At 35.8% G+C, this 105,058-nt stretch overlaps 5 protein-coding genes and 2 long non-coding RNA genes across 9 annotated transcripts; 4 read left to right on the forward strand and 3 right to left on the reverse strand.

Moving 5' to 3' along the window:
- Positions 1-11,609: 11,609 nt before the first annotated feature.
- Positions 11,610-16,201, forward strand: LOC149408980 (uncharacterized). Its single transcript, XR_016305318.1, has 6 exons — positions 11,610-11,832; positions 11,953-12,044; positions 12,811-12,918; positions 13,139-13,213; positions 13,507-13,659; positions 14,744-16,201. It is a non-coding gene; the product is annotated as an uncharacterized LOC149408980 (long non-coding RNA).
- A 4,647-nt stretch (positions 16,202-20,848) lies between these two features.
- LOC149408981 (E3 SUMO-protein ligase ZBED1-like) lies at positions 20,849-73,472 on the reverse strand. 3 transcript variants are annotated; one of them, XM_089650266.1, is made up of 8 exons: positions 73,248-73,472; positions 72,994-73,125; positions 72,756-72,872; positions 25,352-25,530; positions 24,584-24,741; positions 24,153-24,346; positions 23,562-23,662; positions 20,849-22,578 (listed from the first exon to the last, which is right to left on the reverse strand). In XM_089650266.1, exons 6-8 carry the CDS (start codon positions 24,165-24,167, stop codon positions 22,503-22,505), a joined length of 192 nt encoding a protein of 63 aa, XP_089506392.1. In that variant the 5' UTR covers positions 24,168-24,346; positions 24,584-24,741; positions 25,352-25,530; positions 72,756-72,872; positions 72,994-73,125; positions 73,248-73,472; the 3' UTR covers positions 20,849-22,502. The 3 variants fall into 3 exon arrangements, with proteins under 3 accessions (XP_089506392.1, XP_089506391.1, XP_089506390.1); XM_089650265.1 differs by lacking the exons at positions 20,849-22,578; positions 23,562-23,662; positions 24,153-24,346; positions 24,584-24,741; positions 25,352-25,530 and adding exons at positions 61,000-67,786; positions 70,422-71,638; XM_089650264.1 differs by lacking the exons at positions 20,849-22,578; positions 23,562-23,662; positions 24,153-24,346; positions 24,584-24,741; positions 25,352-25,530 and adding an exon at positions 61,000-71,638 and having other exon boundaries at positions 72,994-73,472.
- On the forward strand, positions 51,657-53,795 carry LOC149408982 (uncharacterized). The gene is made up of 2 exons (XM_089650276.1): positions 51,657-51,978; positions 52,311-53,795. The coding sequence occupies exons 1-2, from the start codon at positions 51,846-51,848 to the stop codon at positions 53,534-53,536; spliced, it is 1,359 nt and encodes a 452-aa protein (XP_089506402.1). The 5' UTR covers positions 51,657-51,845; the 3' UTR covers positions 53,537-53,795.
- Positions 73,473-74,481: 1,009 nt separating the features above from the next.
- Positions 74,482-76,150, forward strand: LOC149408983 (uncharacterized). Its single transcript, XM_089650272.1, has 4 exons — positions 74,482-74,612; positions 74,790-74,986; positions 75,175-75,779; positions 76,130-76,150. The coding sequence occupies exons 1-4, from the start codon at positions 74,482-74,484 to the stop codon at positions 76,148-76,150; spliced, it is 954 nt and encodes a 317-aa protein (XP_089506398.1).
- Positions 76,151-77,244: 1,094 nt separating this feature from the next.
- Positions 77,245-78,582, reverse strand: LOC149408984 (uncharacterized). The gene is made up of 2 exons (XM_089650273.1): positions 78,333-78,582; positions 77,245-77,840 (listed from the first exon to the last, which is right to left on the reverse strand). The coding sequence occupies exons 1-2, from the start codon at positions 78,580-78,582 to the stop codon at positions 77,245-77,247; spliced, it is 846 nt and encodes a 281-aa protein (XP_089506399.1).
- A 3,562-nt stretch (positions 78,583-82,144) lies between these two features.
- LOC149408985 (uncharacterized) lies at positions 82,145-84,282 on the forward strand. Its single transcript, XR_016305332.1, has 3 exons — positions 82,145-83,056; positions 83,140-83,448; positions 83,525-84,282. It is a non-coding gene; the product is annotated as an uncharacterized LOC149408985 (long non-coding RNA).
- Positions 84,283-91,975: 7,693 nt separating this feature from the next.
- LOC149408986 (uncharacterized) lies at positions 91,976-94,251 on the reverse strand. Its single transcript, XM_089650275.1, has 2 exons — positions 92,950-94,251; positions 91,976-92,499 (listed from the first exon to the last, which is right to left on the reverse strand). The coding sequence occupies exons 1-2, from the start codon at positions 93,341-93,343 to the stop codon at positions 91,988-91,990; spliced, it is 906 nt and encodes a 301-aa protein (XP_089506401.1). The 5' UTR covers positions 93,344-94,251; the 3' UTR covers positions 91,976-91,987.
- Positions 94,252-105,058: the final 10,807 nt, after the last annotated feature.

Here is a 105,058-nt window from a genome sequence, read left to right on the forward strand (position 1 = left end):
ACATGTCTTTCAAACCTTATAACGTGAATTCCAGGGAGGAGATTCATTGCTTCCGCTGTGGATGTCCAGGCGTTAAGACTCCTGACTGCACTTGCGTTAGGTCAAAAAACGCGAGAGCCGGACGTTAGCTGTGCCGCTGGCGGAAGACGTCTCCACCAGTATCACTGCTCTCGATCCGGCGTGGCAAGAATGGCTTTCGGTAGTCAGGAATTTCTACAGAAATTTAGGAGCATCAGGTTACGGAGGGAAGGCTGACAGGGACGGCCGTCCTTTCGTATCCTTTTCTACGCTCGGAACTGTTTTTTCTGGCCTGTTGGACTCAGGCTCACATGTTTCCATTCTCGGTAATAATTTTCATTTAAAACTTTTAAAACTTGGTGCCAAGTTGGCTAAGCTCAATAATTCATTTTCTTTAACTTCTGCGACGGGTCATTCCGTTTGCTGTAACTTGAAAATCTCGCTTCCTATAACATGTAATAATGTTGTTAAAGAGTTTATTTTTGTTGTCATGCCAGATATAAAGACGGATGTTATTCTCGGTATTGATTTTTGGAAATCTTTTAACATTTGTCCGGATATTTCTAAGTTTATGAATACGAAGGTAGTAAAATCTGCTCCTCGGGTTACTTCTGAAGTCAGAGGTATTGTGGACAAACATCACTTATCCAAATATCAACAAAATTTACTTGATAATGTAGTTAAAGATTATATTTCAATTTCATTCTAAATTCGCTGAAGTTGAAGTTGAACTTGGGACGAGAATCGGTAACTGTTGTACGCCAGATGTTTTCAATGTTATTCTTGGAAACAGTGAAAGCCCTAACAAGTGCCCAAGGTGATTTATTATTCCGTCCGCCGCCTTTTATTTCGGAACAATGCACCACTAACATAATCACCAGAAACAAGTGTACAAGGAGATGGACTTTCCGAGCGTCACAAGGTTTGTTATCTATGTGAGGATACTGTGTCAGCGCTTAATTAGCAGCAGACACATACCTGGACGGATGACGAACCTCGTGCTGGCACTGTTGGTGGCGCGGTGCACTCTTTCGCTGCAGTAGCTGGTCCAGTTTCCTCACCACCTGGGATTCTTGCTGCAGAGTCTCCATCCTCTACCTTCGTCGAATGTCACAGCGGTGCTGCCAAGGTCTGGAATCCATGAGAGGACATTGTGTCAGCGCTCTATTAGCAGCAGACACATACCTGGAAGGATGACGAACCTCGTGCTGGCACTGTTGGTGGACGCGGTGGACTCTCTCGCTGCAGCAGCCGGTCCAGTTTCCTCACCACCTAGGATTCTTGCAGCAGACTCTCCATCTCCGTGTCACCTGTTTCTGTACTTCATTTTATTTAACTTAATTTCAATTTGTAATATTTATATATTTTTTTTTTGTAATATCTGCATTAACTGTACAGCGCCCCTGAGGTGATATTTCGCAAAAGCGGCGCTATAAAAATCATCCAATAAATAAAAATAAATAAATTCTGGGGACAAACTTGGTCGTACGCATTTAGAGGAACATGTCATAGACACTGGTAATAGTATACCTGTAAAACAGCGTTACTATCCGATTTCACCTCACCTGCTCCCGGTTGTACACAAGGAACTTGATAGAATGTTGGAGATGGGCGTCGTTGAACCGAGCAGTAGTGCTTGGAACAGTCCCGTCTTACTTGTACCAAAGAAAAATGGCACGTACCGCCTTTGCTTGGATTCCAGACGAATTAATTCGATCTCTAAGAGGGACGCATTTCCGTTACCATACATTTCAAATATTTTAGACAGCTTGGGGGGAGCTCGTTTTCTATCCACTATTGATCTAAAAGATGCTTTTTATCAAATTCCACTAGAACGTAGTTCAAGGGAAAAAACGGCTTTTACTATTCCTAAAAGGGGTCTCTTTCAATTTACTTCTATGCCTTTCGGTCTTCATGGAGCCAGCTCGAGAATGATGCGGCTCATGTCTAAAATCTTTGGCCCAGAATTTGATGGTAAAGTTTTCTTTTATTTAGACGATATTATCGTAATTTCCAGTACTTTTGAAGAGCATTTAGCATTACTCAAACTTGTAAAACGTAAACTGTTCGAGGCGGGTCTCACGATTAACATTGAAAAGTCGGTATTCTGTAGAGAATCGCTTAAATATCTCGGTTATGTCATAGATAGTAATGGTCTGAGAACTGACCCAGACAAAGTTAAGGCTGTGGTTGATTTTCCGGTACCTACCTCACAAAAGAGTCTGAGACGTTTCATCGGTATTATATCATGGTACAAGCGTTTTATTTTAAATTTTTCTATTATTGCTGCTCCGTTACACAACTTAACCAAAAAAGAGTTCATTGGTAAAAAATTTTCTTGGAATAATCAAGCGCAGGCGGCGTTCTCTAAATTAAAGGAAACTCTTGTCGCGGCTCCGGTCTTAGCATGCCCAGATTTTAATAAACCATTTACTATTTCTTGTGATGCATCAAACGAAGGTTTAGGCGCAGTACTCTCTCAATTAGATGATCAAAACAGGGAACACCCTATTTCCTTCATTAGTAGATCGTTATCGGCTCAGGAAAGGAACCACTCTACTACTGAGAAAGAACTTAATGCGTTAATTTTTGCTTTGGAGAAATTCAGGGGTTACATTGAAGGGTCACCCATCCCTGTAAAAGTAATTACGGATCATTATAGTCTGAAGTGGCTAGTAAACTTAAAATCACCTTCTGGAAGATTAGCTCGGTGGGCTGTCAGATTGCAGCAATTTAACTTTATTATTGAACACAGGAAAGGGAAGGAAAATGTTGTGCCAGATGCTTTATCTCGCGATCCTTTAGTTATTTCATCTATTGTTCAATCTCCCATTATTAGTACTGATCGGTGGTACAATAAAATGTGTCGTGACGTTTTAGCTAAACCTGAGCTATTTTCTAAGTGGAAACTTGTAGAGGGAGTTTTATATAAGCATGTGCAGAGTATGGAAGCCCTGCATAAGCCTAATGATTGGAAGGAAGTTGTTCCTAAGGATCAAAGACAAGAGTTGATTGCGTTACATCACGTACCTCCTACATCTGCCCATTTTGGGATTATGAAAACTCTGAATAGGATTTGTTTGAAATTTTACTGGCCTAGAATGTCTTCAGACGTAAGGAAATTTGTATCTAAATGTCACACTTGTTTAGGACAGAAAAGTTCAAATCAGGCTGCACCCGGTCTTATGGGAGATCCTAAGTTGGTCCAGCGTCCTTGGCAGGTTATCTCGACAGATTTATTGGGACCTCTTCCCAGCTCCTACAAGAAAGGTTATAAATATCTATTAGTTGTCGCTGATTTCTTCACTAAATTTACAAAAATTTTTCCGCTGAGAAGTGCGAATGGGAAAAATGTCTCTGCTATTATAGAGGATGAAATTTTCCTAAAATTTGGCGTTCCGGATTGCATCATCGCAGACAATGGTCCCCAATACATTTCAAAAGAATTGAAACATTTAGTTGACAGATATCATGTACGTCACATGTTTTTTAACTGTAGATATCATCCACAGAATAATCCTGTAGAGAGAATTAACAGAGTTTTAGTTACAGCCTTAAGTTCGTACGTGGGAACGGATCATCGAACTTGGGCAAATCATTTACCTGAAATAGAGCTTGCTATTAACACTGCTGTACACGAGGTAACGGGTTACACCCCTTTCTTTTTAAATTTTGGCAGGGAAGCCATTATTTCAGGCAAAGATTACAAATCACCTGATTTTTCTTCGGAAGATTTAACATTCTCGAAACGTGACACATGGGCTCAAGACGTTTCTGAGCTAAATGACATTTTCTGCCAAGTTAGGACGTGTTTACGTCAATCTTACGAACGGAATAAGGTTCACTATGACCTTCGTAGAAGGAATGTGGAATTCAAAGTTGGTGACATTGTTTGGAGACGCTCTTTCGTGTTGTCCGATGCTTCTAAGCATTTCTCCGCTAAACTTGCTCCAAAATTTTTAAGAAGCAAAATTATTGATAAGGTCTCGGCCGTCGTTTACAAACTGGCAGATATGAAGGGAAAGCCTATTGGAACATTCCATATTAAAGATTTAATTAGGGCAGAAAATTAATTGTTTTTATTATTATTTACAAAGGGAAAAAGTGAACGGGTTTCTGGTACCTACACTGATCACGTGGGTATAGGAAACTTATTTCCTTTTTGATACCTGGTTGATTGGGAGTAATGGTTTTCTTTCCCTGAAGAATTCCATTCCTCTTTTTCAACCTGCTTTGTATGTTACTATGTCATCATTTCTAATGATTATTATCTATTGTTATTGTGTTTTGTCTGAAAATTGTCATACACATCTATTTCTCTTAAGAGGATCCGCTCTCATCGTTATGATTATTGTTTACCGCTGTTTTTCTCAGTATCATTGATTAAGATGTGCTTATTTTGCGCTCGACCTTACTTATTAAGTTGTCATGTCTTGTTGAGTGACCTTATCATAAGCTCATGAGCTTCGTGCTTTTGTTTTCATACATTAGCATACCAGCTCTTCTGTTGTGTTGGAGTATGTTGAAGGAAATATACTTCTATCTTGATGCTGTCACCTCAGCACTTATTTTGAAGAGTTATTGTGGCATTATAATGGCTTAGGCTCTTTAGCACATGATAGCCCTCATCAGGCTTACAATTAAGATATTTTTGTTGATTTTTTTATGAAAATTTCAATATCAATAGTCGGTAAGCCATTATCACTTTCACAGGTTTATGGTGGTTGGTTCTGTAATGGGTTTTATATTTTACATATTTAATTGTAGTGCATGTTTTAACATTTTCTTCGTAATTTGATTCCTTCCCTGCTTTTCCAGAGCTCGGAAAAGTATGGAACGAATCATGTGTTTCGTCAATTTTCTACGGTATTCTTCAGTCATTCACTGGTTCGCTCTGTGACGGAAGAATATGTGCTTGAAAATAAAATAATTATGATTAGATTAATTTTTATATAATTGCTCTATAAACTCTAGATTTTTATTCAATATTTTTTAACAAGAAAATTTATTGATTTTCTATCTAAAATTTATTTCTACACTACTGCCATCTATTGTCAAGTAGTGCAAAACTTTTAATTACCATTGCTTTTGGTTTGATTATTAGCTTCATTCACTTGTATGGTTATACACTATTTAGCTGTTATCTTCGATATTACGGTAAATTCTTCTTCTTTAAGAAAATTTTCCTTTGAATATTAATTGCTTTTGTCATCATGACGTTTTACTATTATATTTTTTTGGGCCTTGGAATTTATTTTTCATTGTTGGTTACCTCGCCTATGTACAACTGTCACTTTTAATACAAAACAGTTTGTTAGAGTTTTTATTCAGGTTTTCAACTTGAGCATCACCTTTTTCAATTAGTAAATATATTATAATTCTTGCTTGTAAGGTGTGCACCTTCTTTCCTTGAAAAGGGCTTGCTATTTTAATAAATTTTAGCTTCTTTAATCAATGACCAGTTCGGGTAGGCTAGACATCCAACATTCTCACGAAGACTTCTTCTGCTTCCGCTCATCCTACTACATAATGAGCTCATCAGGATCATCTGGATTGCTCTGCTTCTTCTTCATCTCCGTGCTGTGCTACTGAACAAGTCAATCATCATCTTCCCTCAACGTACTACATGATGCGCTCATCAGGATCATCTGGATTGCTTTGCTTCTTCTTCATTTCCGTGCTGGTGCGACTGAAGTATCACTTATCATCTTAGTATGCTGTCCGTCTTTGCTGTCCTTCTCTGGCAACTTCTGAAACTGATATGGACGGGCCCTGTTTGGACAACTTGGAGCCTGAGGTGCTCCACCACATAGACGTCGGAAACTCATGTCGTCATTTTTGAAGCCCCTTGCTGCCCTCCGTTACGCAACTACTGATTTCTACTGCAGGAGTGGTTTCAAGGCCTGTTGGCCACGAGGTGTCAGGCGAACCTCAGACTTATAGGCATAAGTCTTTTGGCTGAGGGGGCATTGTAGCAGTTCTTTACTACCCGCTACATTTCAAGATGATTCGGAGTGTGTAAACACTGGACTCCGACAAGAGGAGAGGAGACGGCAACTCGAGCGCGCCCGAGCGGCCAGTACCATTACGGCTCCCGCCGGCTATAGACGCAATCCCGGAAGACGTAGCGAACGCGACAAACGACATTGGACGAACTTCCGAGACATCGATCTTTTGGGGAACAATGACGCAACATATTATAATTCGTCTTGCTGGTCATTGCTTTCTCATCTAAATTTAACGTCATGTAAAATGATGTTTGGCGCCCTCTACTCTTTATAACAGGTCAGAATACTTTTGAAACACACACGCACGTTTCATGTTACTTATTCTTAATTCACTTTTCTAGTCACACCATTTAACATTGCTACCTATTATTAAAAAGTCCGATGCGGAAGGCCTTCGGTCCGACGCACACGCCCTAGGATTAAATTCAATCATGAATATTTTGAGATCTCTTGTTTGCTCTGGTTTTGTACGCTGTAGAAATAAATAATATGTTGTAATTCATAACTCTTTTTATTACTACTTCTTTTATCATCATGTTACCCATTGAGGGATTAAATCCCATCATAATGGCAACGTGCCCCTTAACCTTGAAATCTGGTTATACTATATCTGTACATTTATATTGAATGTTTTGTTACCCAATAAAAAAATATTTTAAGCATTTATGTTATAACGTGTTTCTTTCCACCACCATTTTCAATATGCATTTCATTATAGGTAAAGACTTCCATTATAGGGGTCGATGTATAAAATGTTTAAGACTTATAAAAGAAAATATACGCTACGTTAACGATATGTAGACAAATCACATCCTGATTGTTTCATTTTTAATTAAATGTATTCATGTCATAACTATGAATATGTTGAATGTGAGGTGTAATCGGATAAACTGTTTTTAATTGAACTGTTAGCAAATAAATTAAGCTGCAAAAAAAACATTCATCAGCTCAAATGTAAACAGAGACGGCAGTGGCTCAAATGTCATACTAAAACCACAGATAAATTATAGATAGATAGATAGATGGATGCTTTGGAACAACCAGTTTTTATTACAAATATTTAAGGCTAATCAAACTTAAAAACGTATTCCAATAAATTGGGTCCACATACAATGATAAAGATTTTTCATTTAATAATCAAAAATAACATAGGTACAGCTCGACATTTAAGTGTAGAAAACAAATGATGGCGCTGCAATCGTTTTCTAGGTTTTAAATGGCAACACCAAGATGGCTCATAGGACAATGAATGTATGTTAAAAAAAAAACACTTCAGCCAAAATGCATATTTCATAACGTATTTGTATTTTCAAAAATTTTGCACAAAAAACTGTAATTTAAATGGAAGTAAAATAAAACAAAACAAGTCTTAAGTGGGCGTTTATTTCGCTATAAAAACGTAGGTACAAAAGGTATTTAAAAATCTGAGTCTATTAATTCAACACCTGACATGTAATTATTATCTTCGTCCTCATGCGATTCTTCTTCTTCCGTATCTTCATCTTCATCTAAACGTATTATCAGTTCATCGATATCATCATACAGAGTACTGCCTCGTGCATAATATTCTGCCTCAATTTTCATCACGTGTTTGCAACAATTTTTCCAATCATCAGCACTTATGCTATTAAAAGCATTTTCTGTCAGCTCTTTTATATTGACCGTGTTTCCAATATTCTGAGATGCAACTTTTCGTTTGACCTGTGCCCAAATTAGCTCAATCGGGTTAAGGTCGCAGTGGTAAGGGGGAAGCCTTACAACCGTGTGACCATGCTCTCCTAATACTTCATCAATATCATATACAGGCTCTGGCTTATGCATTTTAACCAGAGCCAACAATGATGGTTTCCTTAATGAATTGTCAAAAACAATGTTGTTATGTAATAACCATGCTTTTATGTCATTAACTCTCGTTGAGGTTGTTGGTGCCTTGTTTCTCACAACACTGTGATAAGGCGCATTATCCATGACAATAATGGAGGGCTCTGCTATATTGGGTATGAGCTTCTCAACAACCCACTTTTTAAAATTATGTGCATTCATTTCAGAATGGTAATCCTCTTTTTTGTTTGTTCCACTAAAAATTAATAGGGCATTAGGGACAAAACCCATTTCACTTCCAGCGTGAACAATGATCCAGCGCTTACCTTTTAAAATATCGTGTTGAACTCCTGTCACATCCATAGATTGCCAGCATTTCTTTAGCTTGTAGGATGAATGGATATAACTTTCATCCAAGTAAATAATATTTTTTTGCAGTTCTTCAGGTAAATTTCGGTTATCCATGATAATTTTTAAGTAATGCTCTCTTTTCGCCGCAATATTTGTTTTTTCAATAAGAGCACTTCTGTTTGTTTTGCACTTTTTATAAACAAAGCCGATGGAATGCAAAATTCTTCTTAAATATTCCCGGCTACCATCAAATCCAATGTCTTCTTTGAGTACAGTTAGTAATGTTCTTAAAGTTGGGACTTCTTTTCGCACTATGTAAAAAAAATGAATTTTTTGTCGAATGGCACAAATATCAAAATCATCCAACTCTTTTTTAGGGCGTCCTATTTTCCGTTTTCCCGGTGTTTCAAATTTTCCGTCTGCCTTTTCCCCTTCCTTGACGATTCGTCTTACCGTTGATTCAGATTTTCCTGTGTGTGAAAAACATCATTAAAATTAGTATTATAGAAAAAAATTATAGTTAAAAAAACACATACTAGATAATATTCATTTAGAAAGAAAGAAAGAAAGATAAAATTAAGAAAAAAGTTACTTTTCTATGAGTTTAAAGAAGTTGCAAATTTTTTTTTTAATTGAGTTATTCCCTTTTTCCTGTGGCCTCATATGAACTGTCAAAAGGAAATGTCAAATTCGGATTGTTAAGCATAACCTCAAATCAGATTGTAACGGTTATAATCGCTCGAAAATTGGCATAAATCTTCTAATACTAATGAAATTTATTAAAAAAACTATACTACGTACCAGTCATTTCTGCAGTTCGTTTGTAAACATCTTCTAAATTAGATAGGAGCATCTTCGCGCGATATTCGGCTAGGCAGCGTTGAAAAACGCTGTATATAACTTCTCTTGCACCACTACGTATCGGTTTGTTCATTTTAATTAAATTCAAACAATATACAGGCAAACAATGAAAAAATAATTATTAAATGAGCGGATCATACACGGATTTAAGACAGTAAATCGGAGCAACATGACCATAACATGACAGACATACGAAACGTCATAGACAAAGCAACTAATTCGGTGTTGCCATAGTAATGAAAAATTTAGTTCCAATTTAATACATTTCTAGACATGCTGGATTCACTGTAATGCTTCATTCACATTCTGATTTTTTTTTAAAAGGAATAATTTTTTTGCGTTATAAATATTAAGTAGGTTGAAGTAACGATTTTTTTTTATTAAAGGTTTTTGCATTTCGCGATTAATAATAATCATTTAATTTAGGGTGGCGGTCATGAGAACCGTCGCCCCGGGAGCCATTCATACATAGCATGATCCCTTTATTTTTTTAACCAGTAGGTAACATATTTCGTTTTGCATATATATATATTTTTTAATTAAATTAATGATAATTCTTATAAAGCCATTTCTGCGAAAAATTAGCTCGGTGACGCTGTAATCTACCAGGAGCATAGACGTTTGGGAAAGTAATTTACTATTAAAAACGGTTTATTCAATTGTTTTTGTTTTTTTAAATAAACTTATTTCAGTTAAAAGTTTTTAAATATGGGTACTGTCGCCCCGTAGTGAAAAAATGATCAGTATATTTCTTTCTTTAATTTTGTAGTCCCACACTCTTCGTCTTATCTACACCCAAACATCAAATGGCTTAGTACATTTACCCATTAGTTGCCTGCAACGGGCGAAAAGCTAATTTTAGGCACATACATTCAAACATACATATATTTGAATAAATTTGTGGGCACACACTCAATGCTTCATGCCTATGCAAACATACATATTACATTTATAAACATTTTTGCTCACACTCAGCTTCACTCTTAATACGCAATATTTCACTTTCAAATAAATGGATTTAGCTTTATTAATTCAAAACATGATTTATTATTCGGGGGAGACGGAAAAATACGCACTTTTAATTTTAATTTCGTTCATAGTCAATTACGCGATACAAAATATTTCATAGACACTGCTGCCAACCAAAAAAAATTAAGTATTGCCATATAAAATAAATAATATCATCGTGTATAATTAATCCATATTAATACGTAAGTCAATGTAACAATTATAACAAATAATCAACATATAATTAAATAAAATAACCCGAATAACAACCAAATAGAATAAAATGTGATGTAGTTTAGGTGAGGTTAGCTTAGAACATGAAAAATAGGTATTTGAATCAAATCACAAACCAGTCTATACAAACCTAGCGTAGCCCACAAACTACTTGAAAACTGGGATATAACTCTTAAGGGGACGCGAGCAGGCGTTATTAAAGGGGCAATTTTTTGTTACAGAAAATAGGTATTAGAATTAAATCACAAACCAGTCTATACAAACCTAGCGTAGCCCACATACTATTTGAAAACTGGGATGTAACTCTTAAGGGGACGCGAGCAGGCGTTATTTAAGGGGCAATATATGTCACTTAAAAATTTGCAGTCCCACACCCTCGCCTCATCTACATTCAAATACTACACCGCGCGATTAATTTTTACCCATCAGTTGCCTGCAACGGGCAAAAAGCTAGTATATATATACAGTAATACGCAGTTTCTTTGTTTTATTTGGTCGCTTAAAATTAGGCGAAAATCGACCACTCGCACCTAAAGTCGCATAGGACACTAGGTTCGTTTTCGTGTGCTTGAAAAAAGTTGCCTTTCATTTGTTTCAGGCTTCAAGCGAAAGTAGACCGAGACGTCTCTCTGTTTGCATAGAATTCGAGTTCAATTTTGCGTGTAAAAACGTGAAACAGCAGTCAGTTTTTTTATTTGGAAACTCTACGGCTGGAAAATTAGAGGAACTCTGTCGACAGAAACTGGAAACGTTCGAGGCGCGCCATGCTCAAGTACCGAGGTTCACTCTCCCGCCGCCAGGACTGCCCCACTATGGCAAAAAAACGATTTGCGTCAGAGCTTCCAAATCTGGGAATCGTACCACGTGGTCTGCCGAATTTTGCAGAAATCCGAGTGTTGCCACGCGCGCGGTTTCGAAACGGCCAAATTTTGGTGCATTTTCGCAACGTTTCGTTTTCATCGATCGGGATTATCTGCAAAACATTTTCTCCTCCACCGTTTATGTTTTTATTCAACATCGAACGCACCCCGAACGCGAAATCATTAAAAAAAAATTTCTTGCGCCTTTTCGCTCGAAAATTTTGCGTTTTTCGCATTACTGGAACGTAAATTAAAAACACGATTGATTTTTATCGAGCGTCGGGTCTGAATTGATCAGGTATCGTTGATTTTGTTTTTTAAATTTTACGAAAGATGTTTTGAAATTTCCCGATTTTTAGGGTAATAGGTTTAATTTATGTCTTAAATGTTTTTCTTTGCATAGTGGTATCATTATATTAAGACGCCATATCACGTGGTATTTTGGCAAATGGCGGCTGCTTTCTAAAAACCCACTATCGGTTTGTGTTTTAAATATTATCAAGTCCGCTGAAATGGACACGATATTAGTCGATGTTAGTCGATGTTATTCTGTATAATGAAGTTCTGTGTGTCATCGACGAGTGTGATCATGGGATTCTTTAAGAAATATGGATTCATAACGTGACGAAAAAAACATGGTGGTTGGATTAATTGTTTTCCTTTTTCGTCAGGTAAATATTCTTATTTAATGTTATTTTTTTGCTGTACCGAGTTGAAAATGAATATAACGTTACAATATATATTAATAAATGATTATTCAAATAGCTAACTCTTATCAAATGTCATTACAGGATTTAGAAACATCTCCACTGTATGCGGATTTTCGGTTAAAAATACACCTAGGCGATTTCATCGATGGTTATTGATGGCGTTTCTTGGACAGGTATGTACACGTATGATAGTTGGGAATTTTTCAGAATGTTTTACAAGTTTTCAGTTGAACTTGCTCGCTGGATGACGTTAAATAAATCGCAACGTCAAACGTTTAATCATCGCACGAGAGCATTCTTTGCAAACGCAGCCGGCTTCGAGTTTCAGATTACATTAATTTTTTTTTTTTTTTTTTTTTTTTTTTTTTTATTTATGCTTTAATATATTTGTTAAACAATGGTATAGTATATTGTCCTCCACGCTAGGAGTTCACCTGTGTTGTGGAGGACTTTTTCAATTGTAAAGTTATATAATTCTAAAACAATACAGTGGAGTTGGTTACACAGAGAAACATTAAAAATTAAAATATAAAATCGATTTTTCCATAGTTATAACAGTAGTTTTTCCATAGTTATTCCAAAAAAGTGAAATATAAAAAATTAAGTATTAACAGGATTGTAGCCAGTTCCATATGTGTTTTTTGTATTCTGTAAGATTAGATGTTTTATATTGTGTTGGAAGTGAATTGAATAGTTTTATAGCCTGGAATCTGTAGTGTTTTTGTCCAAAGGATGTGTTGGTTTTTGGTATTAGTAGTTGGTAAATTATCTTTTCTTTAGCCTGTAATTGACGATGTAATTGACGATGGATATCTTCACAAAATTAATCATTAAACGAGCGTTTCTCGGCAGATCTTTTTGTAGAACCAAGTTAAAAGTGAATATAAAATTATAATACTATATACAATATGCCTAAGTTTTATCAAATATCATTTGCAGGTTATTGAAACTTCTCTACGATGACGCTTTGAAGCCTCGACGTTCTGAACAAAGGAGAATGATGACGGTTGGCGATTACACATCGCAGAATTATGTCGGTTTCTCGAGGTAATATAACAATTTGTTCATAATATTACTGTTACATAAATAAAAGCCCAACTTTTATCTACTGAAACGTCTTAACTGTCTGCTTTTTGTAATTGACGATGGATATCTTCACAAAATTAATCATTAAACGAGCGTTTCTCTGCAGATCTTTTTGTTGTACCAAGCTAAAAGTGAATATCATTATAATACTATACATTAATATAATTTTTGACATTTACAGGACGTCAAACCGTCAAATTTACCAGCCTCGACAATCTGAACAAAGGACAGCGTAGAATTTTGACGCTTTCTCGAGGTAAATATTATTATTTATAGATTTATAAATTTCTAGCACAATTATTGAAATGTTTCTTCTTTCTAGATAATTATTGAAGCGATATTTGAAAAGTAACGCAACTTCTCTTGACACGAGCGGCTGTGTTATAAATTATTACATATTAGTATTGACATAAGACATCTGCATATTATGTGTAGTTAGTTCTGGCTGCTATTTGACATAACATTTGAAACTTTGACAATCGCCATTATCGCCGAGTCTGTAAATTTTGCTCATTTCTTCTAATCAATCGTCTCTTTTCTATTCTGCAGGTCGTTCTTCCACGAACGTGACCTGAGAAGTGTTTGATTCCGTTCTTCAAGCTCTTTGGATACGATTAAAATTACACCTGGGCGCTAATTCATCGTTGATTTTGAAGGCTCATTCTTTGCAATCGCAACCGGTTTTAAGCGATTCTTGAACAGGTATATACAATTGCACAAGTATGATATTTGGGAATTTTCAGATAATGTTTTACAAGACAGTCACGTGAAATGATAAAAGAGAAAGCGTTCATTTTTTGCCTACAATCATGCCGGATATATTCGCAGACACAACGGTTCCTTTAATCTTTACGTGCGCCAGTTTTCAGTATGACATAACTATAACATCTTGCTTTATTCACACCACATTTTTACCCATTAGTTTCGGGGAAAAAGCAACGTTTTGACACGCAGTCCGCTTCATTTACACGCAAGCATATGTATTTAATTATCAGAGTTGTGCCGTTTAGAAAGCCTCATGCTATTTATAGGAAAGGAACGAAACAACCGCAAATGGCTCGAAACGCCGTTTGCAGTTGTTGCGTTCCTTTTCTGGTTCGGTTCGGAGCTTATAATCACAGGGGCCCAACTACAAAAACTGGTGTTTTGAGTTAAGCTGGGTTTTGGTAATGCCATTATAATATTTATTAGTGACACGAAGCGGACCTTAAAGTTACAAAGTTTGTTTGCATAATTCTATTAGATAGTAAGTTACATCAGGCGTTTCAATTATTGACTATCATTGTAACATTTGAAAGTCAACACAATGCAATAAGATTAAAATACAAGACGCGTTGGACGCCATTGTAATATTTAAAATTCATAGCTATAAAATTCATGTTGAGCGTCAAATTATCATACAAAAGTTAAAACGCTACACTTGAGACAAGAAAACATGAGGCGACTCTTTAATTATAATATTCAAATAACATATCTCAAGATCGTGCACTGTGTTCGTAGATGGCTAATAAACCCCTATGTTTAAATATATATGTTTAAACATAGGGTACAAGTAATATCTATTACAAAATGTATGTAATTAGTTCTGGCCCGCTATTTGATATTACATTTGAAACTTTGACAATCGCCATTAACGCCGATTCTGTAAATTTTGCTCAATTCTTCTGATCATTTGTCTCTTATTGCAGGTTTTTTTGTTGTACCAAGTTAAAAATGAATATATAACATTAAAATACTATATATTAATGAATTAATTAACCATATGCATAATTTTTGTCGTTTGCAGGATGTCTGTCTGCGTTTTCAAGTCCTCGAGAATGAATGAACTTCAGCCGGCGTTACTTTGAACTGGAACTAATTTCACAATCCTCTCTATGTCTTTCCAAAGGCGTGATGAAAATGATGACACTTCAACGCTTTGATATTTTAAAGTTACTAATCATCCATGAATGGTATAATTATGGAACTAATTACATAACTAGCTTGCCAGTTAATATATCTACTTAAATCGGAAACGATCAAGGTTTTTAATTGGACGGCCAATTTGTTCATTTAAAATTTGTTCACAGACCACAGGGGGGTGGGTCAGGTACCTACAGCTATTTGATTTAAATGAAAGCATTCACTTTATTTACATTCGAACATCAAATCGTAAATATGAAATTTGGCACAAACATCTTGCTTCATTCACATTCAAACATTTCATAACACAACATAACAAAAGTGTTGAAACACATTCTTTGCTTCTCCATTTTTATCAGAGTTGTGCCGTTTAGAAAGCCTCATGCTATGTACACGAGCTGAACTTCGATTTATAGGAAAGGAAAGAAACAACCGCAAATGGCTCAAAACGCCGTTTCTTTCCTGGCTCGGTTCGCAAATCGGGAGCTTACGTATTTAAACAACCTACAAATAATACAGAATAGACGTTTTAATCATGGAATGGAACATTACCAACTCCTCAAAGTTGCGTACCATCATGAAATAGTTTTACCGTCAAGTACGATTTGCCAAGATGTTATTAGCGCACTTTACGGAGATTCTCATTCTGTAGCGATTCAAATTTATTCAGTGACAGAGCGATACTGTGTCCCAAAAATGTAGATGCACGTAAAATTAACGAAAAAGTCTTGCTTATGAAATAACAATTAATAAATCGCAGGGTCAAACTTTTAATCAGATTGGTGTTTATTTACCAGAACCCGTCTTTACGCATGGGCAATTGTATGTAGCTTGCTCCAGAGTCATAACAATAAATTCATTAAAAATTCAAATAGTCGACGGAAGTCCTCAAGGTGTAAATCAGGCTGGAGTTACAACCCAAAACATTGTTTACAGGTAAATTTTAGATTAGGTATTGTCGTTTCATATCTATTTAAACCAGTAAATTTAATCTATTTAAGACTAATCTTCCCATTTTAAATTTATTCGCAGGGTTAAATACATACAGTGTCACTTGAACTTATCATTTGATGATAACGTAAACCTAAATTTGTCACTATTTGAGGGAACTGTTGATTTTTATCATTAGGAAAATTTAGTTTCAGATTAAATAGATTCCCAAAAGCATTTTAACTATTTTTATATTCTGTTTAAACTTTAAAAAGTAAAACAAGTTCAAACTCAAAAGTTGTTTATAAGTTGTTTATTTGACATGAAATATGAATATATGAAACGCAATTAATATGCTATATATGGGTTTCTTTCTGGTTCTTCCCATATTACTTTTATCGAATCAGATTTTAAAAAAATAAATACACTTTAATGAAATTAAAACGTTGTTTGATTTTTACTTATTTCCAAAATCTGTTATTTTATTTTATTTATTTCATTCAAAAAAAGTTTTTAAATAAAAAGCATACTATGCACATCTCACTAGGGCATTTCTGTATCAAGATGAGCAGTTTTATAATATGTTAAAATTTCCATTATGTTGACATTACAGTTATTATAAATAATTTCATGGAGTGGACTTTCAACAAACTGCGTCAAACTGTACAGATGATTTTGAAGTGCCATAAGTCAAAGTTGCAGAATTTTTTCTATCTTTTTACACTAAATGCACAGAAGGCCTGAATGAAAATAATTTCCCTCGGGGCTTATGGCATCTTTGGGGATGCAGTAAGTAGTATCTGAAGGTATCTCATTGACATTAAAATTATGTTCTACTCGCAGAATTTGATGAAAGCATCAAAATATTTTCAAAAATATTAGATTTTGTATTGCTCAGTTGTCACGTCAGATCACCAAGATGATTATAAAATATACTTGAACATATATATTTAAACATAGGGGTTTATTAACCCACAAGTAATATCTCTTACAAAATTTAACAGACCAACATTTAAATTATCGAACTTCATTGGACTTAAATTATCAAAAAAAATATCATTTATGTTCCGTTTATCTTTATTGTGGGTTCATAATAGATATAAAATTTCCAATTTTCCGGTGTTATGTCATATTAAAATTCGAATTTCTTAGCAAATTAATCAGCATTAACTTTTAACCTGCAAAATAATGCATATATTTTAACATCGAATGTCAGTTCAAATGACATATGTAAACCACAGATCGATGAAAAAATAGATCGATGATCGCTGAACAACCAGTGTTTTGAAAAAAATATTTAAGGCTAATCAAACTTAAAAACGTTTTCCAATAAATTGGGTCCACATACAATGATAAAGATTTTTCATTTAATAATCAAAAATAACATAGGTAATGCTTCATCCACATTCTGATTTTTTTTTAAACGAATAATTTTTTTGCGTTATAAATATTAAGTAGGTTGAAGTAACGATTTTTTTTATTAAAGGTTTTTGCATTTCGCGATTAATAATAATTATTTAATTTAGGGTGGCGGTCATGAGAACCGTCGCCCCGGGAGCCATTCATACATAGCATGATCCCTTTATTTTTTTAACCAGTAGGTAACATATTTCGTTTTGCATATATATATTTTTTTTAATTAAATTAATGATAATTCTTATAAAGCCATTTCTGCGAAAAATTAGCTCGGTGACGCTGTAATCTACCAGGAGCATAGACGTTTGGGAAAGTAATTTACTATTAAAAACGGTTTATTCAATTGTTTTTGTTTTTTTAAATAAACTTTTTTCAGTTAAAAGTTTTTAAATATGGGTACTGTCGCCCCGTAGTGAAAAAATGATCAGTATATTTCTTTCTTTAATTTTGTAGTCCCACACTCTTCGTCTCATCTACACCCAAACATCAAATGGCTTAGTACATTTACCCATTAGTTGCCTGCAACGGGCGAAAAGCTCATTTTAGGCACATACATTCAAACATACATATATTTGAATAAATTTGTGGGCACACACTCAATGCTTCATGCACATGCAAACATACATATTACGATATTACATTTATAAACATTTTTGCTCACACTCAGCTTCACTCTTAATACGCAATATTTCACTTTCAAATAAATGGATTTAGCTTTATTAATTCAAAACATGATTTATTATTCGGGGGAGACGGAAAAATACGCACTTTTAATTTTAATTTCGTTCATAGTCAATTACGCGATACAAAATATTTCATAGACACTGCTGCCAACCAAAAAAAATTAAGTATTGCCATATAAAATAAATAATATCATCGTGTATAATTAATCCATATTAATACGTAAGTCAATGTAACAATTATAACAAATAATCAACATATAATTAAATTAAATAACCCGAATAACAACCAAATAGAATAAAATGTGATGTAGTTTAGGTGAGGTTAGCTTAGAACATGAAAAATAGGTATTTGAATCAAATCACAAACCAGTCTATACAAACCTAGCGTAGCCCACAAACTACTTGAAAACTGGGATATAACTCTTAAGGGGACGCGAGCAGGCGTTATTAAAGGGGCAATTTTTTGTTACAGAAAATAGGTATTAGAATTAAATCACAAACCAGTCTATACAAACCTAGCGTAGCCCACATACTATTTGAAAACTGGGATGTAACTCTTAAGGGGACGCGAGCAGGCGTTATTTAAGGGGAAATTTACATTACTTAAAAATCTGCAGTCCCACACCCTCGCCTCATCTACATTCAAATACTACACCGCGCGATTAATTTTTACCAATCAGTTGCCTGCAACGGGCAAAAAGCTAGTACATATAGTAATACGCAGTTTCTTTGTTTTATTTGGTCGCTTAAAATTAGGCGAAACTCGACCACTCGCACCTAAAGTCGCATAGGACACTAGGTTCGTTTTCGTGTGCTTGAAAAAAGTTGCCTTTCATTTGTTTCAGGCTTCAAGCGAAAGTAGACCGAGACGCCTCTCTGCGGGAAAAGAATTCAAGTTCAATTCAGCGTGCCAAAACGTGAACAGGATTCAACCAGCTTTTTTAGAAACTCGGCCGGATTCGTACGGCGGGAAAATTAGCGGAACTCTGTCGGCGGGAACTGGAAGCGTTCGAGGCGCGCCATACTAAAGTACCGAGGTTCACACTCCCGCCGCCAGGACTGCCCCACTATGGCAAAAAAACGATTTGCGTCAGAGCTTCCAAATCTGGGAATTTTTGTTTCTCGGCCGAATTTTTCAGAAATCACGAGTGTTGCCACGCGCGCGGTTTCGAAACGGCCAAATTTTGGTGCATTTTCGCAACGTTTCGTTTTCATCGATCGGGATGATCTGCAAAACATTTTCTCCTTCACCGTTTATGTTTTTATTCAACATCGAACGCACCCCGAACGCGAAATCATAAAAAAAAATTTCTTGCGCCTTTTTGCTCGAAAATTTTGCGTTTTTCGCATTACTGGAACGTAAATTAAAAACACGATTGATTTTTATCGAGCGTCAGGTCTGAATTGATCAGGTATCGTTGATTTTGTTTTTTAAAATTTTACGAAAGATGTTTTGAAATTTCCCGATTTTTAGGGTAATAGGTTTAATTTATGTCTAAATGTTTTTTTTTGCATAGTGGTATCATTATATAACGACGCCAAGTCAAATGCCTGAAACCATGTGACGATGTGACGGATGTGAATGTGACGCCATCTTGACAGTTCATATTGTTGTTTTGAGTTGTTTGATATGTGAAATGTCTGAAGGTAAAGTTATCAAGCCGTGTTGTGTGAAGGGATGTACTGACAGACAATCGACTCGACATAAATATCCAAAACACGGAAGCTTTGAGGAGCGCAGGTTCGGCGAATGGGCCTGTAGAATCGAATTCGTATCTTAACCTATATTCGTTTGTGGCTGCCATTTCTCCATCAGAAACAAAAAGCCGAATGGATCACTTCGAAGTTCCGCACTGCCGACTTTAAATCTTCCCGGCATTGGTAGTTATCCGGATTTACGACAGTATCGGACCCGTTGTGACGAAAATACAGGTGCAAATCATGTTCCGCCAGGACCCTACATTACAGGACCGTGTGATGTCACCAAAGACCATATTATTACGTCTTGCGAGATATGAATCCTTCTTCCAAAAGGACTAAGGAAGATTATGAAGGTAAACATCTGTTCTATGTTACTTGGAAATATTCGAAAATGTCTTCATCCATTATGCAGATCTTTTTTCATTCCTTTCCTCGATCTAAAAGATAATTTTTTTTCAGATTCAAGTGTTCCTGTAGGACCCAGCGGTAGTAATTCAGTCGCCACACGAAAAAACGATGCTCCCTTGTGTAAGAATATTTATAGTTTCTTGTTTGATAATCATTATTGTTTCTGTCATATTAGTGAAATAAAATAAAAATACTTCACATGTAACAAAGTTTTTCATTTTTCTGATAAACAGAGAAATGTTAACATTCAACACTGTCGTAGAAAAGCACAATAATTGTTTGAAAATGTTTTTCCTTTTAAAGTAAAGGAATTCAAATTTCTAGTAATTTGAAGCTATTTTTACGACGGCCTTGGGACGACAGATTTTCAACTTACAAAGCGCCGTCCTGAGAAAATGTGCCGTAAGGAAAGATACCTTATAGCTCATTTTTGCAGGACCGCACTTTGTGAGTTGGAACCTTGTCGTCCTGAGAGAATTTGTTAACATCTGTTGTTGTATCATTTCAATATGACTATTTCCGAATCTCGCATTGAGTTTAAGCTGAAGAACTGTCCCGAAGATGCCATTTCTTCAGTGAAATTTGCCCCCAAATCAAACCAATTTCTTTTGGTGTCTTCATGGGACTGCACTGTTCGACTGTACGACATCTCCACGAATGTTGAAAGACATAAATACACCCACGATCTACCCGTACTGGATGTTTGTTTTCGGGTATGTTTAAATTTTTTATTTCTTGGTTACAATTTCGGTTAGGGACGCATTTGATCTGCTCTTTGAAGCCTACACGTTCTCTTTGCAATACAAATAATTTTTTTATGATCTTATGCCGACGCTGATCTTAAGCCGACGCTGTCCGAAACGTCGGCTAAAGAAGGAGTTAGCGCAACACGGCATAACACCCCAAAAACAAACAACAAAAATGCTTTTGGCCGTGAGAATCTAAAAACTTACCTTACATAAATACATTTTAATTTAGCTCACTGATCTAGCTGAGCAAACCTATTTACCTATGTCAAGCTACCGATTGAAATGCCCTAGTGAGATGTGCAGAGTATGCTTTTTATGTAAAACACTGTTTTTTGAATGAAATAAATAAAATAAAATAACAGATTTTGGAAATAAGTAAAAATCAAACAACGTTTTAATTTCATTAAAGTGTATTTATTTTTTTTAAATCTGATTCGATATAAGTATTTTGAGTTTGAACTTGTTTTACTTTTTAAAGTTTAAACAGAATATAAAAATAGTTAAAATGCTTTTGGGAATCTATTTAATCTGAAACTAAATTTTCCTAATGATAAAAATCAACAGTTCCCTCAAATAGTGACAAATTTAGGTTTGCGTTATCATCAAATGATAAGTTCAAGTCACATTGTATGTATTTAACCCTGCGAATAAATTTAAAATGGGAAGATTAGTCTTAAATAGATTAAATTTACTGGTTTAAATAGATATGAAACGACAATACCTAATCTAAAATTTACCTGTAAACAATGTTTTGGGTTGAAACTCCAGCCTGATTTACACCTTGAGGACTTCCGTCGACTATTTGAATTTTTAATGAATTTATTGTTATGACTCTGGAGCAAGCTACATACAATTGCCCATGCGTAAAGACGGGTTCTGGTAAATAAACACCAATCTGATTAAAAGTTTGACCCTGCGATTTAAATTGTCATTTCATAAGCAAGACTTTTTCGTTAATTTTACGTGCATCTACATTTTTGGGACACAGTATCGCTCTGTCACTGAATAAATTTGAATCGCTACAGAATGAGAATGTCCGTAAAGTGCGCTAATAACATCTTGGCAAATCGTACTTGACGGTAAAACTATTTCATGATGGTACGCAACTTTGAGGAGTTGGTAATGTTCCATTCCATGATTAAAACGTCTATTCTGTATTATTTGTAGGTTGTTTAAATATGTAAGCTCCCGATTTGCGAACCGAGCCAGGAAGGAAACGGCGTTTCGAGCCATTTGCGGTTGTTTCTTTCCTTTCCTATAAATCGAAGTTCAGCTCGTGTACATAGCATGAGGCTTTCTAAACGGCACAACTCTGATAAAAATGGAGAAGCAAAGAATGTGTTTCAACACTTTTGCTTTTTGCCCGAAAGTAATGGGTAAAAATGTGGTGCGTGGTGTAATGTTTGAATGTGAATGAAGCAAGATGTTTGTGCCAAATTTCATATTTACGATTTGATGTTCGAATGTAAATAAAGTGAATGCTTTCATTTAAATCAAATAGCTGTAGGTACCTGACCGACCCCCCTATGGTGGTCTGTGAACAAATTTTAAATGAACAAATTGGCCGTCCAATTAAAAACCTTGATCGTTTCCGATTTAAGTAGATATATTAACTGGCAAGCTAGTTATGTAATTAGTTCCATAATTATACCATTCATGGATGATTAGTAACTTTAAAATATCAAAGCGTTGAAGTGTCATCATTTTCATCACGCCTTTGGAAAGACATAGAGAGGATTGTGAAATTAGTTCCAGTTCAAAGTAACGCCGGCTGAAGTTCATTCATTCTCGAGGACTTGAAAACGCAGAGAGTAGAGAAAGGTTTTGACATCCTGCAAACGAAAAAAATTATGCATATTGTTAATTCATTTATTAATATATAGTATTTTAATGTTTTTAACTTGGTACAACAAAAAAATCTGCAATAAGAGACAAATGATCAGAAGAATTGTGCAAAATTTACAGAATCGGCGTTAATGGCGATTGTCAAAGTTTCAAATGTAATATCAAATAGCGGGCCAGAACTAATTACATACATTTTGTAATAGATATTACTTGTACCCTATGTTTAAACATATATATTTAAACATAGGGGTTTATTAGCCATCTACGAACACAGTGCACGATCTTGAGATATGTTATTTGAATATTATAATTAAAGAGTCGCCTCATGTTTTCTTGTCTCAAGTGTTTAGCGTTTTAACTTTTGTATGATAATTTGACGCTCAACATGAATTTTATAGCTATGAATTTTAAATATTACAATGGCGTCCAACGCGTCTTGTATTTTAATCTTATTGCATTGTGTTGACTTTCAAATGTTACAATGATAGTCAATAATTGAAACGCCTGATGTAACTTACTATCTAATAGAATTATGCAAACAAACTTTGTAACTTTAAGGTCCGCTTCGTGTCACTAATAAATATTATAATGGCATTACCAAAACCCAGCTTAACTCAAAACACCAGTTTTTGTAGTTGGGCCCCTGTGATTATAAGCTCCGAACCGAACCAGAAAAGGAACGCAACAACTGCAAACGGCGTTTCGAGCCATTTGCGGTTGTTTCGTTCCTTTCCTATAAATAGCATGAGGCTTTCTAAACGGCACAACTCTGATAATTAAATACATATGCTTGCGTGTAGATGTAGCGGACTGCGTGTCAACACTTTTTCCTTTTGCCCAAAACTAACGGGTTAAAATGTGGTGTGTTATGAAATGTTTGAATGTGAATGAAGCAAGATGTTTGTGCCAAATTTCATATTTACTATTTGATGTTGTTCGAATGCAATATTATGAACATGATACTATTCACCTGAAAGTGCCAGAATTCTGCACTGTCCTTTGTTCAGAATGTCGAGTCAAAGCGCTGAACGTCAATTGGAAAACGCAGACAGCAGAATACGTTTCTAAATCCTGCAAATTACATTAGATAACAGTTAGCCATTATATTAATATATATGTAACGTTATATTCATTTTCAACTCGGTACAGCAAAAAGATAAAGAAACGTCATAATAGAAAAAGTTATGTCATACTGAAACTGAAAACTGGCGCACGTAAAGATCAAAGGAACCGTTGTGTCTGCGAATATATCCGGCATGATTGTAGGCAAAAAATGAACGCTTTCTCTTTTATCATTTCACGTGACTTTCTTGTAAAACATTATCTGATAATTCCCAACCATCATACTTGTGCCATTGTATACCTGTTCAAGAAACGCTTAAAGCCGGCTGACAACTTTAATTTCAAACTTATATTTTTAGATATTTCTGAAGTTCCACGACGCCCGGTGGAGATTTCCTCCATTGTCAATTGCAATAAGCAGACAGTAGAGATGTTTCAATAGATGAAAGATAGGCTTTTATTTACGTTATAATAATAGTATGAACATGATAATATTCACCTTGAGAAAGTGCATTGAGGATTCTGCGCTGTCCTTTGTTCAGAACGTCGAGTCAAAGCGTTGCACGGTCATCACGACTTGACGATATTTCTGAAGCAACGCCAGTAACGTATGTAAGTAACGTAACGCCGGCTGTCATTACTCGGCTTTCTCGAATACTGAAAAACGCAGACTGCAAAGACGTTTTCAAAACCCTGCAAATGACATTTTAATAACAGTTAGGCATTTTGTATCATTTTATTAATATATATTGCAAAATTTACAGACTCGGCGATAATGGCAATTGTCAAAGTTTTAAAATGTATGTCAAATAGCAGCCAGAACAAACTACACGTAATATGCAGTCGTCTTATGTCATAATACTAATAATCATTTATAACACTGCCGCTAAAACATTCTGAAAAGTTCCCAATTATCATACGTGTACATACCTGTCCAAGAAACGCTCCCAAAAACCATCGATGAAATCGCCTAGGTGTATTTTTAACCGAATTTGGAAAAGCGTAGACGCCATTTTTTTAGATTTTAAAATCCACTTGAACACAACGTCCCGTGAAAGTATCCATTAAAGTATCCATACAGTAGAATCCTGCAAATAACGAATGTAATAACATTAAAATATAATTTAGAATATCATTAAGAAAGGGACGCTAGTTTTCTTTTTAATGAATCTACTATATTTCATTTCGTTTCCCCAAATAGTGATGGGTTTTGACAAATTTAATGATTAGTTCAAGTCACACTGTATGTATTTTACCACGTGAAGAAATCAATAGATTAAAAAGAATGTGTTTCAACACTTTTGCTTTTTGCCCGAAAGTAATGCGAGAGGCATCTGCCTAATTTTATAATTAAATACATATGCTTGCGTGTAAATGAAGCGGACTGCGTGTCAAAACGTTGCTTTTACCCCGAAACTAACGGGTAAAAATGTGGTGTGTTATGAAATGTTTGAATGTGAATGAAGCAAGATGTTTGTGCCAAATTTCATATTTACGATTTGATGTTCGAATGTAAATAAAGTGAATGCTTTCATTTAAATCAAATAGCTGTAGGTACCTGACCGACCCCCCTATGGTGGTCTGTGAACAAATTTTAAATGAACAAATTGGCCGTCCAATTAAAAACCTTGATCGTTTCCGATTCAAGTAGATATATTAACTGGCAAGCTAGTTATGTAATTAGTTCCATAATTATACCATTCATGGATGATTAGTAACTTTAAAATATCAAAGCGTTGAAGTGTCATCATTTTCATCACGCCTTTGGAAAGACATAGAGAGGATTGTGAAATTAGTTCCAGTTCAAAGTAACGCCGGCTGAAGTTCATTCATTCTCGAGGACTTAAAAACGCAGACGGTAGAGAAGTTTTGACATCCTGCAAACGACAAAAATTATGCATATGGTTAATTCATTCATTAATATATAGTATTTTAATGTTATATTCATTTTGAACTTGGTACAACAAAAAAATCTGCAATAAGAGACAAATGATCAGAAGAATTGTGCAAAATTTACAGAATCGGCGTTAATGGCGATTGTCAAAGTTTCAAATGTAATATCAAATAGCGGGCCAGAACTAATTACATACATTTTGTAATAGATATTACTTGTACCCTATGTTTAAACATATATATTTAAACATAGGGGTTTATTAGCCATCTACGAACACAGTGCACGATCTTGAGATATGTTATTTGAATATTATAATTAAAGAGTCGCCTCATGTTTTCTTGTCTCGAGTGTTAATAGCGTTTTAACTTTTGTATGATAATACAATTTGACGCTCAACATGAATTTTATAGCTATGAATTTTAAATATTACAATGGCGTCCAACGCGTCTTGTATTTTAATCTTATTGCATTGTGTTGACTTTCAAATGTTACAATGATGCAACTTACTATCTAATAGAATTATGCAAACAAACTTTGTAACTTTAAGGTCCGCTTCGTGTCACTAATAAATATTATAATGGCATTACCAAAACCCAGCTTAACTCAAAACACCAGTTTTTGTAGTTGGGCCCCTGTGATTATAAGCTCCGAACCGAACCAGAAAAGGAACGCAACAACTGCAAACGGCGTTTCGAGCCATTTGCGGTTGTTTCGTTCCTTTCCTATAAATAGCATGAGGCTTTCTAAACGGCACAACTCTGATAATTAAATACATATGCTTGCGTGTAAATGAAGCGGACTGCGTGTCAAAACGTTGCTTTTTCCCCGAAACTAATGGGTAAAAATGTGGTGTGTTATGAAATATTTGAATGTGAATAAAGCAAGATGTTATAGTTATGTCATACTGAAAACTGGCGCACGTAAAGATTAAAGGAACCGTTGTGTCTGCGAATATATCCGGCATGATTCTAGGCAAAAAATGAACGCTTTCTCTTTTATTATTGGTGGATATGCAATAAGCAGACAGTAGAGATGTTTCAATAGATGAAAGTTAGGCTTTTATTTACGTTATAATAATGACATTAATTAATTAATTATAACATGATAATATTCACCTTGAGAAGATGCCAGAATTCTGCGCTGTCCTTTGTTCAGAAGTCAAAGCGTTGCACTGTCATCACGGCTTATATTTCGACAGCTTAGACGTTTTAGAACCCTACAAATGACATTTTATACAGTTGAGCATTTTGTATAATTTATCAATATATATTGCAAACTTTACAGACTCGGCGATAATGGCAATTGTCAAACTATCACACGTCTGCCATTTTACATACCTGTCCAAGAAACGCCATCAATAACCATCGATGAAACCGCCTAGGTGTATTTTTAACCGAAGATCAACACGCAACGCCCCGTGAAGGTGTCCATTGAATAGCATACAGTGGAGATGTTTCTAAATCCTGTAATGACATTTGATAAGAGTTAGCTATTTGAATAATCATTTATCAATATATATTGTAACGTTATATTCATTTTCAACTCGGTACAGCAAAAAAATAACATTAAATAAGGATATTTACCTGACGAAAAAGGAAAAAAATTAATCCAACCACCATTTTGTTTCGTAACGTTATGAATACATATTTCTTAAAGAATCCCATGATGCAACTTGATCCGAGTCGCCAAAGACACGCGGAACTTCGTAAAGAATAACATTCACTGATATCGTATACATTTCAGCGGACTTGATAATATTTAAAACACAAACCGATACTGGGTTTTTAGATAGCGGTCCGCCATTTGCCAATATACCGCATTTCCGGGTAGGTGGAACGTAGCCTCTCTTTCTGTTTCACGGGTCTTATGCTAGAGAGAGTGAGAGATCAAACCACGACGGCTTTTCATTGGTCGGGCTGTAGCGACGTCATCAAAAACCAAAAAAAGTATCGGAGTTATACCCCCCTGGATACTAGCAGATACTAGAAGTGGATAGTGGATACTAGTGACCTAGTGACTAGATACAGTAGATACCGGGTGCGCCTGTTCTCACATTGCCGGAGGATTGGGGGCGGAGCTACGAAATCCGAACTTCACTTCATATCTGCCCGGCAAATTTAAACCTGTGACAATGAGAACTTGGCTTTCTTGGTTGGTTGTTATTTCTCCATAAGACTGCATAACAATTACATCGAAGAAGGCACTTTGTCATAAAAATACAAGTAGTGCATTCAAGTTTAAATGATAAATAATAAATAAATAATAATAATACTTGGATGACTTGTATAGCGCCGTTTTTGTGCAAAAACACCTCAAGGGCGCATCTTAAGAGTTACTAGTGAAGTAGGCCTATCGTAAAGGAATATCAGGATAAGTCACGGATTAAACACAAATTTCTTCTACTTTGTGATTTTATTCGGAAAACCTAGAATAAATAAGATTAAATAACAATTGTGAGGTCAGGCTTCTGGCAGAAAGCTTAAATAATACAAACATAACCTTCAAATATCAATACAAACTACCAGAGCTAGGTAAGTTGGAGGTTAGTAATAAAAAGTACAATAACCTATCCTTGTAATGGTTTCGTAACCAGGAAGTAGAAGGTTAGGTTAGGTTAAAAAAAATGGAATACAAATAAGTTAATGTTGGCCAAAAGGGCAGGGCTAGACGCTGCACGCTCTGTGATTGTAGTAGGGTAGGGCTACATACCTTTTCTACCATAACTGGTTCTGGTTGAGAATGAAAACCCTGAAGCCTTCAACTCAGTATTGAATGCAGCGTTTCGTTTCTTTCAACTCAAAATCTCCCTCATACTTGAGAGATTTTCGAACGTCAAACCACAGTCAAACTTCAAGACTTCAAACAAATTATTCAAAATCAAGTTGATTGTTGCCAGCCTTCGTGTACACTCGGCAAACTTCGTAGTTCCGAGCCGCTTTGAGCATTCGTGTTCACTCGGCAAACTTCGTAGCTCCGCCCCCAATCCTCCGGCAATGTGAGAACAGGCGCACCCCGTAGATACCGGGAGTCGCTATATGCACAGCGACTAATCGACAAGGGGCGTGGCCAACATATCCGAGCATACCCGAAGTGAAGTGTTTCGGCGCTTTATTTGAAATTGGTTCTCCGCTCAGATTTTTTTTGTGACGTCACGGCCGAGCATTTCCGAATATTGCCGAGCAGCCGATAGCTAATTTTCATCTTTAGTTTCATACAATTCTTGCACCGTGATTTCATTTGGTTAGATTACATTACTATATGGCCAATATCATAAAGTCGATTCCAAAGCCTCAATAAAGACTGTTTGGTATGGCAACCACATTCTAATTCCTGCAAATATAATTCATTTTGGACAATAAAAGACTTGTGGTAGGCCCTATGTTCAACTTTTGTACAGATTCGTACTAGGCCTATAATATATATACTCAAAGTATCTAATCTTTTTACATTACAAAACAGTACACCTATGGGAAAGTAAAACTAGCATTATTTGGAGTCTATGTGAAAATTTGGATGCCATATAGTATGTTGAAGGATAAGTGAGCAATGAAGGAAGTTGGGCAATTCATTGATTCATATACTTAGAAAAATTTAGCATTATAGACCAAAATCAATATGGCTTTCAAAAGAAAAAAGCACAGAGAATTTATTACAGGATTTTTCAAATTATATTAACTCTTAAACCCTACCACTCTGGGAATGTAATTATTCCTACCACGGGGTACTGAAGTACCCCACGTAAAAAAAAAAAAAATAGAAGTTTTTGATATTTCTTTAAATATTATTTTTATTATGGCAAAGTAATATGAAAAGACAATAAAATTTATCAATAAAAACTAATAGACATATTTGCCTTTACATGAAGGACTGATTTTGTAAAGATGGTCAGCACAAATATGGCGGCGACAAGTGTTACAGACAGATCAAGATTTTATGTCCTATGTGCGCGGACAAAAGCAGCAGCGACCAGGTTTGGGATTATCAGGGACCGGCCTATGGTCTTCAATATAAATATTCAAGACTGCACGTATAGTTTCTCAGAAATCCCGGGGTAAACTTGGCCTTTGTAATTTTGCTCTCATATGAGGCTTTATGAGTGCCATTGTCAAACTCTTAGAAATTCACGCCGCTTGGTGATTTTCTCCTTATCAATTTTAGTTGACAGCTTGAATAAGACCCAAGAGTTGACATCAACAGCATTTAGCAACCCGTAGAAGAGATACATGGGCCACCTTTTGGTCTTCCTGGACGTCGAGTACTTCTTACAAAGTTGGTTGAACACATCCACTCCGCATTTGGTTTTACTATAGAAATGTATTATTTCTGGAAGGTACACTTCATTATCCTTGTCAGGGATGTCATGCATGGTGGACAGCATGATTACAATTTTATTTTTAGCTGACTTCAGAGGACAATACGATAAAAGTGTGAGAGGTCCGTCGTAGGCAAACCTTGATGTGCATTTCTCTCGATTTTTAGTGTCCAAGAAAACCGGAGGAATTTATCGTTTATTTTTCATTACAGTTCCAACTAATGTTATCCCTTTTTCCAGTAATTTCTTGGCTGTGGGTATAGACGTGAACCAATTGTTAATTGTCATATCTCATTACACTGCATACACTGTCATTACATTCATAACACATTATTAATCCATGAATGTCTCGTTATTGGGCGAAGGCCCTCCCTATCAACACTGTTACCTAACCATTATCACAAAATAAAGTAAATCATAAATAATGTGTAAACTTACCAGAGAGATGTCGAAAAACAACTTCAGTAATTAAAGTATAACTCGAAGGAAGAATTAACACTATTCCTACCACGGGGTACTGGGGTACCCCGGAACACCTGTGGACGGGACTGCACTTGCCGGGCGGTCACGGCTTTCTGACGTACTTACGCGCCAATTATCGAGAGTAGATTAGCTAGAGCGATTTTTGTAACAGTGCAATATTGTTAAAATTGTTGATATTTTAAACACCAGGGGGGTACTCCAGTACCCCAGGTAGGGTTTAAGAGTTAATAATGAATTAAACCATAAAAGACATGTTTTAGTACTATTTATAGATAACTCCAAAGCGTTTGATACAATTGACCCACAGAAATTATTAAAAATCTTAGAAGCAATTGGAATTAGAGGTAACCTACTTAATTTTTTTTTAAATTATTTATTTAATAGACATATCTGTGTAAATATATTAGAAAAAATGAGCTGGAGGAAAAAAATCTATGCTGTAGTCCCGCAGGGGTCGATTTTGGGTCCAACCCTTTATATTATATTTGTATCAATAATGAAAAAAATATTTAAATATGTAAGACACTTTGTATATGCTGACGACACTGCTCTTGTCATATCCGATGAACAATTATCCATTGCGATTAAATATATGCAACATGAGTTTACGTCCCTGATAAAATGGTCACATGACGCAGGTCTAATCATTAATACCAAGAAAACTAAATTGATGTACATACGGTCTCCACATGCTTCATTTCAGATCATGCCTAAAATAATTTCACATAACTTTATATGTATTCATCAAAACATTTTACAGCCCTGTATGTGTGAAAGTATTGAACTGGTAAATGAATACGTTTATTTGGGGGTGACTGTTGATTGTCATTTCAAATGGGATACACAAATAAACAAAACTTGCAAGCGGCTGAGAGCGATAGTGGGTAGGATATACAAACTGAAATGTTTCGTTCCGGTGAATATTTAAAAAATTATTTACCTATCACTCGCAGAATCAACTTTACGGTATGGTTTAACTACTTGGGGTCACTCTTGTAAAACTAATTTAAACCACCTGCAATCAGTACAAAATTCTATGGTTAAGTTATTAGCTCAAAAACATATTTTTTCACAGAGACGAAACATATCATTGTTGTATCGGAATTTAACAATATTACCGGTGCAGGCCTTATTATGGTACAAAATATTGATTCAACATATATCTGAGTCTGATTATAAAAAGAAAGTGGATAATGAATATAATACAAGGTTTACAAAGAATGAAGGAATGCTTGTTCCAAAATATAATAATAAATACGGAGGGCGAACCCTAGAATTTAACGTGCCAAAAATGCTTAACATGTTACCCATTAATATAAAAAATTGCGATTCTACAAATAGATTGAGATATATGCTGAAACAATGGTTACTAAATAGAGATAGTTTATATTAATTTAGGTGTGTTAATTGTATAGTTATAGTAATAATATTATGTGTGTATGTATGTAATTGATCATTAACATCCTGTTGACAAACTGCTTTATTGCAGTTTAACGGGATTGTAGCTTGAAAACCAATAAAAAAAAATTAAAAAAATTTGATATTATTTTATTAATGGAAAATAATACATTACACCACACAAAGGAAATATAAACATTGAGGGAACAAACCCCTTTAAAAACATGACAGATAAATCCTGAATTGAGCCGATCAGGTTCTGCCCCATCCTGAAATTTATGTTTAATAAATTGCTCCAACAATAGAGACACATCTCGTACTGAGGAAACTCCAGTTTCAACAAGCCTGTTGATCTCCTGTATCAGGTCAGGATGAATTTCTTGGGTCATCTTGGCCGCGTCTCTGCTGTGGTTGTGGCTCGCTTCTCCGATTGCCAAGACGTAATAACGTAGCACACATTTAGGTGGGCTGGTGGATTGAAGGGCTGCCTTCACTTGTTTCAGAATCTGAAAACAAGCCACAATGTTTTACTATAAATAAAAATAACAGAACCCTACAAAAACAGTAATTGAATGTATCGCCCGAATAACGTTGCAAACAACAAAAACAAGATTTTTCAGAAACAAGAAAAAACGTTTTTTAAATGATTTTTTATTAGAAAACATCCAATTTTTAAAATAAGTTTTATATTACTTAGACATAAACAAGGGTACATGTGAAAAAATATTTTAAAAAACCATTAAAATAAAGGAAATAATCGACATAAAACAAAAAAAAATGTGGAATAACGTTGCTTAAGCTGCCACTTGCAACGTTTTTCCACTGTAGTGCATACATTTACTGAGCCGGTAGGTTTTCATAAAAGCTTCTGTTGATTTCTGGTAAGTATTTGACAAAGCTGACAGCTTTGTCTTTTCGATACATTTTCGGGTACTATTCTTCGTTTTGGCTCCAGCATTTCAATACAGCTTTGCAAAAAAAGGCTCTGCTCATTTTATGTTTTAGTGTAAAAAAGGTCAAAAAGTTCCTTTTTTTTATGCAACGTCATAGTTTTACAATCTGGGTATCGACATTTACACATAAAGTCCTGTAAAAAAACAGTTAAATCAATATTATCAACAACAGTAAGACGTCAAAAAAAAACATGTCAATAAGAAATAAATAAAAACATATTGAATAACTTGACAATGGACAAGGAATTGTTTATCTCTCAGATAGAAATATGTCAGTGTTGAAAATATATAATATAATGAAGTGGATACTTTGTTTAAAAATATTAATATTTGATAATGTAAATAATAAACAAAGTACTTAAGAAATTTGTACTAAAAAACCAAACAAAACTTATTTACACAAGAAATATAAGTGTAACGTTATTCCACTAACCTGTGTTGGGGGCGATTTGCCGCTAACCGCTTTGCCTTTACGACTTGTATAAGGTTTACCCGAATTTCTTAATGCCTTCTGTTTATTATCCTTCCAGTTTTCAGAAGAAATTTTACGTTTTTTCCCTTTATTCATATTATTTAAAATACGCGGAGACACCGAAACTACCTGCTGTACAGACGGCATGTCGGCTCGCGCAACGTTATTCCACTGAGCATAAATATACCACTCTCTAGATCGATATCTTCGGGCTTTTTGTATACAACAGAATTATACAGTACTTAACCACAGATATACAAGCAGTACCTACCGTGCGGAAAAGAGCAGTAGACAAGATAGAAAAAACTCAAGGTCATCTAAAAGTAAGATGCAACCATAGACAATATAATTGCTCTCGGCCTACTCCATTCATTCACTAGCCCAAAAAAAATATTTTAAAAATAAAAATGTCCTTGAAGCAGAAAAATGTCGAAATGTTTTCCAAGGGCCTGACTAAGAAAATAAACTTTTACAGTGCATTTCCTTGAGATGAAACTTGTAAATCTGAGAAGAAGAAACCCAAAATGACAAGAAATTTGCAAAAACACTGAAGAAAATTTCCAAAACATGATTGTCCGACAGTATGACGAAGAATTCCGACATTTTTCAGCCTCATGAACTCATGGTTACATATGTTAAAAAATCTTTAATTTCACCAAAACAATAAGATAATACAGGATAACACTAATCAATAACATGAATAAGTTTATCGATATAATAAATAACATTTATACGTTGTGGAGGAAGACATAATGTCAAGTATGAAGCATTGTTCAAAAAACCGAACGAATAACCTAAAACTGTTAATTCACTTTAAACTTGAACTTACGTAGGTAGGTTGAATATAATATGTTTGTAACTCGCTAACACTATACTGGCTTATATTGTATTTTTATCACGAACAACATTAACACGCAATATTTTCGACGGAAATGATAGTATTTCGGCAGAAAATGACAACCCGCGTGTATAAATAAACCACTGTCATTTTGTTTGAATGATTTGAAACTGTCAAAATTCCGTCATCTCTTTCTGTTACACGAGTCATTATGGTAGAGAGCGAGAGATCAAACCAATCCTTCTGTTCTCACCAATGAGATCTGAGCTTTTAGCCATATTATTCGTTTTCTATAAGAATTTTGAGGTGGGCGTGGCGGTTTCAAATGAGTTTCGAGGCCAAAGCTTAGTTAAATGCCCCTGCCACTGAGACTGGCTCCCCCCCAGTGCACTTTGGATGCTACTAAAAGAGGTAGATAGATTTTTTTTCATGATGTGAAAGAGTAGGATAGATAGGTGTACACATAAAGAACATTATTCCACCAAAAAATCACTTTACGATTTTTTGTTGTTTGCAACGTTATTCGGGCGATGCATTCAATTATTGGTTTGGTAGGCAGTAAAAAATATAAAATAATATTTTCAACAAAAAAATATCTGATTTCCTGAAGGGCACAGGGAAGTATGCTTCACACCTTCTATTTTGCAGTGTTGAGGCCCTGGGAATCATATTTCCGGCCATGGTACTGTGCTGACATCTACCATGGCAGCACAGTCAAATTCAATAGATAAGAATGTTGAAAATGTGTTTAAGTAAGCGATGGGAAGTTGCGTATTCCCACCACATTTCCTTCTAAACAAATGTGTGTTGTCCAAAACGGTATTTGTATAACCTTGCATCTAACCAGTGTTGTGAAGTATCTAGATACATTTTTGTGTATCTGTATCTAGCTATATTTCTATAACTGTATCTGTATCTAGATACATTTTTACTAGTATCTGACACCTCAGATACTTTCAGATACTTTATTTTCAAAGTGAACTTCTTTACCGATTTTCTCTAGTTAATTTTAAACCTTTGTCCATCTAGTGTATAATATTTTATAGCAGTTTATATACATGCATTTTAGGGGTCCTAACCCGAGTAACCGAGTACCCGGGTACCCCCGTATATAAAAAAAAAGAATTTAAAAAATAAAATAATGAATAATTAATTATTTTTTTTTAAATTTTCCATCAGAACCCAAAGTAATCAAGTTGCACATAGCGAAAGAGTGCCCCAACGCGTTCACAAAACACAGGCATGCTTCATAATTTACTTCATTGTCAATGTATCCACTGATAACACCCGTCTCTGAATTCTTTTTGAAATTACTTAACGAAACTTCTAAAAGACGGTATAAACCGGCACACAAAGACGCCATTTCTGATGATATCTGACGTTTCGTTTCACTGTCGGAACACACTCGGGTATGCTCGGATATGTTGGCCACGCCCCTGTCGACTAGTCGCTGTGCATATAGCGACTCCCTGCTCAGTGGAATAACGTTGCGCGAGCCGACATGCCGTCTGTACAGCAGGTAGTTTCGGTGTCTCCGCGTATTTTAAATAATATGAATAAAGGGAAAAAACGTAAAATTTCTTCTGAAAACTGGAAGGATAATAAACAGAAGGCATTAAGAAATTCGGGTAAACCTTATACAAGTCGTAAAGGCAAAGCGGTTAGCGGCAAATCGCCCCCAACACAGGTTAGTGGAATAACGTTACACTTATATTTCTTGTGTAAATAAGTTTTGTTTGGTTTTTTAGTACAAATTTCTTAAGTACTTTGTTTATTATTTACATTATCAAATATTAATATTTTTAAACAAAGTATCCACTTCATTATATTATATATTTTCAACACTGACATATTTCTATCTGAGAGATAAACAATTCCTTGTCCATTGTCAAGTTATTCAATATGTTTTTATTTATTTCTTATTGACATGTTTTTTTTTGACGTCTTACTGTTGTTGATAATATTGATTTAACTGTTTTTTTACAGGACTTTATGTGTAAATGTCGATACCCAGATTGTAAAACTATGACGTTGCATAAAAAAAAGGAACTTTTTGACCTTTTTTACACTAAAACATAAAATGAGCAGAGCCTTTTTTTGCAAAGCTGTATTGAAATGCTGGAGCCAAAACGAAGAATAGTACCCGAAAATGTATCGAAAAGACAAAGCTGTCAGCTTTGTCAAATACTTACCAGAAATCAACAGAAGCTTTTATGAAAACCTACCGGCTCAGTAAATGTATGCACTACAGTGGAAAAACGTTGCAAGTGGCAGCTTAAGCAACGTTATTCCACATTTTTTTTTGTTTTATGTCGATTATTTCCTTTATTTTAATGGTTTTTTAAAATATTTTTTCACATGTACCCTTGTTTATGTCTAAGTAATATAAAACTTATTTTAAAAATTGGATGTTTTCTAATAAAAAATCATTTAAAAAACGTTTTTTCTTGTTTCTGAAAAATCTTGTTTTTGTTGTTTGCAACGTTATTCGGGCGATACATTCAATTACTGTTTTTGTAGGGTTCTGTTATTTTTATTTATAGTAAAACATTGTGGCTTGTTTTCAGATTCTGAAACAAGTGAAGGCAGCCCTTCAATCCACCAGCCCACCTAAATGTGTGCTACGTTATTACGTCTTGGCAATCGGAGAAGCGAGCCACAACCACAGCAGAGACGCGGCCAAGATGACCCAAGAAATTCATCCTGACCTGATACAGGAGATCAACAGGCTTGTTGAAACTGGAGTTTCCTCAGTACGAGATGTGTCTCTATTGTTGGAGCAATTTATTAAACATAAATTTCAGGATGGGGCAGAACCTGATCGGCTCAATTCAGGATTTATCTGTCATGTTTTTAAAGGGGTTTGTTCCCTCAATGTTTATATTTCCTTTGTGTGGTGTAATGTATTATTTTCCATTAATAAAATAATATCAAATTTTTTTAATTTTTTTTTATTGGTTTTCAAGCTACAATCCCGTTAAACTGCAATAAAGCAGTTTGTCAACAGGATGTTAATGATCAATTACATACATACACACATAATATTATTACTATAACTATACAATTAACACACCTAAATTAATATAAACTATCTCTATTTAGTAACCATTGTTTCAGCATATATCTCAATCTATTTGTAGAATCGCAATTTTTTATATTAATGGGTAACATGTTAAGCATTTTTGGCACGTTAAATTCTAGGGTTCGCCCTCCGTATTTATTATTATATTTTGGAACAAGCATTCCTTCATTCTTTGTAAACCTTGTATTATATTCATTATCCACTTTCTTTTTATAATCAGACTCAGATATATGTTGAATCAATATTTTGTACCATAATAAGGCCTGCACCGGTAATATTGTTAAATTCCGATACAACAATGATATGTTTCGTCTCTGTGAAAAAATATGTTTTTGAGCTAATAACTTAACCATAGAATTTTGTACTGATTGCAGGTGGTTTAAATTAGTTTTACAAGAGTGACCCCAAGTAGTTAAACCATACCGTAAAGTTGATTCTGCGAGTGATAGGTAAATAATTTTTTAAATATTCACCGGAACGAAACATTTCAGTTTGTATATCCTACCCACTATCGCTCTCAGCCGCTTGCAAGTTTTGTTTATTTGTGTATCCCATTTGAAATGACAATCAACAGTCACCCCCAAATAAACGTATTCATTTACCAGTTCAATACTTTCACACATACAGGGCTGTAAAATGTTTTGATGAATACATATAAAGTTATGTGAAATTATTTTAGGCATGATCTGAAATGAAGCATGTGGAGACCGTATGTACATCAATTTAGTTTTCTTGGTATTAATGATTAGACCTGCGTCATGTGACCATTTTATCAGGGACGTAAACTCATGTTGCATATATTTAATCGCAATGGATAATTGTTCATCGGATATGACAAGAGCAGTGTCGTCAGCATATACAAAGTGTCTTACATATTTAAATATTTTTTTCATTATTGATACAAATATAATATAAAGGGTTGGACCCAAAATCGACCCCTGCGGGACTACAGCATAGATTTTTTTCCTCCAGCTCATTTTTTCTAATATATTTACACAGATATGTCTATTAAATAAATAATTTAAAAAAAAATTAAGTAGGTTACCTCTAATTCCAATTGCTTCTAAGATTTTTAATAATTTCTGTGGGTCAATTGTATCAAACGCTTTGGAGTTATCTATAAATAGTACTAAAACATGTCTTTTATGGTTTAATTCATTATTAACTCTTAAACCCTACCTGGGGTACTGGAGTACCCCCCTGGTGTTTAAAATATCAACAATTTTAACAATATTGCACTGTTACAAAAATCGCTCTAGCTAATCTACTCTCGATAATTGGCGCGTAAGTACGTCAGAAAGCCGTGACCGCCCGGCAAGTGCAGTCCCGTCCACAGGTGTTCCGGGGTACCCCAGTACCCCGTGGTAGGAATAGTGTTAATTCTTCCTTCGAGTTATACTTTAATTACTGAAGTTGTTTTTCGACATCTCTCTGGTAAGTTTACACATTATTTATGATTTACTTTATTTTGTGATAATGGTTAGGTAACAGTGTTGATAGGGAGGGCCTTCGCCCAATAACGAGACATTCATGGATTAATAATGTGTTATGAATGTAATGACAGTGTATGCAGTGTAATGAGATATGACAATTAACAATTGGTTCACGTCTATACCCACAGCCAAGAAATTACTGGAAAAAGGGATAACATTAGTTGGAACTGTAATGAAAAATAAACGATAAATTCCTCCGGTTTTCTTGGACACTAAAAATCGAGAGAAATGCACATCAAGGTTTGCCTACGACGGACCTCTCACACTTTTATCGTATTGTCCTCTGAAGTCAGCTAAAAATAAAATTGTAATCATGCTGTCCACCATGCATGACATCCCTGACAAGGATAATGAAGTGTACCTTCCAGAAATAATACATTTCTATAGTAAAACCAAATGCGGAGTGGATGTGTTCAACCAACTTTGTAAGAAGTACTCGACGTCCAGGAAGACCAAAAGGTGGCCCATGTATCTCTTCTACGGGTTGCTAAATGCTGTTGATGTCAACTCTTGGGTCTTATTCAAGCTGTCAACTAAAATTGATAAGGAGAAAATCACCAAGCGGCGTGAATTTCTAAGAGTTTGACAATGGCACTCATAAAGCCTCATATGAGAGCAAAATTACAAAGGCCAAGTTTACCCCGGGATTTCTGAGAAACTATACGTGCAGTCTTGAATATTTATATTGAAGACCATAGGCCGGTCCCTGATAATCCCAAACCTGGTCGCTGCTGCTTTTGTCCGCGCACATAGGACATAAAATCTTGATCTGTCTGTAACACTTGTCGCCGCCATATTTGTGCTGACCATCTTTACAAAATCAGTCCTTCATGTAAAGGCAAATATGTCTATTAGTTTTTATTGATAAATTTTATTGTCTTTTCATATTACTTTGCCATAATAAAAATAATATTTAAAGAAATATCAAAAACTTCTATTTTTTTTTTTTTTACGTGGGGTACTTCAGTACCCCGTGGTAGGAATAATTACATTCCCAGAGTGGTAGGGTTTAAGAGTTAATATAATTTGAAAAATCCTGTAATAAATTCTCTGTGCTTTTTTCTTTTGAAAGCCATATTGATTTTGGTCTATAATGCTAAATTTTTCTAAGTATATGAATCAATGAATTGCCCAACTTCCTTCATTGCTCACTTATCCTTCAACATACTATATGGCATCCAAATTTTCACATAGACTCCAAATAATGCTAGTTTTACTTTCCCATAGGTGTACTGTTTTGTAATGTAAAAAGATTAGATACTTTGAGTATATATATTATAGGCCTAGTACGAATCTGTACAAAAGTTGAACATAGGGCCTACCACAAGTCTTTTATTGTCCAAAATGAATTATATTTGCAGGAATTAGAATGTGGTTGCCATACCAAACAGTCTTTATTGAGGCTTTGGAATCGACTTTATGATATTGGCCATATAGTAATGTAATCTAACCAAATGAAATCACGGTGCAAGAATTGTATGAAACTAAAGATGAAAATTAGCTATCGGCTGCTCGGCAATATTCGGAAATGCTCGGCCGTGACGTCACAAAAAAAATCTGAGCGGAGAACCAATTTCAAATAAAGCGCCGAAACACTTCACTTCGGGTATGCTCGGATATGTTGGCCACGCCCCTTGTCGATTAGTCGCTGTGCATATAGCGACTCCCGGTATCTACGGGGTGCGCCTGTTCTCACATTGCCGGAGGATTGGGGGCGGAGCTACGAAGTTTGCCGAGTGAACACGAATGCTCAAAGCGGCTCGGAACTACGAAGTTTGCCGAGTGTACACGAAGGCTGGCAACAATCAACTTGATTTTGAATAATTTGTTTGAAGTCTTGAAGTTTGACTGTGGTTTGACGTTCGAAAATCTCTCAAGTATGAGGGAGATTTTGAGTTGAAAGAAACGAAACGCTGCATTCAATACTGAGTTGAAGGCTTCAGGGTTTTCATTCTCAACCAGAACCAGTTATGGTAGAAAAGGTATGTAGCCCTACCCTACTACAATCACAGAGCGTGCAGCGTCTAGCCCTGCCCTTTTGGCCAACATTAACTTATTTGTATTCCATTTTTTTTAACCTAACCTAACCTTCTACTTCCTGGTTACGAAACCATTACAAGGATAGGTTATTGTACTTTTTATTACTAACCTCCAACTTACCTAGCTCTGGTAGTTTGTATTGATATTTGAAGGTTATGTTTGTATTATTTAAGCTTTCTGCCAGAAGCCTGACCTCACAATTGTTATTTAATCTTATTTATTCTAGGTTTTCCGAATAAAATCACAAAGTAGAAGAAATTTGTGTTTAATCCGTGACTTATCCTGATATTCCTTTACGATAGGCCTACTTCACTAGTAACTCTTAAGATGCGCCCTTGAGGTGTTTTTGCACAAAAACGGCGCTATACAAGTCATCCAAGTATTATTATTATTTATTTATTATTTATCATTTAAACTTGAATGCACTACTTGTATTTTTATGACAAAGTGCCTTCTTCGATGTAATTGTTATGCAGTCTTATGGAGAAATAACAACCAACCAAGAAAGCCAAGTTCTCATTGTCACAGGTTTAAATTTGCCGGGCAGATATGAAGTGAAGTTCGGATTTCGTAGCTCCGCCCCCAATCCTCCGGCAATGTGAGAACAGGCGCACCCGGTATCTACTGTATCTAGTCACTAGGTCACTAGTATCCACTATCCACTTCTAGTATCTGCTAGTATCCAGGGGGGTATAACTCCGATACTTTTTTTGGTTTTTGATGACGTCGCTACAGCCCGACCAATGAAAAGCCGTCGTGGTTTGATCTCTCACTCTCTCTAGCATAAGACCCGTGAAACAGAAAGAGAGGCTACGTTCCACCTACCCGGAAATGCGGTATATTGGCAAATGGCGGACCGCTATCTAAAAACCCAGTATCGGTTTGTGTTTTAAATATTATCAAGTCCGCTGAAATGTATACGATATCAGTGAATGTTATTCTTTACGAAGTTCCGCGTGTCTTTGGCGACTCGGATCAAGTTGCATCATGGGATTCTTTAAGAAATATGTATTCATAACGTTACGAAACAAAATGGTGGTTGGATTAATTTTTTTCCTTTTTCGTCAGGTAAATATCCTTATTTAATGTTATTTTTTTGCTGTACCGAGTTGAAAATGAATATAACGTTACAATATATATTGATAAATGATTATTCAAATAGCTAACTCTTATCAAATGTCATTACAGGATTTAGAAACATCTCCACTGTATGCTATTCAATGGACACCTTCACGGGGCGTTGCGTGTTGATCTTCGGTTAAAAATACACCTAGGCGGTTTCATCGATGGTTATTGATGGCGTTTCTTGGACAGGTATGTAAAATGGCAGACGTGTGATAGTTTGACAATTGCCATTATCGCCGAGTCTGTAAAGTTTGCAATATATATTGATAAATTATACAAAATGCTCAACTGTATAAAATGTCATTTGTAGGGTTCTAAAACGTCTAAGCTGTCGAAATATAAGCCGTGATGACAGTGCAACGCTTTGACTTCTGAACAAAGGACAGCGCAGAATTCTGGCATCTTCTCAAGGTGAATATTATCATGTTATAATTAATTAATTAATGTCATTATTATAACGTAAATAAAAGCCTAACTTTCATCTATTGAAACATCTCTACTGTCTGCTTATTGCATATCCACCAATAATAAAAGAGAAAGCGTTCATTTTTTGCCTAGAATCATGCCGGATATATTCGCAGACACAACGGTTCCTTTAATCTTTACGTGCGCCAGTTTTCAGTATGACATAACTATAACATCTTGCTTTATTCACATTCAAATATTTCATAACACACCACATTTTTACCCATTAGTTTCGGGGAAAAAGCAACGTTTTGACACGCAGTCCGCTTCATTTACACGCAAGCATATGTATTTAATTATCAGAGTTGTGCCGTTTAGAAAGCCTCATGCTATTTATAGGAAAGGAACGAAACAACCGCAAATGGCTCGAAACGCCGTTTGCAGTTGTTGCGTTCCTTTTCTGGTTCGGTTCGGAGCTTATAATCACAGGGGCCCAACTACAAAAACTGGTGTTTTGAGTTAAGCTGGGTTTTGGTAATGCCATTATAATATTTATTAGTGACACGAAGCGGACCTTAAAGTTACAAAGTTTGTTTGCATAATTCTATTAGATAGTAAGTTGCATCATTGTAACATTTGAAAGTCAACACAATGCAATAAGATTAAAATACAAGACGCGTTGGACGCCATTGTAATATTTAAAATTCATAGCTATAAAATTCATGTTGAGCGTCAAATTGTATTATCATACAAAAGTTAAAACGCTATTAACACTCGAGACAAGAAAACATGAGGCGACTCTTTAATTATAATATTCAAATAACATATCTCAAGATCGTGCACTGTGTTCGTAGATGGCTAATAAACCCCTATGTTTAAATATATATGTTTAAACATAGGGTACAAGTAATATCTATTACAAAATGTATGTAATTAGTTCTGGCCCGCTATTTGATATTACATTTGAAACTTTGACAATCGCCATTAACGCCGATTCTGTAAATTTTGCACAATTCTTCTGATCATTTGTCTCTTATTGCAGATTTTTTTGTTGTACCAAGTTCAAAATGAATATAACATTAAAATACTATATATTAATGAATGAATTAACCATATGCATAATTTTTGTCGTTTGCAGGATGTCAAAACTTCTCTACCGTCTGCGTTTTTAAGTCCTCGAGAATGAATGAACTTCAGCCGGCGTTACTTTGAACTGGAACTAATTTCACAATCCTCTCTATGTCTTTCCAAAGGCGTGATGAAAATGATGACACTTCAACGCTTTGATATTTTAAAGTTACTAATCATCCATGAATGGTATAATTATGGAACTAATTACATAACTAGCTTGCCAGTTAATATATCTACTTGAATCGGAAACGATCAAGGTTTTTAATTGGACGGCCAATTTGTTCATTTAAAATTTGTTCACAGACCACCATAGGGGGGTCGGTCAGGTACCTACAGCTATTTGATTTAAATGAAAGCATTCACTTTATTTACATTCGAACATCAAATCGTAAATATGAAATTTGGCACAAACATCTTGCTTCATTCACATTCAAACATTTCATAACACACCACATTTTTACCCGTTAGTTTCGGGGTAAAAGCAACGTTTTGACACGCAGTCCGCTTCATTTACACGCAAGCATATGTATTTAATTATAAAATTAGGCAGATGCCTCTCGCATTACTTTCGGGCAAAAAGCAAAAGTGTTGAAACACATTCTTTTTAATCTATTGATTTCTTCACGTGGTAAAATACATACAGTGTGACTTGAACTAATCATTAAATTTGTCAAAACCCATCACTATTTGGGGAAACGAAATGAAATATAGTAGATTCATTAAAAAGAAAACTAGCGTCCCTTTCTTAATGATATTCTAAATTATATTTTAATGTTATTACATTCGTTATTTGCAGGATTCTACTGTATGGATACTTTAATGGATACTTTCACGGGACGTTGTGTTCAAGTGGATTTTAAAATCTAAAAAAATGGCGTCTACGCTTTTCCAAATTCGGTTAAAAATACACCTAGGCGATTTCATCGATGGTTTTTGGGAGCGTTTCTTGGACAGGTATGTACACGTATGATAATTGGGAACTTTTCAGAATGTTTTAGCGGCAGTGTTATAAATGATTATTAGTATTATGACATAAGACGACTGCATATTACGTGTAGTTTGTTCTGGCTGCTATTTGACATACATTTTAAAACTTTGACAATTGCCATTATCGCCGAGTCTGTAAATTTTGCAATATATATTAATAAAATGATACAAAATGCCTAACTGTTATTAAAATGTCATTTGCAGGGTTTTGAAAACGTCTTTGCAGTCTGCGTTTTTCAGTATTCGAGAAAGCCGAGTAATGACAGCCGGCGTTACGTTACTTACATACGTTACTGGCGTTGCTTCAGAAATATCGTCAAGTCGTGATGACCGTGCAACGCTTTGACTCGACGTTCTGAACAAAGGACAGCGCAGAATCCTCAATGCACTTTCTCAAGGTGAATATTATCATGTTCATACTATTATTATAACGTAAATAAAAGCCTATCTTTCATCTATTGAAACATCTCTACTGTCTGCTTATTGCAATTGACAATGGAGGAAATCTCCACCGGGCGTCGTGGAACTTCAGAAATATCTAAAAATATAAGTTTGAAATTAAAGTTGTCAGCCGGCTTTAAGCGTTTCTTGAACAGGTATACAATGGCACAAGTATGATGGTTGGGAATTATCAGATAATGTTTTACAAGAAAGTCACGTGAAATGATAAAAGAGAAAGCGTTCATTTTTTGCCTACAATCATGCCGGATATATTCGCAGACACAACGGTTCCTTTGATCTTTACGTGCGCCAGTTTTCAGTTTCAGTATGACATAACTTTTTCTATTATGACGTTTCTTTATCTTTTTGCTGTACCGAGTTGAAAATGAATATAACGTTACATATATATTAATATAATGGCTAACTGTTATCTAATGTAATTTGCAGGATTTAGAAACGTATTCTGCTGTCTGCGTTTTCCAATTGACGTTCAGCGCTTTGACTCGACATTCTGAACAAAGGACAGTGCAGAATTCTGGCACTTTCAGGTGAATAGTATCATGTTCATAATATTGCATTCGAACAACATCAAATAGTAAATATGAAATTTGGCACAAACATCTTGCTTCATTCACATTCAAACATTTCATAACACACCACATTTTAACCCGTTAGTTTTGGGCAAAAGGAAAAAGTGTTGACACGCAGTCCGCTACATCTACACGCAAGCATATGTATTTAATTATCAGAGTTGTGCCGTTTAGAAAGCCTCATGCTATTTATAGGAAAGGAACGAAACAACCGCAAATGGCTCGAAACGCCGTTTGCAGTTGTTGCGTTCCTTTTCTGGTTCGGTTCGGAGCTTATAATCACAGGGGCCCAACTACAAAAACTGGTGTTTTGAGTTAAGCTGGGTTTTGGTAATGCCATTATAATATTTATTAGTGACACGAAGCGGACCTTAAAGTTACAAAGTTTGTTTGCATAATTCTATTAGATAGTAAGTTACATCAGGCGTTTCAATTATTGACTATCATTGTAACATTTGAAAGTCAACACAATGCAATAAGATTAAAATACAAGACGCGTTGGACGCCATTGTAATATTTAAAATTCATAGCTATAAAATTCATGTTGAGCGTCAAATTATCATACAAAAGTTAAAACGCTAAACACTTGAGACAAGAAAACATGAGGCGACTCTTTAATTATAATATTCAAATAACATATCTCAAGATCGTGCACTGTGTTCGTAGATGGCTAATAAACCCCTATGTTTAAATATATATGTTTAAACATAGGGTACAAGTAATATCTATTACAAAATGTATGTAATTAGTTCTGGCCCGCTATTTGATATTACATTTGAAACTTTGACAATCGCCATTAACGCCGATTCTGTAAATTTTGCACAATTCTTCTGATCATTTGTCTCTTATTGCAGATTTTTTTGTTGTACCAAGTTAAAAACATTAAAATACTATATATTAATAAATGAATTAACAATATGCATAATTTTTTTCGTTTGCAGGATGTCAAAACCTTTCTCTACTCTCTGCGTTTTCAAGTCCTCGAGAATGAATGAACTTCAGCCGGCGTTACTTTGAACTGGAACTAATTTCACAATCCTCTCTATGTCTTTCCAAAGGCGTGATGAAAATGATGACACTTCAACGCTTTGATATTTTAAAGTTACTAATCATCCATGAATGGTATAATTATGGAACTAATTACATAACTAGCTTGCCAGTTAATATATCTACTTAAATCGGAAACGATCAAGGTTTTTAATTGGACGGCCAATTTGTTCATTTAAAATTTGTTCACAGACCACCATAGGGGGGTCGGTCAGGTACCTACAGCTATTTGATTTAAATGAAAGCATTCACTTTATTTACATTCGAACATCAAATCGTAAATATGAAATTTGGCACAAACATCTTGCTTCATTCACATTCAAACATTACACCACGCACCACATTTTTACCCATTACTTTCGGGCAAAAAGCAAAAGTGTTGAAACACATTCTTTGCTTCTCCATTTTTATCAGAGTTGTGCCGTTTAGAAAGCCTCATGCTATGTACACGAGCTGAACTTCGATTTATAGGAAAGGAAAGAAACAACCGCAAATGGCTCGAAACGCCGTTTCCTTCCTGGCTCGGTTCGCAAATCGGGAGCTTACATATTTAAACAACCTACAAATAATACAGAATAGACGTTTTAATCATGGAATGGAACATTACCAACTCCTCAAAGTTGCGTACCATCATGAAATAGTTTTACCGTCAAGTACGATTTGCCAAGATGTTATTAGCGCACTTTACGGACATTCTCATTCTGTAGCGATTCAAATTTATTCAGTGACAGAGCGATACTGTGTCCCAAAAATGTAGATGCACGTAAAATTAACGAAAAAGTCTTGCTTATGAAATGACAATTTAAATCGCAGGGTCAAACTTTTAATCAGATTGGTGTTTATTTACCAGAACCCGTCTTTACGCATGGGCAATTGTATGTAGCTTGCTCCAGAGTCATAACAATAAATTCATTAAAAATTCAAATAGTCGACGGAAGTCCTCAAGGTGTAAATCAGGCTGGAGTTTCAACCCAAAACATTGTTTACAGGTAAATTTTAGATTAGGTATTGTCGTTTCATATCTATTTAAACCAGTAAATTTAATCTATTTAAGACTAATCTTCCCATTTTAAATTTATTCGCAGGGTTAAATACATACAATGTGACTTGAACTTATCATTTGATGATAACGCAAACCTAAATTTGTCACTATTTGAGGGAACTGTTGATTTTTATCATTAGGAAAATTTAGTTTCAGATTAAATAGATTCCCAAAAGCATTTTAACTATTTTTATATTCTGTTTAAACTTTAAAAAGTAAAACAAGTTCAAACTCAAAATACTTATATCGAATCAGATTTAAAAAAAATAAATACACTTTAATGAAATTAAAACGTTGTTTGATTTTTACTTATTTCCAAAATCTGTTATTTTATTTTATTTATTTCATTCAAAAAACAGTGTTTTACATAAAAAGCATACTCTGCACATCTCACTAGGGCATTTCAATCGGTAGCTTGACATAGGTAAATAGGTTTGCTCAGCTAGATCAGTGAGCTAAATTAAAATGTATTTATGTAAGGTAAGTTTTTAGATTCTCACGGCCAAAAGCATTTTTGTTGTTTGTTTTTGGGGTGTTATGCCGTGTTGCGCTAACTCCTTCTTTAGCCGACGTTTCGGACAGCGTCGGCTTAAGATCAGCGTCGGCATAAGATCATAAAAAAATTATTTGTATTGCAAAGAGAACGTGTAGGCTTCAAAGAGCAGATCAAATGCGTCCCTAACCGAAATTGTAACCAAGAAATAAAAAATTTAAACATACCCGAAAACAAACATCCAGTACGGGTAGATCGTGGGTGTATTTATGTCTTTCAACATTCGTGGAGATGTCGTACAGTCGAACAGTGCAGTCCCATGAAGACACCAAAAGAAATTGGTTTGATTTGGGGGCAAATTTCACTGAAGAAATGGCATCTTCGGGACAGTTCTTCAGCTTAAACTCAATGCGAGATTCGGAAATAGTCATATTGAAATGATACAACAACAGATGTTAACAAATTCTCTCAGGACGACAAGGTTCCAACTCACAAAGTGCGGTCCTGCAAAAATGAGCTATAAGGTATCTTTCCTTACGGCACATTTTCTCAGGACGGCGCTTTGTAAGTTGAAAATCTGTCGTCCCAAGGCCGTCGTAAAAATAGCTTCAAATTACTAGAAATTTGAATTCCTTTACTTTAAAAGGAAAAACATTTTCAAACAATTATTGTGCTTTTCTACGACAGTGTTGAATGTTAACATTTCTCTGTTTATCAGAAAAATGAAAAACTTTGTTACATGTGAAGTATTTTTATTTTATTTCACTAATATGACAGAAACAATAATGATTATCAAACAAGAAACTATAAATATTCTTACACAAGGGAGCATCGTTTTTTCGTGTGGCGACTGAATTACTACCGCTGGGTCCTACAGGAACACTTGAATCTGAAAAAAAATTATCTTTTAGATCGAGGAAAGGAATGAAAAAAGATCTGCATAATGGATGAAGACATTTTCGAATATTTCCAAGTAACATAGAACAGATGTTTACCTTCATAATCTTCCTTAGTCCTTTTGGAAGAAGGATTCATATCTCGCAAGACGTAATAATATGGTCTTTGGTGACATCACACGGTCCTGTAATGTAGGGTCCTGGCGGAACATGATTTGCACCTGTATTTTCGTCACAACGGGTCCGATACTGTCGTAAATCCGGATAACTACCAATGCCGGGAAGATTTAAAGTCGGCAGTGCGGAACTTCGAAGTGATCCATTCGGCTTTTTGTTTCTGATGGAGAAATGGCAGCCACAAACGAATATAGGTTAAGATACGAATTCGATTCTACAGGCCCATTCGCCGAACCTGCGCTCCTCAAAGCTTCCGTGTTTTGGATATTTATGTCGAGTCGATTGTCTGTCAGTACATCCCTTCACACAACACGGCTTGATAACTTTACCTTCAGACATTTCACATATCAAACAACTCAAAACAACAATATGAACTGTCAAGATGGCGTCACATTCACATCCGTCACATCGTCACATGGTTTCAGGCATTTGACTTGGCGTCGTTATATAATGATACCACTATGCAAAAAAAAACATTTAGACATAAATTAAACCTATTACCCTAAAAATCGGGAAATTTCAAAACATCTTTCGTAAAATTTTAAAAAACAAAATCAACGATACCTGATCAATTCAGACCTGACGCTCGATAAAAATCAATCGTGTTTTTAATTTACGTTCCAGTAATGCGAAAAACGCAAAATTTTCGAGCAAAAAGGCGCAAGAAATTTTTTTTTATGATTTCGCGTTCGGGGTGCGTTCGATGTTGAATAAAAACATAAACGGTGAAGGAGAAAATGTTTTGCAGATCATCCCGATCGATGAAAACGAAACGTTGCGAAAATGCACCAAAATTTGGCCGTTTCGAAACCGCGCGCGTGGCAACACTCGTGATTTCTGAAAAATTCGGCCGAGAAACAAAAATTCCCAGATTTGGAAGCTCTGACGCAAATCGTTTTTTTGCCATAGTGGGGCAGTCCTGGCGGCGGGAGTGTGAACCTCGGTACTTTAGTATGGCGCGCCTCGAACGCTTCCAGTTCCCGCCGACAGAGTTCCGCTAATTTTCCCGCCGTACGAATCCGGCCGAGTTTCTAAAAAAGCTGGTTGAATCCTGTTCACGTTTTGGCACGCTGAATTGAACTTGAATTCTTTTCCCGCAGAGAGGCGTCTCGGTCTACTTTCGCTTGAAGCCTGAAACAAATGAAAGGCAACTTTTTTCAAGCACACGAAAACGAACCTAGTGTCCTATGCGACTTTAGGTGCGAGTGGTCGAGTTTCGCCTAATTTTAAGCGACCAAATAAAACAAAGAAACTGCGTATTACTATATGTACTAGCTTTTTGCCCGTTGCAGGCAACTGATTGGTAAAAATTAATCGCGCGGTGTAGTATTTGAATGTAGATGAGGCGAGGGTGTGGGACTGCAGATTTTTAAGTAATGTAAATTTCCCCTTAAATAACGCCTGCTCGCGTCCCCTTAAGAGTTACATCCCAGTTTTCAAATAGTATGTGGGCTACGCTAGGTTTGTATAGACTGGTTTGTGATTTAATTCTAATACCTATTTTCTGTAACAAAAAATTGCCCCTTTAATAACGCCTGCTCGCGTCCCCTTAAGAGTTATATCCCAGTTTTCAAGTAGTTTGTGGGCTACGCTAGGTTTGTATAGACTGGTTTGTGATTTGATTCAAATACCTATTTTTCATGTTCTAAGCTAACCTCACCTAAACTACATCACATTTTATTCTATTTGGTTGTTATTCGGGTTATTTAATTTAATTATATGTTGATTATTTGTTATAATTGTTACATTGACTTACGTATTAATATGGATTAATTATACACGATGATATTATTTATTTTATATGGCAATACTTAATTTTTTTTGGTTGGCAGCAGTGTCTATGAAATATTTTGTATCGCGTAATTGACTATGAACGAAATTAAAATTAAAAGTGCGTATTTTTCCGTCTCCCCCGAATAATAAATCATGTTTTGAATTAATAAAGCTAAATCCATTTATTTGAAAGTGAAATATTGCGTATTAAGAGTGAAGCTGAGTGTGAGCAAAAATGTTTATAAATGTAATATGTATGTTTGCATGTGCATGAAGCATTGAGTGTGTGCCCACAAATTTATTCAAATATATGTATGTTTGAATGTATGTGCCTAAAATGAGCTTTTCGCCCGTTGCAGGCAACTAATGGGTAAATGTACTAAGCCATTTGATGTTTGGGTGTAGATGAGACGAAGAGTGTGGGACTACAAAATTAAAGAAAGAAATATACTGATCATTTTTTCACTACGGGGCGACAGTACCCATATTTAAAAACTTTTAACTGAAAAAAGTTTATTTAAAAAAACAAAAACAATTGAATAAACCGTTTTTAATAGTAAATTACTTTCCCAAACGTCTATGCTCCTGGTAGATTACAGCGTCACCGAGCTAATTTTTCGCAGAAATGGCTTTATAAGAATTATCATTAATTTAATTAAAAAAAATATATATATGCAAAACGAAATATGTTACCTACTGGTTAAAAAAATAAAGGGATCATGCTATGTATGAATGGCTCCCGGGGCGACGGTTCTCATGACCGCCACCCTAAATTAAATGATTATTATTAATCGCGAAATGCAAAAACCTTTAATAAAAAAAAATCGTTACTTCAACCTACTTAATATTTATAACGCAAAAAAATTATTCCTTTTAAAAAAAATCAGAATGTGAATGAAGCATTACAGTGAATCCAGCATGTCTAGAAATGTATTAAATTGGAACTAAATTTTTCATTACTATGGCAACACCGAATTAGTTGCTTTGTCTATGACGTTTCGTATGTCTGTCATGTTATGGTCATGTTGCTCCGATTTACTGTCTTAAATCCGTGTATGATCCGCTCATTTAATAATTATTTTTTCATTGTTTGCCTGTATATTGTTTGAATTTAATTATAATGAACAAACCGATACGTAGTGGTGCAAGAGAAGTTATATACAGCGTTTTTCAACGCTGCCTAGCCGAATATCGCGCGAAGATGCTCCTATCTAATTTAGAAGATGTTTACAAACGAACTGCAGAAATGACTGGTACGTAGTATAGTTTTTTTTAATAAATTTCATTAGTATTAGAAGATTTATGCCAATTTTCGAGCGATTATAACCGTTACAATCTGATTTGAGGTTATGCTTAACAATCCGAATTTGACATTTCCTTTTGACAGTTCATATGAGGCCACAGGAAAAAGGGAATAACTCAATTAAAAAAAAAATTTGCAACTTCTTTAAACTCATAGAAAAGTAACTTTTTTCTTAATTTTATCTTTCTTTCTTTCTTTCTAAATGAATATTATCTAGTATGTGTTTTTTTAACTATAATTTTTTTCTATAATACTAATTTTAATGATGTTTTTCACACACAGGAAAATCTGAATCAACGGTAAGACGAATCGTCAAGGAAGGGGAAAAGGCAGACGGAAAATTTGAAACACCGGGAAAACGGAAAATAGGACGCCCTAAAAAAGAGTTGGATGATTTTGATATTTGTGCCATTCGACAAAAAATTCATTTTTTTTACATAGTGCGAAAAGAAGTCCCAACTTTAAGAACATTACTAACTGTACTCAAAGAAGACATTGGATTTGATGGTAGCCGGGAATATTTAAGAAGAATTTTGCATTCCATCGGCTTTGTTTATAAAAAGTGCAAAACAAACAGAAGTGCTCTTATTGAAAAAACAAATATTGCGGCGAAAAGAGAGCATTACTTAAAAATTATCATGGATAACCGAAATTTACCTGAAGAACTGCAAAAAAATATTATTTACTTGGATGAAAGTTATATCCATTCATCCTACAAGCTAAAGAAATGCTGGCAATCTATGGATGTGACAGGAGTTCAACACGATATTTTAAAAGGTAAGCGCTGGATCATTGTTCACGCTGGAAGTGAAATGGGTTTTGTCCCTAATGCCCTATTAATTTTTAGTGGAACAAACAAAAAAGAGGATTACCATTCTGAAATGAATGCACATAATTTTAAAAAGTGGGTTGTTGAGAAGCTCATACCCAATATAGCAGAGCCCTCCATTATTGTCATGGATAATGCGCCTTATCACAGTGTTGTGAGAAACAAGGCACCAACAACCTCAACGAGAGTTAATGACATAAAAGCATGGTTATTACATAACAACATTGTTTTTGACAATTCATTAAGGAAACCATCATTGTTGGCTCTGGTTAAAATGCATAAGCCAGAGCCTGTATATGATATTGATGAAGTATTAGGAGAGCATGGTCACACGGTTGTAAGGCTTCCCCCTTACCACTGCGACCTTAACCCGATTGAGCTAATTTGGGCACAGGTCAAACGAAAAGTTGCATCTCAGAATATTGGAAACACGGTCAATATAAAAGAGCTGACAGAAAATGCTTTTAATAGCATAAGTGCTGATGATTGGAAAAATTGTTGCAAACACGTGATGAAAATTGAGGCAGAATATTATGCACGAGGCAGTACTCTGTATGATGATATCGATGAACTGATAATACGTTTAGATGAAGATGAAGATACGGAAGAAGAAGAATCGCATGAGGACGAAGATAATAATTACATGTCAGGTGTTGAATTAATAGACTCAGATTTTTAAATACCTTTTGTACCTACGTTTTTATAGCGAAATAAACGCCCACTTAAGACTTGTTTTGTTTTATTTTACTTCCATTTAAATTACAGTTTTTTGTGCAAAATTTTTGAAAATACAAATACGTTATGAAATATGCATTTTGGCTGAAGTGTTTTTTTTTTAACATACATTCATTGTCCTATGAGCCATCTTGGTGTTGCCATTTAAAACCTAGAAAACGATTGCAGCGCCATCATTTGTTTTCTACACTTAAATGTCGAGCTGTACCTATGTTATTTTTGATTATTAAATGAAAAATCTTTATCATTGTATGTGGACCCAATTTATTGGAATACGTTTTTAAGTTTGATTAGCCTTAAATATTTGTAATAAAAACTGGTTGTTCCAAAGCATCCATCTATCTATCTATCTATAATTTATCTGTGGTTTTAGTATGACATTTGAGCCACTGCCGTCTCTGTTTACATTTGAGCTGATGAATGTTTTTTTTGCAGCTTAATTTATTTGCTAACAGTTCAATTAAAAACAGTTTATCCGATTACACCTCACATTCAACATATTCATAGTTATGACATGAATACATTTAATTAAAAATGAAACAATCAGGATGTGATTTGTCTACATATCGTTAACGTAGCGTATATTTTCTTTTATAAGTCTTAAACATTTTATACATCGACCCCTATAATGGAAGTCTTTACCTATAATGAAATGCATATTGAAAATGGTGGTGGAAAGAAACACGTTATAACATAAATGCTTAAAATATTTTTTTATTGGGTAACAAAACATTCAATATAAATGTACAGATATAGTATAACCAGATTTCAAGGTTAAGGGGCACGTTGCCATTATGATGGGATTTAATCCCTCAATGGGTAACATGATGATAAAAGAAGTAGTAATAAAAAGAGTTATGAATTACAACATATTATTTATTTCTACAGCGTACAAAACCAGAGCAAACAAGAGATCTCAAAATATTCATGATTGAATTTAATCCTAGGGCGTGTGCGTCGGACCGAAGGCCTTCCGCATCGGACTTTTTAATAATAGGTAGCAATGTTAAATGGTGTGACTAGAAAAGTGAATTAAGAATAAGTAACATGAAACGTGCGTGTGTGTGACAAAAGTATTCTGACCTGTTATAAAGAGTAGAGGGCGCCAAACATCATTTTACATGACGTTAAATTTAGATGAGAAAGCAATGACCAGCAAGACGAATTATAATATGTTGCATCATTGTTCCCCAAAAGATCGATGTCTCGGAAGTTCGTCCAATGTCGTTTGTCGCGTTCGCTACGTCTTCCGGGATTGCGTCTATAGCCGGCGGGAGCCGTAATGGTACTGGCCGCTCGGGCGCGCTCGAGTTGCCGTCTCCTCTCCTCTTGTCGGAGTCCAGTGTTTACACACTCCGAATCATCTTGAAATGTAGCGGGTAGTAAAGAACTGCTACAATGCCCCCTCAGCCAAAAGACTTATGCCTATAAGTCTGAGGTTCGCCTGACACCTCGTGGCCAACAGGCCTTGAAACCACTCCTGCAGTAGAAATCAGTAGTTGCGTAACGGAGGGCAGCAAGGGGCTTCAAAAATGACGACATGAGTTTCCGACGTCTATGTGGTGGAGCACCTCAGGCTCCAAGTTGTCCAAACAGGGCCCGTCCATATCAGTTTCAGAAGTTGCCAGAGAAGGACAGCAAAGACGGACAGCATACTAAGATGATAAGTGATACTTCAGTCGCACCAGCACGGAAATGAAGAAGAAGCAAAGCAATCCAGATGATCCTGATGAGCGCATCATGTAGTACGTTGAGGGAAGATGATGATTGACTTGTTCAGTAGCACAGCACGGAGATGAAGAAGAAGCAGAGCAATCCAGATGATCCTGATGAGCTCATTATGTAGTAGGATGAGCGGAAGCAGAAGAAGTCTTCGTGAGAATGTTGGATGTCTAGCCTACCCGAACTGGTCATTGATTAAAGAAGCTAAAATTTATTAAAATAGCAAGCCCTTTTCAAGGAAAGAAGGTGCACACCTTACAAGCAAGAATTATAATATATTTACTAATTGAAAAAGGTGATGCTCAAGTTGAAAACCTGAATAAAAACTCTAACAAACTGTTTTGTATTAAAAGTGACAGTTGTACATAGGCGAGGTAACCAACAATGAAAAATAAATTCCAAGGCCCAAAAAAATATAATAGTAAAACGTCATGATGACAAAAGCAATTAATATTCAAAGGAAAATTTTCTTAAAGAAGAAGAATTTACCGTAATATCGAAGATAACAGCTAAATAGTGTATAACCATACAAGTGAATGAAGCTAATAATCAAACCAAAAGCAATGGTAATTAAAAGTTTTGCACTACTTGACAATAGATGGCAGTAGTGTAGAAATAAATTTTAGATAGAAAATCAATAAATTTTCTTGTTAAAAAATATTGAATAAAAATCTAGAGTTTATAGAGCAATTATATAAAAATTAATCTAATCATAATTATTTTATTTTCAAGCACATATTCTTCCGTCACAGAGCGAACCAGTGAATGACTGAAGAATACCGTAGAAAATTGACGAAACACATGATTCGTTCCATACTTTTCCGAGCTCTGGAAAAGCAGGGAAGGAATCAAATTACGAAGAAAATGTTAAAACATGCACTACAATTAAATATGTAAAATATAAAACCCATTACAGAACCAACCACCATAAACCTGTGAAAGTGATAATGGCTTACCGACTATTGATATTGAAATTTTCATAAAAAAATCAACAAAAATATCTTAATTGTAAGCCTGATGAGGGCTATCATGTGCTAAAGAGCCTAAGCCATTATAATGCCACAATAACTCTTCAAAATAAGTGCTGAGGTGACAGCATCAAGATAGAAGTATATTTCCTTCAACATACTCCAACACAACAGAAGAGCTGGTATGCTAATGTATGAAAACAAAAGCACGAAGCTCATGAGCTTATGATAAGGTCACTCAACAAGACATGACAACTTAATAAGTAAGGTCGAGCGCAAAATAAGCACATCTTAATCAATGATACTGAGAAAAACAGCGGTAAACAATAATCATAACGATGAGAGCGGATCCTCTTAAGAGAAATAGATGTGTATGACAATTTTCAGACAAAACACAATAACAATAGATAATAATCATTAGAAATGATGACATAGTAACATACAAAGCAGGTTGAAAAAGAGGAATGGAATTCTTCAGGGAAAGAAAACCATTACTCCCAATCAACCAGGTATCAAAAAGGAAATAAGTTTCCTATACCCACGTGATCAGTGTAGGTACCAGAAACCCGTTCACTTTTTCCCTTTGTAAATAATAATAAAAACAATTAATTTTCTGCCCTAATTAAATCTTTAATATGGAATGTTCCAATAGGCTTTCCCTTCATATCTGCCAGTTTGTAAACGACGGCCGAGACCTTATCAATAATTTTGCTTCTTAAAAATTTTGGAGCAAGTTTAGCGGAGAAATGCTTAGAAGCATCGGACAACACGAAAGAGCGTCTCCAAACAATGTCACCAACTTTGAATTCCACATTCCTTCTACGAAGGTCATAGTGAACCTTATTCCGTTCGTAAGATTGACGTAAACACGTCCTAACTTGGCAGAAAATGTCATTTAGCTCAGAAACGTCTTGAGCCCATGTGTCACGTTTCGAGAATGTTAAATCTTCCGAAGAAAAATCAGGTGATTTGTAATCTTTGCCTGAAATAATGGCTTCCCTGCCAAAATTTAAAAAGAAAGGGGTGTAACCCGTTACCTCGTGTACAGCAGTGTTAATAGCAAGCTCTATTTCAGGTAAATGATTTGCCCAAGTTCGATGATCCGTTCCCACGTACGAACTTAAGGCTGTAACTAAAACTCTGTTAATTCTCTCTACAGGATTATTCTGTGGATGATATCTACAGTTAAAAAACATGTGACGTACATGATATCTGTCAACTAAATGTTTCAATTCTTTTGAAATGTATTGGGGACCATTGTCTGCGATGATGCAATCCGGAACGCCAAATTTTAGGAAAATTTCATCCTCTATAATAGCAGAGACATTTTTCCCATTCGCACTTCTCAGCGGAAAATTTTTTGTAAATTTAGTGAAGAAATCAGCGACAACTAATAGATATTTATAACCTTTCTTGTAGGAGCTGGGAAGAGGTCCCAATAAATCTGTCGAGATAACCTGCCAAGGACGCTGGACCAACTTAGGATCTCCCATAAGACCGGGTGCAGCCTGATTTGAACTTTTCTGTCCTAAACAAGTGTGACATTTAGATACAAATTTCCTTACGTCTGAAGACATTCTAGGCCAGTAAAATTTCAAACAAATCCTATTCAGAGTTTTCATAATCCCAAAATGGGCAGATGTAGGAGGTACGTGATGTAACGCAATCAACTCTTGTCTTTGATCCTTAGGAACAACTTCCTTCCAATCATTAGGCTTATGCAGGGCTTCCATACTCTGCACATGCTTATATAAAACTCCCTCTACAAGTTTCCACTTAGAAAATAGCTCAGGTTTAGCTAAAACGTCACGACACATTTTATTGTACCACCGATCAGTACTAATAATGGGAGATTGAACAATAGATGAAATAACTAAAGGATCGCGAGATAAAGCATCTGGCACAACATTTTCCTTCCCTTTCCTGTGTTCAATAATAAAGTTAAATTGCTGCAATCTGACAGCCCACCGAGCTAATCTTCCAGAAGGTGATTTTAAGTTTACTAGCCACTTCAGACTATAATGATCCGTAATTACTTTTACAGGGATGGGTGACCCTTCAATGTAACCCCTGAATTTCTCCAAAGCAAAAATTAACGCATTAAGTTCTTTCTCAGTAGTAGAGTGGTTCCTTTCCTGAGCCGATAACGATCTACTAATGAAGGAAATAGGGTGTTCCCTGTTTTGATCATCTAATTGAGAGAGTACTGCGCCTAAACCTTCGTTTGATGCATCACAAGAAATAGTAAACGGTTTATTAAAATCTGGGCATGCTAAAACCGGAGCCGCGACAAGAGTTTCCTTTAATTTAGAGAACGCCGCCTGCGCTTGATTATTCCAAGAAAATTTTTTACCAATGAACTCTTTTTTGGTTAAGTTGTGTAACGGAGCAGCAATAATAGAAAAATTTAAAATAAAACGCTTGTACCATGATATAATACCGATGAAACGTCTCAGACTCTTTTGTGAGGTAGGTACCGGAAAATCAACCACAGCCTTAACTTTGTCTGGGTCAGTTCTCAGACCATTACTATCTATGACATAACCGAGATATTTAAGCGATTCTCTACAGAATACCGACTTTTCAATGTTAATCGTGAGACCCGCCTCGAACAGTTTACGTTTTACAAGTTTAAGTAATGCTAAATGCTCTTCAAAAGTACTGGAAATTACAATAATATCGTCCAAATAAAAGAAAACTTTACCATCAAATTCTGGGCCAAAGATTTTAGACATGAGCCGCATCATTCTCGAGCTGGCTCCATGAAGACCGAAAGGCATAGAAGTAAATTGAAAGAGACCCCTTTTAGGAATAGTAAAAGCCGTTTTTTCCCTTGAACTACGTTCTAGTGGAATTTGATAAAAAGCATCTTTTAGATCAATAGTGGATAGAAAACGAGCTCCCCCCAAGCTGTCTAAAATATTTGAAATGTATGGTAACGGAAATGCGTCCCTCTTAGAGATCGAATTAATTCGTCTGGAATCCAAGCAAAGGCGGTACGTGCCATTTTTCTTTGGTACAAGTAAGACGGGACTGTTCCAAGCACTACTGCTCGGTTCAACGACGCCCATCTCCAACATTCTATCAAGTTCCTTGTGTACAACCGGGAGCAGGTGAGGTGAAATCGGATAGTAACGCTGTTTTACAGGTATACTATTACCAGTGTCTATGACATGTTCCTCTAAATGCGTACGACCAAGTTTGTCCCCAGAAATTGAAATATAATCTTTAACTACATTATCAAGTAAATTTTGTTGATATTTGGATAAGTGATGTTTGTCCACAATACCTCTGACTTCAGAAGTAACCCGAGGAGCAGATTTTACTACCTTCGTATTCATAAGCTTAGAAATATCCGGACAAATGTTAAAAGATTTCCAAAAATCAATACCGAGAATAACATCCGTCTTTATATCTGGCATGACAACAAAAATAAACTCTTTAACAACATTATTACATGTTATAGGAAGCGAGATTTTCAAGTTACAGCAAACGGAATGACCCGTCGCAGAAGTTAAAGAAAATGAATTATTGAGCTTAGCCAACTTGGCACCAAGTTTTAAAAGTTTTAAATGAAAATTATTACCGAGAATGGAAACATGTGAGCCTGAGTCCAACAGGCCAGAAAAAACAGTTCCGAGCGTAGAAAAGGATACGAATAATAATAATAATAATAATACCTGGATGACTTTTATAGCGGCCGTCCCTGTCAGCCTTCCCTCCGTAACCTGATGCTCCTAAATTTCTGTAGAAATTCCTGACTACCGAAAGCCATTCTTGCCACGCCGGATCGAGAGCAGTGATACTGGTGGAGACGTCTTCCGCCAGCGGCACAGCTAACGTCCGGCTCTCGCGTTTTTTGACCTAACGCAAGTGCAGTCAGGAGTCTTAACGCCTGGACATCCACAGCGGAAGCAATGAATCTCCTCCCTGGAATTCACGTTATAAGGTTTGAAAGACATGTTTTTATGAGAAGAATTCACATGCCTGAAAGAATTAGGTTTAGAAGGAGCATTTGTATTTGGTGGCGCCTTTACGCTGGCAGTTGAAGGGGTTTGAGGGGACTTTGAACCTTTCCTCTGGTCAGAACGACTGTCTGCCAATTCAATTAGTTTGCCCAATCTTTTTAGGGTAGTTATGTCCGGAATGGAGTTTAATGCAAGTTTCTGAATATATCTGGGAAGCATATTGCACTGGAGAATTTCCAAAATTTCTACATCAGGCAATTTCTTGTTTAATCTTTTATTTAGTATGAGAACATTAGTGATGTGCCAAGTGAATCATTAGGTGCTTGCAAAGTTGACCTCAACTGTGCAAGGAGTCTACGGTCATAATCGAGAATTTCATATTCCTCCTTGAGGCCTACCACAAGGTCATCCCAGGATTCGAAAAGGGAGCGATTGACCCTCAGCCAATCAAGGGCAATCCCATCAAAAAGTTCAAACGCGCCTAAAAAAAGATTGTGCTTACTTACAGAGCGAGACAGGGCGAGTTCTTCAACACGTTCAAGAAACTTCCTAATGCAAGTAGTGCCATCGTACTTGATATTCCATAAATGCAGTGGAACCAACGGAGATGTGGGAACAATAATGTCTGAGTCCTTGACGGAAGACATAGCGGATTCTTTTACTTGACTCCTTGTATCAGGCATTGTGACTAGATGTACCTAAAGATTAATTGGAAAAAAGAAAACAGCAAGGCAACATTAATCACGTCCGAAGACGGCAATAATAAAAAGATCAAATTCCCAAAAGAGGAAAAATGGGTGTAAAATTATTTGTACCTACACATCTAATGGACAAAAGTTCAGAAATGGACATACACCAATACTACAATTTCAGATGTGGGAATCTGGAACAACTTACAACAATAAAAAAAATACGAGATACCCACCAATCTCGCAGAGTACCAACGGACAATAAATAATTTTAAAAGGTTAAAAGTAAAAATAAAATTTTTAAAATTGTCTACAATTTCTAAAAGAAACTCGGCTAGGGGACGACGCAATCCAGGAAGACACACTCCAAACGACATTAAAAACACGAAGAACAGGCCAAATACTAATGTCACACATGAAAAAAAAAATCAATCCAAAATGCTAACCTAATTAAAATGTTAAAAATATCCGAGAAAAAAAACACGTTGGTGCGCCATTATAACCAGATTTCGAGGTTAAGGGGCACGTTGCCATTATGATGGGATTTAATCCCTCAATGGGTAACATGATGATAAAAGAAGTAGTAATAAAAAGAGTTATGAATTACAACATATTATTTATTTCTACAGCGTACAAAACCAGAGCAAACAAGAGATCTCAAAATATTCATGATTGAATTTAATCCTAGGGCGTGTGCGTCGGACCGAAGGCCTTCCGCATCGGACTTTTTAATAATAGGTAGCAATGTTAAATGGTGTGACTAGAAAAGTGAATTAAGAATAAGTAACATGAAACGTGCGTGTGTGTGACAAAAGTATTCTGACCTGTTATAAAGAGTAGAGGGCGCCAAACATCATTTTACATGACGTTAAATTTAGATGAGAAAGCAATGACCAGCAAGACGAATTATAATATGTTGCGTCATTGTTCCCCAAAAGATCGATGTCTCGGAAGTTCGTCCAATGTCGTTTGTCGCGTTCGCTACGTCTTCCGGGATTGCGTCTATAGCCGGCGGGAGCCGTAATGGTACTGGCCGCTCGGGCGCGCTCGAGTTGCCGTCTCCTCTCCTCTTGTCGGAGTCCAGTGTTTACACACTCCGAATCATCTTGAAATGTAGCGGGTAGTAAAGAACTGCTACAATAGTTTGTTTGTTGTTTACAAAGAATATGCAAAACATGTTAGATTTGACAAATTTAACGTCTGATTTACACAACACTTGAATTGTGACGTCTTTGGGTTAATGCACACTTCTCACAATACATATAATATGGAATAGTGGTTTTAAAGCTGTAAAAACTTTGAACTGAACAACGCGCTAAGACACTTGTGTTTTGTTGCCTCGCGTTTTAACTTTTGTATGAGTCAGAAGTACACTGGAATATGCCTCGACAATTTGGAATCCACAGTATAAACCGTAGAAAAGAAATATACACATTTCACTCTCTTTACTTAAAAGTAAGACATTAAAAATATAATTGTTTACTACCTACAACTACTTGAACTTACATAAATACTTTTTTGTTGTTTGTTTTTGGGGTGTTATGTCGTGTTGCGCTAACTCCTTCTTTAGCCGACGCTGTCCGAAACGTCGGCTAAAGAAGGAGTTAGCGCAACACGGCATAACACCCCAAAAACAAACAACAAAAATGCTTTTGGCCGTGAGAATCTAAAAACTTACCTTACATAAATACATTTTAATTTAGCTCACTGATCTAGCTGAGCAAACCTATTTACCTATGTCAAGCTACCGATTGAAATGCCCTAGTGAGATGTGCAGAGTATGCTTTTTATGTAAAACACTGTTTTTTGAATGAAATAAATAAAATAAAATAACAGATTTTGGAAATAAGTAAAAATCAAACAACGTTTTAATTTCATTAAAGTGTATTTATTTTTTTTAAATCTGATTCGATATAAGTATTTTGAGTTTGAACTTGTTTTACTTTTTAAAGTTTAAACAGAATATAAAAATAGTTAAAATGCTTTTGGGAATCTATTTAATCTGAAACTAAATTTTCCTAATGATAAAAATCAACAGTTCCCTCAAATAGTGACAAATTTAGGTTTGCGTTATCATCAAATGATAAGTTCAAGTCACACTGTATGTATTTAACCCTGCGAATAAATTTAAAATGGGAAGATTAGTCTTAAATCAGTGGCGGTTTTCTCTAAAGTGCGTTTGTGCGGCGAACCCCCATTAAAAAGATGAGAAAATAAAACAAACTTGTTTTATAATAATATAAGCACATTATAGATAGCACGCTATTAAAATTTCGCCTTCAAAACCCGCGCCACCGAAAAATACGATACATATTCCAAATTTTGTGCGAGTTGAAATCCGCGCCAAACTCTTCATACAAAAGAATTTTAGCCGGTACAGATCCCTATGACGGTGACATATACAAAATTTGGTCTTTCTTTGCAAAAGTAGGACAAATTGTGTGCGCCGAACACGCGTTATGTTATCACGTGACCTCCGAACATTGACGAATGTAACCGAAGAAACCCGAGAACTTCGCGGTCGACGTTTGACCTTTAGGGAAGCAAGTGTTATTTTTTATGTTATATTATGGTATTTAACTTTGTAGTCATTTTTGTACATATTTTTGTTTTCTTGTTTCTGCATTTCTCCAACCGTTTGCTTATGGCATTTGCAAATCTACTACCTATTGAAGTAGACTTAGTAAATTTATTTCGTGCCACCTTTATTTGTTTTTTTTTATGTTTTAAATATCTATTATATGTATATTCTACGAAATTATTCTTCTCGAAAAAACAATAATAATTAGCAACATACATTGAGTGCTGTAAAAACATTAAACAATTTAATTCCTATAAAACTTTTCTCATTATCTAATATTTGTGTCTAGTGAAGTGATTTAAAAACAATAATATGTAGGTACTAGAGGTGGGTGAGTTCTGCATTTTTCCGGAGGCATCCGAGGACTGCTTCCTTTTAAAAGAACTCGAGTTCTTGGAGTGGGTCCCGGGTCCGAGTTCTTGGGTGCGGACTGGGTACTGGGCGACTACCGGGACGCACGGGTCCGGCCAAGGACTCGGCACTCGGACTCGGATAGAACCCGCGAAAGAACTCGGACCCGTAGCAGGACAAGGACCCGCACAAGAACTCGGACCCACACGAGAACACGGAGTCAATCCCGTCACCCATCGCACCCGAGTCGCGAGTTGTGCAGTTTACATTTTGGCGAAGTTCAACGAAATCCATTCGTGTCTTGTCGTGTTCCAGCTGATTGGGCTACGGCTAATGCGAGGCCGTAACGGATGTAGTATTAGGTTCCAAGTTCCAGATGATAATTTTAGCACACGCGTAAGCAGTAATAAATCAAATGTAGTAACATAAATTTCGGTTGTCGTTGAGAATTTGTCTTTTTCATAATCTCTGTCCATCGATATAGATAAAGGTACTTGGTCGAAGCCTCTATCAAATGAAACTCAGTAAAGGCGAGATGTTTTAAAAACAAAGTCAGGAAGTAGTTAGGTACAGCATTGAACTATTAAAATTTTAACAATTAACAACATGTTTTAATATCTATTTATTCCAGTCCATTTTTTTTTACTTTTACAATACATACACACTTTGTTCAATATATTATTGTAGGATTTGTATATATTATATACTTGATTTGTATATTTTTCCTTTTGGTTTCACAAATATATACATATATATGTCTCAGGATCATTAAAAATAAACATTTGCCAGAAATTTGCCTTTCGAATGAACACTATTACGACATAGCTAAAAAATTTTAACAAAAGATAGCCATTTTAAATAAACAATTATTGAATAAAATAATCTTGGTACCTAATTTATCGCTTGTCTGAATCTTTCCAATACCAGTTTACAATCAGTTCCAATTTTTAAAATCAAAGCAAATCCATATTCTAGAGTTCATTGAACCAGAGTTACGGATACACAGACAGACACCACTGAAATTTGTATTTTTAATAACACAAAAAATAAAAATAGTGAACGATAATTAAAATAAAACTTTAAAATAAAACAATAATTTTTACTTACAGTAGGTACCTAGCGCCTACAAATATGAGGGGCTAAAATAAAAATATAAAACATCAAAGAATTGCGATAAATCGTTGAGATTTTACATAAAAACCGTTAAACTAATCGGCAATATCTCAAAATGCCAACATGTTGATTTTTAAAACAAGATCATGAAACAAAAGAAACATAAGAATTGAACATAAAAATAATAAATCAGTAAGTTTTTTTTTAAATTCTGAATCCGAAAAAAAAATGTACAAATAGGCATAACAGTCAAAAGAATCATAAATAAACTCAAAATATCTTCGTATTGAATTTTTTAAATCAAGATAAAACATAAAAAAAATGAACATAAAAAAATGTAATATTTTTTTTTTAAATTGCGAATTGAAAAATTAAATTATACAAATTGTTACAAACAGTTAAAAGAATCAGCAATATCGCAAAATCCCCCCGTATTATTCATAAGACATAAAAAGCATTGAAAAATAAAATCAGTAAGATTTTTTTTCATTCATTCCGAAACGGAAAATAAAATTTTACAATCAGGTATAAACCATAGAGTTATAATACAACACAGTTATAATACAGAGGTATCTTTTTGTAAAACAAGAATAACATTAATAATAATAATAATAATTTATTCCAGGATGTGGGGAGGATAGTGCAATCCCACACGTCCCATATAGTTATACATATATATAGTTATACAAATATTTAGTAAACAATACAACACATTTTAAATATTCAAATGTAAAATATCTTGATACCCAATAATATATCCATTATTCGAGTCCGAGATTGGAGTTTAAGAATAAAATTTTCTCAAATTTTTGGGTAGATAGTCTATTCCTCTTCTCGGTGAGGATTTGTCCAGCTTTCGAAAATAAACGTTCGCAGGGGACGGAGGTGGCTAGAACACAAAGTCTCTTCATTGCTAGCTGGTACAATATTGGATAAATATGTTTACGTTCTTTCCACCATCTGAGAGGGTTTTCTCTTCTGTCAAGGATTTTCTCATCAACGTATTTTTCTAGTTCAGCTGTAGATAACGTGGACACGCTTTGGGGCTGTGCCGAAAACTGAACTTTCTCATCAAAACATTTGTACAGTAATGACTCTATGTCAGTACTAGATTGGGATGGTAGATTTCTTTCTATTACTACTTGTTGCTGGGAAACTTCGGAACTATTGATAATATGTTTTATGTCTTCGTACGTTTTTAGGTAAGACAAATCATCTGAAAATGCGTATTTTTTGAATCGAGGATCCAAAAATGATACCTGTGCTGCTAAAGTATTCTGAGCTATAAAATGAAACCTGCTTACAAGTCTTTCTTTCAAAGTAATTGTCATTTCTTGAGCGCCTGCATGTGAAGCATCCATGAGTTCCACCATCATCTTTTCGACATGTTCTTTCATTGCCGTGACAAATATAATGGTTTTTGAGATACTAATGGTCTTTTCCGCACAAATGGCTGTAGTCACTTCATCGAAAATTTTTAAAACTTGAACACATTTTCCTATGACCTCCCATTCGATAGATGTTATAGTATTGTATTGGGGCATCTCAACTGCTAAAACCGATACCACTGCATTCTTAATAGTTAATATGCGTTTGAGCATGTCGTATGTGGAATTCCACCTCGTTGGACAATCTTGTTTTAATTTTAAGAGGGGTAATTCCATACGTTCTTGTGCAGCGTGTAACTCTGCTTGTGCGTGGGAACTTTTCTTGAAAAATTTGACAATGACCTTGACTTTATCTAGAATACCTTTGATCTTTTCTAATCCTGCCTGCACAACCAAATTAACGCTGTGTGCAAAACACGGGAAATGTTCCCATTGACATAATTGGACTGCACGGGTCATGTTACTAGCGTTGTCTGTTACTGCTGCAATTACTTTATTTTCTAACCCCCATTTGGCGACAGTTTGACGCAAAAAAAATGATATGTTTTCAGATGTGTGACGGTGATCAAATTGTTCACATCCCAATAAAACCGAACTCAATTCAGTTTCCTCATTTACGAAGTGACATGTGACGCTGTAGAATCCTTGATTCGTGATTGATGTCCATCCATCTGTGGTTATGCAAACATAATTAGCTTTAAATAATTTTTCCTTCACTATCTCTTCAGTTTTCGCGTATAGCCGTGGGATTATACTGTTAGAAATTGTTTTTCGAGTTGGCAGTTTGTATCCGGGGCATAACATATGTATTAATTTTTTGAACTCCACATCCTCTACTATACTAAATGGTTGATATTCTTTTATTATTACCCTCACTAATTGCTCATCCAACTGCTTTGATCTCAAAACCGAGATAGGTCGAACAACATGAATATAATTAGCAATACTAGCTTGTGTTTGACTAGTTGTCGCCGTTGTCGGTGCTTCTTGAGTTCGCCGATTTATATTTTCGTGTTCTAGAGGCTGAAGCGGTTCTTGATGTATACAAGAGACAGATGGGTCTTCTTGAAAGTTTTGTACAGTTAGACGGGCATTATAAGTAACATTCGTTAATAAAGGGACCGTTGGGTGCGTCCTCTTCAAATGACGTGATAGATTAGCAGTGCCGCCACCACGATAACTGATGTACTTGTGACAGTAAGAACACTTAGCTTTCTGTTCTACTTCATTAGGGCTGTCGAAATGCTTCCATACTTCACTCTTCTTTGCATTGTGTGGAGGCATATTGTTCACAATGTACGCAACACGGAGTCAGTTACAAGACAAGCGCTCACCGGGTACGGATTTCCAGCGATAACTGTCAATTACCTATGTAATATGTTCTGTAAGATAGGTCAGTACTGCACAAATCGTTCTGGAAAAGAAATAAATAGCAACTATCAATGATGTAACCTTTCATCGGAAAGTAGGGTTTTGTAAGGAACATAGACTATATTTAAATATCTACCTCGTCACAACGTTACTTGTATCTGGATCGAAGAAAAAAAATAATGCGAAACATTGCTTTTTTCTTATCATACCTCCCCTATTTATTTATTCCTAAAAATATATTTATAATCATATTATGATTACGTTAAATTTCTTAAAGTCAGGTATAAAGCAACCTTGGGGAGGTTTTCACACAAGCGGCGCTATAAAAATAGTAATTTAAAAAATACTGCCTTTCACAAGAAATGTGGGAGAATTGAAAAGAAAAATAATACAGGCAGATTTGGGAGCAAAACTAAAAACGCGAATACTTAGATACTTTCTAAAACAGCCATGAAAAATATGAAAAAGTAAAAAATGTTCCGCGAAATTATCACGTGAAACACACGAGAAAACGCATGCTAAAAACCGGCACACAGCAAAACACACGAGACAAACGCGTGCACAGCAGACCTCCCACCGCGCCGTGGAGCACGTGCAGTCGATATGATTTTGTGACAAAATGAATATTATATTCCTCTCAGCGTTTCCCAAACTTGTTTCCGCAGTCCTTTTGGTTTTATTTTTTTCACAGATCCACAAAATTTTATTTCACTCAATATTGACGTATTGTTTAAATAAAATCTAATTCAGTACCTACACATTTTAGAACCTACCTATTTACATTAAAAAAACTAACCTTAATTAATATTTTTTAAAGGAATGTAAGACAGTATAAATATGGAGAAAAAGTGCACAGCGTAATGCACAAGATTATGAAGTTACCGCTTCATCGATATAATAAGTATAGATTAGCCCTCCCATACCTAATTTCAATCCAAAAGTAATACCACCTAACGCGTCATTTCATAATACTACTAGGTACCTACCTACCGATCGAGTTCCGTCGCATCTGTTGCGTAACGTGGTTTTTTTCTTAGGAAAAATTTAAACATTTTGATCTTTTGTTACTTTTCTTTGTACGCTGCCTCGGATCTATCTGTTAGGTACATCTATTTTTGAAGTATTCATATAACTGATCAATTTGTTAATAATAAAGTTTGCGATAGCCCGTACCTAAAATACTACGGACTGCCTCATGTTTGTGTTTGAAAAAAAAAGATTTTCACAAAACTAGCGATTCTGTTGCCGCGAACTTACTGGAGGACAAATTTGCTCCACACAGACCAATAAAAGGTAAAAAACCAATGCTTATTGTGATCTTTGGACTGCGAGAAAATGCACTTTGTTTTTGATAAATGTTTACGTAAACCAATGTTTTTGGTTCGGGTGGCATTTTTAAGATCACAGGGCTTGTCTAGAGATACTTGGTCGAAGGACCGCTTAGATAGTTTGGACATGAAGAGCGGAGAAAGGTGTTTCAGGAGATTATTAGATTAGTGTGTGTGTAATATGGAAGATTGATTTGCGGTATAAGTCAGGGAAGACAGCGGCCATTTCACAACCACCTGAATCAAATTCCTAAGATTATCTTTATTTAGTACAGGATGCACATAATGTTGGATATTTGGCATAGCGCCGTTTTGTGAAAAAATCACCTTATGGGCGCTGTAATATGTCATAGGTATCACAAAATGAGAGTCGTAATTCATAACAGAAGACAATAATATTTTGTTATGAGATGAAGTTAAATGTAAAATAATAAATTAATTAGAGTTTTTATTTTATCCAGACTCCAGACCCACCATTTGGGAAACGCTGTAACAAACAATCGGCTTGGCTGCAACTCCCGAATTATCTGATTTAGCCAACAATTTTTTTAAAAATATGTAAAAAGGGACGAACAATGGGCTTGATTTAAGGTAATAACTTTCGGATGGCTGAGCCTTCCAAGGTTGTTCCTTCAAAATCCAATGAACTTGTTTTATCTGTTTTCTGTAGTCGTTGTAGTTATTAACAGTGACAACAAAAAATACAATATTTACAATGAAGTGTTATGGATATTATAAATAATAGGCAAGATGCTTTTTAGTGGCTTGTGTTTTTTAGAAGATAAATAAAAACATCCACTGGAGCGCTTTTCGTCAAATTTTTGCAAGTATTGCAATATCTTAGTAGCACCTCTAGGTACATCCTAGAGTACTTAGTGAGTCTAAAAATATTGGAAAAATGGTCAAATCTAGGTGAATTCATTGGCTATAAGCCGCAATAATCATTTCTTATTGTTTCAATACTAATATTTTGAGGAATGCTGTTAATTGTATCGAATGGCAGAATTGATTGCTGAAACAGAATTGATTGATAAAACTATCGACAATACTAGGGTAAGAATCAATTTTTTTTAAAGTGAAAACCCCAGTCACAGCCTAATTTTTATACACCTAATTAAATTAAATATTACTTAACTTATTTTTTTTACATCACTCAAATAATTTATTGCTATTATTGATTTATTAGTACATGTCAGTCGATATTATTATTTAACTAATTAGCTCATCGGTTTAGAAAAGCAACTCATAACCCCAAATAACTCCAATAAGTACTAGATATTAAACAATAAACAAAACATCCACTTACTGTAAAGCAGGTAAACAGAAGATGTCTTCACCACCAGAACTTACCACTCACTGCAGGACTCGCGAGGCCGGTGGTGGAGGGAGGCATTCGGGTTCGAGACCCCGAGTCCGAGTTTTCTGGGAGTTGTTGATTAGAGGCATTCGGGTCCGAGTCCAAGTCCTTAGAGGCATTCTCGGGTCCGGGTTCTCTGGGAGTCGTTGATTGGAGGCATTCGGGTCCGAGTCCCAGACCGAGTTCTCTGGGAGTGGTTGATTACGAAAAGGAGTGGGAGTAGGACCCGCTTCCCGCAAAGGACTCGGGCTCAAGGACTCAATCCGGCTGAACCTACACATCGCTAGTAGGTACCCCTCCCACTAACTTTATTTAAGTTGTGTGACTGCTGCCGTATTCGACTATTTGATGAAGGACAACAGTAAGTAAATTTTAATTAGATATGTTTATCTTCTCTTGAATTTCTGAACCCCCTGTTAAAAAGACCACGAACCGCCACTGTCTTAAATAGATTAAATTTACTGGTTTAAATAGATATAAAACGACAATACCTAATCTAAAATTTACCTGTAAACAATGTTTTGGGTTGAAACTCCAGCCTGATTTACACCTTGAGGACTTCCGTCGACTATTTGAATTTTTAATGAATTTATTGTTATGACTCTGGAGCAAGCTACATACAATTGCCCATGCGTAAAGACGGGTTCTGGTAAATAAACACCAATCTGATTAAAAGTTTGACCCTGCGATTTATTAATTGTTATTTCATAAGCAAGACTTTTTCGTTAATTTTACGTGCATCTACATTTTTGGGACACAGTATCGCTCTGTCACTGAATAAATTTGAATCGCTACAGAATGAGAATCTCCGTAAAGTGCGCTAATAACATCTTGGCAAATCGTACTTGACGGTAAAACTATTTCATGATGGTACGCAACTTTGAGGAGTTGGTAATGTTCCATTCCATTCGTCTGTGAACAAATTTTAAATGAACAAATTGGCCGTCCAATTAAAAACCTTGATCGTTTCCGATTTAAGTAGATATATTAACTGGCAAGCTAGTTATGTAATTAGTTCCATAATTATACCATTCATGGATGATTAGTAACTTTAAAATATCAAAGCGTTGAAGTGTCATCATTTTCATCACGCCTTTGGAAAGACATAGAGAGGATTGTGAAATTAGTTCCAGTTCAAAGTAACGCCGGCTGAAGTTCATTCATTCTCGAGGACTTGAAAACGCAGACGGTAGAGAAAGGTTTTGACATCCTGCAAACGAAAAAAATTATGCATATTGTTAATTCATTTATTAATATATAGTATTTTAATGTTTTTAACTTGGTACAACAAAAAAATCTGCAATAAGAGACAAATGATCAGAAGAATTGTGCAAAATTTACAGAATCGGCGTTAATGGCGATTGTCAAAGTTTCAAATGTAATATCAAATAGCGGGCCAGAACTAATTACATACATTTTGTAATAGATATTACTTGTACCCTATGTTTAAACATATATATTTAAACATAGGGGTTTATTAGCCATCTACGAACACAGTGCACGATCTTGAGATATGTTATTTGAATATTATAATTAAAGAGTCGCCTCATTTTTTCTTGTCTCAAGTGTAGCGTTTTAACTTTTGTATGATAATTTGACGCTCAACATGAATTTTATAGCTATGAATTTTAAATATTACAATGGCGTCCAACGCGTCTTGTATTTTAATCTTATTGCATTGTGTTGACTTTCAAATGTTACAATGATAGTCAATAATTGAAACGCCTGATGTAACTTACTATCTAATAGAATTATGCAAACAAACTTTGTAACTTTAAGGTCCGCTTCGTGTCACTAATAAATATTATAATGGCATTACCAAAACCCAGCTTAACTCAAAACACCAGTTTTTGTAGTTGGGCCCCTGTGATTATAAGCTCCGAACCGAACCAGAAAAGGAACGCAACAACTGCAAACGGCGTTTCGAGCCATTTGCGGTTGTTTCGTTCCTTTCCTATAAATAGCATGAGGCTTTCTAAACGGCACAACTCTGATAATTAAATACATATGCTTGCGTGTAAATGAAGCGGACTGCGTGTCAAAACGTTGCTTTTTCCCCGAAACTAATGGGTAAAAATGTGGTGTGAATAAAGCAAGATGTTATAGTTATGTCATACTGAAAACTGGCGCACGTAAAGATTAAAGGAACCGTTGTGTCTGCGAATATATCCGGCATGATTCTAGGCAAAAAATGAACGCTTTCTCTTTTATTATTGGTGGATATGCAATAAGCAGACAGTAGAGATGTTTCAATAGATGAAAGTTAGGCTTTTATTTACGTTATAATAATGAAATTAATTAATTAATTATAACATGATAATATTCACCTTGAGAAGATGCCAGAATTCTGCGCTGTCATTTGTTCAGAACGTCCTTTGTTCAGAAGTCAAAGCGTTGCACTGTCATCACGGCTTATATTTCGACAGCCTAGACGTTTTAGAACCCTACAAATGACATTTTATATAGTTAGGCATTTTGTATAATTTATCAATATATATTGCAAACTTTACAGACTCGGCGATAATGGCAATTGTCAAACTATCACACGTCTGCCATTTTACATACCTGTCCAAGAAACGCCATCAATAACCATCGATGAAATCGCCTAGGTGTATTTTTTACCGAAAATCCGCAAGCAAAAGGCCCCGTGAAGGTGTCCCCATTGCCAATCGCATACAGTGGAGAGGTTTCTAAATCCTGTAATGACATTTGATAAGAGTTAGCTATTTGAATAATCATTTATTAATATATATATTGTAACGTTATATTCATTTTCAACTCGGTACAGCAAAAAAATAACATTAAATAAGAATATTTACCTGACGAAAAAGGAAAACAATTAATCCAACCACCATGTTTTTTTCGTCACGTTATGAATCCATATTTCTTAAAGAATCCCATGATGCAACTTGATCCGAGTCGTCAAAGACACGCGGAACTTCGTAAAGAATAACATTCACTGATTGATATCGTATACATTTCAGCGGACTTGATAATATTTAAAACACAAACCGATACTGGGTTTTTAAATAGCAGTCCGCCATTTGCCAATATACCACGTGACTTGGCGTCGTTATATAATGATACCATTATGCAAAAAATAAACATTTAGACATAAATTAAACCTATTACCCTAAAAATCGGGAAATTTAAAAACATCTTTCGTGAAATTTAAAAAAAAAATCAACGATACCCGATCAATTCAGACCCGACGCTCGATAAAAATCAATCGTGTTTTTAATTTACGTTCGAGTAATGCGAAAAACGCAAAATTTTCGAGCAAAAAGGCGCAAGAAATTTTTTTTTTATGATTACGCGTTCGGGGTGCGTTCGATGTTGAATAAAAACATAAACGGTGAAGGAGAAAATGTTTTGCAGATCATCCCGATCGATGAAAACGAAACGTTGCGAAAATGCACCAAAATTTGGCCGTTTCGAAACCGCGCGCGTGGCAACACTCGTGATTTCTGCAAAATTCGGCAGAGAAACAAAAAATTCCCAGATTTGGAAGCTCTGACGCAAATCAAATTTTTATATAGTGGGGCAGTCCTGGCGGCGGGAGAGTGAACCGCGGTTCTCGAGCATGGCGCTCCTCGAACGCTTCCAGTTTCCGCCGACAGAGTTCCGCTAATTTTCCCGCCGTACGAATCCGGCCGAGTTTCTAAAAAAGCTGGTTGAATCCTGTTCACATTTTGGCACGCTGAATAGGCCACTTGCAAGGATTTTCTAATGACTTGGAAAAAAATGAGTGGATAGATTTCTCTACTAAGATTACGAAAATGTTACTCAAAAAATTTTGAAATGTATAGTTTTTTTTAAATAAAATAAATAAATCTGTTATTTTTGGCTTGTGACGTCACCACTTGAAAATGTTCCGTCTCCAATATTATTGAATTAATTTTTGTAAAATTCCACACTGATTATTTTTTTTATATGGCAACACCTTGATTTCCGGCGACTTGTGAATTTGAATATTGACACTTGTTTGGGGTTTGGCTGTTTGTATTGTAGTCCGCTAACTTTGTTGAGAAATTAAGCATATATTATTTGGAAATGATTGAAGTAGGTTTTGTTCAGGGTCAGTCTGACAATTTGCCGAACATAGATTCATTTATGATGGCTACTTTTCTAAGTAATAATATGAATTTCATTGGAAGCGAAATTAGAAATGTCAAAACAAAAAGGTTAGTATTTTTTCTGTATCTTCTAATATACGAATATTATGTTATATATTTTGACAACATTTAATATGTACTTATATATTATGTTTCCATCAATTATTATTATTAAGACAATTGTTAACATTCAGTTATATGCAACTGTCTTTTGTTTTCAACGTGTTATTATTATATATTTTAAAGGTCTGCACGTGAAAGTTATGGTGATAATGCTATCGGGTATGTGCAGGTAAAAAGAGAAGGTCCTATCTGCACAGTGAAAGCAAAAATAACCCCCGAGCACCGTGTCCGCCAAAAAGCATACTCTGTTGTACTTTTGTGTGATGAGATGGAAGATGAAATACAAGTCTTAGAATGTCAAGACTGTGCAGCTTCTAGAGGTTAGTTGAACTGTATGTCGCTATATTGTAAAATATGTTTCTCTCCTCTAACCTCTACACTCTTCTACCCTATGGAGATGTGGGGAAGAGCAAACTCTTGTGTGATGTAACAAACACAGAATCATTGCGAGGGTCTCTGCCAGCTACCTGTTGACAAATAATTTATATTTGGAACATTTTGCTTTCAGGTGGCTGTAAACATGCACTGGCATTTCTAACATGGCTCCATAGGAGAAGTGAAGAACCAGCGTCGACATCTGTCGACTGTTATTGGAGAAAATCAAAGTTATCGTGTGTCGGAACCTCCCAAAAGTTCATTCTGGCATCCCAAGTTGGCAAGAACGCAGTAAAAAGCGTGGAAAAAGGTAATGGAGATTTCCTGGCAGCAGTACTCCAAAGGAGTCTTAAGGAGGGGCTTCGATGCCAACTGACTCAACTTTACATGGATCCGAAGCCCACTGACTGTTTGTCCATGCACAGGATGATTTCTGCTTTTAAGAAAACACGAAACCTGCACAATACAAGTGCTACAGATTTCATCAATTTTATTACATGTGATCTAAATATTCCTCCAAATATCTTCGAGGAAGTTTTTTCATTAACAAGAAAGCAGGCTAACTGCCCGTTATGGTACGAAATGCGATATGGCAGAATTACTGCATCCAAACTATACGAGGCAGCTAACTGCAAAACATTGGATGGAACATTGACTGAAGTCATCTTAGGGGCAGCCAAGATTCCAGACACAAAGGCTATGCAACGAGGTCGGCTTTTAGAACCTTTGGTGTTAAAGGTACTAGCAAACCAACTGGGACACAAATATAAAGAATGTGGTTTCAAAATCAGTTGCAAATTACCAATTATCGGTGGCTCCCCGGATGCAGTCACTGATGATTATATTGTTGAGGTCAAGTGTCCAGTCAAACATAGTACAATGAAAAATTACTTTTTTGAGGGTGTTGTTGCCAGAAAGTATTATGCACAAATGCAAATACAAATGTTTGTACTGAACAAATTCAAGGGAGTGTTTTGTGTTGCTGAACCCAACTTTGAATCATCTGGCAAAATAAATGTTTTCCACATCGATTACGATGAAGAATTCTGTGTCGAAGCTATTAATAAAGCCATGCTGTTTTGGTCCAGAGCTATATTTCCTGTACTTAAAAAAAATGTATAGGTATACATTATTTGAAATAAATCACGTATTTACTGCACTACACTCGCTTCTTTATTCATAATAATACATGATTATATTGATTATGTACAATAGCATCATATTATTTTCATCCCATCCACCATAGTATAATATGTATTTGTATAAAGTGACAGAAAAACAAAAACAAAAAGTTTACATAAGACATATTTTTACATTTATACCTAGTATTTATTTGATAATACGTACACATGTTATTGTATTATCGCATAGATTTTTTTTGTATTTATTATTGGAAGTAAGAAAATGATTACAAAGTGGAAATTCTAACACAAATAGAAATGTATTAAAAAGTGGAACATGATCACTTTGCTACAACACAACTGTATTTATATAAACTTGATGTAAAAGTAAGGCGTAATGAATGAATAGCAATCAATCCACTCTCAGTAAAATATTGGAAGCATTATTATAGTCAGTACTTGCACTGACTGGTAACGCTGGCCGCTAGATGGCGCTAGTGTAGCATGTTGCATTTCTTCGGGACAATACAAACAAACCTAATGGCGGGCTTTAATATTCTTTTTACGTGTGAGCATAAGAACAGTAAGGTCGTATGTAGGTTACTAAATATTTTATTTTCGACTTATATAATTTATTAACGTAAAATAAAGAAAACATTTCAAATAACATGCATTAAAAAAAACCAACCCACAGAAGTCACGGGGCTAGGAGGCGCTAGTATAGCATAATCAGAATGTATGGTAAATGTAAGAAGTTGAAGGTGTTATACATAAATTATTCTACAGTATTTGATATTATCCCTTTTGGTGGCTTCATTGCCTATAAACTCTAAGTAAAAGCTCCAACATATGTTTTTATAAAAAACACATACTGGCGCTATAATTACATAATATTATACACTTTAGACTTATTCTATATACATTACATGAAGGATAAACAAAATTACACTGGTACATATTATGAATATTTATATTCAAGTTAAAGTTTATATGATAATGAAGCGCACATAACATTTTAAACTAAACATTAGCGTAGAGCACAAAACACTAAAAGACTAATAATATTAATAAGACTAATATGATCAAATTATTGGTTTTTGTAGATTTATGAGTCCACATGCAATCATAACAATATGGTCAACTTGTTGAGTCAAATGGAAGTCTATACAAGAATGTGGCTTTAGAATATTATACTCTCTGAGCCGGCTTATTACACGTTCAACGTGTATACGCAGGGCTGCTATTTGCTTGGATAACTTCACCTCTCTTTTAGTGCTATTTACACCTGTAACAACACTTGGTGGACGCACAAGTTGACAATGTTTGCCTTCTAAAATAGTAGCTAGTTGCTTAAAACCTCTATCTGCCATTACCGACATGCCTTCAGACAAGTTGTCCAAGAAGCCGCACTTTTCCACAATCATCATATCTGTAGTACGTCCACCAAAGCCCTTTGAAATGAAGTTAATAAAGCCATCAGGAGTGATTGATATTAGGTACTTGAGTGTATTGCATTTTTTATATTCTGACCAAGTTAGTGCCTGCTGCAGTGGATTTGATGGCTTCTCTATCTGAATTTCAAAACAGTCTATGATTGATACGACATGTTTGTATCTTGCTCTGAATGGAATTGGTAGTAAGGCTTCTATTGCTTCTGACTTAGGCCAAAATACCAGTTCTGCAAGATGACGAGATAACTTCGGTAAACTTTGCTTAAAGATTCTTGAAGCTTGAGCCTCAGAAAGGCCAAATTCATCACCTAAAATGCTGAAACTAGAGTTTAATTTAATTTTTTTTAAAACGATTAAAACATTTAAAATGTTTATATTTTCAAGGAGTGCTAGGGTTTTAACAATCCAATAAAAATCTTTAAGGATTCCTAAATACAGCTTTGGTTTGTTTTCAATATGCTGCAGAGTTAATTTCAATGACAGACTTTTGAAATCACTATTTGAACTACTATCAACGTACGAATCTGACGTAGCTTGTTGGGAGTATTCTGAACCAGATGCCGATTCCGAGGCAGAACTGTCTGGCTGAAGAGTGACATGCTTTAGTTGTACATTCTTGGTATTTTTATTATGCTTCACAGGAGAAGTACTTACGTCACGAGTAGTTAAACACTCGATTGGACCCCTACTGTGTTCTTTTCCTGTATTTGTCAATTTACTTTTGAATTTCTTTTTCAAATTGCATTGAATGGCTTTCGAATCAGTTGCGTTCTCAACTATCAACATGTGAAAGTTTTCTTCGGAGCTTGATGTATCTTGTGGTCCATCCACATGTTGTTGAAGTATTTGGAGTCCAGAGCATTGAGGCTTCTCGAGAGGAAACGACACTTCCAGTTCAACGTAGTCTTGAGGTTGATTGATGATCTGTTGTGGCACAGACTCATCCACATCAGACAGGCAAGGAGACATTGGCTCGAGACTTGCAACAAACACTTCACCGCCTTTAGATGAGCTTGGATGCTGATCCACCACATTGAGTAGATCTCGCCCATCAGCTCCAATTTGACATTCAAATTTATGAGGAATGGTTCCTTTTTTTAAAAGCACCCTTTTACTTAGATGTTGGGGCCATTTCCGAGCATCCACGCTTAACTGAAAATAAAAATACAACTTATCAAGAGACATTGTATTTATTCAATACAAACTTAACAATGCAAATATAATAAGTATCTTCATTTGAGAATAGCCTGCAAAAGTGTAACAATATTGTAATGTGTGTAGGCTTGTTGTCACTAGGTAATAGACCCACCTACTCAACCTACTGTACTGTACAGCAAACTATTCGTGAAGCATGCAACAAAGAAAAATATGTATTTTTTAAATATTGTGTTCAAACAATAATATTGTAAAAAATATACTTACATTAAAATGATCTTCACAGACATATCGTACGGTTTTATTTGACAGTTCACCCAATTGACTGGACCTATGAATTGCAATACACCATTGTTTTCTAATTGCTGAAATTCGCGGTACAACGAAAAATCTTTTTTCCTTAGTAGTCGCCGAAGTATTTGGGCACAAAGGAACCATACAATATTTATAATTATTTTTACGATCTCGGATCCTACGGTTACTACACGAATCCATGTTTAATTAAATAACAAAACAGTAACAAAACGCAGCGTTAGAATTGGAAGTACTTCGTTTTGACATGACAGATATTATTCAGAAGTGACAGATGTTATGATGTGAAAATCGTACAGATTATCCTTCCGTGGCGGCTGTCTTAGAAGTATAATGGTGATGGTCCTGATTTTAACAAAATCAAATTTAATAATATATTATTATGAGTTTATGAGTACAAGAATAATTTAAATCGCAACATTTGGATAGTATCAAACAAGAGGTACAATATCAAGTTATATGTTATATAACTAGAATGTGCAGCTGTTAAAAATAGTCTCATTGCAAAAACAAAAACCAACCTTGGTACATATAGAATATATAGGTACTTCGACCAACTAAATATATTTTATGAGAACCTTCTTTATACTTGTTTATATATTTCATATTGTTGATAAACCTTCCCCTTTAATTCATTTAATTTTATGTACATTAGGTTTTATTGTAAAATATTTGGATTAAGTGACTGAACATTATAATCGTATATATTCATCAATCCTATAATATTGTGTATAAGTATATTTATATTATATGTCATCTCATTTAATATGGCAGACTGAGATTGCAATATCCTCCCAGTACTGCTGGAATAAAACTTTAAATAAATTAATAAGGATTAATGATCAATAAGAAGGTTCAAGGAAAAAAATATTTATGAGATGTAATATTTTTGGTATGCCTCGTTATTCTCCTCTGCCATTCGTGTGAAATGCGTCGTTTTTTTTTTAAATGTTTTTGGGCTATGTAATTATTTTGTTTTCGCACCCATAAATTATGTTCCGTCTTTCCGGTTTATGAAAAAATGGTCCGATTTTTCGGATTAAAATTTTCAAAAAATCGCCATGGTTTCAAAAATACGATTAAAAAAAAAAAAAAAAATACAGAATGTCTTAGAATATTTGCCTAAACCGGAAAATAAAATAAAAAAATGGGATGCAAGAGGCCTATTGAACTTGAATTCTTTTCCCGCAGAGAGGCGTCTCGGTCGCCTTTTGCTTGAACACGAAACAAATGAAAGGCAAATTTTTTCAAGCACCATCTCTCTCTCCCCATATGGCATTGTCCCTGTCTTGCTGCACGCAGGCGACGAGATGCGCAGAATGCTTTCTACGCATCCCCCCCCCACGCGGTCGACCATCCCCTACGCTGCTGACACGGGATGAAGCCCTTAAAAGCAGCAACTCACCCTTACACAGTACAGTTCATAAATAAACCACTCTCTAGATCGATATCTTCGGGCTTTTTGTATGGCGCCATTTTGTCACCCCCTTAACCACAGACGACCACAGATAAAACGGTCGTTTGGTCCAGACAGGTAAATATATGGTGGACCATAAAGAAATCTCAAGGTCATTTAAAAAAAGAGCAAACGTAGACAATATACCTGCACACAGCTAACATCGTTCATTCAGTATTCACTAGCCCAAAAAAATTATATAATAAAAAATACTGGAATGCAGGAAAAGGAAAATAAAAAAAACCCACAGCTATGCATACATCAAAATATTTTTTATTTTCAAAAAGACAATGGACAGTAATACAAAACAGGGTCAGTACAACCGATGTATTGAGCATTGATTTATCATTGAAGTAGAAGATAATACTAATATATCTAAACAAAACATGAAACAGAACAAGACACAAAAAAATAAAAAGTAACATTCTCAACTAGGAAGCGAACCCAGGATTTCTGTCTTACTGCAACAACTTAATAGGATTTAATTTGACCTTGCACAAAAATACAAGAATATATACACAAAATAGCACTAGAAGTTATTCAAGTTCTCCTGCAAGGGTTTCATATAATTTTCACAGCTTTGTCGTCAGCAAACATCATTGAAAATACTGGTACTTACATGATGTAATTCTGGAGAGGAATGAACTTGTTTGATGTAATCGTGGCTTTGTTTAGCAATTTTAGTCTCCTAATACGTGGTATAAGATCGCGTCGGAATACGGATAGGTCTGAAAAGGAAAATTAATCAAATTATTAGCCAATGAAGTACATTCAGGAATCATGAACATTGTATCAAAGAACGAGAGGTTAGTACCTGTATTTAACAACGTGTTCGGGTCCTTCTTTCAGTTGGTGGAGATAGACAGGATATTGTATGATGACTGGAAAATTAAGCGTTGCCAAGCATTCTTTTTCAATCCCAAAAGTACCGTATTTTTGCTTTCAATTGCGATATGACACACACAAACAAACGTATTTCTTGCTGCTTCTTGCTAGCACCGGATTATCGAATCCGTCTGAGCAACCTTTAACACAACACGGCATTAATTTATCACCTTGAAGAATTCTAGCACGCAACATTATTTTTAGATGGGTTAGACGATTTTCAAAATTCAAAATATTTACGCAAAAAACTTCAACTGACTTCAACTTCCGAAATGGCGTCTTGGAAATTACCGTTAATTTTTATCGCAGCATAACACATGCTTAGCTTCTCTTTCTGTTACAAGTCGCTATGGTAGAGAACGAGAGATCAAACTAGTGATGGGAATGATCGAAATATTTATATAATCGATTTTTTTTAACCGAAACATCAAAAGAATCGAATGATCCATTCGAATGAATCGCTCGGAGTGCGGGAGCAATAGCTACGGACAGGGGCAAAAATTTTTCCGTCGGGGGGGGGGGGGGGGGTAGGATTCGAAAATAGAAACTCGAATATCAAGACATCGTAAAAATTATATAAATATAACTACAATTTTTGCTCTGAGCCAATGAGATCTGAGCTTTCAGCCACAACAGCTTTGTCTATAAGAATTTGGGTATTGAATAACTCCTCCCATCAGGGTTACAAGGTCAGACGGGAGTTGTACGCCCCTGAGTCTCTCGGAGTCCGTGCATTAGTGTACGAACACAAAGAACGCGTGTTTCGGCTTTCAGATTAGCCGGCGAGTAAGCGGCCGACTGGCGCAGGCGAGCCGACAAGAATGTCTGTATCTAAACGTTTGAGAACGCACATAGTGAAGGCAGGTTCAGATTTGTGTCCGCGCGCTGGCGCGCCGAGAAGCTTTACCAGAATGAATTCTTAATTCCTACTCGCCGGTGCGGCCGGTTAGTGAAGCTAGTGTAAAAACATAAATAAACATGAATAAACAAGTCCTGTCAAAATGAGCGACTTACTAATTGCTGCTGTTTTTAACAAATCGCCAATCTGGGATAAAAGAAGTTTACATAGCAACAGAAATGTTGTCGACAAGTGCTGGAAAGAAATCAGTAAGGATATGAATGAAAACGGTACGAACTAAGAAAATTTTATAATAACCTCAAATGTCACGAGTGAAATAAGGTATATTTAAAAAATCTTTCATTAATAAATAAAATTCATAAATTCACCATGACTTTTTCTACTACTATTAATTGGATGAATACCAATTGTTTTATTTCTTAATTTCAAGAAAGAATTCTACAAAAGTAAAAAAATCTTCTTCCGACGAGCTTGACATTTTGTTAAAACTGACAGCTGCAATCAGGCTACCGCGCAAATGGCGCGGATTCAACCGGCGTTCTATGTGTCCACAACTCGGCGCCTATCTTCTCCGGCGGACTCAGGCACTGAGTGCTGGTAATCTGAAAGCCGAAACACGCGTTCTTTGTGTTCGTACACTTAGGCAACATGGACGTTCAAGTGGCAGCTGCCGTCGCAATGTGCACTCTCGCTTATTATAACTACGTGCAAATTCATCACAAGAAAATAAAAAAAAGAAGATGGTGGATGATTGCAATGCACAGGAACAGAACTAGGTTAGTGGAATAAACAAAGTAAGTACTTACAATGAATTTTTAAATTACTTATTTATCTTAATCATTCAATTATATTTTTGCAGACATACTATGGCGCAACAATTCCTTGAACTCACTCAAGAACGATCTGGGGAATTCGAAAATTTTCACCGAATGTCATTGCGTGATTTTAATCTTCTACTTTCTAAAGTAGAACCTATTATCTCCAAAAAAGATACGCATTTGAAGCCATACCTGCTAAAATTCGTTTAGCAATTACTTTAAGATTTTTAGCAACTGGTGACAGTTATAGAAGCCCACACTTTTTATTTAAAATTTCAAGCCAGTTAATTTCAAAAATTGTGGTCGATGTCTGCAAAGCTCTTAACGAGGTTCTCAAGGAGGAAATAAAGGTAACAGTTTAAATTTTAGTATACACATTTATTGAAAATTAAAATAATATTGTAATCCACATGTATTGATTTACAGTAGGCGCCACAGTAAGCTACCCCTCTCTCAACTTTAATCTTTGGTAATAAGAAATATAAAACGTACGTGGTGTACATGAAAGTAATGAATGTTTATAACTGTGCTTATTAATAAATACATTACTTAGCGTACTCATTGTTGTTTTACATTTGTACACCCGTCCCAAAAAGCTATCCATATAGTCAAACGCAAACCATACTGGACGATAAACATCGTCCACGCCGGCACCAGATTTGATTGAGGCTTCTCTCTTTCTATGGTAGCCCCGGTAAGTCGTGATGAGCGATTCCTTTTTTTTTCAATTCTCCCACCGAAATTTGTAAAATATCTTGAATGCGCATCCAAGCATCATTAATTTTGTTTTTATCTTTATTTTTTGTTTTTATATTGTATTTGTTTTTATCTTTATTGAAAGAAGGGTAAATGCAGGTAATTCCGTTAATGGAGGACTGAACGCCGTCGGCGCTAACAAAAAATTGTCCAAAGAAGCGAAGTTAGCAGTCCACAACGGAGTGCTGGTACCTACCTTGATGTATGGAAGTGAGGCATGGAACTGGCAAAGAAAGGATGAAAGTAGATTAAATGCTGTTGAAATAAGATCCCTGAGGCGTATAATAATAATAATAATAATTGGATAATTTGTAAAGCGCCGTTTTTGTGAAAAATCACCTCAAGGGCGTATGTGTGGTAAAACCATGTTTGATCGTGTGAGGAATGTGGAGATCCGCAAAGAGTGCAAGGCTGATGTAAGCGTAATGAGTAAGATTAAGAAAGGGACGCTTAGATGGTTTGGGCATGTAGAGCGAATGAGCGAAGATAGGAGTGTAAGGAGGATATATGATGCAAATGTGAATGGTAGCAGAAGTCGGGGACGCCCGAGGAAGACATGGCACGATCAAGTGAATCAGATACTCGAGTCGGGCCATGTCAAGAGTCAGAATAATAGAAGAGTATGTATGAGACGATGTATGAATGTGAATGAGGCAAGGAGTGTGTGCCAAGACCGAGTTGTTTGGCGGTCCGTCCTCTCTGCCTACCCCTGCGGGGAAACGGCGTGATGGTTAGTTAGTTATCTTTATGGTCCCATAAGCCATATTTTATTACGTATAGTCACTATGACTCTGCGCACGCACAACCACCAAACACGACGTCTCGAAGCGAACTGAAGCAGGGATCCGGATGTGATGCCCAAAAAAATTAATTCCCCAGAATTAGAGGTGAAATTTCCCTAGAATTTCCCTAGTTTCTCAATGGCAACACCGGCTAACCAATCTGACAGCTGACAGATCTCGTGTGTCAAACCAATTTATGATTGTATGCATAATTACATTTATTTATTAATAAGAAGTATTTCTCTTCAATTTTGGTGTGTGGCACTATATGTCATGAGATCTATGATGTTGCTAAAATTATTTCAATCATACAAGATTACAGGAAATACATTTCAGTCAGACAGGTACATGGTATAGAGGAGAGGTTATAAGATTAAATAATTATTTACAATTGGATACTAAGAAGAGGTAATTATTTACAATTCCGACACACTAAATAGCTAATTATTTTAAATGCATTACTTGCCTACTTTAGTTATTATTTATTACAGTTTAAATTGAAACGAAATACTGCTTTTGTTGACGATACCAGCGTGGCGGAATAGGCAATAATTTGGAAAAAACATAGTAAATTGTTAAGGTCAAATACTAGCAATATATAACCTAGCGATGCCTTCATCTGAAATTGTATACGTTTTACCGGGAAGTAGAAGATTACAATTCCAATAAAAAATGCGCTCATATCTAATTTAACAATAGTTTGACAGTAAATGAGTAGTTTTAATTTTTTCACTAAGTTAATCCTATCTTCTTTCCAAATGTGAATCCAATAGAGCTTTGAATTGGTTTGTATTAGTTGCATCGATGACATATTGTGGGAGTTTGTTCCAAGCATCCACCACCCTATTTGCATATGGTTACATAATTTGTATATAATTGTAATGTATATAACATATGGTTATATAATTTGTATAACGCTATTTTTCTGAAATACCATCTACAAATGTATGTCTGTTTTGCAGATTAAGGCATCGATAGGCTATATTCATTGTAATTGGCTTCTGTGATTATGGCTTCTGGTTATCCGCCGAAGATTTTAATTTAGATTTTAGCAAGGAACAAGAAGATTTGGATTGACAGTGTTATTAAAAGTAATAATTTTTGGATGATTTGTATAGCGCCGTTTCAGTGAAATATAACCTCAAGGGCGCTTTAAATTATTAGTACAGATTGAAGTTTGGCACTTGGAATGAATGATACAGAAGTGAAATGACGAGGACATAAAGCGGGCAAAAATCTGTACTGTTACATGCCGAACAAAACCCAGAAGTTTAGTTAATCATAAATACTATTATCCAATTTGTCAACCAATGTTTTCCCTATTTTGAAATCTAAGCAGGAATTTGTTGAGGAAATTAATGTTTTGGAATGCAATATTCCGGATAATGTTTTGGTTGACAAACGGTTTCTGATTTTCGTTTTATTTAGATTAATTATTGAAAATAATCTCTCTACTGTTGCACTTGAGTGCGGCAAACACAGGATTGTTAAAATAAATTTTGAAAGTCTAGGAAATTTGAGGGTATCATCGCCCAATTTGGTTTGAGTAATTCTCAACCAAAATTGTAGTATCGAATCGTCAGGCGATGGGTCAAAATCAAAACATTGCAACTCTCTCCACTCTCTGTCAAGGTCATTTAAATCTCTCTCTCCTACCAGATTTGGAAATAACATTGCCATAGGAGCGATCGACCTGCAATGTTGTGCCTTGACATTAACCGGATCTATTTCTTTTAAATGTTTTAAGATTTGAACTGTTTTGTCTTTAAAATTAAATCTTTTTAAAATTTGGCTAACGCCTTCAATGTAAAATTCTAAACATCGCTTTCTTAAATTATCTAGACTTTCAGAATCAACTTCAATTAGCCCGTTTGCTATTTTTCCAGTTAGCACACCACCCAAGTACACATGTTCTAATGTAAGAAAATATCGCGGATTGTTATGTTCAACATCTACTAGCTGGGTCCGGTTTAAATAATTCGGTTGTATATAACAACCTAAAAGAGTTTTTAGAGTTGATTCTACGCGGCTATATAGGAGATGGATTTTAATTTTTTCGGACTGCATCTCTAAATTGAGATCATTAAAAAAAGGTAATGCAAATTCTAAAAAATACAAATACATTTTGACTATGGGATCTCTGAGTTTGTCTAAGATAGAAGCGGCTGCTGGAATTTTTTCCTGAAGATGAGCATGGGTAAAGTATAAAACGAGTGCTTCGTATTGCTCTAGCAGCCTTTTCACCACTGCGATCAGGGATAACCACCTGGTTTGAGATGGGTGAAGAAGTTTGTGTGGTTTGAGCGACAAAAAATCCTGAAACTCGACTAACTCAGACTGTCGCTTATAACTGTTTTTTAAATAGGAATATACGTCCCTTGCTAAATCTTCCACGCCTGATGGAATCTTTTCACATGCATTGCTAGCACACAAGTGAAAAGAGTGACACACACATTTCATAACAAAAAGACCTGGTATATCATTTTTTAAAAGAGCAGAAAGCGAATGCCTCGAACCCATCATCACATTGGCACCATCTGCAGCAAAGCCCACCATATTAGCAGCATATGGGATATTATTTTTACAAAAAAATCTTTAATTTCATTATACATACTATCAGCAGTTGCAGAAGGCACAGGAACTAAGTTCAAAAATACATCTACTATTTGGTTTATACTATTATCAAAAACTCTACTTATTAAGGCTAAATGTTTAATGCTGCTATGTAATATCAGTGGACTCGTCGACAATTAATAAAATTTATTGTCCCTTAACAACTTACAAACATTTTCAAACCCAACACTCCCCGTGACGTTGTTGACGATTGCTGTGCATTTCTTTCTGCCACAAGTCACCTTTTTGGCAATTTCAGAGTCCGGATAGAGAGCTTGGCCTAACTTGCTCAGATGGTCCATGGCTTTAAATGGAATGTTGTGTTCTACAGCAAAGGCGGCCAACCTGAAATTATAAATAAATAATTAACAATATAGTAGATACAATAAATTTAGAAATATGTAATAAGAATTGGGAAGATTTATTTCATAATAATATACTATAGATTAAACCTTATCATATTGTAAAATAAATTATAAGTACATTTTAAAATCAGTAGTGTAATGATGTACCATACCTTATCTCAGCTTCTTTTATTTTTGCGGCTTCTGTCGTCAGTTGTTGCACCCTAGGCATTGATAACAGCGTGTGTTGGGAAGTGGCAGCTCTGATATTAGTAATATGTTTTTGGATTTCAGATTTGCCACATACAAAATCTTTACTACAGGCATGGCAAAAAAAAAATGTTGGCCCCTTCTTACTTCTTTTCAGCCAGCCTTTGAAATTCTCCTCACATTCCCATTTTTCTTGGTATTTTTGGGCATATATTTTTTTAGGCTTCTTGGCTGAAGGAGCTTCTTCTGCATCCGAAAGGTTCCTCCTCGTGCCGGACGTTGAAGGAATATCCATCGTGGCCTGTAATAAATATTATATTATATTCAGGATGCACTTTACCAAACACATAATAGTATAAGTTGTGTTAAACACCGAATACATCAGTAAGTAGCTTAAGGAACTTGGTAGCTGAACATTGAACTTATAACTTATTCCTAATGCTATTACACTAATCCTGTAGTTTGCTGATTGTGTAACACTAATCCTGTTATATGTTTATTAATTGGAAAGATATACATCGATACTTAGTAATAATATGTAGGCTTATAATATTGTACTTTTCCAAATAAAACACTTTTTTCTTAGTAAAATAATAATATCAAAGTATGTATGTCACTTACCACTGAATTAGAAATGAAATTCCGAATAAAAATCACTTTTCAATATAAAAATCAAGCGCGATCACCTAATCACCTTTCAAAGCAACAGAAACTTCGAGAAAATTCCTTGTAATAAATAAACATGGATAAAAACGTAACCTGAAACCAATTTTTTTATTTTAAAGGATTCCCCATTCATCCTTTTAGATACATTTTGAGTTGTCAGTGTTAAAAACATTTCTTGTAAGTAAAACTTCAATATTGATTCATGGAATGGGAATTTCTTTAAAAAAAAATTTGCGACTAGCAATACCAGTAGTATTGTCATATGTAAAAAAAAAATTTTGCCCGAGTTCTAAATTTCCCTAGATTTTGTGCTGATTTCCCTTTTCCCTAAAGAATATTTTTCTCCCCTAGATCTAGGGAAATTTCCCTAGACATCACATCGCTTACTGAAGTGAACCGAGTAGTGTGGGCAGACACTTCGTGTTCGAACTCCGGGACGCTTCGAGTCCTTTGACTCGGGCGCATTTACCGACAACAATCGGAAGTCGGGCGACGCGAAGCGAAGATGCCCGAAGCGAAGCGAAGTTCGTGCCCACACTATCGTATTAGGTCAACTTCGATCAACTTCGCGAGTAGTGTAGCTGGGCTATATGACTGCTGCTATGGCTGTTAGGGCTGTCACAACATTGAAATATAAAACACAGTTGAGAATACATTTATTTAATTAAAAGTTTAGGTTTTTACAGTGAGTAGGCTGTCACAACATTGAAATATAAAACACAGTTGAGAATACATTTATTTAATTAAAAGTTTTGGTTTCAACAGTGAGTAGGCATATAAAAAACAGTGTTGTTTGCTTTATCTGGTGTTTCTGATGTGGGAAAATTAATTTAAAGGATATGTATATGATATTGGAATATTCCAAATAATAGAACTTTTGTACTATTCTTTTTTTGCCTAGATCGTAATAGTGAAAAAGTTTGGCGGTTAAATGATTTACGATTTTTTTACAATATTTATATATTTTTATATATGTATTTTTATAACGTCCCGATAAACCAATTTTTGGCAGATTGACGAACGGGTCTTTTTAAAAAAAATTCTGATTTTAACCTTTTACCCGCTAAAAAATTATACCTAAGCGGTTGCCCCCACGCTGCACATTTTTTGTTTATGAATTTTTTGTCGAATGTTATTTTCATATCAACCATTTTATGTAAACAAAATCATAATCTGAATTATTAACTATCATAAAATCTTCCTCCAACATCGAAGTATCAATAAACATTCACTTGAGATAAACTGAAATAAAGATAATGCCATAATTGTGTTAATATAAACACACGGGGGTATTTCACCAACTTTAAGTAAGTTTCGAATAGCAATACTCGGCAAGTAAATTACAAAATCCATCCCACCATCCTCGAAGAGCGCTGTTCGTCAAGTAAATAGCTGTATAAACTACTCGGAAGTAATCCTTGCGAATAGCTCTTACTTTAATACCTACTACCAGTGCAAAATGGCGCCAAAGCTTTTTGACAGCTCAGAAGTTAGGTTGTGTTTTTAGTTACGTTGAAGAAGTGTCGATTTTTAACGAAATATGGAGATCTCAGACATTTTAGACGATATTTATTCAGATGAAATGGCGGAGAGACGAAGAAAAAGAGTTTATAGTCAAAGAGTGAATTATTTAAATGTACTAGACGATGTCGAAGTTAGATCGAGATTTCGTTTAACAAAGAAGGCTGTCATTGAAATTCACGACACGATAAAAGATAAAATATGTTCTAGGAGCAATCGGTATGTAGTGTTCTAATTTACATCTATACAATACATATTTTATGGAATATTCACAATGCATATTTTGCCTATAGATCGTAACTGGTTCACATAATGTTTTCACCATTTCAGGAATAAAGCTGTGCCAACCATCATCAAACTTTTACTGACATTAAGATATTTCGCAACCGGTTCATATCTGATGTCTGCTGGAGACTTCAGTGGTGTCAGTAGATTATGTATCCGCGTGTCGATGTTATCAAGGAAGTCTCCGAGGCAATAGCATACCTTCGCCCTGTCTTCATTTGCTTTCCTGAGGATCTAGCTCCCTTGAAACAGGGCTTTTATAATCTGGCTTGTTTTCCAAAGGTCATTGGTGCTATAGACTGCACCCATGTTCCATTGTCTCCAAGTAAGTACATAACGTTATTGTATTTGATTCTGCACTGTAAATCTAAAGAGAGTAGTGATATAAAATTATGAAGATTTTGAAAACGTGAATAATGAAAAGTAATTTTACATAATAAATATGTAGGTGTGCTATTGTAAAAATATTGTAATATAGGTAAAGTGTTAAATACATGTAAAAGTATATGTTTGTATACCTACCTGTATTTATATGAAAAACTATTTCAATACAAGTTTTATAAAATATATATCTTTGCGCTACATAACAACTAGTAAAGCTATATTTGTCTGTTTTAGATGGAGAAGATGCCGAGGTTTACCGTAATCGGAAAGGGATATTCTCCATGAATGTCCAAGCTATTTGCGACGCAGACCTCATCATCAGAGACATCGTTGCCCGCTGGCCTGGATCCAGCCACGACCAAACTATTTTTAACAATTCGCTGATTAAAGCAAAGTTTGAGGCTGGACATTTTAATGGCAGCATTTTGTTAGGGGACAGTGGGTATCAAAGCCAACATTATTTGTTCACACCATTACCACAGACCAACACCCCAGCCGAAAACCTATATAACGAATCACAAATTCGCAGCAGGAATGTTGTTGAAAGGTGTTTTGGTGTTCTGAAGAGCAGATTCCCTGTTCTGCGAAGACGTATTACGTTATCTATGGAGCGCACCACAGCAATTATTGTGGCATGCGCAGTGTTGCATAATATAGCAGTAAAAATGAATGATGCACCCTTTGTGGTAGAGGAAGTACAAGAAGTTGCTGTGGAATATGATGAAGAGCTAAATGATGAAAACCCAGGTACTAATGCAAGAAGAAACCTCATTCTTGGTTATTTCACCCATCTTTTAGACAATCGAGCCCGTCGCTAACAAAGTTTTCATACATTTTTCTTACTTAAACATTTATAATTTTTTAATATCTTCTCCTGTTTCCTTTTAATTGTAATAATACTACTATTGTAAATAAATCCTTACCTTTATGCACATACATTTTTAATTACTACTACTATTACATATTAGCACATAATTCTGTACTTTAATTAAATAAATTTGAGTAGTAAACTATAAGGCAGGTTTGTGTAGGTGATGTGATAGTGTGAGTGGATGATCAAATGTTTTGTGAACACCTCACTAGGAAACCTTTATTAATAGTTTCATATTACGATAACTTTCTATTCTACTAGATGCTAAAAACATATCATTTGTATGAGCCTTGCGAGCCGAAGACCAGTAATAATACCTATATTATAGGTATATATGTGGGACATATTAATTTATAAAATATAATACAGTTACAGAAGGAAGCAAATAAATAGCCAAATATTGGTAAAAACCTATAAAATTTATTCAACTCTAAATTTGGTCTTCAATAATTTAATTTTAATCTTTCTTTTGCCTTTCACGTTCCCGAAAAGCCCATTTTTTTTCCTTTTCCTTCCTTTCCCGTTCCCTAAATGCCCATTCCTTTTCAATTTCTTTTCTTTCACGTTCCCTGAACGCCCATTCCTTTTTCTTTTCCTCAAATTCCTCGATTAAAAATTTTTTTTGTATGAACATAATATCCTTTCGGATATCTACCACTTTCTTTGCCCCTTTCCGTAAGGCTGGGTGGCTTGCGGTACGGAGTTGCGGGACACTCCACCTGTCCCACTGCTGCGGCTCAGGAGGAGCAGCCACCTTGTTTGATGAGCAGGAAGGAATGGGCTCATCGGTGTTCAGCTCTTCTACGATGATTTCAGGTTCTGCATGGGCTTCTACGGCTTTGGAGGTGCTCGGCTCACACGGATCGTCCGGGTCCAGGAAGATTATCTGCCGGATTGGCTGTGACACGATTCTGCACGGTGTCGCCGGCACCTCCTCAATTGACACCTCCATTGCAGAAATTTGGTTATCTGAAATAAATGATAAAATGATATGAAACATCATAGATACTTGGTACTTAAATATGTGTAGATATTCCTACACTATATTCTTCTTACACTACTCTCTCTGTTCATTCACTCTACATGCCCAAACCACCTGAGGGTCCCTTTCTTAATTTTATTCATTACGCTTACATCAGCCTTGCATTCTTTGCGGATCTCCACATTTCTCACACGATCATACATGGTTTTACCACAGATATGCCTTCGAGATCTCATTTCAACAATTTTCAGTCTGCTTTCATCCTTCTTCTGCCACACATAATATGATTTGCAAAGATGTAACATTATAATACAGCGACTGCATCTTGTAAGATGATTTATCATTATTAGGTCCTACCTTTATGAAATAAATAATTATTATACATAAAAGTGGTTTGAGCCAGAAGTCTGAATTTTATTAAAACAATATCGACTTACCAATGGTTCCAGCATCACTGTCGATGCTATTCATGTTTCCCTGGACGCTTAAGGTGATTAGGTCCTTAACTTTCAGCTCCATCGTGTCCAGGGGAACTGCTTTGCTGGGCCCTCCACCTGTGCTATAGTGCTCAGTCCTGATCAGCGCACTCTTTTTTCGGACAGACCTCTTGAAGCCCTCGTACTTTATTTTTAAAGTCTTTGATGAACGAAAGCACGAGGACGACGAAGAGTTGAACTCCTTTTCAATTCGAAGCCAGGCGGCATCCTTCTCTCTCCACAGCGCAGTGTCACTTTGTTTATTTTCAATAATGTCTTTGTATTTGTGAATCAAGTTCACGAGACTTTCGCATTCTTCCCTGCTAAAATTGATGCTACGCACACGTTTTTCCATAATTAAACTATACTAAAATACAAAAAAACTAACAAAATAACACAAATACACGAAATATTGGTTTTATGAACAAAACTTATTATAACCTTAAACCTATGTAACCAATTATTATCTATATTAACAGCAAAAAACACTACTAGAATTTAAAAAAGAAACGTATTAACTATTTAAAACGGGAGACGAATAAAATAAACTATGTAAATAACGAATTAAAAAGTAAAAACAGTTAAACAATTATATCTCGGGCGGTGACAGCGACGTAAACAACATTCCGGTGTTTTGAAAATATGCATAGACAAGCGGCGGGGCGATAGAGCGGCGTGAACGCAGACGGCATAAATGCAGCGTTGCCACACGAAGTATCGAATATTTGTCGGGTAGGTGCTTGCAAGATGTTTGTAGGTCGTGGGAAGTTTGTTGTTTACTTGTCATTTTAACTAACTAACTAACTAACTAACCATCACGCCGTTTCCCCGCAGGGGTAGGCAGAGAGGACGGACCGCCAAACAACTCGGTCTTGGCACACACTCCTTGCCTCATTCACATTCATACATCGTCTCATACATACTCTTCTATTGTTCTGACTCTTGACATGGCCCGACTCAAGTATCTGATTCACTTGGTCGTGCCATGTCTTCCTCGGGCGCCCCCGACTTCTGCTACCATTCACAATTGCATCGTATATTCTCCTTACACTCCTTTCTTCGCTCATTCGCTCTACATGCCCAAACCATCTAAGCGTCCCTTTCTTGATCTTACTCATTACGCTTACATCAGCCTTGCACTCTTTGCGGATATCCACATTCCTCACACGATCATACATGGTTTTACCACACATACGCCTCAGGGATCTCATTTCAACAGCATTCAATCTACTTTCATCCTTTCTTTGCCAGTTCCATGCCTCACTTCCATACATCAGGGTAGGTACCAGCACTCCATTGTGGACTGCTAACTTCGCTTCTTTGGACAATTTTTTGTTAGCGCCAACTGCGTTCAGTCCTCCATTAATGGAGTTACCTGCATTTACTCTTCTTTCAATATCTCTGTCAGCCTTCCCATCACTCGTAAACATGCTTCCTAAATACACAAATTCATCCACCTGCTCCAAGTATTCCTCATTCACAGCTATATTACACACTGTTTTCGTACTTTCTCTTTCAAACACCATTACTTTAGACTTACTTACATTCATCATTAACTCATTCTTCACGCATATTTCGTTCATCCTAGACACGAGAGACTGCAGATCATTCATACTATTTGCAATCAGCACCGCATCATCAGCATACAACAGGCAACATACTTTCAGATTACTCAAATTCGCGCCCAATCCCACATCTTTCAATTCTTGCATACAATTATCCATGTATAGATTGAATAACCACGGTGACATTACGCAGCCTTGTTTAACACCTTTTGTGATATCAAACCACCCCGTAAAACCACCGTTCACCCTAACACATGCAACGCTTCCCTCATATAGAGACGCAATTGCCTGAGTCAGATTCGCATTCACTCCATACTTGGACAACACCTTCCATAGCTTTTTCCTGTCGACTCGGTCGTATGCTTTTTGTAGATCTACAAAGGCACAGAAAAGTTTCTGGTTTTTTGCCAGAAACTTCTCGGTGAGCATACGCAATGAGAAGATCTGGTCCATGCACCCCCTTCCACTCATAAAAGCACCTTGCACATCCCATATTTTATCCTTTGTTTCCTTTCTTACCCTTTCAATCAAAATTCTACCATACAGCTTGCCAACTGAACTTAGCAGGCTAATAGCCCTATGATTTCCACATTCCATACGTGACCCTTTACCTTTGTATAATGGCATGATCACTGCTCTTCTCCAATCTAAAGGCGTGTAACCTTCCTTTAAACATTGGTTAAAAAGATTGCACAACCATGTGAGAATTATACGGCTACCTCCTTTAAAATATTCAGCAGCAATATTGTCGAAACCGACAGCCTTACCATTCTTCATACACTTAATTGATCTTTCTATCTCATCCATGCTAATTTCGGTAACATTCAGTCCATCATCGTTCATATCTGATTCGCCGCTAGAATCACTGTCACTCACTTCGCTTTCAAAGACTTCCTCGAAATACTTCATCCATCTCTCTTTTATTTTTTCCTCATTCGTCAACATTTTTCCATCTTTCGATTTTATTACTTTCATGCTTCCGGTTTCAGGGCCACACCGGGACCTTTTGACTTCCTTCCAAAACAACTTAATGTTTTCTTGGAAATGGTTTGTCATTTTCATTCCTTCTTCCTCTTCCATGCGTTTCTTTCGTTCTTTCACTCCAACTCTTACTTTTTTCTTACATTCCTTATATACTTCTTTCGCTCGATCCTTCTCTTCGCTGGAAGCACTGCCAGCCGCAATCAGACATAACCATGCTTTCTTCTTCTCTGAGACCAGTGCTTTAATATCATCATCCCACCATGCATCACCTTTCTTTCTACCTTGCGTACTTATTCCACACACCTCTCTAGCAGATTCACAAAGACTCACTTTTATGTGGTTCCATGTTTCGTCTATGCTTAGACCATCCATTTTTTTCTCATTCAATCTCATCTCTGCACAATTCACATACTTACTCCTCTCATTATCGTTTTGTAGTTTTTCTATTTTGATTCTTGTTGGAGTTAGTACCGTTTTCACTTTAGAGCGCCAACCGCGAAAGAGGTTTACTCTCGACACCACCAGAAAGTGGTCAGTTTCAACCTCTGCCCCTCTGAAAACTCTCGTGTCCTCGGTAACGGCTCTCAACCTAGAGTCAATTACTACAAAATCGATAATTGACCTCTCATTTCCTCTTTCCCACGTATATTGGTGGATACCTTTATGATCGAAAAAAGTATTGGACACAAAAAGGTTCCACTCTAAACATACTTCAAGTATTCTGTTCCCGTTGTCATTCGTTCTTTTATCCCCAAACATACCTAAGGCCGATTCAAATCCGTCACGTCTAATTCCTACCCACCCATTCAAATCGCCTGCCATTATAATCCTTTCATTAATATTTTTCAGTCTAATCACATCATTCACACCAGTCCAAAAATCATCTTTCTCTTCGTCACTCTCAGAATTGACAGGGGCATAACAAACAACAAGAAACACCCTTGTCAAACCGATTTTGAACCTAATCCACATTATTCTCGGACTTACACATTCATACTGCAACATACATTCAATCATTCTGGGAGACAGTAGTGCTGCAACACCCTGACACGCCCTCTCCGTATCTGGTCTCCCAGACCAAATGACGAGCCTATCGTTATGCTGCATTGTACCGCTCCCTTTTTTCATACTCTCTGTTACACAAAGTATGTCCAAACATTTGCTAACCATCGTGTCACACAATTCATTCATCTTTCTTTCCATACCTCCTCTAATATTCCACGTACCAATTCGACATTGTTCGAGTTCCTTCCTCCTCTTTGCGCCACCGAAGGGTTGGCGATGTGATGGATAGCGAGCCTCATCGACACCTGTGTCGGCCATTCCCTTCTACAAACTGCTTATCTAGTCTAACATAATGATACTTAGGTATAAATCACTAACATACAAATTAGTATAATATTTAACTTAATCCTAACGCCATCAAAACTATTCCAGATGTCCAAATGAAAAAACTTAATTCTAAAACAAAAAGTATTATAATCACTATAACAATACACTAATCACTGCATAATTGTTTGTACTAGTTCATATTGGCAGAAGACAAAAGACGCGGCTTCATTTCGATTTCGTCCTTCCTAGGGCGTAGGGGCACGGGGGCGGTGCAGCGGGGGTGTAGAAATTGCCAGATGATTGTTTTTTATGGGTCATCTTGTAGGGGCGATGGTCGTGAGCGAATCAGTGACCGACCCACGGACAGGTCGTATAGCCGACAGACTCTGACGTCTATAACGGAGCCGGTAAAGGTAACGGCGAGCATGGTGGCGGCAGCGGGGGTGGAAATATCGGTATGTGACGGTCGATGAGGTCTCCACATCTGGTAGAAATTATCAAATGCCAAACTCGGGCTCACTGACACTGCATTTTTTTGCGGCACCGGGGGTTGACGTATCGGTACGGGGTGACGAGAGACACGGGTAGGTTGCTGCGACCGCCGATGAGATGTCCACATCTGGTAAAAATTCCGGACTCGGGCTCACAAACACTGAATTACACTATCCCTTGGGATAAACAATCTTGCTAATTATTCTTAAACTCGTAATTCTTCCACACCTGTCACCGTAAAATTATTATATCTGCACTAACGTAACTGACAGACAATAAGGCACATTTACGTGTATTTTTAACGGCGGAATATATTAAATATCCCTATAAATTAGGGAAGGATAGTGAGACCGACGAAGAACACGTCAGGCTGTCCCGAGAGCCCGACCTCCAATTGTCATTTTAATCATTCGATTATCTTAATCAGACAAGTTGTTACTCGGAGTTTACTTGGACGTTTGTGAAATAATAAATAATAAGTGATTTCAACCGAAACAAAGAATCCCTGTCATGGCCGACTGTAGCGACGTACGATGTAACATATAGGTACCTACCTACTTGTGTAGAGAAATATGAGTCCTTAGGATGGCCACTGCGCCGACGCTCTGCTTTTAGTTTATATTTCTTTTTTCACTGACTTCACTTAGTTTTTCTTGAGTTGACATTTTATTGACGTTTATGCTGTGAAATTATTATATATTGTTTTCACTGCGATAAATTTGCAATAATATGAAGGTACACTCACGACAATAGTAAAAAATATATACAAAAATACACTTATAATTTTTAAAAAGGTTAGTAGTTTTTTTTTTCGTGGTAAATACGGAAACATGGGTAAACACATAATGTCACATTACACTCTGAGCACATGTATCTTGAATATTTTTTTACTTTAGTTTTCAGTTTGGAGTTGGTACATACACGACACAGCCGACATGGGTTTGCACGTTTTGCCGTTGAGGGTATTATGTCTGGCATGTGTTTTGCTAATCCTTTGGCTGACAAACGGAGTGGATCATCAGAAAAACGTGACGTAAATTGAGATGGTTCACTGTATTTTTCTATTAATTGTCTTATAACTTTCAATTGAAAATCTGCTAATGTAGTATTTTTTCCGGTAACCTTGTTGAAGAGCGTGTGCGAATTTAATAAATAAAGATCTATTATATGGAAAACCACTTTTTTGTACCATTTTATTGACTTCCTCATGCATTTCAAACTGCTCAACATCATGTCGGTTTTGTCGACTGCGCCCATATGTAAATTGTAATCCAAGATACATTTTGGTTTAAATATTGGTTCATTTGTTTCCCTGTTAACTCTTCCTATTGGAGATGAAGAGCTGTCGTGTATAGTTGTGATCATATGAATTTCACGCTTATCTTGCCATTTTAAAGCTAAGAGTGGTCCACGGTGTTTTGCCTCTATTTCCCCCTTTTTAATTTTTCGAAACTTGGCATGGTCTTTCTATTTTTGCGCACTGTTCCACAAGCATTAGTTTTCTTGCTATGAAGAAAATCAAATAGTTTTGGGCTGCTATACCAGTTGTCGACCCAAAGATTATGTCCTTTACCTAAATAATTTTCGAGCAATGTCGTTACGACAGCTCCCGAAACGCCAAGGCACTGATTGTCTGTTATGTCCGTACCTTCACCAACGTAAATAATAAAGTCTAAAACAAAACCAGTCTTACAATCGCACATGACAAACATTTTTATTCCGAAACGGTGACGTTTAGAAGGTAAATATTGTTTAAAAGCTAACCTACCCTTAAAAAGAATCATGCTTTCGTCGATGCACAAGTTTTCTTCGGGTACCAATGTCTCTTTGAAGATTTTTCTGGTGTGATCAACTAACATTTTAATTTTATGCAATTTGTCACCAGGGATTTGTGTTCTAGAATCACAGAAGTGTAACATTCTATGTAAAATCTCGTACCGATCCCTTGGCATGGTTTTTCCAAATATGTTATTTGACATCAAAGGATCTGTAGACCAATGCTCTTCTATTGTCAGATGACGATTTCTGGTCATTAACATAGTCAAAGCAAAGTAAATATACATTTCTTTAACCGATGTCTCCACCCATCTGTTGAGGCGAGAATGTTTGGATGGTGGTCCCTTTTCAAGAACAGCCAGATAAAATTTATTAGTCTCTTCAACAATTTTCTCCATTATCTCATTATTTAAAAAATATTCAAAATATGCCACTTCTTCTGAATTATCTGAAAGTAATGTAGACGGATTAACTCCAGACAAGAAGTCATCAAATTCATAAACAATTGGTATAAAAGGACCTGTACTCCAATTGTTAACTATTTCTTCAGGAATAACATTTGATGTCTGTTCTGATGAAGTACTGGGGTGAGATGGCAAAGTCAAAGGTTCAGCAGAAGAAGTTGATGGCTGAACTGACGGCATTGAGGTATCACTTTCATATTGCTCATCAATAACAATATCTGTGTCGTCATCATTTATTTCAAAATCACTATCCGCATCTAACATTGTTTCATATATTTCAATATCAGATAGGCCACGTTTCGACATTTTGAGGGTTGTTAAAAAAAGTTTTTTTAAATTCATACGCAACAAGAACGTAATACAAAACACAAACACAAAACAAAATATTTTTAAATCGAATTAGTCACTTTAAAATAATTATGTACACAACAAAATAAAAAAAATTCAAAGTGGATATCGACGCACAAGTCTTATTACGATTGGTACGGGGTTCACGCCAGAGACACTAGCTTCTTTTCGCGCGTGTTTCAAAACTGTGACTGACGGCAATCGCCGGGCTCTCGGTTTTATTAATTTTATAAGATAAACAATGAAGTAGTATATACAAATTCTCAGAGATGTCGCAACACAAATGAATATTCTTATTTTTAAAATAAATTTCGAACGAATACGGTATACATGTCCTTGGAAAACGAAGTCGAAACTTGAAAATGACTAAAGTCAGCCGCCGCGTGGTGCGAACGATTTGAAGAAATGACTAAAGTCAGCCGCCGCGGGGAAAAGATTAATATTCCATATATTGTACTACATAAATATATAAAATAAAACATAAAAACAACAATAAAACATTGCATAAAGTAGTATTTCAGAACTTAAACCAATAAAAACAATTTCTTTCAGCTAGCATGTCTCCAACAATTATGTTGATTCCGTTTATAATTTCAGTAGCTAAAATATTTAAAGAACTAGAAATCTTGTTATTGAATGTTCTTTATTCACATTTATGTGTATGCTGAATTGCTAAGGTACAAGTGATTTGAGCTCTTTCGTTTATTGAATTAATTCGTGTTATTTCACAAATAGATACACGCATTTTTCATATGAACATAAAACTCAGTTCAGTAGTACATTTACCGTACTTTCCACAGTGAAATGTACTTTCCACAAAAAAAACGATCCTTAAAATGGCTTTAGCCGTGTTTCATGAACTGATGTAAATAGCTAAGTAATTCCCCACTTTACTCAATAAAATAATACTATACGATACGATGCATGAATGTAAGTGAAGCTCTCAAGTTATGAAATAAATGGTGTAAAGTTATTGTAGGGTTTTCCAATTTCAATAGAAACAACAGTTTTTTCATAAGGAACATAATACAACATAATTTACAGAATGTATCAATATAAAAAATATGTGCATGGCGGGCAATTGGAATATAATGTATTTGTTTTCAATGTTACAAAATGGCACATAGTTCAGGTAAAAGACACGAGTAAAAGACATTTATATCTAAACACAATGAAAATAATTTCAATAAAACGCAAGTTAAGGTTGTAGCAAGCATAAGGAAAATAAAATCAGATAGCCAATAACCTCACAGACGCGATGTTCTTACGTTTTTTTTATGGCTTGCTCTATGTAAGGAGGATTTCTAATATCCATGCCTCTTTCGTATCTCGGGTCAATGATTTCTGGCAAGTAACAATCAAAGTAGAAATTTTGAAGGCGTTTTAACATTGAAAAGTGAAAGAAAGAGTCATCTCTTCTTATGGTTTCAACCTTTAATGGAATGTTATTCGAGGTCCATACACCAAATATACATATATCGGACTTGGTGATATGGAGTTGTCCTTGAATTTGGAAATACCAATCATGTTTTTGATTTACTTTAACTTCACCGTCATATTTACCTGTTACAAAAAAAAAAAAATATATATATACATAAATTATATTATATAATTATATTTTATTTTCATTTGTTCAATTCACGAAGAGCTATAATAGCCAAATTAAATAATCAAATTATTATTATAATTAAAAATCTATTTGCACAGCCCTAACACTAGTCACATGAAATACAATACGTCTGTTCGTCTATACTGCTGGAAGCAATTATAATACTGCTGTCTCGTTCGTACATATCCACAGCGGGCGCTGGCAAATGAGATGATTTACAATAATTAAGACCTGCTACATATTGTTCAGCTGGAAGGTAATTTATGAAAAGGTACAATCATCTCAACAACGTTTGCTTCCACGCGATTCACATTCTTGTTCACCTTTGACACGCTCCCTTCAAATTACATGAACAAATTCTACGTTTTGATTTTATGTCTACAATATATACGTATATCGAAAATAAACTAATACACTTACGTTTTTTAATACTACTTAACAGAAGAGAGCGTCGCGAAACGGCCTTTGGGGCGAACGATATTCGCGTTATGATTGAATATGTAAAATGCCATCATTTATATGTGTTTAAGGTTTAAATGAATATAGAATATTACCAATTAAATCTTTAAATTAATTTAATTTATTTATCAATTAAGATAGTATAAATACTGTTTAATTTTACAGTATTTTTTTTTGTTCAAAATTGCTGTTTTTTAATACATAAAATTGACTTCAAAGTAAGTTGATTTACATAGTTTTTCCAAATAATATCACACAGTTATTTAGCTATTATATAAAAATATAAAAATTGTATCCTATAGGTTGAGATATGTTCTATTACAAAATATTTTTTATATATTTTTGTCATGTTGTATGTAGTAGCAGATGAAAGTAATGTTGAGGTCGATTGGCGATTTATTGAAAACTACTATTTTATAAACAGCTGTAAAGTAAGAAAAATATTTTTTTAGATTATTTATTCTTAACAGGTTGTATATAACATACATGTATCTAAAAAACATACATGATAAATATTTTTTTGAATATGCTGTTACGGACACAATTGACTTCGAAAATACGAAAAAAACCGCAAAAATAGAAAAAGCCCTCTTGGACTGTTAAAGGGGCAATTTTTTGTTACAGAAAATCAAATTTAGGTTAGGTTATATATATATATTAATTTAATATTTTCACCACATTTTTACACATTACATCACATCATAACTATTAAACTAGGCACACACCTCTCGCTCCACTCGCATTAAACGCCAAATCACACATTCAAAAGTATTTTTACCCATTAGTTGCCTGCAACGGGCAAAAAGCTAGTTACTAATCTCACCAACTCCAGGTATTACTATAAATTAATTTAATTTTAAATTAATTTTTGCAAACCCAGTTTGCCACCTCTTACCAGACCTGACAGCTCACTAGCGAACACCGCCACCGAAAAGGCTAACTTATTAGGGAAAATGTTTGCGAAAAACTCGACCCTCGATGACGGAGGTGCTGTTCCACCGTCGGTTCCTCACTGCGGCTTCTATATGAAAAAGCTGAGGATCCGGCATCGGGATGTACTCCACGTTATACGGGGGCTCGATGTTAACAAAGCTAGTGGACCTGATGGAATACCTGCCCTGGTATTGCAGAGGTGTGCTGCGGAAATAGTTCCAGTTTTGACAAAGCTCTTCAAAATGTCCCTGAAGTGTGGCACTGTGCCCTCTGGTTGGAAAAAAGCGGTCATTCACTCTATTCCCAAGAAAGGTGACCGCTCCAACCCGGCCAACTACCGCCCCATAGCGATCACATTAGTTCTGTCCAAAGTGATGGAACGGTGATCAACGACAAACTGCTCACATACCTCGAGAAGAACAAAATTATCAACGACCGTCAATACGGATTCCGGCGGAACCGCTCGTGCGGTGATCTTCTCGCGTATGTGACGCATGTTTGGGAGCGGTGCCTGGAACGTCACGGTGAGACCCAAACAGTCGCACTAGACATATCCAAGGCCTTTGACCGGGTCTGGCACCGAGGACTTGTCAACAAATTGCCTTCTTACGGACTTCCCGCATCCCTGTGTACGTGGATTGCTGCCTTTTTAAGGGATAGGTCGATTCAGGCGGTTGCTGACGGTTTCACCTCTTCCTCGCACTCCATAAATGCTGGCGTCCCACAGGGATCGGTTCTGTCTCCGACTTTGTTTTTGTTGCACATCAATGACCTTTTGACATGTGCACCGATTCATTGTTACGCGGATGACAGTACAGTTCATGATAGCTTTTTGCTTGACAAGCCCCCAAAGGGCACACAAACTCCAACGGCTCGGAGGGCTTTGAAGCAGAGAATGGACGGTTATCTCGAGAGTATTTCCTCCTGGGGTAAAAATAATCTCGTCGAATTTAATGTTTCAAAGACCCAATCCTGTCTGATTACGTCTAAAAGGGATCCAAATGATAATCTAGTCTCCTTCAACGGAAGCAATCTTCCGAACAGGCCTTCCATTGATATGCTTGGTGTAACTATAAGTGACCAGCTCAGGTACGGGGGCTCCATCGAAGCCAGAGTAAAGCTGGCCTCTCAGAAGCTGGGCGTACTGTACTGTACAGGGCCCGCAGATACTTTGATAATACACAACTGCTGACCCTGTACAAATCGCAAGTGCGCCCTACTGTCGAATTTGGCAGCCATCTCTGGTCCGGAGTCCCTAAATACCTGAAAAAAACCCTTGACTCTGTGCAAAAACGGCTTTGATAGATTCCCCAATCTTAACAAACGGGCTGCAATCTTTAGAGCACAGGCGTCAGGTAGGTATGCTGTCCTTGTTCTATCGGTATTACAATGGAAGATACTCTGAGGAACTAGCGTCATTGATCCCTTCGGCACCGGTGCGTAGTCGGGATACACGCCAAACGCGCGCCCAACATTTGTACACGGTTGACATTTGTCACATGAGAACGGGTCGCTTCTACGATTCGTTCTTAAGTTCAACCGCTCGGCTGTGGAACGAACTGCCGGCCTCTGTGTTTCCTCCCTCCTACAACATGGGACTCTTCAAGACCCATGTTCACTCCTTCCTCTCCACAAAAAGACCCTCCACACAGCATCCCCAAAGATGACATAGGCCCTGAGGGAAATTATTTTCTTCAGGGCCTCCTGTGTGGAGTTAATATAAAAAATTAAAAAAAAGAATCGCAATTTTTTATTGGGTAACATGTTAAGCATTTTTGGCACGTTAAAAAAAAGTGAAAAGAAGGCAGTTGAAAGACGAACTGTCTTGCAGTCTGATAGCGGGGAGTGGCTGCAACGCAGAAGAAACATGTTAACAGCTTCTTTATTTGGTAATATCTGTAAACGAAGTCAAACCATCAGTTGTGCTAATTTAGTTAAATCAATATTATACGGCCGCTCTCTAGATAATATAAAATCTGTGCAATATGGTAGAGACCATGAGCAAGTTGCAAAAAGGCAACTTTGCATTCAAGAAAATATTTTGGTCGATGACTGTGGCTTATTTATTGATGAAATTTTCCCATTCTTAGGAGCCACTCCAGATGGTT

This window comes from Hesperophylax consimilis, unplaced genomic scaffold (assembly GCF_061612785.1).
Source record: "Hesperophylax consimilis isolate HC1 unplaced genomic scaffold, BYU_Hcon_1.0 scaffold_40, whole genome shotgun sequence".
In the NCBI taxonomy this organism is placed as follows: domain Eukaryota; kingdom Metazoa; phylum Arthropoda; class Insecta; order Trichoptera; family Limnephilidae; genus Hesperophylax; species Hesperophylax consimilis.

What these genes read in the sequence shown, in the direction of transcription:
- LOC149408983 (XM_089650272.1), top strand. Translation starts at nt 74,482, where the DNA reads ATGATTGAAGTAGGTTTTGTTCAGGGTCAGTCTGACAATTTGCCGAAC. An exon ending in AGAAATGTCAAAACAAAAAG is followed by an intron (nt 74,613 to 74,789) that starts GTTAGTATTTTT and finishes TATATTTTAAAG; the next exon opens with GTCTGCACGTGAAAGTTATG. An exon ending in AGACTGTGCAGCTTCTAGAG is followed by an intron (nt 74,987 to 75,174) that starts GTTAGTTGAACT and finishes TTTTGCTTTCAG; the next exon opens with GTGGCTGTAAACATGCACTG.
- LOC149408986 (XM_089650275.1), bottom strand. Translation starts at nt 93,343, where the DNA reads ATGGAAAAACGTGTGCGTAGCATCAATTTTAGCAGGGAAGAATGCGAA. An exon ending in CAGTGATGCTGGAACCATTG is followed by an intron (nt 92,500 to 92,949) that starts GTAAGTCGATAT and finishes CATTTATTTCAG; the next exon opens with ATAACCAAATTTCTGCAATG.
- LOC149408981 (XM_089650265.1), bottom strand. Translation starts at nt 67,656, where the DNA reads ATGCCTCCACACAATGCAAAGAAGAGTGAAGTATGGAAGCATTTCGAC.
- LOC149408982 (XM_089650276.1), top strand. Translation starts at nt 51,846, where the DNA reads ATGAACAAACCGATACGTAGTGGTGCAAGAGAAGTTATATACAGCGTT. An exon ending in ACGAACTGCAGAAATGACTG is followed by an intron (nt 51,979 to 52,310) that starts GTACGTAGTATA and finishes TTTCACACACAG; the next exon opens with GAAAATCTGAATCAACGGTA.
- LOC149408984 (XM_089650273.1), bottom strand. Translation starts at nt 78,582, where the DNA reads ATGTCTCCTTGCCTGTCTGATGTGGATGAGTCTGTGCCACAACAGATC. An exon ending in TTTGAAAAAGAAATTCAAAA is followed by an intron (nt 77,841 to 78,332) that starts GTAAATTGACAA and finishes GTCATCTTGCAG; the next exon opens with AACTGGTATTTTGGCCTAAG.